This window comes from Acinonyx jubatus, chromosome X (assembly GCF_027475565.1).
Source record: "Acinonyx jubatus isolate Ajub_Pintada_27869175 chromosome X, VMU_Ajub_asm_v1.0, whole genome shotgun sequence".
Taxonomy (NCBI): domain Eukaryota; kingdom Metazoa; phylum Chordata; class Mammalia; order Carnivora; family Felidae; genus Acinonyx; species Acinonyx jubatus.
In genome coordinates this window covers 86,851,660-86,995,838 of record NC_069389.1, presented here as the reverse complement: position 1 = coordinate 86,995,838, position 144,179 = coordinate 86,851,660, and the positions used below count along the sequence as shown (strand labels likewise).

The 144,179-nt window shown below is 40.7% G+C and overlaps 2 protein-coding genes across 9 annotated transcripts in view; both read left to right on the top strand.

Annotated features, from left to right (window-relative positions):
* Nucleotides 1-34,559: 34,559 nt before the first annotated feature.
* On the top strand, nt 34,560-121,324 carry ACSL4 (acyl-CoA synthetase long chain family member 4). Of its 8 annotated transcripts, none has more exons than XM_053201539.1 (16): nt 34,560-34,759; nt 66,349-66,399; nt 79,601-79,837; nt 80,078-80,255; nt 81,601-81,710; nt 81,830-81,968; nt 84,065-84,215; nt 84,371-84,494; nt 87,679-87,750; nt 91,730-91,869; nt 93,257-93,429; nt 95,430-95,504; nt 98,920-99,111; nt 100,236-100,350; nt 103,354-103,511; nt 118,388-121,324. In XM_053201539.1, the coding sequence occupies exons 3-16, from the start codon at nt 79,610-79,612 to the stop codon at nt 118,543-118,545; spliced, it is 2,013 nt and encodes a 670-aa protein (XP_053057514.1). In that variant the 5' UTR covers nt 34,560-34,759; nt 66,349-66,399; nt 79,601-79,609; the 3' UTR covers nt 118,546-121,324. The 8 variants fall into 8 exon arrangements, with proteins under 8 accessions (XP_053057514.1, XP_053057513.1, XP_053057511.1 ...); XM_053201538.1 differs by having other exon boundaries at nt 79,598-79,837; XM_053201536.1 differs by having other exon boundaries at nt 79,310-79,837.
* Nucleotides 121,325-143,875: 22,551 nt separating this feature from the next.
* The window catches only part of KCNE5 (potassium voltage-gated channel subfamily E regulatory subunit 5), a 1,635-nt gene continuing 1,331 nt past the window's right edge, over nt 143,876-144,179 (top strand). The window contains exon 1 of the mRNA XM_027054886.2: nt 143,876-144,179. This exon is cut by the window's right edge and continues 1,331 nt beyond it. Within this exon, the coding sequence (XP_026910687.1) occupies nt 144,096-144,179 (84 nt within the window). The 5' untranslated portion in view covers nt 143,876-144,095.

Sequence of the window (144,179 nt, the reverse complement as noted above, 5' to 3'; positions counted from 1 at the left end):
TTTGTTTATTGTTTCCTTTGCTGTGCAGAAGCTTATTTTGATTGCTTTTAATTCAAAATAATGTTCATGCCAAAGTAGCCCATCTTGGGGCTGTCCTTGGCCCCTACACCTCCAGCCAGATTCTTGAACAGTCACTTCTTTCCTGGTGTCCTCATGATTCTTGAAGTAGCTTAAGTGCGGGGTAAAACCTCTTGATATAGAACTGTAGTAAAAAGGGTTTGTAGGCCTTATTTGACTTCCAGAGGAAATTCAAGGCCCCTTAAGCCATTTTTAGACCCAAGGATTTGCTATGAGTATACTTAGTGTTCTAAAAATAGTTTGGGGGCAGCAAGGCTAGTCACTTGCTACTGGGGTACAGAGGGAAAATATTATACTGAACACTTGTATAATGCTTTATAGTTTTCAATGTGTTTTAACTGTCTCATTAAATCCTTCAATCTGGGGGGGGCCCTGGTGGCTCAGTGGGTTAAGCGCCCGACTCTTGGTTTTGGCTCAGGTCATGATTTCACAGTTTGTGGGATCAAGCCCTGCATCAGAGTTGGCACTGGTAGGGCAAAGCCTGCTTGGGATTCTCTCTCTCCCTCTCTGCCCCTCCCCAGCTCACACACACACTCTCTCTCTCTCTTTCAAAATAAATAAATAAACTCAAAAAAAACGTCCTTCAATCTGTGAATGAGGGAGTAGATATTCCGAAAAGGAAACTAAAGTCAAAATGTTAGGTAACTTCCTCAAATGCACCATTCCAAATTATTTCGACTAGAATGGTTTCTTTAGCACAAAAAAGGGATTTATTCGTTCACATAACCTAGAAAACAAAGGGAGAAAAAGCTGCCAGGAACCAGGGCCTCAGAGATTTCAATAAGGATTCAACAGTGACAGAATTTTCTCTCTAACTCATCTTTATTTCTTCTTGTCTCTGCTTGGATTTACTCTGTAGACAGCCTCTTTTTGTATGGTGGGAATGATACTGGGTAGTAGCCCAGATCATACACCCGTGCAACTCATGATCAAAGTAAGAATTACCTTTACTTCAGACAATTTTGGGTAAGGCTTCCAATTCACTTAGCTTAGGTCATGTGCCCTCTCCCTCAGACCAGTCACTGTTTCCCAGGAGACGCAGTGCTATGGTGGGGCCAAGCCCAGATCATGTGCCCACTTTTGTAGTCTGCAGGGTCGGTGTGAGGGCGGGACCACTGTGACTGACAGCTTAATCAGGAAGACAAGGAATGGGGAGGGAGTTCTTTAACGGGAAGGGGTGATGTTAATAGAAAGAGAAGAACAGGAAATTGTGTGGGGTAAACAGAAACCACAATTGCTGCTGCTGCTTCCTAGTACACCAAAATTCTGGAAAATTCAGGTCGGTCCTTCAAAAACACCACATTAGAAGAGAATGAGAGGAAACAGACCGGTTGAACATGCAAGAGAGTGATTAAGGAATTCTAGAAGGTTATTTTAGAGCCCTTAACCACTATTCTTGAGAAGTCATGAAGAAGAGATCTATCTGGAGATATGAAAAGTCTGTGTGTGACCTATAATTAAAAAGAGGAAACTTGTCTTGATAAGAGTGATGTTTGGAAGGTTAAAAGAGCAGCAGCTCTCAAATATTTTCATCTAAAGAGCCCCTTATATTCTTAAAAATCATTGAGGCCCTAAATATCTCTTGTTTATGTGAAGTATAGCTACCTATTTTTATCAAATTAGATATGAAAGCCAAGAAATTTAAAATAATTTCTTAGTTTATTTTAGTTTTTATTAATTAATTTTAAAATAAAAAATAATGAATGCATGGTAACAAAAATGGCATTTTAATGAAAAATGATTTTTGGGGGCCCATGGGTGGCTCAGTCGGTTAGTGCCCGACTCTTCACTTGGGCCCAGGTCATGATCTCACGGTTTGTGAGCTCGGACCCTGCATCAGGCTCTGTGCTGACAGCATGGAGCCTGCTTGGGATTCTCTCTCTCCCTCTCTCTTCCCCTCCCCTGCTCTCTCTCTCTCTCTGTCTCAAAATAAATAAACCTAAAAAAAGAAAAATAATTTTTATAACTTCTACTTTATCTGGGACATTCTTACGGAAAATGGCATTTCTTTATCTGTAAGTGAACAGTGGTAAAGAATACAATGACAAGTAGAATAGTTTAATGCCTCTGCCTTGATCCAGGCTAAGGCACCAGCACTTTTACCCATCACTGTCATTGACCATCAGCACAAATACCAGCACTCTGCAAAAAGCCAATAATACTTTAGTTTGATTATGAAACTAATATTTACCTCTCACACAAAGGGTCATAGGAACCCTAAGTATCTGGGGTCTACACTTTGAGAACCAGAACTGCTGCAGTAGAGGAGATAATGAAATAATCCGTTCACCCATCTGGTCTAGCATCAAGTACTGGATAGCAATCAGCCCAGCTTTATATAAAGCAAGTCATTCTGTGACATTTTAATTTCCTTCTTTGATAGAAAAATAAGCCATGGGGTTAAGAGAGAAACAGTACCATTGTCATGAAATCTCTTTGAAACTGTTCAAAAGTCTGCTTAGGTTTTCATAGCCACCAACATCAAAAAGCACTTGGTAAGCTCGCAATTCCTTAGAACAGATCCCTGTTCCTTCTAAGGGTTTAAAATGTAAGCTAGAATACATTGACAGGGTTTATCTCAGGAATAAATATGTAAGGGAAGCAGACAGAAAAAAAAAAAGAAAAGAAAATGAAAAAACAGAAAAACAGCTCAGACTGAAAGAATTGAATTCATGGGTCAAATACTCAGACTATATTGTCACAGTCATGCCCATAGCAAGTTGTAAAGCCTTGTCCACGTGAACATCACAAGCAGGCCACATCTCTCTGGAAGCTTACACCCCAAAAAAGTGGTCATTAGTGGCTCCTTCCTTGTTAACCTGCAAGTCATGTGAAGCGTGGTGTTTCGTGGGGCTAGCCTTGGTGATGATACATCAAATTCACCTATGACTTAAAAGAAAAAAGTAGAGGGGGGCCTGGGTGGCTCAGTCGGTTAAACGTCCGACTTCGGCTCAGGTCATGATTTCACAGTTCATGGGTTCGAGCCCTGTGTCAGGCTCTGTGCTGACAGCTCAGAGCCTGGAGCCTGCATCGGATTCTGTGTCTCCCTCTCTCTGTTCCTCCCCTGCTCACACTCTGTCTCTCCCTCTCTCTCTCTCACAAAAATAAATAAAGATTAAAATAAATTAAAAAAAAAAAAAGAAAAAGGTAGAATGAGTAATACATTTGCATGTAACCCTAAACAGGGCTTCTCGGTTAAATTGGGACTGCGTCCTGGGAACAGCCCAGGTAATTTTTAAAAATATATCAGGCCACTAAACAGGGTTTCAGCGCATAGAGCTTCCAGAGGCAGAACTTTTTAATTATAGATTTATATGCATGTTGGTTTAATGTCTGCCTTTCTCATTTACCACAGTATCCATGGAGTCTAACATAGAGTAATATTAAGTAAATATTTACTGAATAAATGAATAACTGATTGCTACCACATGATCCTGCATAGGCTGACCTCTACTTGCCTTTGCAGTCACATGTCCCACCATGCTCCATTGGGTTCTCTGGACTCAAATCATGGTGACCTTATTCTCATCCCTGATGCACCAGACTTTCTACCATCACAGAGCCTATGTTGTTGGTCTCTTTGCTTGAAATGGTCTTCTGCCCTATTCCCAAATGACTACTTGTTTGTCAGTTATCAGCCTGAGCTTCAGATTTAGGTTCCTCAGGAAAGCCTACCTTGAGCTCTACAACTACAGCAACACTTCTCATGGTAAATGCTTCACCTTCAGGTATTCAATGAAGGAGACAATAAATGGAGCATGCTGTTCCCTGGTCCTGTAAGGTGTCTAAGACCATTTAGGATGAGGGAGGGACTTTGGAGAAGCCAATGTTTATCTTCTCATTTCTTCAATTCTCCTCACTCCCTTTATTCTCCCTTTATGCCCACATTTATTTGATTTCTGTGGTCATGCAGCTGAAGTGGCCATTAGAACCCTGATAAGCCAGGAGAATTCTTCAGAATGCGGGTGGGCAATCTATGACCCATGAGCCAAATCTGGCCCAAAGATTGTATTTGTAAATAAAGTTTATTGGAACACAGCTATGCCCATTCATTTGCATATTATTGTAAATATGTAAATGTCTCACGGCAGGAAAATTGAGTAGTGGCAACAGAAACTGTCTGTCCTGTGAAGTCTCAAATATCTCCTATCTACCACTTTACAGAGAAAATTTGCCAACCCCTTTTGTATAGCAATGTATGTTTTTTTTATTAAAGCCCTTGGGGTGCCTGAGTGGCTCAGGCGGGTAAGCATCCTACTTCGGCTCAGGTCATGATCTCCAGGTTCCTGAGTTCAGCCCCACGTCGGGTTTTGGGCTGACAGCTCGGAGTCTGGAGCCTGCTTCAGATTCTGTGTCTCCCTCTGTCTGTCCGTCTGCTGCTTGCACTCTGTCTCTCGCATTGTCTCAAAAATAAATAAACATTTTTAAAAAATTAAAAAAAATAAAAGCCCTGTAACTGACTTTAACTTCTCATATATTGCTAGATCTCCTAGTTACACATTTATAATGACCACTGTGTATGAGGGCTTGACACAAAAGGATATCAGGCAACTGATAGTGTTACCAATCTTCACAAAAGAAGATTTTCTTTGATTTGTAGCCAGAGTTGCTCTTTATAGAGTTTGCCAGTTTTGAGTTTTTGGCATAATAACAGCTCACATTTATTGAGTGCTTTCAATGAATCAGGCTTAGTTCCAAGCACCTTACATGGGATTATTTCATATATTCTTCTCAACAACTCAACGGTGCACAGGTTATTATTATTATTCCTGCTTTACAGTTCAGGACAGTAAGGCCCAGAGAGGTTACACAACATGTCTATGTCACACAGCTTGTGGGAGTACCTGAGCAAGAACTGGATCTGGAGGACTCTGACTCCAGACAAGACCTGTGCTTTTAAATACTCTGCCATCCTCCCTGTCTGAATCCTTTACTCCAAAAGAGTTGCCCAGTTTCCGATTTCTAAATATGAAAACAGTTTATGTGCTGTTGTTCTCAAGTGGTACCACTTAGAATTTTGAGGTTTGAAGGCAAGATGTAGAAAGCTTTCTAAAAAATGTTTATTTATTTTTGAGAGAGAGAGAGACAGAGAGAGAGAGAGAGAGAGAGAGAGAGAGAGGGCACACACAAGGGGGGAGGGGCAGAGACAGAGGAAGGGAGACACAGAATCTGATTCAGGCTTCCAGCTCTAACCTGTCAGTGCAGAGCCTGATGTGGGGCTTGAGCCCACGAACTGTGAGATCATGACCTGAGCTGAATTTGGACGCTTAACCCACTTAGCCACCCAGGTGCCCTTATAAAGCTTTTAAAATCCTGGTGCTTGATAAGAGTACCAGACACATAAAATTCAGTCAATAAATGTATTATTGTTGGGCATGACATGACATTGAACAGGAAGAGGATGAAGACAAAGAATTTTCTTGTTTTTTCTTTTTCTTTTTTTTAAATTTTATTTTGTATTTTTTAAAATTTACATCCAAATTAGTTAGCATATAGTGCAACAATGATTTCAGGAGTAGATTCCTTAATGCCCCTTACCCATTTAGTCCACCCTCCCTCCACCCCCTTCCCACAACCCCTCCAGTATCCCTCAGTTTGTTCTCCATATTTATGAGTCTCTTTTGTTTTGTCCCCCTCCCTGTTTTTATATTATTGTTGTTTCCCTTCCCTCGTGTTCATCTATTTTGTCTCTTACAGTCCTCATATGAGTGAAGTCATATGATTTTGAAGACAAAGAATTTTCTACTAGGAGTTTCACTCCATCTTAGGTCATTGTCAATGTATGAGTATATAGTTGCAGGTATTAGAGTCACTGCTTAGGGATCTGGCTACCCCTGAGCCTGTGAGAGGAAGTAGAACTATGTCAATACTTTGTTAACTCTTTATTGTAAACAAAATGGAAAATAGAAGCAAGCAGTGACTACAGTGCTGAATCAGTAAGTCATACTCTACAAAGTTTAAAAATAAAGGGAACATAAGAACAGAGAACAGATTGGTGGCTGCCAGAGGGGTTGGAAGGGCAGGAGAAGTGGCTGATTGAGTCAAAAGTTACAAACTTGCAGTTAAAAAATAAATAGGTCAGGGGGATGTAATATACAGCATGATGACTCTGGTAAATAATACTGCATTGCATATTTTAAAGTTGCTGAGAGAGTAAACCTTACAAGCTCTCATCAGAAGAAAAAAATTTTACGGCTGTATATGGTAATGGATGTTAACTAGACTTGTTATAGTGATCATTTTGCAGTATATGCACACATCGAATCGTTCTGTTGTATACCTGAAACTAATATAATGTTGTATGTTAATTACAACTCAATTAAAAACACAGAACATATTTGACTAAATGAAATGTGACTGTGAATTCTAATGTATTTCGTTCAGTTTTCTGACGTGATTTAACAGACTTCCTCAGAACAGTTCTGTCATGGCTATCTCCACAATGCGTGACTCTGTTTTTTTCTTTTTAAATCTTGTTCATTGTTCTTATGAGTGCTGGTTATTTACGTGATATATTCTGAGAGACCATCCCCTCCTCTTGTAAAGTGGTCATATGATCCCAGACATGGGATCACTTAAACAACAGATGCCCAAGTTCCAACAAAATTGAGATTCACCGTACCCACAGATAGTCCATATCGTGCACAAAATTTGCTTTGGCCTTCTGTGATGACTCCACCATTTGGGGTTGGCATTGGCAGCTGTACATTTCTGTGTGTTCTCTTCTCTGGTTTGGGTTATAATGAACGAAGACTGTTGTTCAACGCCAGTAGTCTGATTGCATTCTAGGGCTTGGTTTTTGGTGAATCTATCCTGACAATTAATGCTGACTATAGCTTGTAGCTGATCCCAGCACACTTCATTCGGTAAGGTAAGGAATTTCAGGGGCATCTAGATGAGACGTCCATCTCTAGCGATGGGGAACTTCTGAACCCACAGGAATTTTCAAGGTAACCAGATTTACTCAAAAGTTGCCACAGCCCGGTTCTGTTGGTGGCATTAAGGGCTTCTGTTAGGTCCAAATAACATAACACCTGTGATATTTTTGCAAAATCAGCCAAGCGATCATGCTCACAGAAGTATCTTGCTCCTCAATTCCTGCATTCTAATTCCTCGAGTGCATGAGCGTGAGGTGCTGCATTACGAAGGATTTTGCCAGCCAAGGGAGCAGTAAGAACATGTTTTTTTTCATTCTCTCATTCAACAACTTTTTATTGTGTGCCTACTATGTGCTGGGCTATATTCCAAGTGCTAAGGCTACAGCAGTGGAATGAACCAGACAAGAATCCCCTACTACACTGAGCTTACATTTTTGTTGGAGGGAAAACAGTAAAACAAATATAGGATGTCAGTTGGTTGTAAGGGCCAAGAAGAATAAGAAATCAAGTTAAGAAGATGGAGAAAGAGAGACAAAGGTGATAAGTGATAGGGGTAGGTGCAACTTTAAGTAGGGTGCTCTGGCTAGTTATATAGGGTGGCTGGGAAGGCCTCTACATCCTCTGCGATCTGAATAAGATGAGGGATGTCAGAGGGAATTGCATTCCGAGTAAGAGCAGCACAAAGGCCTTGGGGCAAGACAATGCTTGGGTTACTCAAGGAATGGCAAAAAAGTCTTTGCTAAAGGGCTAAAACAGAGTGAGGGAAGGGGGATGTGGCACAAGAGGAGGTCAAAGAGATAGGAACTAGATAATGTAAGGTCTAGTGGGCTAAGTCAAGGCCTTTGAACTCACCTTATGATCAAAATGAGCGTTGGGTTTTACATTTCATTTTGTTTTTAAAGGAGTTTCCATTTGCAACCTGGAATATCGATTAACATAACAATGTCTTATTTAGATATTTTACTATTTAGTCGTAGTGGTACAAGCAGCTAGCATATATCTCAATAGCTCAGAAGTCCTGTTTTCAAAAAGAAACATGATTTGGACATAAGACAGTTAGAACAGGAATTGATACATGCATGGTGTAACAAAATTGTATCTTACTCAAGGCTTAGTCTGGGGGTTAATGGCTTAGTTTTTGGTGTGATAACGTTTGACATTTTCAAAATGCTTTCACATCTGTGATTTCATCAGACTCTAATAACCACCCCAAGAGATAGGAAGAACAGGCGGTATAACTGATAAGGAACTTGAGGGAATTGATATGGTTTACCCCATGATCATCCAGCGTATGAGTCAGTAGCACAGCCACAGACTCCTGACTCTGAAGGCCCCACCCCCTCATCCGCCACTGTAAGGATTATTGAGTAACTTTTTTGACTCAGAGGTCAGAATGTTAAATCGACCGAGTTATTAACTTGTTCCTCCCGTTTGGTTCCCAAGGGCATAAAAATATGAACTACAGAATTTAGTAAGGTCTTGAGGGGGTAGGCCTTGTTTTCTCTCTCTTTCAATCTCTCTCTCAGAGCAGAGACCTTGACCAGAAACCTCTAAAATTTCATTTTTTTCAGTTTATTTATTTAGAGAGTGTGAGTTGGGGGGAGGGCCAGAGAGAGAGGGGAGAGAGAGAGAATCCCAAGTAGGCTCCATGCTGTCAGCCCAGAGTCAGACACAGGGCTCAAACTCACGAACCGTGAGATCATGACCTGAGCCAAAATCAAGAGTCAGATGCTTAACTGACTAAGCCATGCAGGTGCCCCTGAGAAGCCTGTAAACTTTGATGGTGTAGCTCCACTCTCAGAAAATGGCTGGGCATGTAGGACCTCACCACCTTGAAGATCACAATAGTACGGTGGCTCTCCCTTTCCCACCCTTCCCCACCAGGACAGAAACCAGTCTGGAAGAGTATAGTAGCTCTCTCTCTCTTTTTAAAAACATTTATTTATTTTTGAGAGATAGAGAGAGAGAGAGAGAGAGAGAGAGAGAGAGAGAGACAGAGTGAGTGGGGGAGGGGCAGAAAGAGAGGGAGACACAGAATCTGAAGCAGGCTCCAGGCTCTGAGCTGTCAGCACAGAGCCTGACCCAGGGCTCAAACTCATGAATGGTGAGACATGACCTGAGCTGAAGTCAGACACTTAACCAACTGAGCCATCCAGGTGCCCCACTCTGGGTCCCTTCTAATTTGTTCTTTGGTTTCAGAGAATGGTCTTGGCATGAGGAATACCATATCATCCTCATGCTTAATAGCTTTATGGCTTCCTATCACTCTTATGATAAACACAAAACTTCTCAAGGTAGCCTGCAAGGCCGCATGACCGGGCACACACTCATTTCTCCAGGCTCATCTGGAACTCCCTCACTCTCTGCACTGTAGCCACATCTGTCTTTACATGCTCCTTCCTGCTCCTTCTTGCTGTGGGGCCTTTGCAAACTTTAATTTATTTGATTTCTTTGTTGTTCCTTCCTTTCCCACCTCTTATTCATCCTTCAGTTTCATTTTGAGTAAGTCCCTTGGGGTAGCCTTCCCTGATTGCCCTGACTAGGTCAACTCCAACTGTGAAAAGGCGTCACAGCAGTGCGCCTGGATGGCTCAGTAGGTTAAGCATCTGACTTCAGCTCAGGTCTTTATCTCTCAGGTTGGTGAATGAAGCCCTGCATCAGGCCCTGCAATGGTGGTGTGGAGCCTGCTTGGGATTCCCTCTCTCTCTCTCTCTCTCTCTCTCTCTCTCTCTCTGCCCCTTCCCCACTTGCGTGAAAGCTCTCTCTCAAAATAAATAAATAAACTTAAAAAGAATAAATAAAAGGTGTCACACCACTGTGTACTAGCCTTCTTTGTACTTCTCAAAGTTCCTTTTGAGGCTTGGTAGTGTGGTTACCTGATTCTTGTCTGTCTCACCACTAGGTTGTCAGTTCCCCGAGAGCAAGACACAAAGTGAGTGCTTAGTAAATCCATGTCGAATGAATAACTAAGTAGATTTAAGTACATTGGATCAGTACTTCTTTTCCCTGGAGAAAACATACTGGACCTTTTCAGTTTTTTTTCCATGCTTCAAGCTATTGACTAGTTTCCATAGCCACGCCCTGTTGCAAATAGTCACTTACGTTTTGTTAGCCTAACATTCAAGGGTGGCAAAAAATAGACGGAGTTATGGTCCCCATAAAGATAAATGCCAGCGAAATGAAAGGGAGGGAATTTTGCAACTGGAATTTCTGATGTTAAACTATTGGAAAGAATGCCACCTTGTTAGTGTTATTAAATAATTTAATTTTAACACTGGGTCCATTGTGATTTTCTCCCCTTTTAAATAGACTATTTCTTTAGAGCAATTTTTGGTTCATAGCCAAATTGAGTTCCCATGTACTCCCTGCCCCCATGCATGCACTGCCTCCACCTCCCCTCCTCCACAATTAGCATCTGGAACCAGAGTGGGACATTTGTTAGAACTGATGAACTTACACTGTCACACTATGATCATCATTTTCACTGTCCTAAAAAGCCTCTGTGTTCTGCCTATACATCCCTCCACCCTCTGCTACTCCTGGAAATGACTGGCATTTTACCATGTCTACAGATCTGCCTTTTTCAGAACACGATAGAGTTTGAAATCATACACTGTGTAGTCTTTTCAGATGGGCTTCTTGCACTTTGTAATATGCATTTAAATTTCCTCCATATTTTCTCATGGCTTGATAGCTCTTTTCTTTTTAGCCTTGGACAATGTTGCATTATCTGGATGTACCACAGTTTATTTATCCATTCACCTGCTGAACATCTTGATTGTTTTCAAGTTTTGGCAATCATGAATACAGCTACTACAAACATTCATGTGCAGTTTTTCTGTGGATGCAAGTTTTCAACTCATCCGGATATATACCAAGGAGTGCAAACACTCGATCGTATGTTAAGAATAAGTTTGGTTTTGTAAGAAGCTACCAAACTGCCTTCCAAAGTGGCTGCATCGTTTTGCATTTCCACTCGGAAAAATGAGAATTCCGGTTGCTACACATGCTCACCAGCATCTGGTGTTATCAAGGTTCTGAATTTTAGTCATTCTAACAGGTGTGTGTGATAACTCATTGTTGTTTTACTTTTCATTTCCTTAATGATATGGAGCATCTTTTCTTTTTTATTAAAAAAAATTTTAAGTTTATTTATTTATTTTGAGAGATAAAGATAGTGTGAGTGGGGTATGGGCAGAGACAGAGGGAGAGAAAGAATCTCAAACAGGCTCCATACAATGCCAGTGCAGAGCCCAACATGGGGCTTGAAGTCACAAAATCATGAGATCATGACCTGAGCTGAAACCAAGAGTTGGCTGCTTAACTGACTGAGCCACCCAGACGCTCTGCATCTTTTCTATTTTTAAAAAATGTTTGTTTGTTTGTTTGTTTATTTATTTATTTATTTATTTATTTTTAGTAATCTCTACACCCAGTGTGAGGCTTGAACTCATGACCCCAACACCAAGAGGTGCATTCTCAGGGCACCTGGGTGGCTCAGTTGGTTAAGCGTCTGACTCGATTTCGGCTCAGGTCATGATCTCACAATTCTGAAAGCACAGAGCCTGCTTGGGATTCTTTCTCTCTCTATCTCTGTGCTCCTCCTTCCCTCTCTCTCTCTCTCTCTCTCTGTCTCTCACTCTCTCTCTCTCTCTCACTCTGTCTCTGTCTCAACATAAATAAATAAACATTAAAAAATAAAAATTCTTGGGGTGCTTGGGTGGCTCAGTCTGTTGGGTGTCTGACTTCGGCTCAGGTCATGATCTCATGGTCCAGGAGTTCAAGCCCCCTGTTGGGCTCTGTGCTGACAGCTCAGAGCTTGCAACCTGCTTCTAATTCTGTGTCTCCCTCTCTCCCACTCACGTTCTGTCTCTGTCTCTCTCAAAAATAAACATTTTTTAAAAACCTTTAAAAAAATAAATAAAAATGCTTGTAGTTTTAAAGTAAGTCTTGAAGTTTGATAGTGTCAGTTCTCCAGCTTTGTTTTTCCTTAATATTCTGTTAGCTATTCTGGGTCTTCTGCCTTTCCTTATAAACTTTAGAATCAGTTTGTTGATAGCCATAAAATAGCTTGCTGGGATTTTGATTGGTTCTGTGTTGAATCTATAGATCAAATTGGGAATAACTGACATTTTGACAATATTGAATCTTCCTATCCATGAGCATGGGATAACTCCATTTATTTAGTTCTTCCTTGATTTCTTTATCAGTTTTATAGTTTTTCTCAAAGAGGCTTTGTACATATTTGATTAGATTTAAACTTAATTATCTTGTATGTGCTAATGTACATGGTGTTATGTTTTTAATTTCAATTTCCACTTATTCATTTTTGGTGTATAAGAAAGTGATTGAGTTTTTTATATTAATCTAGTATCCTGCAACTAATAAGGATGCAGGATAATTGATTATAATTGCTCATTAGTTCCAGAAGGTTTTCTTGTTGACTCGAATTTTCTACATAGACACTCATGTCATCTTTAAACAAAGACAGTTTTATGCCTCTTTTCCCAATCTGTACACATTTTATTTACGTTTTTTTAATCTTATTGCATTAGTTAGGATTTCCAATGTGATGTTGAAAAGGAGTGGTGAGAGTGGACATCCTTGCCTTGCCCCTGATCATAGTGAGAAAGTTTCTAGTTTGTCAACATTAAGGATGATGCTAGTTGTAGTGTTTTTGCAGGCATTCTTTATCAACTTGAGGAAGTTCCTCTCTGTTGTAATTTGCTGAGAGTATTTGCCATGAATGGATATTGGATTTTGTCATACGCTTTTATTTGCATCTATTGATATAATCATGTTATTTTTCTTCGTTAGTCTGTCGATATGATAGATTCCATTAATTTATTGTGAAATGTTGAACCAGCCTTCCATATCTGGGATGAACATCACTTGGTCATGCTGTAGAATTCTTTTTATATATTGTTAGATTCAATTTGCCAATATTTTGTTGAGTATTTTTGCTTATATGTTCCTGAGAGATATTGATCCATATTTTTCTTTTCCAATAATATATATGCCTGGTTTGGAGTATCAAAGTAATGCTGGCCTCATAGGATGAGTTAGGAAAATTCTCTCTGTTTCTATCTTCTAAAAGAGATTGTAGAGAATTACTATAATTTCTTCCTTACATGCTTGGTAGAATTCATCGGTGAATCTATCTGACCCTGATGCTTTCTGTTTTAGAAGGTTATTAATTATTGGTTCAATGTTTTAAATAGATATCGCCCTATTCAGATTGTCAATTTTTCTTGTGTCAGTTTTGGCAGATTGTATCTTTCAAGGAATTGGTCCATTTCATCTAGCTTATGAAATTTATGGGCATGGCATTGTTCATACTATTCCTTTATTATCCTTTTAATGTTCATAAGATCTGTAATGATACCCTTTATTTCATTTTTAACATTAGTATTAGTAATTTGTGTCATATCTCTTTTTTCCTTAGCTTAGCAAGAGGCTTACTGATTTTATTGATCTTTATAAAGAACTAACTTATGATTTTATTGACTTTCCTTATTGGTTTCCCATTTTTAAATTCATTGATTTTTGCTCTATTACTAATTGTTTTCTTCCTTATGCTTGCTTTGAGATTATTTTGCTTTTCAGTTTTGGAGGTTTCTATTGTAATGTCCTCAATTTCAGAGATTCTTTCCTCAGCCATGTCCAGTCTACTCATGAGCCCATCAATGGCATTCTTCATTTCTGTTACAGTATTTTTGATGTCTAGTATTTCGTTTTAATTCTTTTTTCAAATTTCCATCTTTCTGCTTAACATTATCTGTCCTAGCATGTTGTTCACTTTTTCATTAGAGCCTTTAGCATATTAATCCCAGTTGTTTTTATTTTTTTAATGTAATGTTTATTTATTTTTGAGAGAAAGAGACAGAGACAGAGTGTGAGCAGAGGAAGGACAGAGAGAGAGGGAGACACAGAATCCTAAGCAGGCTCCAGGCTCTGAGCTGTCAGCACAGAGCCCGATGCGTGGCTCAAACCCACGAACTGTGAGATCATAACCTGACCCAAAGTTCGATGCTTAACTGACTGAGCCACTCAAGGCACGCCACCCTCAGTTGTTTTTAATTAATAGTCTGATAATTCCAACATCCCTGCCATATCTGAGTCTGATTCTGATGCTTACTTTGTGTCTTCAAACTGTATTTTTGCCATTTAGTATGTCTCAATTTTTTGTTGAAAGCCAAACATGATGTACTCAATGAAAAGATTTCCAGCAAATAAGTCTTCAGGAATGTGCTTATAAGGTGTGGGGGCAGAGGAAGTGTTTCATAGTCCAATGATCAGGTTTCAGTCTTTTAATAAGCCTGTGCCAGTGGACCATAAACTTTACCAGTGTTTCTCGGTCCTCCTCCCTCATCTTAGCTATGACAGGGTGGCCGGAAGGGGCTGGAGTTGGATATGTCTCTTCCCTTTCATGGAAGGCTAGAGCAAACTGAAATGGAGTTACTACCTTTCCCCCAGGTCAGTTAAGCTCTGCTAAAACCCCAGTAGGTTAGGCCGTGGTAAAAGAAATTCTCTAGAGGTCAGGTCTTGTTAAGAAGAACAGAATGCCCTGGTCTATTTAGAAATAGTTCCTTTTCTCCTCCCTCTACCAGAAGCTTAAGGGGATTTTCCTCTTTTCTTCACTTTAAGAACCTGGTAGAGCTCCAGGAGGTTAAAGTGACAAAAGTGTAAGGTTCCCTCCCCCCCCCCCCCCGCCCCTGGAATTTTTAACTCTTGGACCTGTCCCCACTAAGCCTCCCATAATTCATTAATTATAAATCAGGACGTTCTACCCCAGTACTGGTTCTTGTGGAGATTTCTGCCCTGAATTTCTGCTTAGGTAAGTTGTGAGTCTCTGTATCTGCCTGTTTCTCCACTTTCAAGGGCAACATTTTGCCTTATGATCTCACTTCTTTTGTGGATCTAAGAAGAGTTGTGGGTTTTTCAGTTTGCTCAGCTTTTGTACTTTTTGTTAGGATGGAGGGGTGACTTCCAAACTCCTTGCATGCTGGACAGGAAACCAGAAGTTCCTACTGTGTTTCCAATGCCATCTTTCAATGTAGATGTTATCTCAGTGATGTTTAGGTAAAAATTTTAAAAACAGGGGTGTGTGGGTAGTTCAGTGGGTTGGGTCTCGGACCTCAGCTCAGGTCATGATCCCATGGTCTGTGGGCTTGAGCCCCACATCGGGCTCTGTGCTGACAGCTTGGAGTCTGCTTTAGATTCTGTGTCTCCCTCTCTCTCTGCCCCTCCCCCACTTGTTTCTCTCTCCAAAATAAATAAACATTAAAAAATGTTTAAAAAACAAATGAAGAAAAAAAACAAAAAACACATGAAGGTAATCTGATTTGTGGTTTTTAAAATTTTTTTAATAATTATTTATTTTTGAGAGAGAGCACAAGTGGGAAGGGGCAGAGACAGAGGGAGACACAGAATCCGAAGAAGCTCCAGGCTCTGAGCTGTCAGCACAGAGCCCGACACGGGACTTGAACTCACAAACCATGAGATCATGACCTGAGCTGAAGTCAGACGCTCAACCGACTGAGCCACCCAGGTGCCCCACTTTATGGCATTTTCTCTGGGAGAGGGGCTGCCTGTTTATACTTACTGAAATTGCTCTTGCTATGTGGAAACTGTTGGAGTGTGCATCACATGAGGGCTAGTATAATTTCACTTAGCTTCATTTTAAGACCTCTTTTTTGGTCATCTTGGTTTTTCATCTGACTTAAAGACAATGATGCTATAGTTATTGAAGAAACCCTAGACCAAACTCTGAAGATCTTTGGATTGCTCTAAAGACTGATGTTGTTGTTTTACCATTATTTCTTCTTGCTTAATCTGCTGAGACACCTATCTTATAATTTTGGTTTTCTTTCTCTAGATAGCGGATTTGTCATTAGGTTTTGCTTGTCTATCTCCACGAATATCTTAAAATGTTTTGCAACACTTCCATGATAAAGTCTTGTATATGAACTCAGTAGTATTCATATTTATTTTCTTGATCTTTAAACAATTTTTTTAATGTTTATTTATTTTTGAGAGAGAGAGAGAGAGAGAGAGAGAGAGAGAGAGAGAGAGAGAGAGCATGAGCCGGGAAGAGGCAGAGAGAGATGAAGACACAATCTGAAGCAGGCTCCAGGATCCAAGCTGTCAGCACAGAGGTCAATGCAGGGCTTGAACTCATGAACTGTGAGATCATGACCTGAGCTGAAGTCAGATGCCTAAACCAACTGAGCCACCCAGGTGCCCTAAAACATTTTTTAAATGTTTATTTTTTTGAGGGAGAGACAGACCGTGAGCAAGGTGGGGGGCGCAGAGAGAGAGAGGGAGACACAGAATCTGAAGCAGGCTCCAGGTTCTGAGCTGTCACCACAGAGCCCAACACGGGTCTCGAACTCACAAACCAGCGATATCATGACCTGAGCTGAAGTCAGGCGCTTAACTGACTGAGCCACCCAGGCGCCCCCTATTTTTTTGATCTTTTGCGTGTCATCTTGTGAATATTTTCCATTTTATACATAGACTGCAGGAGCACTTGGATCTTGGATGAATTATGTTACTTGAGAAGCAGATTAGAAGTTTACTGGAAAGACTAGTATCCAAATTCCTTGTTGGGTTGTTAGTATTGGCTTTGTCAAAAATAAAAATGAACCTATTGCATGACCTTCTTTCATATCCTTAGTGATAGAGGGGAGTGGTCAGGATACCAATATCTACAGTACAACCAACCATATTATTCTGAAACCTTAAGTGGATCTTATATGAATCAGCAACATGACATGTGGCTAGGGTCCAGAAAATGTGTGACAAATCTTTTGTCAGTTGATAATATAGTCAAGAAATCTTGATGTTCACTTAATTGTTTTCTGTATCCGCCACAATGCAGGGTGTGAGTACCTGCTTTCCATGTTGATAAACAGTACCAAAAAAATGAGACAAAGAACAAAATAATGTTATATTCCCCCCAGCATTACAAAAGTCTAGATTTTCAATAAAGTAATGATGTGAAGAGACTCACTTTCATAACAAGAATCATTGGTCAGGGGCGTCTGGGTGGCTCAGTCGGTTAAGCGCCAGACTCTCGATCTCACCTCAGGTCTTGATCTCAGGGTTGTGAGTTCAAGCCCTATGTTGGGCTCCATGCTGGGTGTTGAGCCTACTTAAAAAAAAAAAAGAAGAAGAAGAAATCATTGGTCATTGAAAGAAGCAAGTGGCTCCCTCTGGGAAGTGTTTATAAAAGGATATTTCGAGCTTACCAAGGTGGATAAAGTTAAATGACTCTTCTGGAGGAGGATTGTCCTTGTTGACTTAAGAGACTATCTAAGGAAGACTAACTCTAGGGAATTTATAGAGGATGAGAGCAGTAGCCAGTGACTATGATGTTAGATAAGACAGCTCAAAGGATTCAGTGGAAACCGCAGTAGAATTCCCTTAGTTCTAGGAGGGGAATGATGGCTTAGGCTTGGCGCAGTATTAGTCTATAATGGAGGTAAGCTTAAGAACTCCCAGTTCCTATTAACAGCAAGCCCTAGAAAACAAGAATTATGTAACACAACTATCCCAGACTTTTCCAGCTGGTGAAATGAGATCACATGAACCCTACTATCCAAATTTCATCAGCTGCAAGGCCCCACCTGCTCACAGAGGAATTTAACCCCATTCCAAAGACTCTCCAGTTATTTCTGATGACTCTCAGTGGGGAGGTGGGGGGGGGGACTGTTACCACATGTGCCTGTGAATATCTCACTCACATTCTTATAGTCTGGACTACTGGTTAAGGCACCTCATCACTGCCTCCATTGCTGATGCCCTTTGTGCAAATAGCACAGAACTTCCAGTCCTTGAGGTATTAAGAACTGGGCCTGTCACCCAACTTCATATAGATTTGGTCACTTTGGCTCTAAATAGCATAATTTGAGCCCGGAATCATAGAAGGGACTTCAGGAAAACAGTGCCTTCAGCTTTTGGCTCTATCTTCCCCACTGGGCCTTGAACCCAAAGGGCTAGCCAAAGCATCAAACACCCTACTTGCCCTGTATTCTTTCCAGATCTCTCTTTCTTCTGTGTGCCCCAGAAAAACCGCACCAACTTATCACTCTTCCTTCAGCCCCAATTCCAAAGTCTCCATGCCTATAGACTTATGCCAATAAGTAAAGGAAGGAGTAAGGGAAACTATCACCTGACCTATTTACGATGAAGTTCTAGCACTAGCTTGAGCCCAGCCAAGACACTCTGTTATGTGTATGATAAAAACACAGGCTATGTTTCTATCAGGGCCTGAGTGGGAAGAGGAAGAGCGTATCAGAGGAAGGAAACAGTGATACGAAAGGAACTACCATCTCGGAAAGAGAATTAAACCTTGAAAGAGTCACTGACTCCCTTTGTCTCTCTCACTGATCTTTTTTCATTTTCTCAGGCTTAATTTCAATATTAAGTCAAAGCCTTTTATTCCTTCATCTTTAGATCCAGAAGAGTACAGACATTAATTAGCACTCATAGCCGAAACAACCGCTAATTAAGGTGGGCTTGCATCATGAAATGCTATGGAAAGTGATTGATGACATTGAGTTTGGCAGACCCCTTTGCCTTAAATTAATTCTATTTCATGTCCAAAGCTGAAGCTTTCTGTTCCATAAATCAGTGGAATATCTCTACAGGCAAAGCGACCTTAATATGAACACAGTATTGCTTTCAAAGTACAGTTACTGCAGCAGTGAAGTTCAAGTAGCCCTTTTTAGCTAGTCATTTCACCATGAAGGTTTTCAAACCCTGAAAACCACACAAAAGAAACAAATCAGCGAACTATGGAAGTAGAAGTATAGACCCGATTTATTAGATATTGTTACCCTTGAGGGATATGACAATGAACCCCCACTTCAATTGGCACGTTGTGAATTGCCAGACAAAACTAGAGAGGAGGAAATTTGGGGCAGCTGTGGGTGACGATTCAGGAGATCTTGAAGTCATAAGAAAAATTCTTGCCCATCAAGGGTTGCTGCCAGCATGGATAAAAACTTGGGAGTTGGTAAAATATAAAGGCTGAAAAATGTTACAATTAAAAACAAATGGTTACGTGGACCTAGAGCAGTCACTCTCAACCGGGAGAGATTTTGCCTCCTAGGGGACATTTGGCAATGTCTGCAGGCATTTTTAAAAAATAAACTTGCTTATTTGAGTACAGTTTTAGAACTGCAAAAAGTTGCAAACCCACTTGTTAACACCTCACGTCAGAAGGGTGTATTGTTACAACTAAAGAAACAATATCGACACATTATTAATAGCTGAACTTTATACTTTCTTCAAATTCCCCTAGTTGTTACCTAATATTCTTTTCTGTCTGTGGAGCCCATCAAAGAAACCACGTTGTATTTAGCTGCCCTGACTCATTAGGCTCCTCTTGCCTATGCAGTTTCTCAGACTTTCCTCACTTTTGATGACCTTGAGAGTTTGCAGGAATATAGGTCAGAACTTGTGTAGAATGTCCATCTTTCTGATGTTATTCTAATGATTAGACTGTGGTTATGGGTTTTTATTTTTATTTATTTATTTTTTAATGTAATTTGTTGACAAATTGGGTTTTCATACAACACCCAATGCTTGGTTATGGCTTTTTAAAGGGAAGGACAATAGAGGTCAGGTGCAAGTGTCATCACATCATATCTAGGGCTATCAGAATGACTTATCATTGATGGTGTTAATGTTGACCACCTGTCCAAGATAGTGTTTATGAGGTTTGTCTGCTCTAATGTTATTGCCACTGCCTTTGATGGCATGTGCAGCCTTGACTTGCCATGTGAGTAGTTATGCTCCATGTCATTGAGGGGGGAATATCTACATAAATTATTTGGAATTCCTCATGGGAGATTTGTCTCTTCTCCCATATTGCTTTATTCATCACTCATTCACACCAGTATGGATGCCTGGATACATATTTCAGACACTTTAATTCTGTTTTAAGATTTACTTTTTAAGTGGGCTCTACACCCGATGTGGGGCTCAAACTCAGAACCCTGAGATTGAGACTTGCACGCTCCACTGACAGAGCCAACCAGGCTCACTGAAGTCAGTGAATAAAAGTTGTGTTTTCAGAGAACTTTGTTGCAATGCATAAAATGAGTAATTCTTTTGGTGTCATATGAACACAAAGTAAGAGATGTAGTCTCTCTAAGGTTCTGTATAAACAGAATGAGCTGGAAAGTTGAGGCGGCTGCCCAGACGATTCAAATGCAGTGGTATCCTGCACCCACCACCCTGCTGTCAAAGAAAAATTTTGGCTCAATGTGTACAGGTTGGTAGTCTGCATTGAATGAATTTACTGAATATTTACTTAACACCACTGCATGAGTTCTGGGAATCAAGAGAGGCCTTGGAATGAGTCTGGATGTAGGAAAGGTGAAATTAAAAAGAAAATGCCATTTTCTTCAAAGTCTGCCTTCTGTACATGGCACCTTTTTACTCCCTTGCTCCACACTAGAGCAATAGTACTAATCAAGGTCAATATTTTAAAAAAAAATATGTTTTATTTATTCTTGAGAGAGAGAGAGAGAATGGGGGGGGGGCAGAGCAAGAGAAAGACACAGAATCTGAAGCAGGCTCCAGGCTCCGAGCTGTCAGCACAGAGCCCTATGCAGGGCTCAAACTCACAGACCGTGAGATCATGACCTGAGACGAAGTCAGATGCTTAACCGACTGAGCCACCCAGGTGCCCCAACCAAGGTCAATATTGCACCACCCACCCCAAGACATTTGTCTGGGATGCTGCTAAACATGGTACCGTACATAGGACAGCTCCCCAGATAAAGAATTCTCAGGGACGCCTGGGTGGCTCTGTCGGTTGAGCGTCCAACATCAGCTTAGGTCATGATCTCAGGGTTTGTGGGTTTGAGCCCCACATCGGGCTCTGTGCCGACAGCTCAGAGCCTGGAGCCTGCTTTGGATTCTATGTCTCCCTCTCTTTCTCTGCCCTCCCCTGATCATGCTCTGTCTCTTTCTCTCTCTCTCTCAAAAAAGAAATAAACATTGAAAAATTTTTAAGGAAAAAATTATCTACACCAAATGCCAATATTGTCAAGATTGAGAAACCCTGGACTAGTGGGCAAGAAAGAAATCTTCCAGGTTGATCACATTAATTTCTCACAACCACAGAGAGGTGTAGTTGTCTTGGTATATCTCCTTTTAAGCGTGCATCTGTGTGTGTGTGTGTGTGTGTGTGTGTGTGTGTGTGTTTCACCACTAGCTACTGTGTTTGTAACCAGGTTACCACTGGTATTCAAAGACATTTCAGAGCACAGATATACCCTAGTAAAACCAAACTTTTAACCCTAGCCTATACAACTCTGAAAAACCAGGCCTTCTCTACATTTACGTCTTCTTCCCATGACCCTGTGCCCTCGATTCCCTTGACCCATCCAAGCAGTACAAGGCCCAAGGCCAGACTGGCTTTATGACCTTTGCACTTGATGATCCATCCCCTCTATCTGGAATATTCTTCCTCCAGACCTGGGTCGCCATGGCTGGCTCCTTTTCATGACTTTCATCTCAGCTCAGACATCACCTTCTCGGCAAAGCTAATCACGCTATCTAAAGTATACCCTCCATGCACACACAAACATGCTCTTGATTTCATAGTTTCATGTTGCCCGTAGAAGTTACCACTTTCTGGAATTACCTTGTTCATCTTCTACATTACTATGTAACCTTCCTAGGGGCAGGGACTTTGTCTTTTTATTTCAGCTTGAATCTGTGTGCCCACACCCAGTATGGCACAGAGTCCGAATTAAATAAATATTTGTTGAATGACTGAATGGATGAATGAAGGACTTTGGAATAAATATTTAAAATTTCTGGAAATTCTGAATTCATAGGGAATGTGTTTCACTTCATTAATCTCTTAAGAAAAAAAGGCAAGGGGCATCTGGGTGGCTTGTTCGGTTAAGCGTCTGACTCTTGATTTCGGCTCAGGTCATGATCTCACGGTTTTGTGAGTTCCAGCCCCATGTTGGGCTCTGCGCTGACTCTGCAGAGCCTGTTTGGATTGTCTCTCTCTCTCTCTTCCTCTCTCTGGCCCTCCCCAGCTTGTGCTTTATCTCTCTCAAAATAAATATAATTAAAACAATTATTAAAAAGAAGAAAGAAAAAATGGGAATTAGAGACTTAAGTTTCAAACTGTGGAATGTTTTCAAAGAACATTTGTAGTTTGAATGCCTCATCATTTAGGAACACACTACACAGTGTGTTAATTTTATTAAATCATAAAATCGTTATAACTTATATTGTATGCCAGTGAATAATTTATTCAGGTAATTCCGGATATGGTATTGAATTAAAAAGTAATTAGGGGCATCTGGATGTCTCAGTTGGTTGAGTGTCTGACTTCTGCTCAGGTCATGATCTTGAGGTTTGTGAGTTTGAATCCCACATCAGGCTCTCTGTTGTCAGCACATAGCCCATATGAGATGCTCTGTTCCCTTCTCTCTCTGCCCCTCCTCCACTCATGCTCCCTATCTCTCTCTCTCTCACAAATAAACATTAAAAATTTTTTAAATTAATATTTTATCCCTAGATATTTTTTTCCCATTTAAGAGAAATAAAAAAAATCCATGAAAACAGATTAAACTCTCAGTACTGAAGCTGTTAGTTTTCAGGACTTAGAGTATCACGCAGATATAGAAAATATTAAGTCTTAGAAAATGAGCCAAGACAAGTGAGCAAGAAAAACACCCCCACGACTCACTGAACATAAATTTTTCCCCCAGCGTCTCCTCTGATGCTTCACCCCATGAACTCTTGAAAACAGAAAGTTTGTAATCTTTAGCGTTGTTCTTTCAGTGCAGATTTTTAATGATTTTTTGAGGTGAAATTCACATACCTGTTATTCACATAACAATTTCGAAGCATACAACCTGTGCCATTTAGTACATTCACAATATTGTGCAACCATTGCCCCTGTCCAGTTTCAAAACATTTCCATGACTTCAAAGTAAAATCCTGTACCTGTTAAGCTGTGCCCTCTCCCTCAGCTCTCGCATCCAGTATTGTGTATCCTGTCCCTATGGGTTTATCTATTCTGGATATTTTGTATAAATGGAATCGTACAGTATGTGATCTTTTGTTCTTGCCCTTTTCACTTGGCAAGTTTTTTTTTCCAAAAAAAATTTAAGTTTATTTTACAGAAAGAGGCAGAGAGAATGAGATGGGGAGGGGTAGAGAGAGAGAGAGAGAGGGAGAGAGAGAGTGTCAAGCAGGTCCCGCACAGTCAGCATGGAGCCCCATGTGGGGCTCGAACTCACAAACCATGAGATCATGACCTGAGCTGAAAAAAAGAGTCGGATGCTAAACCGACTGAGCCACCCAGGTGCCTCTGGTGGGCTGTTTTTAGGGTTCACCAATGTTGTAACATGTATCAGTGTCTACTCATATTTATGGGCAGATAATGTTCTATTGTATGGATATACCACATTTTGTTTATCTGTTCATAAATTGATGGCATTTGGGTTTTTTCCACCTTTTAGAAATTATAAATAGTGTTACTACGAACATGGGTGTGCATATGTTTGTTTCAGTACCTGTCTTCAGTTATTTTAGACATATACTTAGGAGGAGAATTGTTGGATTAAATGATAACTCCATGTTTCACTTTTTGAGGAACTTCTGAACGGGTTTCCATAGCACCTGTACCATTTTACATCCCTATCTCCATATCCTTGTCAACACTTGTTATTTTCCCAAAAAAGTGTTTGAAAAAAACTTTATTTATTTATTTTGAGAGAGACAGAGAGCAAGCTGGGTGTGGGGCAGAGAGAGAGGGAGAGAGAAAGAATCCCAAGCAGAGAATCCTTGCTGTCACCATACAGCCCGACATGGGGCCCGATCCCATAAACCACAAGATCATGACCTGAGCTGAAATCAAGAGTCGGACGCTAAACCGACTGAGCCACCCAGGTGCCCCTTTCCTTTTTTGTAAAACAGCCCTTCTAGTGGATGGGAAGTGTTACCTCATTGCAACTTTGATTTACATTTTATATTACCTGAAAGACTAACGATGCTGAGCACCTTTCCCTGTATTTATTGGTCATTTTCAATGTAGACTATTGGTGACTTTAGGATATCTCTGAATGTTTATAGTTTCTGTCATATGTATATGGTATGGAAGATAGAAAGATCAGAGGCAAACAGGAATGAGACAGCTAGTGTTACCAAATTATATTTGGCAGATGCCCCAAATGTCTTCCTGGCCCCAACCTCTGAGATTGTCACATTTTCCACAACAATGGAAAGTTCCTTTCTGATATCAAGTCATAGAGACTGTGAATATTTGCTGACACAGTTAAACGAAATAGGAGGAATGTCATAAAAGTGGCAAACAGGGAATAAGGAAAGCAGTGGTACACAGGACAAGTTGACAACTGACTTCCTATGCCTGTTGGGTAAGAAGGAGGTTGCACTCTGGATTGGGTCTTTTGCAGAGTCAACTGGGCACACGCAAATAATTGACAAGCGTATTGGAAACGTCTGTGGGCTTGTTTCCCGAACAAGATAGGAAAATGAGAAAAAAAAAATCTTTCCTGTTAAAACTTGTGCTTGCTTTCTCTGACACGGTCTACGTAAATTGAACAGACCCTATCTATGTTCCTGTTTTCCTCAGATATTCTTGATTCTTTTTGTTTAATCAAAGTCAAAATCAAATTCAATCCAGAGCACCTTAATAAGTGCGATTATAGTAACTGTGCTTATGGTTAGGTCATCAAACCTCTGGAAAATGGAGGTGGGGCAGGCAATGTGGCAAAGTAGGGTGAGATCTGAGCTGATGGTCAGGAGATCTGTGTTCCAGCCCTCATTTCTAAAATAACTAGCTTTGTAACCTTGAATAAATGACTTAACCTCTAGGAGCCCCAGTTTCCTCATTTGTAAATAAATGAACGATACGACTCTCGATTATCTTTGAAAGTCCTTTGCAGCTCTGAAATTCTATTTGCGAAGTTCATGTGTTATGGACTTTAAAGTTCAAAGGCAAATGCATACTCTTTCTTTGTATGTATAGAAATTAAAACTGTCGCCTCAGTTCAAACCTGCATCAACAGAATAAGCTGAAAAAGGAAAAGACAAGGCCCAGGGTCATAGACTTCCAAGTTCTGAAGCCAGGCTCCTATGTGTGTGTTGGCTGAGTGCCTCGGTACACTTGTATGTGTGATGATCTGCCCTCTGCCCTAAGGTTTCTTAATCTTCATTTTGCAATGTGTGTCCTAGATGTTTGTTTATCAAACAGTGTAACTGACTCAGACAGGACATTGCACTATTTCCTAGTCAGTGGCTAAAACATTTCTCATCTGAACTTTTCCAGTCTTTCATTCTAGAACTTTTGTGACCTCAAACGAGGTACCTTGACTTTCACTTCACCTGATGATGCATTTTATTTTCCACGGGGAGACACTGGGTTTTGAAACATTTCACCCCCTTCACTTGTAGGGGAAGTTACAATAAATGATAAGGGGATTCTGCCCTGCCACCATATGGGCCTTCCTCCAGCCGGTCTTTTTTTGTTTTTTTGTTTTCTTAATTTTTTAATTTTTTTTTTTAATTTTTATTTCTGAGAGGGGCAGGGGAGAGACAGAGAGAGGGAGATACAGAATCCAAAGCAGGCTCCAGGCTCTGAGCTGTCAGCACAGAGCCCAACTTGGGGCTAGAACCCACAAACTGTGAGATCATGACCTGAGCTGAAGTCGGATGCCCAACCGACTAAGCCACCCAGGCACCCCTCCCTCCAGCCAGGCTAACACAGGTTCTAGGCTGCTCTGGATCATCTCATTGTCAGGAGTACAATTAACAACTTTAGTCCTTGATGAGGAGTCAAGAGTTTAAGATCTATCTGGGAAGGGTTATGTTACATTTCAGCTACAACACAGTACAAGCTGGTTCATAATCTTAGAATTAAAATACAGAGCCAATGGGAGTGCACTTGTGATGAGCACCAGGCATTTATGCCAGAGGCTAATATTACACTGTTAGCTGGAATTTAAATTTTAAAAAAAGCTTAAAAAGTAAATAAAATACAGAGCCAATGAAAACAGTAAAGCTCTAGTCTTTGCATCAGTATTTATTTCCAATTTTGGAGGTTTTCTCAAGTTAAAAACAGTAGTAGATTAGATAAAGGCTGTATCAAAATTTACAATCACATAACCTGAGCAGGGAACTGATAAGATCTCCATTCTCTGAAGACCTGTTTTTGATGTTTTGATTACCCCTTGGCTATTTCTTTTTTTGTTAATTTGCAAGCCTATTTTGCATTTGTGCCTTCCTTGGTTTTCTGTATTTAGTCTTCCTTTCAGCCCTAGGTCAGCTTGTTTATTTCCAAAAAAGCAGTCACTTCTGTTAAAGGCTGGGAACAGGATAGAGTGTGAGGTCTGGGGAGAGGGAGGTGTAATTGAAGCTGAAAGGCTTTTAAGGTGAGTGTGTTCTGTTCAATTAAACTATTTCTCCCCACCTTTTTTCTCCAGTAGAAAGTTAAAATAGTGTACACCTGCCAAAAAAACTGCCCAAACTCAAATCCTAAACAAAAGAAACAATCTCTCCACCCCAAATCAGGCACTATTTTGTGTCGGTGACTCATTTCAAGGATAATTATATTTAATTTAATTTAATTTAAAATGCTTTTATGGTTTTACAGAAGATCAGTGCATGTGTTTGTTTTCTTATTGGGGTCTATTTATCAATGGGACTATTACTACAAAGTATTGTTTTCAATTGCTTTTGAAAATCACAGGGAAAGTGTTTTAGGGATTCTAGTCAATTACCTTGAAATGTATCATTTGATTCAGCAAGTTTGCATCTAAGAATTATTTCAAAAAACTAATTACAGAGACATGCAAATTTATATTCAAGGATGTTCAGAACAGGATCAGTTACAGTACTAGAAAAATTTAAAGACCAACCTAAATGCCCCACAAACAATAGGGGACTGGTTAAATAAATTAGGTAACATCCATATGCTAAAATATTATGCAGCCTTCAACATGATTTTTAAATAATTTTTAATAACATGGGAGAGGGCTCACATTAAAGGTCAAGTGAAGAAAAGCACACAATACTATACAGTTGATCCTTGAACAACATATATATGGAATTTTTTTGATGCAGTATAGTACTATAAATGGATTTTCTCTTCCCTATGATTTTTTCCTTATGATTTTCTTAATAACACTTTCTTTTTTATAGCTTACTTTCTTGTAAGAATACAGTGTATAATACACGTAACATACAAAATATGTGCTCATCGGCTGTTATCTGTAAGGCTTCCAGTCAACAATAGCCTATTAGCAGTTAAGTTTGTGGGGAATCAAAAGTTATATGTGGATTTTCCACTGCACAGGGGATCAGCACCCCTACCCTCCCACCACACTGTTCAAGGGTCAACTGAATGTATACAATGGTTCCAGTTTTGGAAAAAAATATGCATAAGAAGAAACTGGTAAAAATACATCAAAATATTCCTAGTGGCTCACTCAGGGAAGCAGAATTGTGGATGTAAAGAGCATTCTTTATATATTTTTGGTGTTTTCTATATTTTCTGTAATGAATAGTTACTACTTTTAGAAAAATATATATGATTATCAAACTTTTTTAAAAGTTTAGGAGAGAGAGAGCAAATGGGGGGAGGGGCAGAGAGAGAGGGAGACTGAAGATCCACAGTGGGCTGACAGCAGAGAGCCAGACTCAGGGCTCGAACTCATGAACCATGAAATCATGACCTGAGCCAAAATCAGATGCTTAACTGGCTGAGCCACCCAAGCAGCCCTCAAACATTTTAATGAATGGAAATTAAACAATAAGGAGATAGCATTGTTTGCCTGTGGGATTGGCAAGATTTTTATTTTTTATTTATTTAATTTATTTATTTTTTAAAGTTTATTTATTTTGAGAGAGAGTGCACACACATGCACACACACATGAATGGTGAAGGGGCCGAAAGAGAGGGAGAGAGAATCCCAAGCAGGCTCCTCACTATCCATGCTGGGCTATCAGTGCAGAGCCTGACACAAGGCAGAGCTCGAACACATGAACCGTGAGATCATGACCTGAGCCGAAATCAAGAGTCAGATATTTAACTGACTGAGCCACTTAGGTGCCCCTGGATTGGCAAGATTTTTGAAGATTGATACTATTCAAAGCTTTTAAGGATATGACGAAAATGGCACTCTTATATACTCTAAGTAGGAATGTAAGTTGGTTTGGTCTTCAAAAATTTTTTTGTAATGTTTATTTTTGAGAGAGAGGGAGCGAAAGCAGGGGAGGGACAGAGAGAGAGGGAGACACAGAATCCAAAGCAGGGCCAGGCTCTGAGCTGTCAGCACAGAGCCAGATGCTGAGCTAGAACCCACAAACAGTGAGATCATGACCTGAGCCGAAGTTGGACACTTAATCGACTGAGCCCCCAGGCGCCCCAGGTTTGGTCCTTTTAAAAGACAACTTGACAGTATCTTTTAAAATTTAAAATGCACATACTTGGGCCGCTTGGGTGGCTCAGTCGGTTAAGCGACTGACTCCAGATTTCCTCTTAGGTCATGATCTCAAGGTTCCTGAATTCAAGCCCTGAAGCGGACTCCAAGCTGACAGCACTGAGCCTGCTTGGGATTCTCTGTCTCCCTCTCTCTCTGCCTCTTCCCTGCTTTATCTCTCTCTCTCAAAATAAATAAATAAACTTAAACAAAATAAAATAAAATACACATACTCTTTGACCCAGCATCATTACCACTTACAGGGCTCAACTATATAGAGATGCTTGAACAAATACACAAAGACACATGCATGGGGATATTAATTGGAGTATTGTGAAGAATTAGGGAAAGATCCTGAATGTTCATCAATAGGGATATGGCTAATACATTATGGTACACCTGAACTATGGAATTCTGGGTAGCAGTAAAAAAAAGGGGGGGCCTAATTATTTAGATATCTACATACAAATATAATAACATGGAATGATGTTTGTGATATATACTAAGTGGATGAAAGCAATTTGCAGAGCAATGTGTATAATATATTCTCATTTTGAAAAAATAAGTATTTGTGACCATATATGTGCATTTGGGAAGATATGTATCAGATTGTTCATAGCTGTCATTATCTCCATAGAGCAGGATCAGAGATTCTTTTACTTTGTAAACTTCTATTTGAACAAAAGAAGCAAACATGTACTTCTTTTATAAGCAAAATAATAATAAAGAGACAATCAGTGGATAACTGGGGCTTACTGTGTGAAAGTTTGCTTTGGTGTTTCATTTATTTTTGAGTGCGCGCGCGCGCGCGAGAGAGAAATAGAGCATGAGTGGGGGAGGGGCAGAGAGCGAGGGAGACACAGATTCTGAATCAGTCTCCAGGCTCTGAGCTGTCAGCACAGAGCCTGATGCAGGGCTCAAACTCATCACCTGTGAGATCATGACCTGAGCTGAAGTCAGCCTCTTAATCGACTGAGCCACCCAGGTGCCCCGAAATTTGCTTTAAAAGAGTCTTTCAGGGGTGCCTGGGTGGCTCAGGCAGTTAAGTGTTTGACTCTTGATGTTGGCTCAGGTAATGATCTGAAGGTTCGTGAGTTCAAGCCCCATATCAGGCTCTTCCCTGACCGTGCAGAGCCTGTTCAAGATTCTCTCTCTCACCCTCTCTCTGTGCCCCTCCCCCTCTGGTGCACACATGCTCTCTCTGTCTCTCAAAACAAATAAATAAACTTAAAAAAATAAAAATAGCCTTTCAGGAATGTATTAGTCTGTGGACAGCAATTTATCGCTACAAACAGTTCAGACAATTTTACATAAGGCCTAATTTGCTTCATGGCTCAACAAAGAGAGAACTAATTCATATGCTGATCTAGATTGCCATACCTAATATTTTCCCCAGTGGCAACAAAATCGGATTTGTTGAATTCTTTTATAAATACTATTGAGATGAGATTGCAGAAAGTTGAGGTTAGACCCTGATTCTCAAAGCTGTCTGTATAGATAGTCTGGATTAGATACATAACCTAGCTAAAAGTGACTCTCAAAATCTATGAGTTCACCTTCAAGGTATTTGCTTTAAGTGTCTTTTTATAGGAGGGGTTCCCCCTGTGCCTAATATAGAAGTAGAATGCTCCCACATGAGAACTTGCTTCTCTTTTATGTGATAATGAGCTGGGTATGTGAAATATTCCTTATTCAGTGATATGCACATGTTCCCCTGAAATAGTAATATATCTACCTCATAAGCTTATTGTGAGGGTAAAATGAAATAATAAGTGCAAAGTGTTTGGGGCAGTGTCTGGCACATAGTATTTAATACCTGGTGGCCATTGTTATTTAAAAGTGTTGCTAAAGATGTTTCATTTTAATAGCAATAACTTGGCCTGTACTGGGTTCCATGTGAAGGAGACAGTGTTTTTGTTGTTTTTTAATTTTTTTCTAAATGTTTGTTTATTTTGGGGGGGGGAGGGGAGAGGGGCAGAGAGGGAGAGGGAGGAACAGAATCCAAAGCAGGCCCCAGGCTCCGAGCTGTCAGCACAGAGCCTGACACAGGGCTCCAACTCACGAAACTCGAGATCATGCCCTGAGCTGAAGTGGCACACTTAATTGAGCCACCCAGGCACTCAAATGAGACAGTTTTATTATAGCATTTTAGTTTGGAGAAGGAGTGCTTTGAGTAAGTGTTCAAGGTTTAAGCAGAATGAATATCTAGGTATAATGAAGGGGCTTGTCCATTTCATAGAAGGCACTAGCAAAGGGTATATTTAGAGGATTGAAGCCTGGAGGTCAGAGGGTGACTTAGTAAATGAAAGTGAAGGTGGTGGTTGTAGAAACTTAAGGAATTTCGCCCTTGGCTTTAAAGAAAGTCAGTCAGTAAATAGGAGAATCTGGAGAAAGACTGGTGTGGTCTAATGGAGAGATGTGAGTTTTGGTACCAGCTTCCTTTTTTTCTCACGTGTAAAATGAGGAGGTCAAACTTGGTAATTAATAGCCACCATTTTCTCCACACTTGCCATAAACCAGGCTTTTTACAGGCATGGTTTCATTTAACCTCCCTCAGAGGAGTCCTATGAATGAGGGACCATTATTATCCCCAATTTACAGATGAGGAGGCTTTGAAGAGATTATGTAACTTGGTCTAGTTTGGTCCATGTCCAAAGCCCATATGGTTTTCAGTCCTGTTAGTCTGCCTCTTAGTGGCCTCCTGGCTCTAGTAGTCAATGATTCTGAGTAAGGGACATTAAAAAATGCTGTTGTGATTTGACTTGTCTTTTAAGAATGGGAGATGAAATCTAATCTTGTATGTGAAAGGGAAAGGAAAATGAAGACAGATTGAATGTGAGTTATGATACTGATGACCTATCTTTCCCCCTAACCTTATCGGGCTAGAATCACTACAGAAAGTGGGCAAAAATATACTAAAGGTAATTTCCATGCAGATCTGATGACAATCACAGCCCATTTCATTTGCCTCTGGCCTTACAGATAATCTGAATATTTTGTTCTTTTTTTCCACCCACTTTTGGGAAGGAATGGCTAAAGCAATTTGCAAGGACACTGTGGAGGCTTTTATTTAGAGGGGATAGGAATTCACTTAAAATTTTTTTAATGTTTATTTTTTTATTTTTTCAGTTCATATAAAAACCTGTACAATATGCCAGGATGAAAAGAAATCATCATTTGAAAAAGATGAAAGAATCCTTTCTCGAAAGAGAACATTTAGATCTAGCTACTACACTGCTGACCATTTTTGAATGCAGTAGCTTGGGATATTCACAGTAAGATCATCTCTTGTCTAGGTTTCTGATTTTACCAGTTGTTAAAGACATACCTTTGAAGACAGTATTTGGCCTTGTTAGGGGCCTGAAAAAAACAAGGCCTCGCTAATGACAAAACATAACATGTCTATGCAAATATTATGATAAAGTCCTGCTGCGTGTAGTTGGGCCACAGGAGGAAGTTATTATTTTACAAACCTGTGAAGTATGTTTAACACGCAAAGGCTTGTTACACAGTCCATGAAGAACGTTGTTTTCTGCCCTTCCATAAATAACTAATGCCAGGAGCGGCTTGGCTATCTCTTTCAGCTTCTTGTTACAGGAGAGTAAAATGAGCAAGGCCTAAATATTGGTACCTGCTAAGAGAGCTGCCGTGTTAAATTCCATTTGGCTTCAGTCTAATTCTCATGCTTTTAAGTGCTTTTGATGTTGTATTTTGAATCTGTCAGTTGCACTGTGTTTTCCATTTCCATATGTTTATCTCTTCTGTTTCTAATTTGATTGGTAGTTCTGGGGAGGACTTACTACCCAGGAAACCTCATGTAGTCACAAAGGCAGTAGTGTAGGAGATGTGAGAACCATGGTTAGGAAATCCAGGCTCTGTTACTAGTTACTTATGTGACGGGACAAGTCATTTAACCTGCATCTATTTCTCCACCTGTAAAATAGGGGTAATAATCCCATGTCTTCCTAGCTAGTAAACAATTGTGCAAATGTTCTCTCTAAAATGTCAGGCAGCTGGCAGTGGTGGGGGGGGGGGGTTGGGGGGAGGAATGTTTTGTTCCTGGGTAGGAATGCTTGAGGGTTTCCGATGACAAGAAATTAAACAAGGTTTTGTCTGGACCTTGAAGGAGTGAGAAAGGAAAGCTAGAAATAGTATGGATACACTTGATTTCCTTTTTGGAGTTGTAGCTCTTCTTCCGGCTTCATCCTGGGTGTGGTTAACCATAGAAAGGGAGATCTGGTATGTGATAAAGGTAGCCAGGACTGTCTGTATTAATGAATAACGTAAGTGATAAAGATCTTGAAACATTCAAGTAGTTTCTTGGTCTGATAAATATATCTATATCCATATATACACACATGCATATGCACAGGTATGTATGTATACAAATTCATACATACCAACAAAATGTGATAGCTTCAGGGTTTCCTTTTTACCTTGTAACGCTGGAGGAACTTCAGTAAACTGAGGACTCAGTGTTCAGAGGAGATTACCTAGTTGAAGAGGTCTGAGCTAAATGATAGGTAGTGAAGGAAATGGACCAAAGTATTCTTTAATTATAAGTTCTTTTTCTTCTTGGTCCAACAGATTGACTTACGTGCTACACTGGGTCTGTCCTGTGTCTGTGTTTTAATTTCATGACTAGACAGTAAATTTGTTGAGGGCAGGGATGATCATTCCTTATATTTCATTTGTGTTAACCCTGCTATGGATGACAGGGCTCTGTATACTGCAGACACCCAGTGAATTATATAGCTGGCAAATTATTACTTATTTGTGTTATTGCAACAAGGTCTCATAAAATAAACATGAGAAATTCGTTTGAAGTCCAGAACTTTCTAGGTCAATCTCGAAAAAGGAAGTTCATGATTGCCGTAGTAATATTTGTAGGCATATTAAATGTAAGTGGGCAGGCCTGTTGGAAATTGGCTGAGTAATCCCAGTTCAGAATAAGTATCTTGGCCTCCAACCACCATGGTGTGACCTGGGATGCTTATTAAAAAATAAAATTTCTCAGTCCCCCTCAGATCTTAAACACAGTATCCGGAGGTTGTAGCTATAGGCACCCATACTTTAACAAGCATCCAAGATGATCTGGATGCATGGTAAAGTTAACAATGACTCTAGCCTATAGGGTGACAAGTAATTCTATGGGAAGATGGGAAATAGCAAGTGAAATGAAATGTCCATTGCTAGCAGGAAGAGGAAGTTAGTCCTCCATTATGCATCAGGGAGCTTGGAAGAATATTGGTGCTTTTTACTTCTTCTGGTGATATATTCTTGCAGTTTGTCATGGCTCATTTACAATTATGGTCTGTCCCTTTTGCAGTCTTGAGGCAGTTCACCAGAATTCTATTTTTAACAGCAATTTCTTGAATCTCTTGGGAACGGTCTTTGTAGGACTGGCTCATGAGCTACGATCATGGCCAGTAAAATGTCAAAATGCCGCGGTGACCCTTATCAGCTGTCGGCTCTTTTGCGATTACACCACGGTGGGAAGGAAAGACATAAAGTGAACCCCCCTCCTCCCCATTCTTTTGGTATTTCATAAGCGAGAGGGAGCTGGGGTCTTAACGCAGTGAGAGGCGAGGTGAAAGGAACAAGGGCATTGGCTCAGGCTTGGAGGAGCAGGATGCCTTTAATCAAAGAATAGGATCTCCCTCAGAAGAAAGAGAGGCTAGGTCCAAAGATGAGTATCTGTAAAGGGCAGCTGGAAGATGACCCGAGGGGAACTTTCATCCTGGGGCTGAGTCCTAGGAAGCCAGCACAGGTGCGGGCGATGGGCGCGTCCCAGACCTCGCTGAAATCGGATAGGCTCCAGGCCCTTCCGAAAACACACTTGATAACGCGGCCAGCCGGCCCGCCCTCCCGGCGACTCGGAAGCCAGAGCCAGAGGCTGCGGCGAGCCAGCGAGGAGCCGTTAGTCGACTCGGCTCGCCCGCAGCGCCCTCCCTCGCCTCGGGAAGCCCTCTCGGCCCCGCCTCCTCGGCTGACGTCCGGGGCGAGCGGAGGCGGGCGCGTGGGTGGGCCGAGACGTCGGCCGCCCGCGATTCGGCCTGCTCAGCCACACCACCGCGCGCCCCCGCTCCACCCGCCCCTCCGGGCGCGTCTTTTCCGGGCTCGCGCCGCGCCGCGCCGCGCCTCGTCCCGCCTCCGCCGGCCGTCCGGGTGCGCGCGGGCCGCTGCGGCTTTTTCTCCGGCCTCCGTGGCGCGCCCCTCCTCGCCCCAGCGCTAGCGGGCACGCGGTTTTTCCGCGGGCTTCCCGGGTGCCAGGCGCCGGCCGGCTGCGAAGACGCCGTGTGGACCGCGTCTCCGGTAAGTATAGCCCCGGCTGCTGACCCTTGTCGCGGTAGGGGCCCCAGCTCCGGCGGCGCCGCCGTCCCGCACCTGAGCCCCGCGGAGGTGGAGGGGACGTCCCAGTTCCCGGAATGGGCTCTCTTTCTTTGGGAGCCCGGCCGATCTACCCGCCCGCCTCCCTCCCGGTGCTGGGAAGATTCCCAGGGGGTCTCTGTGTCTTCTCCTCCGAAGTCCAGGGTTCTTGAGAGCCCTGCCTCCTTCTCTTCCTACCACCCACCGTCCTCCATCCCCCGAGGGCCAGAAGCATCTTCCCGACCGGGCTTACTGTGCGTTGCCTTTACCCTTTCCGAAGGAGCACATCAAGTGCTTGCCAGACCTCCAGACGACCTTTAGGGAGCCCCTAGACCTCAACTCCATCTTGTCCCTTCGGGGTCGCTCTGTCTCCGAGTGCTCTGTGGTCCCTCTGGCCCTAGCAGCATCCGCCCTTCGGATTTGAGGGATGCCCTGCCTTCCCAGCTCTTCCTGGCTTCCGTATCTTTAGGTGCGTTAGAAAACGGCTGAATTCTAGCAGAAGCGTGCTCTTCACCGCCCCCCCCCCCTCCGTTCTGTCTACATCCCTGTCCTCATGAATGCCTTATATTTAGCATCAGCTTCATTCACTTCCTCTTCCTCTCATTTGAGGACCCTACAGAAAGAATTGCGGCTGATGTCTATAGCACATAGAAAAATCGAGGAGAATGATTCATTGCCTAACCCCCATCAAGGGGTTACATATTTTAAAAAGGACGTCATATTTTCTCCGCACTCCAGCATCTCCTCCTTGAAAGGCATTTCCCCACCCTCTTGAAATTAATTTTGCTATAGTCTCTCACCTTAAAAAAAAAAAAAATCAGCCATGGCTCCAAGAAACGACGGTGAGTTGCTGAATAAGTAAGTAGGCTGCTTTACTGGTTAAGTCCTTAATCAATGCCTCAGTTTCTACATCTGCAAAAATGAGGATGTTGAACTAGAGCACAAATAAGGTTCCTCTAGTGTTTTGATTCTAGGACCTCTAAATTCATGCTTAGTTACATGTTGCTGCGTAACAGAGATTTAACCTAATTAAAGTCCCATTTCCTGGTAGTTGCTCGTCACTTTAGTTTTTCTTTTATTCTGCCTCTAATACTTTTAACTGTTCTTGATACCTAAGGCAGCATGCAATGGAAGATTCAATTACAGGACTGTCAATGAGGATATCAGTCAAGCTTTTTATAGCATAAGGCCTCTTGAATTATAAAATAGCTCTCTTTTTCGATTGAAACTACTAACGTGTGAGACATGTAAGACTCCTGTTGGAGTTAACACCCTCTCCACCCTTTCTTTGGGTGGAGGATGAAACATTACACCGTTAGTATACTTGCACCATAGAATAAAGTACCATATTGTTCTGATACTAGAAGGAATTTGACACTTAAACATCCATGGGAAGGTGCACTGCAACAATTAAAAGCTTTCCCCCTAAAAACCCTATTAAAAAATTAATGATTCAGATTAACATTTTTGTTTGTGTTTTGGGTAGGTGTGGGATGGGTGGAGATAAGAGAGTCTTGCCCAATTCAATTTAAGAGGAGAAATGAATTGGGACTCTGGAGAGGCTCTGAATCCAGCCCTAGCCAATTGTATAACCTTGAACAAGTCACCTAACCTGTCTTGGTTTTTGCATCTGTAAAAGCCTCTTGATGGTTGGCAGAGTGAGCCATAAGTCTCCCAATTTGAATTCTTTGTTCCTATACTGATAGATATATGATTATATGATATAAGCAGCACTAACATTGTGGCCTAAGTCCTTAGTTATAACAGTTGTTGAGAATGTTTTTCTCAAACATCTGCATATGCTTGCTCCAATTTATGTGTGCATAATTCATAACCTATCTTATCAAATGAGTATATGTGGAAGTCTATAAATTGGGAGGCATTTTACAAAAGTTGGGTGTTGTTAACTTCTGCTTGCAAGTGAAACATGGGCATAGAACACTTTTTAAAAAACATTCATGTCTTTTAGAAATTTGAAAGTGAATATATACATACTGCGTTGTAACTGTAATTGACTAGGAACTTTAAAGAATATGCTGGCATCTCATTCATTCATTTATCACTCATTGAACTTATCTCATTCCTTCAGCTGTCCCTGGTTTTGGTGCCAGGCCACCAGAATATGATGGTTAAGAAAACCCTCTTCGTGAGTTTATAGTCTGGGGTGGTTGTGGTGGGGCTGTGAAGAGATAGATGTATATACAGTTTATATTTATTAACAACAAGAACATTCAAATCAGGGACATAAACAAAATCCTGGGGGAACTTAAACCCCCATAGCGGAGGAGGAGATGATTGTATTATAGATTCTCTTCTTGGCGTTCCTCCCCCCCCCCCCTTCCTTGACTTTCAATTCCTGAGATGTTAGCAAAAATAAAAGCTTTATTTTTCCGCTCCTATCACTGGCTGGCCTTATATATTCTTTTTCTTTCTTTGTCTTTTAACTGGTCATTTTGAGGTAGCTGTAGATTCCCATGCAGTTGTAAGAAATAATACCCTTTTTCTAATTTTCCCCAGTGGTAACATCTGCAGGACTGTAGTATAATATCATGACAAAGAAATTGAAATAGATACAATTCTGGGTGCCTGGGTGGCTCAGTCAGTTAAGCGTCCGACTTCGGCTCAGGTCATGGTCTCACCGTTGGTAGGTTCAAGCCCCGCGTCAGGCTCTCTGCTAATAGCTCGGAGCCTGGAGCCCACTTCGGATTCTGTGTCTTCCTCTCTCTCTGTCCCTCCCCTGCTCACTCTCTCTCTCTCAAAATAAATAAACATTAAAAAATTACAAAAAAAAAAAGAAATAGATACAATTCATCCACCTGAATCAGAGATCACTGGTTTTACATGCAGTCATTTGGGTGTGTGTATTTAGTTTTGTGCAGTGTTATCGCATGGGTAAATTCATGTAACCACCTCCACAGTAAAGATACAGAACAGTTCCATCACCACAAGGATGCCTGATGTTGCCCTTTTATAGCCACAGCAGTCCCCCTCCCTCGCTGGCCCCAAGCAGCCACAAATCTGTTTTCCATGCGTATAATTTTGTCATTTCAAGAATGGTATATAAATGGAATCAGACAGTATGTAACTTTCTGAGATGGGCTTTTTTTTTCCACTCAGAGTAATTCCCTGGAGATTCACGTAGGGACTCTAGTATCCAGTTCCTTTTCATTGCTGAGTCCTATTCCATGGTATAGATGTGCCCCAGTTTCACCATTCACCAGTTGAAGGACATCTGGTTGGCTCATGGTTTTTTATTTTTATTTTTTCCTTTTTAACCTATCATAAATAAAGCTTCTGTGAACAATTGTGTCCTGCTTTTTGTGTGAACATAAGTTTTCATTTCTTTGGGATACATGCCCAAGAGTGCAGTTGCTGGTTGTAAGGTCGTTGCATGTTTCATTTTATTTATTTGTTTATTTTTATCTATATTTAGAGAGAGAGAGAGAGAGCACGCACAAGCATGAGCAGGAGAGGAGGAGAGGGAGAGGGAGAGAGAGAATCCCAAGCAGGCTCCATGCCAAGCACAGAACCTGACACAGGGTTCGATCCCACTACCATGAGATCATGAGTTGAGCCAATCAAGAGTTGGACACTTAACCAACTGAGCCACCCGGGCACCTGTATGTTTCATTTTAAAAGCAACTACCAAATTGTTTTCCAGAGTGGCACTTTACATTACTACCAGCAACGTATGAATGAATGCTTTTCATCCTTGCCAGCTGCTGTGGTTACTAGTTTATATTTTAGCCATTGTGATTGCTGTCTAGTGATATCTTGTCATAGTTTTAATTTGCATTTCCCAAATAGCTAATGACGTTGGACATCTTTTCATGTGCTGAGTTGCCATCTCTGTATCCTCTTTGGTGAAATGTATGTTCACATATTTTGTCCATTTTCTAGTTGGATTTATTATTTATTTATTTTTTTGTTTTGGTTTTGGTTTTACTGTTGAGTTCTGAAAGTTCTTTATATATTCTAAATACTAGTCCTTTGTTAGGTACGTGGCTTGCAAATAAATGTTCTCCCAGTCTATATAGCTTGTCTTTCATCTGCTTCACAGGGAGTTTCAAAGAACAAAAGCCTTTCATTTTGATGAGGTCCAGTTTATCAATTTTTCCTTTTGTGGATGGTGCCTTGGGTGTCCAGGGGTCTGGTGTGCCTTTGTCCCTTAATTTTATTCCTTGCTGGTCTGCATAACACTCAGTATTTCTGTAAGCAGTGTAAACAGTTTTCCTTTTCAGCAATCCTGGAGCTCAAATGCATTCTGTGAATAAGTTGCCTTGATGGCTTCGAGTGTCAATACATACTCACACATGCTCTTGCCATATTAAAATGGCTGCCATCTTTTGTGCCTTGAAAATAGAATTTCTGCCTCAACCAGGCTGTGAAGTGTTAAAATTAATCTTTTAAAATTAAAGAGATGCAGATGTGCCAAGGCGATTTTTGGTTTCACTTTCTAAATTAAAACTGGGTAAAAGAGTATGTATGGTTTTTAAATCAAGGTTTCTGTTAAGTGATCCAAAGAACAAATTTGGGCTCTCATTTAAACATACTTTAAAAGTTCACTTCTATGTTCTCAGTAGTGAGGTCACAAATCATGACCATATACTTAAGTGGCTTTTTATACTCACTATTGATTCTCAGAATAATGAATACCAGACTTTTGAATGTGTATGTCTAGACTGTTGCTTTCCTTGTATAGTAGCCACTTAGTGTTCGTTTTGTTTAAAAATAAGCATTAGCTTTAAGGTGACTTACAATTTGATACTTTGAAAAATGGATGTGCTCAAGTTATGAGAAGAAGTTACAGGAAAAGGCTAGTGATTAATTTTGAGAGTATTTATTTCTGTAAGGTGGTACTGAAATTATTACTTGTCTCTTCAGTGTCACCATATTTGCTCAGAAGAGTAGACAGCTAGGGTAGTGGATTCCTACTTGATAAAGGTCAATCATTGGTATAAGGCAAAGGCTGGCAAAACAGTGCTGGTGTCCAAATCCTACCCTATTTTTATAAATGAACTTCTGTTGGAACACATTCACATCCACTCATTTATGTATTGTCTGGCTGCATTCAAAATGCAACATCAGAGTCAAAACAGAGAATGTATGGCTCTGAAAGCCTATTTACTCTCTGGTCCTTTCCAGAAAAAGTTTGCCCAGAGATAAAACAGCCTTCTAAATTATCCCATCTCTGAGTTATAAAGGAAATTTAACAAACTTCACCTTGTCTTTTAGTACTTTTTAGTTACACTTCTATGGGAAATTGTGGTTCAGAAGAGTGTATTCATTTTCTTTCCTATGTCTACAAGGCTTTTGGGTCCAGGAGCAGCATTAAGGAACGGACAGAGGGTTGGGAAAGTTGATTTTGTTGTTCTTGTTAAGTGGGCTATTTCGTTGTGATGTAAATTTTCAGGTAGGGCAACCCGTGAGATTCAGAGAGATGTCCATCCCTTTTGTGATGTCCTTTGGCGATCCTAACTGTAAGCCAGAGTGGTAATGACAGAGCCTGGTACAGCAGTGCTGTTGCTCTGGCTCCTAAACTTTTAAATACATAGGAGTTTGATCTTATCAAGCTCAACTTAGACTGTTGGTTTACTGTTTTGTTTGCATAGCTTTCTTTTGTCCGTTAGAAATTGACACTTTAGTTTTGGTTTTTTTAAACACCCTGTGGGTGATGTTGAAAATGGAAATTGAGTTAGGACAGTTGGCCGTATATTTGGAAAGAAATGGATCCCTACCTCACATCATATACAGAAAGAAATTAAGGGTGTAGTTTAAAATTGTAACTGTATATTTAATGCTTTTCTGGAAAGCATAAGACAACTGTAACAAAGTTAAAATGTAAGAGACAGACTAGGGGAAAATACCATTTACATATGCGATAGAAGCTTTAATTGACTTCTTAACTGACCTACCACATTACATGATGCTCTTCATTTCCTTTGTAAAATACACTGCACTGAACACTTGGGATTTAGTAGGTTGGTCTCTAGTGTGCCAGTATGCTTGAGGACCTACCATTAGAACAAATGCTATTGATACTTAACCTGTGAAAATTCACAGATGAAATGATATGATGTCTGGGGGGATGGGGTGGAAGTATGGAGTGCATCCAGTGGTAAAGGAAAGAAAAGTCAGCACCTGTGGATAATTGTTGAAGTTGGGTGATAGTTACATTCAAGTCATTATAACAAAACAAATCCAGTGTTTTGGAGACTTGATGAAAGCAAGTTAATAACATTCAGTTAAGTGTGGGTAAGATTAGATAAAAGATTTATATAAAAAAATTATAAAATCTAAGTGTTTCTTCTCTCATTGTGCTTTGTAAGTGTCTTTTAAATTCTTTGAAGTTCTACATTTTCTAAGAATTCAGTTTAAAAATGTTTACAATCAGTGGGCCTGGAGTTAAAGAAAAAAACCTCTTGGCCTCTTGGCCTCCTGGCCCTGTGTCAAAAGTTTGATGAGTTGGGGGCTCCTGGATGGCTCAGTTGGTTGAGCGTCTGACTTCGGCTCAGGTCATGATTTCACAGCTCGTGAGTTTGAGCCCCGCATCGGGCTCTGTGCTGACAGCTCAGAGCCCAGAGCCTGCTTCAGATTTTGTGTCTCCCTCTCACTCTGCTGTCCCCAGCTTGTGCTCTCTCTCTCAAAGTATAAATAAACATAGAAAAAATTTTTTAAAAAAGTTTGATGGGCGTACATTTACTACTAATGAAGATGAAATGTTTGTCATGTGCATATTTTTATGATTATTTTAATTGACACTTTTGATTAATCAACTGTTTCAATTAACTAATTAACTAAATAACATTAGATTAAAAGGATTCTGCTATATACTCTGTTTTCTTCTCTTCAGATCACATAAATCTTTCACCTATTATGAAAAAGACTTTACTATGTAATATCCGTTATATATAAAAAGCTCCTACAAGTCAATAAGAAAAAGGCACACATTAGAGAAAGTAGCAGAGGGTTATGAATTGGCATTTCTGAGAAAAAGAAATAAAAATGATGAATAAGAAAAAGGATGCTCAAATTCCCTCTAGTAATTAAGGAAATGAAAACCACTTTTCACCAAATATATTGGCAAAACTAAATATAATATCCACTTTTAGCAAAGACATGGGCACTGTCATACACTGTTACCTAGAGTACAAATTGTACGGCTTCTTGATAAAAAAAAATACCCAAATCCTCTCATTTTAAAATGTACATATATTTTTTAAAAAATGTACGGTATATTTTGATGCAGCAATACTGTTAGGAAACTAGATATGTATAAGGTTTCACTGAAACTGGTCATAATAGTGAAAACTTAACAGCAACCTGAATATCCGTCAATAGAGGAATGATTTAAATAATGTGCTGTTCTATGGAATACCATAGGGTGTTTGAAGGAAAGAAACCCCTTCAAACCTATGTAAACTGACACAGGAGTTCCAAAGTACGTTGTTAAAGGAGGGAGGGGAAGGAGGGAGTCTGCACCCTTCATATACCGTGATTCCATTTTTCTAAAAGCAAACAGAACCTTCCTTATGTGTATGGATAATACAAAAAGGTCTGATTGATACATACCATGAGTAGTTACCTCTGGGGGAAAAGGCAGTGTTGCTAACGAAAGGCAGTATAAGGGATATGTTTATTTTTCACCCTGTACAATTCTCTAGTGAATTTCTAACTTTGTGATTACTATTTTGATAGTAATTATACAGATAATAGTATGGAACATTTACACACTGGAGGATACTTATGATCCTGTTATTATGCATTATACGATGACACTGTACTAGAAATGTAGTGCCCTGTGTTTAGTGAGCACAGAGGGTTTTTTTTTGTTTTTGTTTTTTGTTTGTTTTTTTTTTTAGGGTAACTTCTTTCTTTGTTAAAGTACTATTTGTATTTTCTAACTTTCTGCACTGAACGTGTAAGTATAAAGAATAAAATCACTGTAATTCCATACCCAGAGAGAGATCTATTATCAACTTTTGGGTATATATGCTTGTGCACACAAAACTGTGTACACACATGTATGGGCACTTGCACACACACATGCACATGTGTATGGTCATGTGCAACCATGTCTTTATACAAGAATGGGTTCTTGCTGTATATACCAATTTGTAATTTGCTTTCTTCAACTTGGCATTATTGTGTGAGCATCTTTCATGATTGGTAGTTATGAATAAGTGAAAAAGACATTTTGTTGGGAAAAGAAAAACACTGCCATGTAAATAGTGTTCCAGTTAAAATAACTGGTTTCTAGGGCAAACTATAATCTTACCAAAAAAAAAAAAAAAATCCGTGGTCACCAAAAGTAAATAACCAAGGAATTTTAGAGCGCCTGGGTGGCTCAATCGGTTAAGCGTTCAACTTTGGCTTAGGTCATGATCTCATGGTTTGTGGGTTTGAGCCCCGCGTCAGGTTCTATGCTGGAAGCTCAGAGCCTTGGAGCCTGCTTCAGATTCTGTGTCTCCCTCTCTCTGCCCCTCCCCCGCTCACTCTCTGTCTCCCTCTCTCTTTCTCTCTCAAAAATAAATAAACATTAAAAAAATTAAAAACAAATAACCAAGGGGCACCTGGGTGGCTCAGTCAGTTAAGTGTCCGACTTCAGCTCAGGTCATGATCTCAGTTTTTGAGTTTGAGCCCTGCGTCAGGCTCTGTGCTGATAGCTCAGAATCTGGAGACTACTTTGGATTCTGTGTCTCCCTCTATGCCTCTCCCCTGGTCACAATCTGTCCCTCTCTCTTAAAAATAAACATTAAAAAATTTTTTTAAAAAACAAATAACCAAGGAATTTTAAAATTCTCAGTGTTGGGGCACCTGGGTGGCTCAATCAGTTAAGCGTCTAACTTTGGCTCAGGTCATGATCTCACAGTTCATGGGTTTGAGCCCTGTGTCAGGCTCTGTGCTGACAGGTCAGAGCCTGGAGCCTGCATCGGATTCTGTGTCTCCCTCTCTCTATGCCCCTCCCCCACGCGTGCTCTCTCTCTCTCTCTCTCTCTCTCTCTTAAAAATAAACATTAAAAAAATAAAAAGCACAAATAACCAAGGAATTTTAAAACTCTCAATGTTGGGGCACCTGGGTGGCTCAATCAGTTAAGCGTCTAACTTTGGCTCAGGTCATGATCTCACTGTTCATGAGTTCGAGCCCTGCATCAGGCTCTGTGCTGACAGCTTGGAGCCTGGAGCCTGCCTCGGATTCTGTGCCTCCCTCCCTCTGCCCCTCTCCCACTCACGCTCTGTCTTTCTCTCTCTCTCTCTCAAAAATAAATAAACATTAAAAAACACTTAAATTCTCGATGTTGAACCAGTTCAGTTCTGTTTTGAATTTAACCATGAACACGTTCTTTAAATTGTAGTTACTAGTAATGATGTGTAAGTGTGTGATATATCAAAATGTCATTAGCAATCTGTCTTCGGTGGAGTTTGGTTTTAATAAGGATTTTAAAATTGAGCTTGAACAGTTGCTTTGACTCATAGAACACCCAGCTGCTCTAATTTTTGGCAAAGGTGTGGGCACACTTGTATTCTTTTACAACCTATAAAAGTGAAGAAAGCCTAGGTTATCTGTAGCAGCATGAATCTCTGTGGCATCTCAGTCTGTGGTATATAAAATTGAATATTATGAGAACCGTGTTGGAGGATCAAGTTTGATTTGGGCAAGTATGTCATGTATTCTCTCTCATGTCCTCCTGAAGCACTTATTAAGCACATCCATCGAAGGTTCCTTTATAACCTCTTCCGGGTTTGTGCTGTGAGTTTAGAGGTGGAAATACCTTAGTTTACATTACACTGAATACTTTTTGATAACTTTAGTCATTTTTAATGAATGCAGTAGAGTACCAGAAGAAGAGTCTACTCCATAGACAATAGCATGAATGTCAAGACCAACAGCGTACCTGCTCGTGTTTTTGTTATGGCGATCGGAACAGCGTCACTATTCTTGAAAGCTGTGCATCTTGGCTTTTTGGAAACTGATTTTGCATTACCAGGATTTTTTCTGTCATCGGGGTTGTCAGGGTAGCAGATTTTACACAGGAGTCAGGATAGACATTCTGTATTACTTGATTAACGAGAGGGGAGCTTGCAAGATTCAGCTATTACAGAGGGTGTTGGAAACATTACTGTTTTAGGTATTCTGTTTATTACCTTTAATATGTGGTTAACGTATTTTAATGCTATAAAAAAGTAATGACAGAGTTTTGAAGGACCACTCCCCTTGGGGTACCTGAGTGATGAGTCATAAAAGAAAATCTGGAGAAACAAGCAGAGCTCTTACTGTTGAGATGGTGATCATCACTATGCCCGGAATATGTTAGTTGTTTCTGCTTCTCAAATGAACTGAAAACTGCAAACTTCCCTCACACAGGAAACAGCAACTTGGTCAACGGGCTTAAAATTCAGTTGTGGCTTTGAACACAGAAGAGAAGACAGGACCCTCACCAATATCTCATGGGGTGAATCCAAGTAAAAGATTCTATGTTCCACATGACCACTGAAGATAACTAAGTTGAGAAGTAGCTTAAAAGAAGAGTTGAAAAATCACAACTGGACCAAGGGGTCAAACTGGGCAGAACTAGCTGAATGTGTTTCAGACAAGTAGAGCAGAAAAGAGAAAAGCAGACCAGGGAAATCAGTATTCTCATACCTGGAGCCACAGAAACCTTCAGCATTTGGTCAATTGCAGGGTTGGTCTAAGATGTTTTAAAGTCTTTGGGAAAATATTTGGGATTCCCTTGGTGCCCAGGCAGTTCCTTACCAGGAGTCCATTAGAATTTCTGTGAAGCAAGTAGTTTTATGGAAATTAGAAAAGGTGCAGGGTTCAGGCTCACTGTTGGTGAATTATAGCAAGCCGCAGATGGGAAGCTATGTGGTGTTTATTTCCCCAAATAGAAGTGTAAGCATTGGCATATCCATTCAAATACAGTTACGTTACACATTTTTAAGAAAAATGATTGAACTCATAAGGATGTTGTACAACTCTAAATTTTCCCCCAGAAATTTTTGTATTCCTAGAGTTTGTTTTTAGTGCCAAGTATAGAGCCCGGGATTTTTATGTGGAAGCAGATTTTTAATTTATATACGTATATAAATACGTATTTATATACGTATATAAATTAATTAATTTTAATATTCTCTTGACCACCAAGAGATTGTTGAGTATTAAAATGTTTGCAGGGCAGTAGCTTTCTTTAGGAAATATCCCCCAAATAATTTATTCTTTACAAGTGGTATCCCTTAAAGGAGTTTTATTTTTAAGTTTGTTTTGAGAGAGGGAGGGAGAGAGAGAGACACACACACATCCAAGACTAACAGCGTGGAGCCTGACAATGCGGGGCTCGAACTCCAGAACCGTGAGATCATGACTTGAGCTGAAATCAGGAGTCAGACACTTAACCAACTGAGCCACCCAGGCGCCTTCCTTTAAGGTAGTTTTAGAAGAGACAGCTGCAAAATGGAAATCTTCATGAAACCTCTGCCTCGTTTTTTTAATTTCTGTTTTGAAATAGAATTCCCCCACCTTACTTTCACAGCATTTCTTTGGGGACTGGGTGGTAGAAGTGAATGAGGGATGATTCTTGACCCCAGGAATACAGATTATTCAGTGGGCTTAAAATGACACAGCCCTGCTGGCTGTCTCGAATCCTAGCTCAGTGAGCTCACCCTAGAGACTGCCATAACCATAAGCGTTGGGCTCACCCTGGAGACTGCCATAACCATGGCACCCTGGCCCTTGGAAGAAGACATACCAGTGCCCAGATAGTCACCCACTCCCTTTCTCATCTCTATGGTAGCCTGCATTTATGTCCTTGTTCTTTGGTTACATGAAATGTTTGTGTAGAGTGATTGGCCTATGCTTGCAATGATAACATTTGATGAAATGGGAGAGCTGTCCTAACACTAACACAACTTTCAGACAGCTGATCTTTTTCTCAACAAGCCCCTAACCCTGAAGATGGCAGTTTTTTAAACCTCTTAGGGTGAAAGTGCTTATGTACAATCTTGTTTCTAGTTGTCCTCAACTGGGGAAGATTGGCCATCTGCCTCCCCGCCTTTGAGTGAAGGGACCTGTCACTTAGGGCACCGCAGTCAGGAAAGAGGAGGTGGCTGCTATACTCGGACATTGCCAAAGGAATGGGAGGAGGCATACCCAGAGTGTACCTTAAGGTTTGAAAACCAGGGATCTCAACTTCAGTTGGTGCTGCAAAGACATATTTTATTTTATTTTATTTTTTAAAATTTTTAAATGAACATTTATTGTTGGGAGACAGAGAGCGAGCAAGCAGGGGAGGGGCAGAGAGAGAGGGAGACATGCAATCCGAAGCAGGCTCCAGGCTCTGAGCTGTCAGCAGAGAGCCTGACCTGGGGCTCGAACCCATGAACTGTGAGGTCATGATCTGAGCCAAAGTCAGATGCTTAACCAACTGAGCCACCCAGACGCCCCTAAAGACATATTTTAATATGTATATTTTAACGTTTATTCATTTTTTGAGAGACAGAGAGTGTGAGCAGGGCAGGGGCAAAGAGAGGGGGAGACACAGAATCTGAAGCAGGCTCCAGGCTCTGAGCTGTCAGCACAGAGCTGGATGTGGGGCTTGAACCCACGAACCGTGAGATCATGACCTGAGCCGAAGTTGGATGCTTAACTGACTGAATCACCCAGGCGCTCCCTCTAAAGACATATTTTAAAAACAAGTTGTAGCCTATAGGGTTCTTTAAGCTAAGAGTATATTGAGAAGCCCTGCTGTGTTTATTTTGGTGATACCACAGTCTCCAGTGGAAATCTGCACAATTGAGACAAAAGTCTTGTCTTTTTTCAAAGGTGTGATTATTGTTTCATTGAGTAGGTAATCAAAGATGTATCCTTTATTTTGTTATTTTTAGAGTTACACACAATATTGTGTTAGTTTCAGGTGTACAACATAGTGATTTGACATTTGTATACACTGCAAAATGATCACCACAATGTCTAGTTACCATCTGTCAGCCATACGCAAGCGATTCCTTTTGAAGCAGCTAATTTTGGCTGAAAGAACTGTTTCTTAACCTGGACTTGATTTCTTCTTTTCTAATGTACCACTAAGGTAGTTTTCTGTGTCCATTCTCCTCTAGATGTTACAACATTTTGTGATGAAATCATGAGAAAAAGTTTCTTCTGCTTTGGGGAGAGTGATTCAGACTTTGTTTAGGATGCAAAATCTGTTCTTAAGATTTGTTGCTGCCTCTGCTGCTGACCTCTCCCTCCTGTGTGAAAGAAAATCAGTGACGTTTCAGAGTGGCATAGTTACATATTTGGGTTGCATAAAATTGTTCTGTGGAATGATGTTCTGAACTTTTAGAATTTGTGTTGAATTTGGTACTTGGCCAGGTCTGGGGCCACCCAGGTCTGCTATTGCTAGACCTTAAAAAAAATTTTTTTTCCTGCTTTTACCGGCACTGCCCCATCGCTGTTGAAAGAGCAGGATGTTGCCTGGGCTTGGCACCAGGCACTGAACCTCATTGCCTTCCTCTTCTACTTACAGGCACGGCAACCCTGGAAACCCTAAGATAGAGGTGTTGGAAGTGCTTGGATAATCCCTTTTCTTATTCTTTAAAAATCTGGCCTGTAAGCCACTGTCACATAAGTATCAGACCCGAAGATGTATAGTAACAGAGAGCTATTGCTTTCAGACCTTCCTCTGGGTTGACCTTGGTTTTGCTTTTGAGGAAGAGTAAGCAGCAGATTGGCCCATGTACATACAAAAGCAAACTGCCTTCTTATGGTTTACTGCTGCTCAGATTGGTTACAGATGCTTAAAGGAGGATTGAATTATAACCTAGTTTAAAGCTGATATATTTTAAACATCAAAACAAAACAAAACAAAAAAGCGGGGCACCTGGGTGACTCAGTCGGTTAAGCATCCAACTTCGGCTCAGGCCATGATCTCGTGGTTTGTAAGCTCAAGCCCCGCATTGGACTCTGGGCTGACAGTTCAGAGCCTGGCGCCTGCTTCAGATTCTGTCTCCCTCTCTCTCTGCCCCTCCCCCACTCAGGCTCGGTCTCCTCTGTCTCTCTCTCTCAAAAATAAACATTAAAAAATGACGACATATTTTAGATTAAATGTTTCAGAAGTAATTGCAACAGGGTGTCTTATAGGCACATTACATTGCAGATGCAGCACAAGTTAAATGCTTCAGGGATAAATGGCAGTACCTGTTAGTAGGAAATATCAGCGCTGTTATCCTTATAGCAAGTTTCTTAGCTGACCTTTATATGACACATAGTACCCCTCCTTAAGCAGTAGTGTTTCACGGAGATAGGAGAAAGACTCTGCTCTCCTTGGGAGTTTTTAGTGCTCTGCTGCTTCTCTTTAAATCTGTTTTATTTAATTTTTTAAAAAATGTTTATTTTTGAGAGACACAGAGAGACAGAGCACGAGTGGGGGAGGGGCAGAGAGCGAGGGAGACACAGAATCCCAAGCAGGCTCCAGGCTCGCGGCACTGAGCCTGACGCGGGGCTCAAACTTACAAACTGTGAGATCATGACCTGAAGTCGGATGCTTTACCACCTGAGCCACCCAGGTGCCCCTTTAAATCTGTTTTTGAGATGCTTTTTGCAGATCTCATCCTGTGCATAATTTCCTTACTTTGAGGCGTTTTAAATTCTTAAGTAATGAAACCTCCCAAGTAATAAAACCTCTGTTAGATATGTTCCACAGTGGAACTAGCCTATTCCAAATTTTATGTTTGCCAGAGTAGTGGTGTAGCCAAAAGGCAGTGTCATTTGTAAAAGCTGGCAAGTCGTCTGGAGGTGAAATCGATCTGGAGTTTCAGTTTCTGGTTTGTGTTTTCCAGCTCTGCATTTTCCTTGATTGTTTTTCAGAACCTTGCTTTCATGTTTTGGCTTTGCAGACTTTTCCTTGCCCCAGTATTTGAAAGAAGTTTTTAAAAAGTACATTTTAGGCAAGCCAATGAATACCTAAGCAGTAATACATACATAACTGGACAGAGGGTAGCTATTATTATTAGCTTTTAAAAAAGTATGTAATTGTCTGGTTGGGCCATTATTATAGGGTCAAGGGTTGCCTCATAGGCGACCCTCCTTTCTGATTCTACCTATATGTCTGCTCTCAGTGTTAGTCTAATGTCCACTTACAATATTATCTATTGAATAGTGAGCTCCATGAGTATATGCTCACGGAATACTTTTTGAACAGATGTTTGAACAGATCTGTTTTTGAACAGATGAATGTGCATGCACCTGTGACAACCCAGGTTTTAAGAAACTAGGTTTTGAAAAATATTACAGGGGCGCCTGGGTGGCTCAGTCGGTTAAGCGATCGACTTCGGCTCAGGTCATGATCTCACGGTCTGTGAGTTTGAGCCCTGCGTCAGGCTCTGTGCTGACAGCTCAGAGCCTGGAGCCTGTTTCAGATTCTGTGTCTCCCTCTCTCTCTGACCCTCCCCCATTCATGCTCTGTCTCTCTCTGTCTCAAAAATAAATAAACGTTAAAAAAAATTAAAAAAAATATTACAAAGGAAATTGGTTGTTACCGGCTATATGTATTTTTGATTACTTTCCTCAAATAGAAATGTTATTATGGTGGTTAGTTTTCAGCAATGATGATTATAAAATCAAAGAAAAGAGAGACTGAACCATTTGTTTCCTGCATCAGTGAGTCTGTGCACAATAGGGTGACATCACTATAATATTCAGGAGAGGCCATGTGGTGTAATAATCTTCACACCTTTCTGTTGTCATGCTAGAGGGCATAGGGACTTACTGTCAAAGAAGTTTTATTACAACATATTCTTGTTTATATGTCAGGATCTCTTAACCAAATGCATTTTTTCTTCTAGATTTTTCAAATGTGATCTTACTAGATGGCTTATTTTTAAAAAATAACAGTGCTTCATTTTGGAACAATTTTAGATTTACAGCAGATTTGTAAACATAGTTCACTGGTTCTGTATATCTTTACCTGGCTCCCCCTTAATGTTAACATTTAATGTAACATTGGTATAGTACTCATAACTAAACTATGCAATTTGTTTGGATTTCTCTAGTTTTTCTACCAGTCTTTTTTTTTTCTGTACCAGGATCTGAAATTGTTACACGTTTATTGTAAAAAACCTGTTTAGATAAAAAGACAAAATATGGGTAATCCCCCTACAAGGAGACAACTACTGATATTTTTAATACACATCCTTCCATATTTTTTTCTATAGAGAATATATTCCCTATAGAACATTCCCCCCTACAAAAAAAAAACTATTCATATTTCCCTAAGAGACAAGTTACAAACTGTGTTGTAATTTGCTTTTTTACACTTAATATAGCATTTTTTGTGTTTACATTTTTCCTCATCTAATGCTTTTAACATAGTTTAATTTATTCCCTACCCTTAAGACATTTTGTTGTTTCCATTTCTGAGCTTAATTCTTCATGCCTTAAGGCCAAACTATGCATGTGTTCTTAATGCCCTGTCCATAAACCTGAGAAATAGGACACTAGTCTCAGTAACAATGGCTCATTAAGCGAGTGATTCTAAATATCTGTGTATTAGGTTGAATCATTTGAAACTGCTGTTTTTTTTTTTAACGTAACAGGTTTTGACTATTGGCAGTTTTATATGGGTCAGCCTAATAGTTGGAAAAGCTTTCTAAAAAAAAAAAAAAAAAAAAGAAATGGGTGGGCAGGTGGCACCTGGGTGGCTCAGTTGGTTGAGCATCCGACTCTTGATTTCAGCTCAGGTCATGATCCCAGGCTCATGGGATTAAGCCCTGCATTGGGCTCTGTGCCGAGCATGAAGCCTGTTTAAGACTCTCTCCCCTCTGCCCCTCTCCCCTGCTCGTGCATGCTGTTTCTCTCCAAAATAAAAAAAAAGAAAAGAAAAAGCTTTCTAGGTTATTCTGATCCCTTCCCGCTCTCCTCCTCCATTCTCATTCATCTGAGAATCCCTGTCCTCTAACTCTACTGAGTATGCCTGCATTTAGAATGGTGAACAGACACATTTTGTCAGGCAAGAGTGTTCACACACTCCCCCTTCAAAATTGACTGCTGAACATTCAACCTAAGCTCTCTGCAAGATAGCCCGACAGCTTGGTCTTCTAATTGCAGATCTGTATTGGATGGCCAGGGACACAGGTGCCACCCAGTGGTGCCTTTTAGAGGAACAGCTCATGTTTCTCTACCACCCTCCAACGTATCAAATACTTTCATTCTTTCCCCTTTCTTTTATGCATTTCCATGTTCATGGTCTCCCCTTCCTTTTCTTCTCCCAACCTATGCCAATGGCACTTCTGGGTTTCATTATACTAGCTGGGTTTCATATACTAGCTATATAACTTTGCAGTGATAATCCCTATTTAAATAAAGGCTTTGGAACACTAGTCAAGAAGTAATAAATAAACACACCGAATAGACTATTATTTGGTCTGCTTATGAAGTCCTGATTCCTACCCAAAATGGGCATTAAGTGTGTATTCTGTCAGAATATGGCACTTCTTGTGTTTAATTTCAAGCTTCTCAGTTGTATGGGGGGAAGCGCTTTTATATAGGTCAGGTTTGAAGAGGCATACACATCTACCTAAGAGTGAAAGATTTAACTTGGAAGTCATTCTTTAGTTTCCCTTCTGTGTAGCAGGACTTGTTAATTCATCCCGTGTTCATCCAGAAACTATTTGGTAAGCATTTACAGTGTACCTGTACTGTGCTAGGTCCTGTGGATTATAGTGGGGATCAAGACAGGCATGACCTCTGCCTTTAAGGAGCTTACAGCCCAGCAAGGGAACAGAAACTTGAACAAGTTTAAGTACTGTGCTGTATGGGTGCCCGCAGAGCAAATAGCAGAGACACCTGACGTAATGTGGGGAGGTAAGGAAGGCTTTTTAAAAGTGCTATTTAAACTAAGACCTAAAGGAAGCCAGGAAAAGGGAGAAGAGAATGTCCTTGGCAGAAGGAAAAGCATGTGTTAGACTCCAAGGTGAGAGATTAAGCTTGGTTCTTTTGAAAAACTAAAGTTTATAATGGCCAGAGCTTGTGAGATCAGCTTGATTTGAGCCTCACACAAGTCCTCACAACAGGTAGTAATAGTACTTCCTCCATTTTAGAATTGTGGCAAATGGGGTAAAGAGGTTAAACAACTTGCCCCAGGTCACCCAGCGCTAGAAAGGGGCACAGCCAGGAGCTGGACCCAGGCCATCTGGCTCCAGCATTTTGGCTCCTAACTACCATGGTAGACTGCCTCTCAGCAGGGCATTGTGTTACATTGGAGCTTCATGGTCTATTTCTTTAGCCTTCAATGAAGCATAGGACCTTATCCTGTTAATCTGTGGTCTTTTTTTTCAGATTGGCCAGGTGGAATACAATTTTTCTTACTAAGCTGAATATGAGGTTATACTAGGCACAGACTATTCCAAGAGCCAGAACTTATAAACATGTGAAAAATTCTTTAAGCTTACAGCATCTGGGTTAGCCCAGAAACTCTCCGGCTTGCTTTGGTCTTTTACCATTGATTGGGAACCAAGTACTTCATTTGATATGCAGCTCTAAGGTTGCTACCCTGTATTTTCCAGAGAATCATTGATGGGAAGTTATAATTACTTGGGTTTTTTTTTTTTGTAAAAAAGAATGAGTAATAAAATATGTATCCCTGCAAGGCTGGAATTTTTGCTTGATTGCTACAGTTAATTTGGCAATATCCTTTCCTCTGACTTTTAAAGTTAGTTAAAGGGTAAACACAACTTTTTAAATAGGACTATAGTCTTTAAAAGTCATAAATTAAGAACCTATAAATGGAGAGATCTTATAGTGGTTGTGATTTATCCTTTTATGTACTTAAAATATAAGCATGTGTTTTGTAAGATGAGGAATTGAATACTTCAGTTTGAATTTATCAATTAAGGTTTAAAATTTTTTTTTAATGTTGTCTATTTTTGAGAGAGAGAGAGACTGAGCGGGGAAGGGGCAGAGAGAGGGAGACACAGAATCTGAAGCAGGCTCCAGGCTCCGAGCTGTCAGCACAGAGCCCAACGTGGGGCTCGAACTCACGAACCATGAGATCATGACCTGAGTCCAAGTTGGATGCTAAACCAACTGACTGAGCCACCTAGGCGCCCCTATCAATTAAGGTTTTAATCTAGATTTCAGAAGTTGGATTATAAATATTGCATTGTATGTAAACTGAGATTGTCATAATTTTACATTGTTGAAACACTGGGGATAAAGAATTGTGCATGTGTGTACGCATATGTATGCATAATGGCACAAAGCTGGTACTTTCATTTACCTGCCCTTTTGTATATGACAGTGGATTTAATCAGGAGTCTGTATTTCTCTCCACTAGTGAAGGTTGGCTTTTGCAGATGTAGCATATATTCTTGCCTTGTTCTTTTGTGGGGCCAGAGTTAGAGTTATCACTAGAGTCACCACTAGGAATGTTTTTGCCAAAAAACGGGTGAGGATTCTGACAATAATTACACTGGGCCAACAGGTAAACCAGGGGACAGACTCTGGCAGACTGGCAAGTGTGACCACCATCATTTGAACCTGTTCACATAAGCATCAAATTTGTGGGCTTAGCTCCAGGACCAGTGGGTCAACCCAGTTGAGTTAACCAGCAGCCACAGATCGTTTTCCCTTGACTTTACAGTAAAAACATTAATTTTCAAGTAGATATATTATTATATGTTGCAGTGCAATCGTATGTGTATCAGCTGTACTCTTATGATAGTGTTTAGTATTGTGGACTCTGCTGCTAGGCCCTTTCGAGATTATTGCAGGACACACTCCTAGCCTTCTGGGCCTTACAGGAAGTGAGATTACTTAATGATACTTTACTGTTACCCGAAACATTTTGAAATGAAAACTTTGAGGGAAAGAGATGATTCAGCCTTTTCTGCCTGCTTCTTTTTGAAGCGAGTACGCGTTTGTAATGTGATATCACAGTTGATTGGAATGTCTAAAGCAAGTCAGTCTTAGGTAAGATGATACACTCTGAAGTTCAGAGAAGTTGGTCCCAGAGTTGAGGCTGTAAATAACTGGATACTGATGGAGACTTCAGTTCTGAAGTGCCCTTGCTTCAAAATCCTTCTTAGCCCCTGAGTGGAAGGCAACGAGGTGATCCCCACTTGGTGCCTTTTGCTTGTGATATCTTTTTGGAGAGAAGGCCTTGATTTCCCCTAGAGGGCTGATGCTGGTCAGACAAAAACCCTTTTCCTTTATGAGAGCAGAAGAGTTGGCAAGTATGATGGGGTGTCTATTAAATCTTACGCAGATATCCTCTGGCATTTGAGTTCCTGCTTATTTTAATAGGATAAGCGAGTGGAACCCTGGGCTTTTGGGAAGTTACTTGTATTTCATTCTGTGTGGAACCCTTTAGGATTGTCTGCTTTTTTGATATCGTGCATTCACTTGCCAGTAGTCGTCAATGGTTGTTAGTCACATTTTGGCATAGGGGACCACGAGGACAGTTAGCTTTAGGGAACATTTAACATTGTAGTTATAGCAAGAAAAAAGGAACTTTATTTTGCTTTGTTGATTATGTTGCATGAGCAAAAGAAGTTTCTTTTATTTTGAGTCTAGGTAGTTTAGAAACAAGTGTCTAATCTTTCGGTAGCACAGTTGAAGTCAACTTTTGGATCCTTTTACAGTGTCACTTCCCCACTTGAGTAGCACCAAATGCCTTAGGGGCCCTATTCATTGTCACTTCCCAACACACACAAACACAGATGCACACTAGAATTAATTGAAAGACTAGTGCTCTATTCTCTCCTTATTTATTAAATGATGACACTAATATGTTCACTGCAGAAGTTTTAGAAAGGGTAGGAAAAATATAAGGATAAAACTAAAAATCACTGATAATTCTACAACCTCGGGGGGGGTGGGGTTAACATTTCAGCTTGTAGTCTGCATACCGTTTGAAGAGGTTGATATTGTTCAAGTTTCCTCTTAAGCCAATGAAACTGTATATATCTTGAATATATCCTTAAATACGCTTTGGCAGTGCTGCATTTGATGAGTGTGTAGTATTTAATTATATTGATGCATCGTTATTTTACCAATATCCATCCATTTGGGCATTTGCAATTCTTTGTTTTTCAGTTCTTTTTATAACAGTGATGAGTGTTGTCTACGTTTTTGTGTGTGTGCACCTCTGATTAATTCCTTAGGATATTCCTAGAAGTAGAAAGTGAAATAACTAGGTTGGGAGTATGATGTAAGAGGCATATTTCCAAATTGCTTTCTGTAAAGCTTGTACCAATTTATGCTTCTGTCAACAGTATATAAAGTGCCTTTTTGTATATATTTGGCAGCACTGAGTACTTTCTTTATTCTTAATTGGCACTCCTTCTGATGGAACTTCCACACATTGCTGTTCTAGTAAATAAAAATTATTCCTGGTGAAATGAAAGTGGGTATATAATATCAACAGTTAGTAGTGCAAGGAGTTGGTGGCCCTGGATACTTTGAGAACCATCAAAACAGACTGTATTTTAGCTCCAAGAGTCTGTGTTTCTGAAAATATATATTTTTTCCTTCCTCAAGTAGTTTATCAATCTCAACTTTAGGGGAAAGTGCTAGGTTTTTTCCTCCTAAAATTATTGCTCCATGAGTGCTTATCGTTTATGACTTACCCTTTGTGTGCATACTGTTTATTAAGACTCATGCTTTTGTTGTCTTTAAAAACAAATGTAACTTCTGGAAAAAATTACATGAATTTTTGGAAAGTTTGAATTGTTATACTGGAGTACTTTCTGGTGAGAATCACTTAGAGTAACAAGCACTGTATTCAAGTATTGTTCAGGTCTCTAGTATTTTTTTTTTATAAAATTTTTTAAGTTTATTTATTTTGAGAGAGAGAGCAGGGGAGGGGGAGAGAGAGAGAATCCCAAGCAGGCTCCACATCATCAGCACAGAGCCCGATGGGGGGCCTGCACCCACGAACTGTGAGATCATAACCCGAGCTGAGATCAAGAGTCGGACTCTTAACCGACTGCGCCACCCAGGCACCCCTGGGTCTTTAGTATTTTAATGAAAGCCTTATAAATCCAGAACCATCTGTGTATCAAAACATTTCTTAAATAAACTTGGAAGGAAGGGATTTGGTATGTCCAATTTTTGATATGATGCAATCTATTTGGCCAAAATGTTTAAAAAATCAGTGTTATAACATTGTTGGTCCCAAGTCAAGAATTACCAGTGCGACAGCAATTTTCATGTGTTAAAACATTTTTTCCCCTATTGGTGTTTCATAATAGCGAAGCTATATGTTTAGGCAGACCTTACAAGGATTTATTGGTGTTTGTTACTTAAAGAAATTCTTATTTAAATGCAATTGAGTATTGAGAACTTTTAAGTAAGATGTGTTTTTCCCTCTTGATGCTGTTGTTAATTTAATCCTAGGTAGCAGAAAGGATTGGAACTTTATTGTTCTCTAATATCCTTTTTTTAAAGTTTATTTATTTATTTTTGTAATCTCTACACCCAATGTGGGGCTTGAACTCATGATCCTGAGATCGTTACATGCCCTTCTGATTGAGCCAGGCGCCCCTGTGTTCTAATATTCTCACATTCATCTTAAGAGTAAAGAATAATCAATACTGATGAGAAAGAAATTCTTAATTCTCCTGCATAGGGAAACACATAAGATGCTTTTCTAATGTTCTAGAAAGTAGACTTTATTTTAGCTCCTATGGTCATTTGGAGAAGAGAGAGAAGAGAATTTTTTTAATGTACATATTTTTAATGTTTATTTGTTTTTTGTTTTTGTTTTTGTTTTTGATAGCGTAAGCAGGGGAGGGGCAGAGAAAGAGAGGAAGACAGGGGATATGAAGCAGGCTCTGCACTGACAGCAGCGATCCCGACATGGGGCTCAAACCCACAGACCTCAAGATCATGACCTGAGCCAAAGTCGCACGCTTAGCTGACTGAGCCACCCAGGTGCCCCGAGAAGAGAATCATTTTAGAGACTAGTTCACTACTCTCATTTTAATGCCTATTTTGGCTCTGAAAAATCTGTAACTTTATAAGTAAGGAGTGGAATTTATATACATCTAGTTTATTTTTCTGTTCCAGATGAAGTCTAGTACCTATATTGTAGTTCAGGTACTTATTATTTTTATACACACACACACACAGAGTTTACATAGATGTGTGTGTGCATGTGCATGTGTATAAAGTTTATCATACTAATGGTAAGACTAACTGTATGTGTGTGTGTAAAGATACTAATTATAGGGGGAGAATTTGTATACCAAAATGGGTGGTAACATAATTCTAGAGTTGGAGTATTTCTCTTGGCATTGAAACTAGACTCTGTCTTTGAGCTTGGGTAAAGGCAATGGGTGTAGCATAAATAAGCATTGCTTCAAAACCGAGAAAGTACAACAAAGAAACTACCCCAGAATACTGCAGATTTAACTATGTGAAGAAATATCCATTGTTGTCATGGATATACGGGTGATATGTTCTTGCCGGTACTGACAAGAATAATTTTTGAGTTAGGAGTAGAACAAAGGACTTTCTGTTTGGCTAAAAGTGATTATAATCATTCTAAAATATAATGGTAGTTTTTTGTTACCAAATATCTGCCAAAGATGATAATGTAAACAGAAATTCTAGCTTAAGTATAGTATAGAAATGTCAAACCACTATGTTGCACACCTGAAACCAATAGAACATTTTGTCAACCATACTTCATTAATAAAAAAAATAGTTACAAATAAAGTGAAGGCTGATATGAATTGTGAAGGGAAAAAAAATGACTTAAACCAGCTGTATTCTCTGACAAGTGTTAGATTATTTATTTTGTCCATTCCAACAAGTATTTGATGCTATTTTCAAGCCAAGGTGGGATACAGAGGTAGTAAGACGCAGTCCTTGCCCTGAATGAGCTTACTGTTTAGATAAGTGATTAAGGCAAATTCATAAATAATACAAGGTAATGTAATAGAAGTTTCGAGCTGTTGGGGCGCCTGGGTGACTCAGTAGGTTAAGCGTCTGGCTTCGGCTCAGGTCATGATCTCACAGTTCATGGGTTCAAGCCCTGCGTCAGGCTGTGTGCTGACAGCTCAGAGCCTGGAGCCTGCTGCGGATTCTGTGTCTCCCTCTCTCTCTCCGCCTCCTCTGTTCGAGCTCTGTCTCTGTCCCTCTTTCTCTCTCTCAAAAATAAATAAACATTTTTAAAAAATGTTAGAAGTTTCAAGCTGTTGGAGAAAAGCTGTAGAAGTTCAAAAGAAGGCAAGAAATGTTAGCTCAAGGTATCAGTGAAGATATCCCAGAAAAGGTGGCTTTTGAGCAGAATTCTGGGTAGAAAGAAGGACATGAATGAAGTCTATGACACAGGAGAATTCCAGAGAATATGAATATGATATATATTTTTTCAAGGTGATAAATGGTTTCTTTTGGGTGGAATAGTAAGGCAGATATTTTTCCTATTAAAAATTATTTCATAGTAAAATATTTAATGCTGCTGATGGAAATATAAATAGGTACAGCCTTTCTGGAAAATAATTTTTTATTATATATTAATAGTTTCCTTTCCCACCCTTCCTACTCCCTCAATCTGCCTTTGACTTGGCAATCACACTTTTAGGAACTATGAGGAAATAATTTTTATAATCTTGAAGTGGAAAAACAACCCAGAAGCCACAAATGAGATTACCAATATGTGTTATTAAAACTTGAGAACCAATATTTGGCCCTAAGCACCCAAAACAACAGAAAAACTATATTGGGAAGAATACTGCAGACAAAGGCTTTATTTCCTTAATATATGAAGGTTTCTTATGAATCACTAAGAAAAAATGAATAATCAAGTGGAAAAAATGGACAAAGGATTTGATTCATATTCATTCATATAAGAAATTCAGATATAGTGACTACTGTAAATAATTTAATACATCCATTGAAAAATATCAAAAAAGTGTTTTTGGTGCCTGTTGAACAGAATTCAATGCAGTGTTGGAGGGGATGTGGAGAAATGGGCATATTAACACATTCCTGGTGGGAATGTGAAATGATGTATTCTATTTTATAGAGCATTAAAATTTTTTGAGGGGAATAAATTTTAAACTTTTACAAAAGAGTTGCAAAACCTAGTACATCATTTCCGTGGATCCTTCACCTAGCTCCCCCTAGTGGTAACATTTTATGTAATTATAGTACAATTAATTAAAACTAAGAAATTAATATTGGTATAATACTATTAACTAAACTACAGACTTTGTTTAAATTTCATCGGTGTTTCCGGTAACATCTTTTTTCTGTTCCTGGATCCAATCTAGGTTCTCATATAGTTGCTGTATCTCTTTAGTCTCTTCCATTTTTTTTAACTTTAAGTTTTTAATTTCAATTCCAGTAGGATTACAGTGTTATATTAGTTTCATATATATAATATAGTAATTTAACACTTCTATTCATCACCCTGTGCTCATCACAAGTGCCCACCTCAATCCCCATCGTCTATTTCACTCAGCCCCCCACCCACCTCCCCTCTGGTAACCATCAGATGGTTCTCTATAGTTAAGAATCTGTTTCTTGGTTCCTGTCTCTCTCTCTCTCTCTCTCTCTCTCTCTCTCTTTTTTTCCTCTTTGCTTGTTTGTTAAGTTCCACATATGAGTGAAATCACATGGTATTTGTCATTCTCTGACTTATTTCATTTAGCATAAGACTCTAGCTCTCCTTAGTTTGTTCCAATCCATGACAGTTCCTCAGTCTTTGTCTTTTACGACCTTGACAGCTTTGAGGAATACTGGTTACTTTGTAGAATGTCCCTAATTTGGGTTTACCTAATTTTTTTTCTTGGTTAGATTGAGATGATGTAATTTGGGCAAGAATCCCACAGAAGCAATGTTGTCTCCTTCTAAGTGCATCCTGTCAGGGGTATGTGATGTCGATGTGCCCTATTATCAGTGATGGTAACCTTGATCACCTAGTTAAGGTGATGTCAATTGTGTTTCTCTACAGTAAAGTTATAGTTTTTCTCTTTGTAGTTAATAAATGTTATAAATGCTTCAACTTTATTATATTGTATTAATACATATTTGGGGATAATACTTTGAGACCAGTTTTAACTTTAAAACTTTCACTCACCAGGTTTTCTATTTCCTTTATTTCTTCCACATTTGTTAATTAGAATTTTTGTATAAGGAATATTTGTTCCTTCTCCCTTGTGTACTTATTTATTCAATCATTTATTTTTATTAGTATGCCCTCATGGATATTTATTTTATTCTTTGGGATTTAGGCTAACACTATCATTATTTGTTCAAATTGTCCCAGATTTGACCATTGGGAGCTCTTTTGGGTTGGCCCCTGTGTTCCTTTGGTATGTCTCCATCTTTTTTTAAAAAGTTTATTTATTTTGAGAGAGATAGGGTAAGAGAGCAGAGGAGGGGCAGAGAGAGGGAGAGAGAGAAAATCCCAAGGAGGCTCTGTGCTGTCAGCACAGAGCCAGATGTGGGGCTCGAACTCACAAAGTTGCACACTGTATAGATAGTATGATTCAGTTTTTGCTGAAAAGCTGTGCATGTGTGAGTGTATTAGAATATGCTTACAAAAATGTCTCCAAGGGTACCCACCATACTATTAAAAGCTCTTACTTCTACAAGATTGAATAAAAAATATGCTTTCACTTTGTATTTTATATTTTGTAATGTTTGAGGTTTTTAAACCTCTTTATTGAGATATCATGAATATTTTTAAAACACATTTTGTTTTAGGTTACATAACTTTTCCATGAAGCAACATTCTAGTCTGTGACAGTCTGGAATTATCTCCATACTCTTTACACTATTACATGATAAATTTTGGGTCGTTTTATTTAGGTTATAACATTTGTTTAATACGTTTTAGTTGTTTATGAATCAAGTGACCTATGATCCTATGAAACATTTAAGATTCTTGGACCACTCATACTCAAATATATTCTTAAAGGGAAAAGAAAAGATTGTACTGTAGCTTAGATTTTGAGCAGTGCTCTCTAGTAGTTTGATTGACTTATGATAGTCATGTAGGCCTGTTTTAAATGTCATTTTCGGGGCGCCTGGGTGGCTCAGTCGGTTGGGCGTCCGACTTTGGCTCAGGTCATAATCTCGAGGTCCGTGAGTTCGAGCCCCGCGTCGGGCTCTGTGCTGACAGCTCAGGGCCTGGAGCCTGTTTCAGATTCTGTGTCTCCCTCTCTCTCTGCCCCTCTCCTGTTCATGCTCTGTCTCTCTCTGTCTCAGAAATAAATAAACGTTTAAAAAAATGTCATTTTCTTTTTCCTTTATGACTCTTTAAAAATCATTTTTGAAATAAACAACATTTACGGGAATTTTGGAAGCTATTAAATCAGCACAAAGAATATATATGAAAATATTAAAACATAGAACTCACCTGTAATCCTACCACACAGCAATAGCTAGCTAGCATTAATATTTGGTACATATCTTACTAATTTTTCTATGAATATCTACCCACTCAAATATGTGTATATAATGGAGTTTTATGTACTGTTTTGTATCTGTGTTTCTTGATTTCAACATTTCTAACCTTTGAACTGTATTCTAGTATGGCAGTTTTCATTCACTAGCACTTGTTAATATGTGGCTTACATGTATTTATCTGAAGCAAGACCATTGCTTAGAACATTGTTTTATAACGGACTCACCAGAATTTGCTTTTAGATTTGAACACCAAGTGCTCAGAACTTTGTTAATATTTTCCACTGTTTTCTGAAACATTCTCTTTTAAACTTACTAAGAGGGGTCCTTGAGACATCAATTATAGGAGGAAGATTCCTTATGGTTTAAACATTTACAGCGATGTTATCACAAGTTCAGTATTGACTTTACTTCTAGAAGAATGTTCTCAAAATGCTGGCTAACAGACTAACTTATTTGCAAGAGGGCAAAAACTAAACACATTAATGGTTTATTTTTAAGCCTGCCTCAAAAGATGAGGGTTGTCTGAAGTTGAACAGCACTGCCTTGTATTTGTATTGCTTTTTCCTTAATCACTGTCCTATTAGCCGCATGGACACAGTTTTGCTGCATGGTATTCGGTGAGTAAGGTTTTCTCAGGGCTGCCTCATTGCCTAATTGAAAGATGATAAACTCTAGAAGCTGTATTCTCTCTTTTTCCATTCACCAGGTGATCATTAAGTGGAAATAAACTATATTATATGCTGTATTCTGTTAAAAGTTTGCCTTGTGAAGGATTTCCAACTTCCTTGTGTTACAAAAACTTGAGTGTACATGTGAACTGAAAAGTATGTTCAAACTTTGCATTCTAATTTCTGCTAGATCATTCCTAGTCAGAGTCCTTTGTAAATAGAGCCTGCATGGTGACAATCTGCTTAGTCCTTTTATATGAAATTATCTCTTCAATTTATTTTAATAATGGGATGCTATTTTTGTAGGGGGGAGGCTAGGAGAGAGGTTAAGTTCAGGGTCAGGTTTTCTGTTGTACAGAAAAAATTAGGCTATGTTAGGAAATGTGATTTAGTTCCCTTTTATCTGCTGGGCAGCTGTTGCTTTTTTTGTGTGATGAAAGAAATGTCCATTAAAGTTATAGGCGGTAAAGTCTATCTTTTATATTCAAGAACCTCTTAGAGTTGCTTTGTGTTGCCCGATTGATGGAGGGCTATGAGACTGGAAATGTATCTCCCCCTGCCACCCATAGGTCTTTCAGTGATTTTATACAAGGTTAGTCTTTGTCATTTATCAGTTACCTGAATTAATCTGTGGGTGAAATCTCTCCATTTGTATATAGAAATAGGAAGTTTTCCCTCCCCATAATTCTCTTTCTGAGCTTTTTGGACTTTAATATGTATATGCGGAGATTTACTTTACTTGTGTTGATATCAAACGTTAGCCCTGTGGGAGAAAAATAAGAAAATGTTAAGTAGCATGGCTTCTGTTTGTAAGTAGTCTTAACCATCTGTGTTCACACATGTACTGAACACTGTCTCCAGCACCCTCTCCCCAAAAGTAGATTGTGGATATTCACTTGCATTGGAAAAGTAGTTCTATCAAACAAAAGGCATGCTCTGTTACTGATAGGTCCTGGTATATATCATCCTTCCCTTCATTGTTCTCTGATGGTAGCAAAGGAGAAAGTGACCTGAGTTAATACCAGCTTGTTAGTGTGGTGATTAGGCCCAAGGGTGTTTGTGACTTCCATTGGGGCATCTAGATTTAAAAAAAAAAATTTTAATGTTTATTCATTTTGTGAGAGACAGGAAGAGTCAGAGCATGAGTGGGGGAGGGGCAGAGAGAGAGGCAAACCCAGAATCTGAAGCAGGCTCCAGGCTCTAACTTGTCAGCACAGCTTGAACCCACGAACCACAACAACATGACCTGAGCTGAAGTTAGATGCTTAACTGACTGAGCCAGCCAGGTCCCCCCGCCAACATTTTTTTGAAGGGTTCTTCTCTTAGTCCTGCTTAAGTAAGTCCTGCTTAAGTACTACTGCGTGGAAATAAGAGCTCATTTCTTCTTCAAAATTATAATCGTGCCTAGGATACCCCAGTAGTGTTGAAATGTGCAATAAGTAAGCAATGTCAAATTACTGAAGGACCTTATTTTACCATTCTGAGTATTCAGATGGTAAGTCCTTGTCTCCTGTGTTGTACAAAATATGTTAATCTTCAGCTGCAAACTGACCCTAAATCTTCATGGCATATCCATCTTGAAGAAAGAACATCATGAAACTGATCTGTATATTCACTGAGGAAAGATGAAAATATCTGTAGGTTTTACCTAGACCAGGGCTGTATTTTAATTTGGAAAGAACCTTTTGCTGTTTAAAGGAAATTATTCATTGTGGGTTTTTATGGGGAAATCGCTAGGTGCCTGCAGGCACTTGGGGGTGGGAATATCTAGGTAGATTGACTAGTTTTCTGTGGTCACACTTTGTCTCTGTCTCTGAACTTGGCTCCTGTCCTGTTTGGGAGATGGGGGGGGGGAATAAGAAGTACAAATAAAACTGTTAAGAGCATGAATCCTGCTTCTTGCCATTTTCTTTTTATTTTACTTTAAAATTTTTTATTGAGATACAATTGACATATAACATTGTGCGGGGCGTACGTGTTGATTTGATACATTTATATATTGTTATGATTACCACTGTAGTTATAGCTGACACCTCTATTGCATCACATAATTATCATTTCTTTTTGGTGGTGAGAACATTTAAGATCTAGTTTCTTTGAAGTTTGGAAGTGTATGACACAGTCTTGTTGGCTATGATCACTATGTTGTGTATTAGATCTCCAGAACTTACTCATTTTCTGTTTGCAAATTTTTACCCTTTAACAACACCTCGCCAGTCTCCCCTACCCCCTTACCAACTCCTGATAACCACCATTATATGCTGTTCCTAGGCGTGGAATTTTTAGATTCCACATATGAGTGATATCATGCAACATGTGTCTTTCTCTGCCTGGCTTATCTCACTAAGCATAATGTCCTCAAGGTCCATCCAGGTCATTGCAAATGGCAGGCTTTCCTTCTTTATCATGGCTGAATATATTCCATTGTATGTATGCACACACCACATCTTTATCCATTCATCCACTGGCCGGACACCTGGGTTATTTCCATATCTCGGCCATTGTGAATACTGCGGTAAACATGGGAGTGCAGATATCTTTTTGCTATCCTGTTTTCATTTCCTTGGGACATATATCCAGAAGTGGGACTGCTGAATCATAGGATTGTTGTGTTTTTAACTTTTTATGCAACATCCATACTGTTTTCCATAGTGGCTGTGCAAATTTACATTCCCACTAACAGTGCACAAAGCTTCCCTTTTCTCCACATCCTCTTGTCTCCACATCTAACGCTTGTTATCTCTTGTCTTTTTGATGATAGCCCTTCTGACAGGTGTGATGTGATAGCTCTTTGTGGTTTTGATTTGCATCTCCCTGATGATGAATGATGTTTGAGCACCTTTTCATGTGCTTGTTGGCCATGTGTATGTCTTCTTCAGAAAAATGTCTATTCAGTTCCTCTGCCCATTTTTGTAAAGTTTTTAAAATTTATTTTGAGAGACAGAGGAGAGAGAGAGAGAGTGTGTGTGTATGTGTGTGTGTGTGTGTGTGTGAGAGAGAGAGAGAGTGGGAGAGGGGCAGAGAGAGAGAGAGAGAGAGAGAGAGGGAGGGAGAGGGAGAGAATTCCGAGCAGGCTCCGCACTGTCAGCACAGAGCTCGACACCCAGACTCAAACTCATGAACCACGAGATCATGATCTGATCTGAAACCAAGAGCTGGATGCTTCACCGAGTGAGCCACCCAGATACCCCCTCCACTCATTTTTTAATCTTGCCATTTTTTCCCCACAGAGTTTTGACTACGGTTTCTTAATCAGGCTCAATTACTTTTCTGAGATTCTAATAGCATTACTTCTAGCCAGATCATCTCTAGTCATTTCTTGGTTTTCCTTTGATACCTGGCTCATCATGAGCTAAGGTGCACAGGTAATGCAAAACAGCACTTGAGTTTTGGTTTTTTTTAAAGGAGTTCTTTTCTCATGTCATTGTAGCCATAAGTGTTGTCTTTTATTGCAGATTGAAATCAAAGAAGATAGACGTGTTCTTCTTGAGAGAAAAAGGAAATCTGTAAGTATTTGTTCTTTAAAAATTCTAACTTTGTAATTTTATCAGCTTTTGGAGAAAATTAAGTTTTAACCATACTAACAGGCGTCTTGACTCATTTTGTAGTGGAAAAACCCTGCCAATGTTTGTCTTAAAAAGGCAGGATTTGGAAAAGTAAAGTGGGAAAACTTTTCACCCTGTACACCTTGTAAAATTTAGACCATCATCACTCATTTATAAAAGGGGAGGTGATAATTGAAATCTAAGTAAAATCTTTTTCCTTGAGTGGTACCAAAACATGGACTCACAGATTGGAGTTCCAGTTCTGACTCTTGAGGCTTACAGGCTGTTGAGTGTCTTTGACAAGGTATCTTGCTTCCCTTTGCATCAATTTCCTCATCTGTAATGAGGTTCATTATTACTGATGAAGATAGATCTGTAGTAGCATATATCCTCCCTAATAAATTAAACCTTATTCCAGTTACTGTTTCTCAAAACTGACTTAAATATATTCCTGATTTTCAGAGTTGTAAGTATTAGTCCTGTCCTTCGCTGAAGCATCTACTCTAGACCATAGCATGGAATCAAAGAAATACAACAGAGCACTTAAATTAGAATCACAGTGTTTGAGTCTTGGACATTGAAAATTATCTAGTCTAGTATTTCCCAAACATTGATTTTCAGACAAATGCTGGTCAGTGAAGAGTTTTTATTGGTCCACGGTGAAGTGAGGAGAGTAAGGACAATGGGCCATTTGTTTCTTAAAGCTAAACTCTTCCCATTTACACGATTACTTGTTATTATAAGATCTGTCCATCTAATTTGGGGGATTAAATACATTCTATCTTCTATGAAATGATGGTGATAGCAAATGGTAGGGGTTTTTTTTGTTTGTTTTGTTTTTTTTTTTAAAATGTCCATACCTGGCCAAAAAAAAAAAAAAAAGGCAGCTGTGTTATTTCTCTCACCATCCTTTTTTTGTTTCAAAAACTTACTGGTCTGTGATATCTTAAAATAAGAACCCAGCTTTCTCATTTTACAGATGAGGAAACAGGCAAGAAGTTATTTAATTTGTTCCAGGTCTTACAGTTCAGCAAGCTGCTAAACCAGGACCAAAACCCTGTATACAATGCTGCCTCTCTTGTATTTCTGGTCTTTCTATGAATCGCTTTAATTATAATAGGTTATAAACTTGAAACAGACGAACTGGTAGTTTTCATGTGCTAATCACTATTTTTGAATTGCAAGTGTAAAGAAATTCAAGACTTGATGTTCTTGTATAGCTCAGTGCTAAAGTGGACCGATTATTAGTTTGCATTAGAAAAACCTTAAGCGCAGCCAGAAATTTTCATAAGCAGACCTGAATTCACTGTCTCTGAATTCAGCTACTTAGCACACTACGCCGGGATTGATCAAAGAAGTAAGATACCAGTGAGGTTAGTGTTTTCTTTGGGAAATAGACTGTGGTTCCATTGTGAGGGCAGTAGTATTCGGACTTGTATAGTTTATTTATCCACAGAGAGTTTGTTTCCTTTCTCCCTCCCTACTTCTCTCTCTCTCTCTCTCTCTCTCACGCACACACACACACACACACACACACACACACACACACACTGCAAACATAGATAAACATTTATAGCAATCGGCCTACAGCCCATCTAGATAGGTAAGAGAAAAAACTACCAAGGCAAAGAGTGGGAGTTGCCAAAAAGCATTAGCAGAAACATAAGGCCAATTGTGTTCAGGAGTGTGTACAGGTTCTTGGGAGTGTCTTTGACACTTTAGAGACTCCTCTTCAGTTGGCAGAGCTTGGCCTTGCTTATCCCAAAATACACTTCAAAACAGAAATACCGAATTCCATTTCCCTCCCTCCCTCACCTTAGTGAAACATGCATGGGCCAGGTAAACAAATGAACGTGAAGAGAGCAGAATGGAAAGTATTCCTCATCCCTAGTATGGAGACATTGACTCTATGAGTACTTTTCCATGGCTTCTTGTATTTAGCTTCATAAATACATACTTTAGTTAATAATTTTTTAATTTCTAAAATGTGAGGCACCCCACCCCCCATAATATACATTTTGCATGATCTGTCTTTGGAATATCTGTGCCCTTCTCTTTACCAGTGCTAATATTTGAGAGTTGACTGAATGGTTACAGGATTTCAGTCTTCAACAGATTGATCAGTCTTTGAGTTCTTTTATTAGTCTCACTTATAAAGATGTGTTTAATACTGAAGAGCAGAGTGAGCTTTAAAAAAAAAACAAAACAGGGTCATCCAGTTTCACATGGTGGCCATGGGGTTGAATTTTAGTGACTTATTTGGCCATTTTGTAAGAAATAAAGATTACATTGTTGCATAATTTTTAACAGTATAAAGTACTGGGTAACTACATTAACAAAGAACTAACCTGTTAGACTGGCTCCTCTAGCAAATGTGGAGGGTAAATCATGTGGCAAAAAAGGTATAGTTGCAAAATTCTCCCTGCTACACAAAGTTATTACTATGGGAGTATTACTGCTGGTCACAGATTTTTTTTTGTAATCTATGCTTGTAGTTTGTATTACTTTATTGTTGACAAGTAGGTAACATGACAGGAGATACAGTGTGTGTAACTTTCACTTGGACAAAATACATTTATTATAACTAAGTTAATTTGATTTTTAAAATTTTTTTAATGTTTATTTATTTTTGAGAGAGAGAGAGAAGCAGAGAGAGAGAGACACAGAATCCGAAGCAGGCTCCAGGCTCCGAGCTGTCAGCACAGAGTCCAATGTGGGGCTCAAACTCATGAACTGTGAGATCATGACCTGAGCTGCAGTTGGATGCTCAACCGACTGAGCCAGCCAGGCTCCCCTAATTTAAAGTGAAGTTCTGTAACCCAATTATTTTTGATTAGCATTTGTTAAAACCATAACTGTGTTCCTTTGGAGAAAAATTACCTAGGCAATAGAAGACTTTACAGACAAAATTAAAGGCTACGCCACGGTGCGATGCGCCCCCTAATTCAGCAGCATGGTTTTGTTTACAGGGATCTGTAGCAGTTAATTTTCAGCAGTAGCTGCAGAACATTGAAATGGGCACTGTGCTATCTACTCACCCTTTATGGCACTGAACCCTTTTTTATGTTTCTCCAAACATGTACCTCTCAGAACTTAGTTTTTCTTCCCTTTTCCAGGTGTCTGATAAAGTTGGATGGTAACATCATGCTTCGTCAGTATGTGGCCATTACTAACATGGTTTATCCTCACAATTCCTTAAATGCAAGCTTTGGGTAAAATCCATACAACCAACTCCTGACTTTTGAAAGCTTCAGAATATTTAAAAATCAAGTGTGTGATGATCACTTAAAATGGGGAATAGATATATAATTACACAATGTATGTGAAATGTGTAGGCAGCAACATTGGCTCCCAGATCTCCTCATTTCAACACATTAGATCACCTTATTTCAACACATATAGATAGGATCCCAATTACAAGATCCTATGACCTAGAAAAAACATAATCTGATGCATGCTGGGGATGTTCTTAAGGCATTATGGGAGGGAACTTTTGCTGCAGTGTGAAAGAACATCTTCAACATGGCAGCTGAGGTGCTTTCTTTGCTGGGAAAAGCTGGGAAGAGACTGGCAGGATGGCGACTTCAGGAGTTAATAACTCTCCAGGTGATGAAGTAGACAGGCTTGGTTAATCTTGTTAGAGACGCACCCAAAGATCAGTCATAGTTGTGAGACGCTGCTGGTCAAAAAAAAAAAAAAAAAAAAAAAAAAAGCTTGCTAGGCACAGGTGCAGTGAGTTGGGATAGGGCATGTATATGTTCACCCTAGGTCTTTGTTTCTGTTTTGCTTTTTCAGTTTTCAAATGTATTCTTCTAATTGCTATGTATCGGATTTAAAGCTTGATTGTACAGATTATGCCATATTGATTAGATTGGTCTGTCAATTTGAATCAGGTGAGACTTACAAGGGGCTGATGAATATATCTTTCACAAGATGATTCAGTCTTGCAGACTAACAGCAAAAGATCCTACTAGCTACTCTTTTAATGCCTTTTATTTTCTTAAAACAGTAATATTTTTAAAGTTTCACTATTAAAATATTAAGTGAATTCTATTGTAATATAGCTCCTGTAAAGTTTGATTTCATTAACCAAATGCAGCTATTCTTTTAACATTGTATTTGAGCTTTCTCCTGTATGTTAATATCGTTTGGAACTTTTTAAAGAACGTGTGAAAGAAACTAGGATTTTAAAAAAAGCACTCCACCCCTTTACAAAAGTCTTGGTGATGCAACATCTGGGTAGAAATATGATCTTTTAAAGAGCCACAGGTACGCTTTATCTGTTTAATCTCTTTGAAATTTTATAATTGTTTCCTGATTTAATGTTTAGTGCATATGGCTACTCCTTTTCAGAAGGCAACTTGTTTCTTTATTTGGTATTTAAATTATCCTTAAATAACGTGTGACTTGAAAATGTGATTTCTTCAAGTAGCACTCACACAGTTCATTGTTGGTTTTCAAATTGATGCCTTTTACATTTTGATAAAGTCCTGTGCAAGGACAGGTGAAGTTAATTTGTCCTTATTGCGTATTTCAGGTTGGCAAATGCATGGGTCCTTGCTTGGTTTACTCCATTTTCTCAAACTTCTGAAAAAAAAATGTCTTGGCATTAATCGACTTCAGTTTATGAGTTTTTCTCTTTCATTCTTAAATTGATGTTGTGTCACATGCTTCTGGGGGAGATGATTTCTTCTTTTAAATTCAGATTTTAATCAATATGTAGTATGTGTTTACTTTGCATATGCTAAAGCTTAAATGTATCACTAATGCTTTTGTGTTTTAACCTAACTATCTGAGAGCGTTTGAAGTAACTGGAATGAAATACTTAACATTAAACTTGACCTCAGGACAAAAAGTAAAAGAAAATTTTATCTGATTTTCCACTAAGACTTCTAGGACTTACTAGATGCCTAAAGGGCTTTTTTTCCCCACCCATAAAAATGCCTTAGGATTTAGGACAGATCAGTGCTCAAAATTGCTGCCAGGATTTCTTCATACACAAGGTTTGTCACTGTCACCTATTTGGATTATACCAGTATGATCAGGGTCACAGACAGTATAGCTGAAAGCATAGACTTTAAAATCTATTAGACCTGGGTCAAAATCCCTGCTTTGCTGTGTCACCTTGGGCATATTATCTCTCTGAGACAGTTGCCTCATCAGTAAAATGAGGGGACTACCTCAAAGGGGTTTCCTGAAGTATTAAATGAGATAATGCATCTAAAGGATCAAGCGTGGTGCCTAGCCCATAGTAAATGCTCAGTATGTAGTTATTAATCTGATTTCCATGTGGAACGGTAAACATCAGCAGGGACAGTGAATTATTTTGTGACTGAAAAGGATGGCCTTCCCTTTCCTGGTTGCCATACAAGTGAATTACTTGATTTCAAGGAAGCACAGCTGAGAGTTCATGTCCTCTGGTAGGGCAGCAGTATCACTCTTCATACATGTAAGGACAGCATACCTTTGTGAAAGGCATTGGTGAAAAAGCACATAGTACCAATTGTGTAGCCTTCATGCTTTTCTTTATTTTTTTTAAGTTTATTTCCTTAGAGTGAGTGAGCTGGGGAGGGGTTGAGAGAGACAGAGAGAGAGACAGAGAGAGAATATCCCAAGCAGGCTCTACACTGCCAGCGTGGAACCCCATGCCTAGCTCGAACACAAGAACTGTGAGATCATGATCTGAGCCAAAATCTAGAGTCTTACCTGACTGAGCCACCTAGCTGCCCCAAGACTTCAGGCTTTTATTATTTTTTATTGTTTAAAAAAATAACTTTAATGTTTTATTTATTTTTGAGAGAGAGAGAGAGAGAAAGAGAGCAAGCGAGCAAGCTGGGGAGGGGCAGAGAGAGAGGGAGATACAGAATCCGAAGCAGGGTCCAGGCTCTAAGCTGTCTGCACAGAGCCGACATGGGGCTCGAACTCCCGAACCATGAGATTATAACCTGAGCTAAAGTTGGACGCCTAACTGACTGAGCCACCCAGGTGCACCCCAAGCCTTCAGGCTTTTGTAACAGCAATCTTTCACTTCTGTGCAACAGGCAGATTTACACTTTTTTTTTTTTTGAGAGGGAGAGAGAATCTTAAGTAGGCTCAACACGTAGCATGGAGCCTGATGCAGGGCTTGATTTCATGACAGTCAGATCATGACCTGAGCTGAAATCAAGAGTTGGATGCTTAACTGAGCCACCCAAGCGTCCCCATATTTTCTATTAAGTGACTAAGAACATGTTCAAATTTATTATAATTAGCACAGATTTTAACAGGATACCTTCTCATAGAATGTTGGCATGGACAAATGATTTAAAATTTTTTTAAATGTTTATTTATGAGAGAGAGAGAGAGAGAGAGAGAGAGAGAGAGAGAGAGACAGACAATGTGAGGGGGGAAGGGGCAGAGAGAGAGGGAGACACAGAATCTGAAGCAGGCTCCAGGCTGCCAGGTGTCAGCACAGAGCCCGATGCAGGGCTTGACTCAACAAACTGTGGGATCATGACCTGAGACGAAGTTGGAAGCTTAATTATCTGAGCTATCCAGGCACCCCCCTGATTTTCTTTTTCTTCTTTTTTTAAATGTTTTATTCTTGACATAGAGAGTGATTTTCTTTTTTCAAAGATGACTAAGGTTGGTTGTCTTCAGGCTGTGGTCCTTGCATACATTTTTACTTTATTATTTTAGAGTAGTTCCATGTATATTCTTATTTTCAGTCAACGAATTTATTGAACTGCTAATGCTTGGGAAGACCACAGTAATCACTGTGGGTTCAGCAGCAAACTGTAAACCCTGTCTCATGGAGCTTATGTTCTAATGGGGATGTCAATAATAAATATGAAGAAGAAAGCATATGTCATATTGGTGATAAGTACTAAAGAGAACAGAGTGAGGAAGGGACTGCAGGTTGTTGGGGTGCAATTTTCAGATGGCTGGAGAAGGTGGTATCTCAGTAAAGACAAAAAGGTGATGAGAGAATAAGCTATGCAGGTATCTTGGAAGAACATTCCAGGCAGAGAGAATAGTGTGTACAAAGGCCCTGAGGCAGGGTCATGCCTGATGTGTTTCAGAAACAGCAAGTAACAGGTAGAACTATAACAGAATGAGCCAGGGGAAAGCGTAGGAGAGGAAGTCAGAAATTTCAGAGATGGGGAAAGATCACATAGTCTCATTGGGTAGAGTGAGGACTGAGGGGGTCCTATGGGGATCCTTTGAAAGGTTTTGAGCAGAGCAATGACATAATCAACCTTACATTTGCAGCAGAGCACTCTGGCTGCTGAGTTTATGTGTTATAAAAGTGGAGGCAGGGAGATCAGATGGGCAAATGCATTTATTCAGGTGCGATGATAGTGGCTGAAACCAGTACAGTAGCAGTGGAAGTGGCGGGAAGCAGTTCAACTGGGTATGTGTCTTGTCAGAGCTGGTAGGATTTGCTGCTGATCGGTGTGGAATGTGTGAGAAAGAAGAGTGGAAGTGAATCTCTAAGGTTTTTGTTTTTTTTTTTTTTTTTTGGTCAGAGTGACTGGAATTACAGAGATGGGCAAGACTGGGCGGAGCAGGTGTGAGGCCAGATGATCAGCAGCTCCACTTGGACCATATTAAGTCTGAGGTATTTAACTGATAGGGATCTGTTGAGGAAGAAGTTGGATTGACAAATCTGGTGTTTAAGGAAGACCTCCAGGCTAGGGGGAAAAAATTGGAAGTCATCACCGTATATATATGCTATCTGAAGCTGTGGGACTAAGTGGGATCCCCATGGCATGGGTGGAGAGAAAGACAAGAGGAGGGGCAGGGACTGAGGACTGTTGCATTTAGAGGTCAGGGAGATGAGGAAGAAGCAGCAAAGAAGACTGAGAAGGAACAGTGAGAGAAGTCAGGAGAAAACTGGAAGAACTGTGGTCTCCTGGAAGCCAAGTGAAGTCGTTTCAGTGAGGAACAGAGGGGGTAGCTGTGTCAAAGTCTGCTGATGAATCAAGGGAGAAGTGGGAGCCTTAACTGACCTTGGGATGTGATGGCATGGAAGTCATTGGGGCCCTCAATCAGCGCACTTTTGTGGAGTGGTAGTGTGTAAAAGCCTGAGTAGTAGGTTCCGGAGGAAATAGGGGGAAAGGACTGGGAGATGAACAGTGTAGGCAACTCTCAAGGAGTCCTGAAGAGAAGAAAGGGGGCTGGGGCCAGAGAAGAGCTTCTGAGAGAGGGAATGGTTTTTAAAGTGACAGAGGTAATAGCCTGTTATGATGCTTATGGGAACGATTCAGTCAAGCAGGGAAAATTAACGGGGTGGGTGAGGGAAGAGTCAGTGGAGCAGCACCACCAGGTCCTTCTCAAATAGGGGTGAAGGGGGGACGCTCAGCACGTCCGGTTTTTTTCTAGCCAAATTCAGCTGCATGGGTGCAGGTACACACTTCAGTGGAGGATTGGATTCAGCCCGGGTGTAGTTTAGCTGAAGAAGTACAACAAAATGGGAGAGGGGCCAGAAACTCGAGAGGGTATTCCAGAGACTGATTATTATTGCCCATGGAATGTAAGCTGGCCATGAGGAAGGATTCTCCCAACAATGCCACCAAATAGCACAAGCAGTATTCCTGTTTTATACATGAGCTTAGACAGAGATACAGAGCTTGTGAGAGTTCATATTACCTGTTCAGAGTCACACTTCATAGCACATACGAGGTCAGACCCAGATCTCCCACCTCGGTTTAACCCATTTACCACCCAGGAACTCAGCCTTTCTCTTCTGCAGAGGACATATCCCTGTAATGCGATAGCCAGGGGGTGAATCTTGAGTTGCTAAATCATCATACGCATGTGACTCTTACAGTAGAGCTACATGCTAGTGAAGTTGGCTCTGAAAAAATGCAGTTTTCTCATTGACTTAGATCCCCAAAGTGGAGCAGGATCTTACATGGAAAGCATCAGGCACCTGCTACCCTACTGGCCGGTTCTTACCTCCATCCTACGCTGTTCTGCTTCCATCCATTTGCTCATCCATTTGTTCTCTCTGATAGGACTGTCCTCATTCCTCACTCTTTTTCTTTTCCTTTTGAAAACCTACCTATCTCAACTACTATGGTTTTTGTGAAATCTTTCCAGCTGGTTCTACTTCCTCCTTCATCTCTTTTTCCCCCAAAACTGATGCAGTTCCCCCCTTTGAATATGTTTAGCCTTTTGTTCTTACTGGAGATGTATGTACACACACACACACACACACACATTTTTAAAAGTTTATTAGTATTTGTTTTTTTTTTAGTAATCTCTACACCCAACGTGGGGCTTGAATTCATGACCCCAAGACCAAGAGTTGTATGCTCTTCCAACTGAGCCAGCCAGGAACCCCTCTTATGGGATATATTACATTCTACATTTTCTATGTATTTGTGAACTGATCTCCCTGCCCCCTACCATACATATGAACACATATGTAATGCATGTAAATGATTGAGGTATGTGTGCTTTACTCATCTTTGTACTAAGGGCTCAAAACTTACACAGAGTAGGTGTTTTCTTCTTTTCTTGAAATCAATTTATCAATAGACCTGAATGTAACCCTGGAAAACCTTTGGCAAGGAAAGATTTTCAGATGACAGGCGATGCTGGGCAGAGGCTGGCTTGAATGAGCAACTGACCGGGGGACGGGCCTCAGCTGTCACTCATTCACTGAAAACGCCAGTGGTTCAAACATTCAGCTGAACCGGGGGTTCCAAGGAGTCCTGTCAGGGGCTGTCAGTCCTCCCCTCCCAAAGCAGCTCTGCGTTTTCCTTTTATCTATCTATCTATCTATCTATCTATCTATCTATCTATCTATCTACCTACCTACCTACCTACCTTTGTATTTTCATGTTCATATAAGATTTTATTCCAGTGGATGACCCAGGCCCCCCTCATCACCACCAGAAAGAATTTGAAAACACCTGAACTAACTGATGTCTCAGAGCTCTCCTCACCTGAATGTTCTTTGAGGCTTGTCTGCTGTGTATGTGTTGTGTTGTGTGTGTGTGTTTACACCAATGTGTCTCTGTATTACGAGGATTAAGCAAAAGACATTGCCCTACTTCTGAGCCTTAAGGCAAATATGTGTAAAAGATTAATAAAAATGTATAATGCAACTAATACAATTAGATTATAAACCCTTCAAAAGCTGTCCATATATCTTCAGCCCCAAGTCTGACAATGTCTCAATTGAAGGTCAGGTGGTACTCATTAGGGCATAATATCAATTCAGAGACTTTTTTGGGGGGACTTCTGGTACTGTCTCTGACAATTTATGTATCGAAGTAAGTATTGTTGTGTCTTGAATTAATTTCCTTTTGGTACTCCTTTCTATTACCAGTAAGGAATTATTTTTTAAAATTATGTATGTAAGTGGGTTATCATCTATGACTACCTTTCAAGATTGATAAGTGAGTATTACAGAATATTTGTTCTAAGAAAAAGGTGTTGGGTTTGATCAGGTTGAGAACTACTGGTCCTTGCTGTGGACTTAGGGGCTTAGATGTTTAGAATATCCGTACTATAATCAAGGATTGAAATGAGTGGTAGACATTTCAAGTGATGTAGGAAGTTAGAAAAAGGAAAGATTATTGTGGATTTGAGTCATCGTGAAATGAATGATGGAGGATTGTTAGAGGGGATCTTGCACATTGAGGACCAGACACCATGATGGACACTTGACATACCTAGTTTTGAAGAGATGAATGACCCAACTTGTCAGACCAAGGCAGCAATTTCTAGGTAGGGTAAATCCCAAAATTTAAAGTCGGAAGGACCCCAGGAAATCATAGAAGCCAGCAGTTCTTAGTTCAGAGTTGGTGTCACCCTTTGGGGTTTATGGATGGATTTTAGGGAACTCACAAACCCCCTAAAATCACATAGACCCTTTTGCATATCTTGGGTTTATAGGTCGCAGTTGGATTCTCAAAAGGGTCCATCACCTCTAAGAAGTTAAGGGCTACCGATCTAGTTTGATTTTAAGCTCAGATAGCTTGTTTGGCTCAAGCTTCCACAGCCACTTAGTGACAGAGATAGGGACTGAAACCCAGGTCTTGGTTCCTGTAGTTTCTTGCTCATCTTGCCCCACTAGGTTGCAGGGCATGAACTAAAGTGGAGGCAGGATTTAGGTAACCACTTCATGGTAATTGGTGTTAAAACAAACAACTGTCCTGGGTTCAACAGGTTCCACCAGAGTTGCAGAAGGACGGGCTTCATTCAATTTGTCTTCTCAAAGTGAACTATTATTTAAAATTTTTTTAATGTTTATTTATTTTTGACAGAGATAGAAAGAGCATGAGCGAGGGAGGGGCAGAGAGAGAGGTAGACACAGAATCCGAATCAGGCTCCAGGCTCTGAGCTATCAGCACAGAGCCCGACACGGGCTCAAACCCACAAGCTGTGAGAACGTGACCTGAGCCAAAGTCAGATGCTTAACCGACTGAGCCACCCAGGTGTCCCAAAGCGAACTATTATTTTAATTGTTATCGCTGAAATACTCTTCCACTCACCAAAATAGCTTTCTCAGCTGAAGGCAAGCTCCCTGTGAGTTATAATCATCTCTGAGGCCGGTTCTGCCATTCCTTTCCAATTGGCACTCTCTTTCTGACCTGCAGAGGCCCCCAGTTTTCTGTCTGATTCAATCAGATCAAAATTACTTGGTCTGATTTGTCAGATCCTGCACTACCCGTAGCCTATTTAGCCAACATGTACTCGCTCTATGCCCCAGTCAGTCTAGTGTCCTTATGGGCACTCCCATTCTCCCAAAGCTCTTTCACTCCTACCCCTGCATCTTGCCATGTGGTTTCCCTGCCCGGAATGCTCTCCATTCTTTCTCCTTAATTTTCCAGATCCCCAACATCAGGTCCACTTTAAAAGTCTGCTCTTCACAGAGCTCCCCTTAGTTACTGCTGGCCGTTTTGCACTTCCTCACGATGTCTGTCGCATTGTTTGTACCGCATGCCACAGCACTTAGGTGTTTCCAGCAGGCTTTTCACTGGAAATGCTTCGGTGGGCACTTTGGGAGCACGCTTCCAGGAAGTCCGGGGTGGGACTCGGCACACTTCACCCCTGGGTTCAGCCAGAGCAGTTCCACTTTGCTTGCATGTGTGGGACGTTGGCAGGAGTTTTTATTCAAAGGAGTGGTTTGTTTCGCCGCCCCTCTCCCTCCAAAACGTTTGAAAAACACTGGCTCTGTCTTGTGTGCAGATGACCTCATTAGCGGTAACTGGTAATGAGCGAAGGCTGGGACTTATCTTACACTACTTCGGACCTCTTTCTGACTCCTCCTCCTCCCAGGCCATGGGTGCAATTTTGAGCACAAAACGGACACTTAGGAAATGACTTTATGATTGTATTGTTCCACTTTGGGGGACTGGAGATAATGCATAGCATTACCGCAGAAGTTTACCTTGATGAGGAACTCAGAATAGTATCTGTGGGTTGAGCATTGAGAAGTAAGCCTTAAACTGGTGGATTTCTCCCCTTTGGGCTACAAAACCCATTCCTGTTTAAAACTACCTGGTTCACATGGGCATACTTAAGAGAAACCTCATCATTGGCATTCCCGAAGTTTAGCCAAGCTGAAATATCACATCCGTGCATTCGTGTACGCATTAAAGTAGTGTCACTCAAGTGACTTGCAGAGTGATGGGCAGAATATACCTAAAAACCAAAAAAATAAATAAATTGAGAAGTTTATGGTAATAATGATTAAAATGGAAAATGCCAGTCTTTCAGACCAGTTATTTCAACTTGTTGTATCAAATCAATTATATAAACTACTGAAGACCTGAGTATTTAAATCAATGTTGCTATCAACTTGTTAATACTCTTTTGTTTTGTTTTGTTTTTTTTTCCTGCTCTCTGCCTGGTTCATTGTCTTCACCTACAGGTGTACTTTATTGTCGGCTTCCAAAGATTACTAACTTTTATCTGTATCATTAAAATTGAACTGCCTTGGCTATACTCCTCTTACTGCTGCTTCCATTATTGCCTTCTTCAGCAAAATAAGGCTTTCTGCAGCCAAAGAATAACAAGAAATAAACACCATTGTAGAAGCCTTGCCACTATGAAACTTAGGCTAAACGTGCTCACCATTATTTTGCTGCCTGTCCACTTGTTAATAACAATATACAGTACCCTTATATTTATTCCATGGTATTTTCTTACCAATGCGAAGAAGAAAAACGCTATGGCAAAGAGAATAAAAGCTAAGCCCACTTCAGACAAACCTGGAAGTCCATATCGCTCTGTCACGCACTTCGACTCGCTAGCTGTCATAGACATCCCTGGAGCAGACACTCTGGATAAGTTATTTGATCATGCTGTGTCCAAGTTTGGGAAGAAGGACAGCCTTGGGACCAGAGAGATCCTAAGTGAAGAAAATGAAATGCAGCCAAATGGAAAGGTTTTTAAGAAGGTATAGCATTTCTGTGCTTTTTAATTTGTTTTAAGGGGAAGGTATGTTTTTACTTTATCATAAATCAAATGCATGTTAAATATGCTGCCATTCCATTTAAATATGCTGCATAACAAATTCTCAGAAGGTGCTCATGGCTTCTGTATATTCACTTAAAGGCAATTTTAGAGCGCTACACTTTGAATGGTATTTTAATTGCTTGCTTGAATGTACTAATATTCAGAGAATATCTCTCAACAGTTAATTCTTGGGACTTATAAGTGGATGAGCTATCTCGAAGTGAACCGCAGAGTGAATAATTTTGGTAGTGGACTCACTGCATTGGGACTAAAACCAAAGAACACTATTGCCATTTTCTGTGAGACCAGGGCCGAATGGATGATTGCGGCACAGACCTGCTTTAAGTACAACTTCCCTCGTAAGTGCCTTGTGTTTTTGAAGGGGGACAGAAAGGGTTTTAGTAACATGTGAAATTGTCCTGCAACCTTGTTTTCAAGGTAGGTGTTCTTTAGCAATTTTTCTGCATCCATTGTATCCATAAAGCAGTACGTAATGTAGTTAAAAGATATCTGATAATGCCTATTAATTTCTAAGAGCTAGCATGGGAATTAGTTGGCAGCTGAATGGATAGAATTTAGGATTTTGCTTTTCAATTGGAAGTGAATTGTACCTGAAATATTTGGGACCTGGGGGTGTTTTTTAGGAAGTGACACACAAAATAATGATTAAAAACAAAAATACCATTGCTTAGGATAATTCTAATTTGTTGCTTCATGTCCAGGGCATCTCATTTGACTCATTCTGTTTTACGTGTGAAATGAGCACATTAGATATGTTGGCCAGAAAGTAAAGTTGGGTGTCTTCCTGCTTCACAAACATTTGTTTTTGCAATGGTACATGAAATGGTTTAAAAAAATTCTAAGTCCAGAATAGTGCCTGTCGTGTGCTAGGCACTAAGTTATTTACTGAATGAGGTAGAACATTACAGGTGTAGTGTAGGAATCAGGAGTTTGAATTTCAGGCAAACAAAAATGAATATGAAATGATCCCCTATGTACCCATCACCCAACTTCAATAAACAATACCTTGTGAAAAGTGGCTCTTCTTACCCACGTTGCTGTTTTGGTTATGAGCCTAGGGCTGAATTTCCAATCGGATCTAGGTTTAGCAGATGTCCTTTGATTCTAACTGGTCCTGGTTTCAGCTCATGTTTCCTTTCTCTGGTAGCTCCTAAAGACTAGATCTCCTTGGCCACCCAGTTAAGGCTTAGAGGTCACTAATCAGCGTGGACGTTGGGCCCACTTAAAAAACTCCCTAGGAGGAGTGAGAACATGATTCAGACTTGAGATCCTCAGTCTGAAGATTCTCAAGGACTTACCCACTGTTTGGTGCCATGACCAGTGAACCTGCATGTCACAGGGTAGTCCTAGGTAGGCTAGCTCTGACCAGAATTAGCAGTTCAGCCAGAAACTTACTCACCTCAAGAATCATGATTGCCTAATTTTTGAACAGTTGTGGCACTTCCAGTATTTCTGGGTTTCTTCAGGTTTAGGATGTTAGAATCCTGTGAATTTATAGGGAAAAGTTGGGGCTACCTCGAAGTTTGAGGCAGTGTTGAAAGATACTGGCAGAGACTGTGAAATGAAATTACATTATAAGACATGTGCATCCATGAATGTTCCTATCACAAAAGGCTGACTTAAATAATGTAGCTCCTAACTGTTTAATTAGTTCACATTTGTATTTTTTTTTTTATTATGTAGTTGTGACTTTATATGCCACGCTTGGCAAAGAAGCTGTAGTTCATGGCTTAAATGAATCCGAGGCCACCTACCTGATCACTAGCGTTGAACTTCTGGAAAGTAAACTTAAGGTAAATAAAAACATTTCTCTTAATTAATATGGTGTTATCTGACAGGTCATGAAAATGTCCAATAACTGAGTTTACCGTGGGCCCATATTTAATAGCTGGATCTTGTTTCTGTTCAACAGACTGCACTGTTAGATATCAACTGTGTCAAACATATAATTTATGTGGACAATAAGACTGTCAATAAAGCAGAATACCCTGAAGGATTTGAGATTCACAGCATGCAATCAGTAGAAGAGTTGGGATCCAAGCCAGAAAACGGTAAGTAAAGCCGGTAAAACAAATTTATTCATCTGTTTAAGGTTTGTTGTCAGTAGGTCAGGAAAGAAAGTAATGCAAGTGGAAACTGTACACTTCTTGGATTTAAAAAAAAAGTTTTAAAATTTTTATCAAGACCATATATGATTGAATGTTTATTTACTTTGTGTGTGAGAGAGAGTGTGTGCATGTGGGTCAGGGGCAGAGAGGATGGGAGAGAGTGAGAATCCAAGTAGGCTCCACCCTCAGCGCAGAGCCCGACGTGGGCCTTGAACTCAACAAAACGCTAGATGATGACCTGAGCTGAAATGAAGAGTCAGACACTCAACGGACTGAGCCCCCCAGGCACCCCTAATGCAAAAATTTTAAGTTTGTGTGTTATGTTCATTTCATTTTTCCAATAATCCCTTTTTATTGTATTTTACAAAAGCATCCATCCATAAATCATTAGAGGGGAAAAGGTCCTCACAACACATAGTTTGAGAAACACGACTCTAGTGCATTGGTTGGCAAATTACAGCCTGCTGTCTGTTTCTGTAAATAAAGTTGGACTAGAATACCATGACAACTATTTAACAAGTGTCTATGGCTGGGTACCTTTGGCAGAGGCTGTATGGCCCTTAGAGCCTAAAATATTTACCGTCTGGTCCTTTCTGAAAAGGAGTCTGCCGACCCCTGCTCAAGATGGCTGAATATAATCTGTTAGGAAGACCTCTCTATTTTCCTCCCCCAGTCATTCAGGAAAAGCAAAGATAGCACTGGAGCTCAGGACCTTTAAGATGATGCAACATTTGTACCTTCAGGGACACCTGGGTGGCTCAGTCACTTGAACATCGACTCTTGATTTTGGCTCAGGTCATGATCCCATGGTTGTGGGATCGAGCCCTGTGTCAGGCTCCACGCTGAGCATGGAGCCTGCTTAAGGTTCTCTCTCTCTCCTTTTTCCCCTCACCCCAACTCATGCAAACACACTCTCTCTCTTTCGAAAATACAATAAATTACGATAACAACAACAATAATATTCCTAAATTCAGACAGAGGGCTAGGAGAAGTGAAATTTAGATACTATTTAGATATTACCATTGATAGGGAATGAAGTGTTTATAAACCTCTCCACACGATCTCTCTCAGTATCATAAAATTCCTGTCTCATTTTGATTAGACAGAATCAAAGTATGGTCCAATCCAGATAGGGCAATAAGCACTAAATCTGGAAGACCCAAAAGAGTCCCGAAGCCAGACACATAACATGGGTTGTAACTACAGGAGTGAGTGAGCGAGTGAGTCACAGAGAGAGAGAAGAGAGAAAGGACCTCTTGGTGTTATTTTTATCTAGGCACACTTTCAGTACTTTGAAAAACTGATTTCCTATACAGATTTCAAGAAGCAACACTAAAAACAGTAGAAAATATCATTTTGGTTTGGTGTTCTTTGGATTATATGTGCTGCTTGGAACGTAATCTTAAAATAATCTGTTAAATGTATAATGGTTATCTAATTCAGTGTCCATGGTTCAGTTATTATTAAATGAAATTATTTTTATAAAAAGTGAGAAAAATACCAAGTCCAGTGGCTTTCAATCAGGGGTGTGTATGAGTGTCACCTGTGGAGCCTTTGATCCATCCCAGACCCGGAATGCTCAGAGGTGGGGGCCAGAGACAGAGACTGTATTTTGTTTAAGTTCTGCAGGTAATTCTCATGCCCCCCCAGTGGTTGAGAACCATAATCAGGCCCAGCCATCTCATTTTAAAGGTGAGCAAACTGAGGCCTGAAGGGCTTGCACACGATAGTCTATCTCCCTGATTCTCCAAAGTCCTGGCTAGCTTTCCACAGCACTGCTGTGTGTGGAGCACCTCGGCCAGGCAGGGGTAGACCGGGATTGGGCTCAACACCCAGAAAAAGGGCCACAGTGGCGTTCAAGACTCTCACTGCAGGTAACCAGAAATTCAATCACCATTTTTTTTGTGTCAGTTGTCAGTAGAGAGCATTTGTTTTACATGGTTCATCATTATGCAAAAAATACCTAAAAACTCTTAATCTTTGTGTAAGCAATTGAACTTCTAAACTGAAGAAAATGCAGTGCTTTTTCATTCTTTTAGCGAGCGTTCCTCCGAACAGACCAACTCCTTCGGACATGGCTATTGTCATGTATACCAGTGGTTCTACCGGCCGGCCCAAGGGAGTGATGATGCACCATAGCAATTTGATAGCTGGAATGACAGGCCAGTGTGAGAGGATTCCTGGGCTGGGGTAAGAGAGACTCATTCCATGTTCTTCTTTGCGATGAGAGCTCCTGTCCGACATCGTCTAAACAACATCTGTGTAGAAACGAGAAGGCTATTGATGTTTCTACTTAACCATGCCTTATTCCTGATGGCTGACATGTTTCTCTTATTTCATTTTAGACCAAAGGACACTTACATTGGCTACTTGCCTTTGGCTCATGTGCTAGAACTGACAGCAGAGATATCCTGCTTTACCTACGGCTGTAGGATTGGCTATTCTTCTCCACTTACACTCTCTGACCAGGTGACAAGCCTTTTACTCTTTCCGCGCCATCCTATTAAGTTGCGCTGTTTGGATGAGAACGTATTACTGCGAATGTGAGACACTTCAGTTCACTGGCAGCTTTCTCCTCGACTTCAAAAATAGCCCCTGTGGGCAAATATGTAGCTGTAAAAAAGAGTTATGGATTTGTTAGTGTTGCTTCATCTACATCTTCTTACATGATTTTGAAGCTTACAGTTACTTTCATTTTGTTTTATGAGATTTTGACTCTGGATAGCTTGGGTGGAGAAGATAAATGCACCGAGTCTTTTGGATACATTACCCATAAACAGGGATAGGTTTTCTGGGAGGAGATGTGGTGGTAGGATCGTGGCCCAGTTTTGCTCTCAGTTTTCTCTAACACTGTGCTGTCCACAGCAGCACACTGAAGTAGAGATAATTCCAATGATATGAGAAAAATCTCATTTCTCAGTTGCTCCAGCCACATTTCTTTTTGTTTTCTAATTTTTTTTAATTTTTAAATTTACATCCAAGTTAGTTAGCATATAGTGCAATAATGATTTCAGGAGTACATTCCAGTGATTCATCCCCTATGTATAACAACCAAGGCTCATCCCAATGAGTATCGTCCTTAATGCCCCTTACCCATTTAGCCCATCTCCCCACCCACAACCCCTCGAGCAACCCTCAGTTTGTTCTCTGTATTTAAGAGTCTCTTATGTTTTGTCCCCCTCCCCTCCAGCCACATTTCAAGTTCTCAGCAGCTAAGTGTCACAAGTGGGTACCACTTTGGACAGCACAGGTACCAGACCTTTCCATCATCATGGAAAGTTCTATTGCATATCCAAAGGCAGCCCTCAGCTTTGCGCCTGGAGTCCAACTGGGTTCTCCCTTCTCCTTTGTTCACAGTAGGAAGCCCAACAATGGCTAGAGCTAACTCACGTATTTTACGTGCATTTGAAATTACACAGCTAATACCTACTGTCCACAGTTGTTTAATTTCTTCTTTGGACCTGTTGCTATAGAAAAATGTCAACCAGAGGTTGAGGCAAAAAAGAGTTTCTGAGTATAAATAGGAATGACTTGGTTTTAGGGAGAGGTTAGGTAGGTTGTGTGATATTAAGGCAGAAAAGTTAAATGGATGTCTTTGGATTTGAGATTCCAGCCATCTTTTAAAAAAAATTGTTTTTGGATGTATAACTTAAAGGACATGAATCTTAAGTACACTGCTTGATTGCATTTAATGTACACACATAGACCCCTGTAACCATCCATATCTAGATCAAGATAAAAAAGAACATTCCTGGAACTCCATAACGTCCTTGTGTCCTTTCTGAATGATGACCACCTCCCTGCAACTTCCCAGGATAATCCAACCACCTCTTGAAGCGGCTTTATCATGAGAAAAATGTTCTGTGTTCTAGACAACTACCTACTTGGTACTTTAGGGAACACAACCTCTTTGTAAGATGGAGAGCTGCCGTATGAACTACTCAGCTGAAAGTTCACATTTAAAATCTGCTAGAACAGTAATGGAGAAAAGAAGTGATCAAGTAAAGTAATAAACGAGACTTGATGTAGTCAAGTTAAAATTGATCTATGAATAAGACTGGGGCTTGAACTGTAAAAAAAAAAGTTTTAGAAAACTCTAATGTTAAAAGAAAAAAAAATCCACAACGATTATGTTTTTGATGCACTGTAGTGGGCTTTTCTTGTATTTAGAAATGTTTCAAAATGTGAAACACCTTTCAGTAAACTTTGAGTATGATTCCCCTCCACCTTAGGGAAGTTCAGAAGTGAAGGACTAGCAACCCTAGCTTTCACTGCCTTTCTGGAAATAATAGCCTCAGTGTAGGGAAGCGGGGGGGGGCAGTTGGAGTGAATGCCCCACCTATCTTTTTCACGAACTTCCTAATAAAAAGTCTCAATATTTCTAGGAATCAAAAACCCAGGAATCTCCCGCAGATAGGAAATCAGAAACAGGTGGGACATTAGAGGTGCCACATTTGAAGCCAACAGATAAGCGTGATGCTGTCCTGAGATTATTGCGATCATAAGAGAACTGATACCATTACATAGAGTCATAAAGAAAGTGAAGAAGGGCTCCTTGTGGCTAGTGCTACCCTGGAACAGCTCTTTAAAGCGACAACTGGTCAGCACTACATGGAGGGCACCTTGGACTTGCAGGACATGAGAGCCCATCTTTCTCTCTACAGAGCTGCCCTCCCATGTGTCATATGCACGTGCGGGCGTCGGTTTCCACTTGCAAATGTGCACACACTCGCACATACATGAAACAACAAGCAGTTATTTTATTTCCTTTATCCATCTTAAAGAAAAGTAGGATAAAAGCAATTTGGTTCTATTGGCAGAAAGTTCTCTATGACGAAGCCGGTGGTCCTGGCATATCACACTGTCCCTTAAGAGCTGGTTTACTTCCTGCCTGTGTCAGCGTGACTAATAGACACATCATACATCTAAACTTACAGACTAATGAACTGCATTATAGCTGGTTCTTTCTTCCTTTCATCTCCCTTTTTCAGTGGGCTGCTTTATCAGTTTTTCTACCTGTTGCTCTGATATTTGAAATCCCAAATAGTATTTATGTGTGTAAGCAATGAAAGAAAACAAAAGAAAGGAGAAATATATACATACTTAGATATATATGTGCATATCCCCACATGGTCACTGGCAGGGTCTTCAGTATTCTGTCAACCACAATGTTACCAAATTAGTGTTTTTCCATCATGTTCATCAACGGCAGTGACTTCAAGAGGTGGCTTTGCCATTTGGCTAATCAAAGAAAGTTAAAATATTTTCCATTTTCTTTTAGTGTTCACTGTACCTTAGCTGAGGTTTTCTATTCTCTCTCTCTTTTTTAATGGATGATCTGTGCTGTGCTTGATACGTGAGAGACAAGAATGCGCACTTTACCCAAATATCCCACTCTCCTTTATTATGAGTCAGAGCTTCTCCTCTAAGGAAAGCCGAAATGTACTAGAAGAAATCATCTCCAGGCTAAAGCACCAAAGCCACTTCCACTTTAGACGTTTGCAAGTTATGAGAGTTGTAACCAATAACTCAACGGGGCCATAGAAGATCAGATTCCATTGTGTAAATTTCTGTCACTGTCAGTACTTGAATTATCACACTTTTTTTGCTGAGGCTGGCTCTCCTGATCCTATTTGCTTTTTCTTTCATGTAGTCCAGCAAAATTAAAAAGGGAAGCAAAGGAGACTGTACTGTGCTGAAGCCGACACTCATGGCGGCCGTTCCGGTGAGTACAGAATATAAATGTCCTTTATTGCTTGCACTTGGACTTTTTAAAAGGTAATGCTCTCAGGGTTTTGCATACAGTTTTAAACAACTTCACTCAATTGAGATCGTGGCAAGTGTGTTCATTTAAATCTGAGATCAGCATTGGCAAACTTCTGACATGTATGCCTGTTAGTGTTGCTGATCCTGGAAAATTAGTGATGAACATGACCTGGTTCAGATTACCTAGCGTGAGAAGTGGCCATAATATTTCAAGGGTAGAAGATATTCTAGATCTCATTTTTGTTTAATCACAAATTGTATTTTATTTTTATTTTGGACTTTTTAAAAGTTTATTTTGAGGGGCGCCTGGGTGGCGCAGTCGGTTAAGCGTCCGGCTTCAGCCAGGTCACGATCTCGCGGTCCGGGAGTTCGAGCCCCGCGTCAGGCTCTGGGCTGATGGCTCAGAGCCTGGAGCCTGTTTCCGATTCTGTGTCTCCCTCTCTCTCTGCCCCTCCCCCGTTCATGCTCTGTCTCTCTCTGTCCCAAAAATAAAAATAAAACGTTGATAAAAGTTTATTTTGAGACAGAGTGTGCACACGCGATGCGCACATGAGCGGAGGAAGGGCAGAAGGGGGAGAGAGAGAATCGCAAGCAGGCCCCACACTGACAGCGTGGACCCTGATGCAGGGCTTGAACTCATGGACTGAGAGATCATGATCTGGGCCTAAGTTGGATGCTTAACTGACTGAGCCATGTAGGCGCCCCTAATCACAAATTTCAAACAAATGAGGAAGCGTAGGTCATCCCAGAGAACTGAAGCAGCATATCCAAAGTTATGGAACTGAGTCTCAAATCCAAGCCTCCTGACCCTAATCGTGACTAGGAAAACTGGCACTTGAGAGATTTTCCAAAGAAAAAAGCTTAGTTCCAGACGTTTAAAATCCTTATGTGAAATACTGCCTTTCATCAAAATAAGATGTTACAGCGTTTTTGGCCTTGTAATGATAAACATTTCACACAGTGTTTCAAATGTGCATAATCAGATATGTTCTAGCACTTTTAGGCTTGGAAACTCCAGCGGGACTGTATACCGTGACTGCTTGTATTGCGATCAGATTTTAAGTCTCATCCCAGTATCTCTCTCAGAATTATTTTTGTACATGGAAAATTGGAGATGAGATAATGAAGTGTTCAGCCACTTTGTTTTTTAAGCTTCTTATTACAAAATTATTAAATAACGAAAGAATTAAAAGAGGGCAGAGTAGCCTTTGCCTTTTTATTTAGAGGTGCTGAAGAATTCGGCAAGTTTGGAAACTGAAAGAAGCTTCTGATTAAAACATAATAAAGTGATGCTAATGATAGGTACTACAGTACTTGCTGTTTTCAGGACCTGTCCCTAAGGGCTTTAGATGGATTATCTCACTTAATCCTCCCTAAGACTCTCCTAGGTGGATCCTATTTTTCTGGTTTTATAAAGAAAAAAAAAGTTTTCCCGAAGTCACAGAGCCCGAACTCTACCAGTCTGATACCAGACTTTTCTTAACTACTATGCCTGTCTGTTTAGGATTGTGATTGTGTTTGGTGTTTTGGGAAATATTTTGGGTTTATTACTCAAAGTACAGGAGTCCCTAGTAAACCCTATCAGAGAACATAGGGAAGGAAAAAGACCAAGGACTGTAGGAAGCAATGTCTGAATTTAAGCCTGAAGGATAAGCAGGAGTTTGTGGATATGCTGTGTATCTTCTAATTGCCCATGGTCCATTCTTCTTTACTTTGTGCCTTGGAAGGCTAACTTCTGTGGATGAATCACCAGGGCTTGCTTGTCTTTTGTTGGGTTCAGCCAATTACTGGCGCTCAGGAGAGATCACAGGGCAGGGAGAGAGGAGGGGTTCTGCATATTTACTGCCTTTGCTCCTTCCCTGTTGGGCTGCGATTTGGGGCAGTTGTCACACGTCCATGGAACAATCTCTTTCCCATTGGCTGTAACCAGGTCTTGCCCGTGGCTATAGTCTTCACCGGGTTCCAATAATACATCTCTCCTCTTGGTTCTTTAGGCCTGAGGATAGTAAACAGACTCTCATGTTGCTGGTCCATGGGTGTTTCACTGAACTTTGTTGGTTCCCTTAACTCCTCCCCCTCCTGTATAAATAGGCCTTAAAAAAATCTTTTTTACTGAAAATCGATAGATTCTATTATCTGAGTTTGTTTCTTTCCTGGATCAGAATGAAAGATCGATTTAGTATTGTACAGTCACGTATTCACAGGCTGAGAATTTAGAATACATCACTGCTTCTTGTAAGCACTGACTCAGTTGAACATCATGTAACATTAGGTTGAAGTGAAGGGTGACTTGTGTTAATAATAAATCCTGCCAATTTGTTACGACTATCATTTGTGTTCCTTACTCATAGAGGCCTTCCAGTGCCCATGACTCTTATCTACTGGAAAGAGCAGTGGAGGTAGTTCTGTCACATCTGTCTCACTCCTGTAGGCTTTTTTCCTCCACCTGACATCCTATTCACTTTCTTAAGTGGGATAGTTACAGGATATTAAAGTCCTGTAGGGAACTTTTGGAATTTCTCAATCACAGATCTAGACAAATATGTCAGTTAACACAATGATTCCATCTGTGGAAATGGACAGGACAACATTGTGCCATCCTTGAATGCTGTTGCAGCCTCCCTCCACCCCCATGAGCTTTATTGGGATATAATTGACACATACCATCGTGTCAATTAAGGTATACAGTGTACAGTGACTTGACATATGTATGTATTGTGAAAACATTAATAATGTTAACGCACTCATCGTCTCACAAAGTTACCATGTGTATGTGTGTGATGAGAACATTTAAGATCTACTCTTTTAGCAACTTTCGAGCATATAATACAGTCTTGTTAACTATACTCCCTGTGCTGTGCTGTACATTACATCCCCAGGACTTGCTCATCTTCTGCCTGTAAGTTTGTATCCTTGGACCAACATCTCCCTATTTGCCCCACCCGCTAGCTTCTGGCAGCCACCAGTCTACTCTCGGTTGCTGAGGTTGGCCGGTTTAGAGTCCACATAGAAGTGAGACCATATAGTATTTGTCTTTTTCTTTCTGACTACTTTCCCATAGCATAAGGCAAGAGATGTTTTTGCTGTCCTTATTTGTGAATGGCTCTGTTATGATATTGAAAGAGCCATTCATAAAACTATTCATGGTAGCACAACTGAATTTCCACTAATTGCCACTTTAACTATTTAAAACTAGGTGTTTATAAATAGATGTGCTTTATGCAATAATTCTTATTAATTTGTGCTTACTCATTTCAAGAAAACATCATTTAGTGATAGTGTGGGCTTTTTTGCTGGTTTGTTTCGGGGTTCTTTGTTGTTTTGTGTATTACCTTGGGAGTCACTGTATCTCGAACCTAGTCCTCCTTGAATTTTCCAAGGAGCCATGAGCAAGAATCCTGTTCGTTTTTGTAATCTTAGCTTCTACTGAAAGGGAGTAGAAATGCCTAAATTACAGGGACATAAGAATTTTAAGGAACTCTAGAAAATTCTGTAAGACAACTCTTAAGAAACTCTGTAAATCTCTCTGCCATGCTATAAGAGTCACAAGGTAGTAGTGAGAAAAACATCAGAATTAGATTCAACATAGTTGGGTGTTTTTCGGTGCTATTGGAAAATAAGTGAATATATTTGAAAAAAAGAATTAAAAATGATACTTATGTGGGAGGTGAATGAATTATTTACACTCTAGCAGACATTTTTTAAAATTTTTAGATAAACTTAGTGTATAGAACCAGAAAATCCCTATACGTGTCCCTAGTCTTTTTGAAATCGTGAACAAGTAAAGTCAGTGAAATTAATTATATAATAAAGTAAATATATCCATTATACTAAAAACTTTGACCTAAGAGGTCAGAAACAAGGTATCTTCACCTAAAGACCATCTCTGTGTTGGTGTAATTCTTTTCAGATTATTGAGTATTTTGCTTGCCTTTTAGGAAATCATGGACAGAATTTATAAGAATGTTATGAGCAAAGTCCAAGAGATGAATTATATTCAGAAAACACTGTTCAAGATAGGGTATGATTACAAGTTGGAACAGATCAAAAAGGGATACGATGCACCACTTTGCAATATGTAAGTACATTTCATAGACTCTGTAGTGTGAGCCTGGAGATATCGTGTGTTTACATCTGGAAGATGAAGAAGTAAATGGCAAGCTAATTTACTTTGGGCATCACCACCATCATCATAAGGTTGCATTTCCCTTTTATTCACTTCTAACCCTCATTGCTTCCATGGCAAACATAGACAGAGGACTCTGAGCTCTGATCTTGGCAGTTGAACAGATTTTAATAATTGAGTAAATGTTTAAGACTTTATTGCAGAATTTGGTCTTATGAAGAAAAACTAGATTAGACTTTGGAATCAAAATGTGTGAGTTTACAAAGGGTCAGTTCTGACAAAAGGTGATACTCAAGATTTTAATCTGCAGGAAGGTTTCTGATTTATTGTATTCATAAAACAGTGTAATAAATATATGAACATAACAGCTATTTTGGTTAGTGTTTGTTTTTGAGAGAGAGAGAGAGAGAGAAAGAGAGAGAGCAGGGGAGGGGCATAGAGAGGGAGACAGGATCCGCAGCAGGCTTCAGGCTCTGAGCTCTCAGCACACAGCCCAGTGAGAGGCTTGAACCCACATACACTGTGAGATCATGACCTGAGCCAAAATTGAGAGTCCGACACTTAACTGACTGAGCCACCCAGGTGCCCCTTATTTTTAATTTTTTTAAATGTTTATTTTATTTTTGAGAGAGAGAGAGACATAGCACGAGTGGGGGAGGGTCAGAGAGCGAGAGAGACACAGAATCCAAAGCAGGCTCTAGGCTCCGAGCTGTCAGCACAGAGCCCAATGCGGGGCTCGAACCCACAAACCATGAGATCATGACCTGAGCAGAACTTGGACACTCAACCGACCGAGCCATCCAAGCACCCTGAGCATAACAGCTATTTTAAATGTTATGCTGGAGGGTGGAGATAGGGAAACATTTTTCATTAAAAGGGAGATAAGGTCAATAACTAAATGTTCTAAAGACAATTGTAATTTTTGTTTCCTTTGACATCATCATTTTCTTTCATTTGCTGTATGTGAGAGCAGTTTCCCAACACTGCCTCTTTTTTTTTTTTTTAATTTTTAAGAGTCTTTCTGGCATTTTAAAAATGGAAGTATAGCTGACGTACAGTGTTCCCTTAGTTTCAGGTGGACAACATAGTGATCTGACCACTCTGTACATTATGCTGTGCTCGCCACAAGTATAGCTACCATCTGTCATTTTCTGGCATTTTTTTTTTCAAGGTGTTATTAGTCGTTGCTTTGTGAACCTCTCATTAATTACCACCATGGTTCTGAAATGTAGGTGTCCAACCAAAGTCAAGAAATAGTTCCCAGAGCTTATACATTAGGATGTGACCAAGCATAATGTATGCATGTATTCAAATTATTGCCCCTTGTGCTTTTCTCAAGGTTACTGTTTAAAAAGGTGAAGGCTTTGCTGGGAGGGAATGTCCGCATGATGCTGTCTGGTGGAGCCCCGCTGTCTCCTCAGACACACCGATTCATGAATGTCTGCTTCTGCTGCCCTGTGGGTCAGGGTTACGGACTGACAGAATCATGTGGTGCCGGCACAGTTACTGAAGGTAAGTACTGGTAACATGGCAAATAATTCTGTTTGTTGTCACTAATGTTTATACCCCTTAAGTAATAACAGATTCAGTGTAATCCTGAACAGGTTTAGTTCTAGAAACTTCCGGTTGAACTATCACGTGTGCCCTTTATGTTTAAGCCTTGTCTGTATTTATGCCATCTTGTCAGTCCTCAAAATTCTGTCACCCTGGTCCTTTAGTCTCTTCTGTCTAAATGCTTGTTTCCTCGGAGAACTGCACTCTTGGAAGAAAGTATCATTTTTATGCTCCCTCTTGAATGTATATTCCTGCCCTGACTTCTTGTTTGTTTTCTGTTCTTTTCAAAACCCGATAGCCGTGTCAACTTTGGCACTATGGAAATTTCAAACCAGATAATTCTTTATTGGTGGGGCTCTCTTGTGCATTATAGGATGTTTATCAGCCAGGTAGGTATCAGGAGTAACTCACTCCTCCCAGCTGTGGCAATGGAACGTAAATCAAAACATTACCAAATACCCCCTGAGGGGTGAAGTCATCTTGGGTTGGGAAACACTGGGGTAGGTAATACTTTTTGGATCATCCCACTTTCACTTTATATTCATGTGCCCAAAATCAACGCCATCATCCCAGACCTCTGTCCACCTGGCAGATGGTTGGTGACTGTGGTATTACCATCCTTAAAACCATTCACAGCATTAGCTTTGAAGTCTTCTAATTGTTTATTTTTTAAAACTTTAACTTCAATTGGATCTTCCCATTTGTTCATTGGACTGCTCCCTCCCCTGCATGCCACCTTTCGTACCTGGCCTCTTATTGCCTCACACTCCTCTGAGGTAACAGCCTTTTGGCGGCCATTCCTGCCTCTATTGTATCACTTGTGATTGATCCTGTATATTTCTGTTGGGTATCTCCACCTCAAACACTGCTTCAGCCCTGGTGGACCTAGCTTCCAGACATCTTTAATCTGTTGCCGTTGTCCCCATCCATCATTATTTTCCATTATTTTACACACACACACACACACACACACACACACACACACACACACACACACCCTGGCTCTGCTCTCCTCTCTTTCTCTTACGCGCATTCTTGCTCTCACCTCTCTGTACTTTCTCTTCCCTTGTCTTGGAATGCCCTTTTTGCTAACTGGACACAGCCACCTTTTAATGCCCAACTCTTCAATTAAGTCTTTGCCAGTGATTTCATTTCACATTGATCTTTCAAGTCCCTGAGGTACCGTTGTGTGCACTTCCAGTACCATGAAATTGAGTATTTAAATGTGCTCTGAGTTGCTTCATGCGCATTTTGTCCCAGGTAGTTTGTTTGTAAGCTCATTGAGGGCATAGTCTCCTTATCTTTTACGTGTTTCCTCCTTTCAGTGTTTAATATAATGCTAGGTACATTATAGGGTATCTATAAATACTTGATTATTGATAGCCGTACTTACAAATTACAAAAGGAGAATATCGTCATCATCCTGTTTGGTAATAGCAGTTAACATTTATTGAAAACTGAGTTTGTGCCAAGAAGTGTTAAGCACCATCCACGCATCATCTCATTGAATCCCTACAGCCTATCTCTATAAGAAGTAGGTTTTCTTACTCTCCCCCTTTAATAGATGGGGAGATGGAGGCCCAGTGGGGTTAAGTAATTTGTCCAAGTTACACAGTCAGTCAGTGAGTGGCAGAAAAGGAATTCCAATCCAAATCTGTCCTCCTGGAATCCTAGGTAGATAATGGTAGGGGCAGCTCTCCTCCTTTCACAGAGATTTTTGTACTTATTATCTGAAATAGAGCCCGGGAGAAGCGAAAGTGATGTAACAACATTGGTACTGATTGCACTGTTGAAATAGAGTTGAAATACTGAAGCATGGTCACACGTTGCGCTGTACTCACAGTGGCCTCTCTTTTATCATCTGTGAGACTCTGGTTCTAACTCCAATATCCCTGGTCTCCCGTGGGCACAAGTCTGAAATGTGGTATGCTAATATATTTGTTGCATTTTCCTCCTAGTTACTGACTATACTACGGGCAGAGTTGGAGCCCCTCTTATTTGCTGTGAAATTAAGCTAAAAGACTGGCAGGAAGGTAAGAGTTTTATGACCAGCTCTACTGGTTCTAGATATGCTGAAAACCACCATGAGCCCCAAGACACCCAGTCTTTAAAGTGTTAGCTCGTCTGTGATAGCAAGGGACTCTTTGCTGTTGCTGGTTCCCGGTGCTTTCTTTTCCTCAGTAAAGAGGGTCCCAAGAGGAAAAGAAAAACCTCTGGAATTTAGGCATGATGATTCTGAACTTGAGAATACTTGATGGTAAAGAGGAAGAACATTCTTAGTGGGGCATTCCCTAGGTCTGGAGAAGGATGTATATCCGATCTTTGGAAGCTTGACTTTGCTAGCGAGGACATTTGGGCCAGGAAATGAAACCCCAGATTTTTAGGGGATTGAGGGACTGACTGATGACACATGCCACGCTCCAACCTCTTAGCTCTTGACCCCCGCAAACATTTTCACAGATGAGACTCAGTTCTCAGGCCATTTGTATGATTTTATCTTTATATTTAATTGTAAAGGGAGGGCTGCACTTTATAGACATTGGTGATAATCCTTTCTATAAAGCAGCTGGAGGCAGAAGTAAACCAGTCTTCCTGGTAAAACTGAAAACTACTAAATGTGTTGCATTAACTGCAAAATAATGAACAGCCTGGCCTTGCCAGATAAAGGAAAAGTAATTAAAAAGCTTAAGAATTTAGGGGTGCCTGGGTGGCTCAGTTGGTTAAGTGTCCAACTCTTGATCTCAGGTCAGGTCATGATCTCACGGTTCATGAGTTTGAGCCCCACGTGGGGCTCTGTGCTGACAGTGTGGAGCCTGCTTGGAATGCTCTCTCCCTCTGTCTCTGCCCCTCCCCCACTTGTGCGCGCGCGCTCTCTCTCTCTCTCTCTCTCTCTCTGTCTCTCAAAATAAATAAATAAACTTAAAAAAATTTTTTTTAAAAACTTAAGATCTTAAAAGGGAATATTCATTGTTGAATGGAGCCATAGGCTGAAAATTTAAAGGACCAGTTAGTTACCTTCTAGGACAATTCTCTTAGGTTGTTCAAACCCAAGACCATGAATCGGCTGTATCTGACATAAACTTGGAGTTCCTAAGTGTTTCTCCTCCTATGACTTTCTGCCTATGTGCATTATTGTCAGTGCTCAAAGAGCAAATGACTATTTCTTTTTATTTTATTTTATTTTATTTTACTTATTTTCTTTTCTTTTTCTTTTTTTTTAAATTTTTTTTTAACATTTATTTATTTTTGAGACAGAGAGAGACAGAGCATGAACAGGGGAGGGGCAGAGAGAGAGGGAGACACAGAATCTGAAACAGGCTCCAGGCTCTGAGCGGTCAGCACAGAGCCTGACGCGGGGCTCGAACTCACGGACCGTGAGATCATGACCTGAGCCGAAGTCGGACGCTTAACCGACCGAGCTACCCGGGTGCCCCTTTATTTTATTTTATTTTTAAATGTTTATTTTACTTTTGAGAGAGAGAGAGAATGTGAGCGTGGGAGAGGCAGAGAGTGGGGGAAAGGATCCAAAGTGAGCTCTGTGCTGAGAGCAGACAGCCTGATGTGGGGCTAGAACCCACAAACTATGAGATCGTAACCTGAGCTGAAGTCAGACACTTAACTGACTAGCCACCCAGGTGCCCTACAACTACTTCTTTTTAAAAACCACATTTAAAATCCAGTTGCATTCCCAAGATCTTTACATCCTGGGACTAAGTCCTCCTTCTGTCTCCCATGGCAATGCTGTTCCGATTTTAGGATGAAAATCTGAAGACATCATAGACAATATGTGTCTGGGTGTGTTGAGCCTCAGCAGCACAACTGTTTCATTAGATGGGTTATTTATTAGGCAGTGAAATTAGAGAAAGCAGGTATATCGTACAACTTGGTAAGGCGAATTTTGCCCCTAATTTTTATTTTCTGAGTTTCTGTTATTGTACTTCAGCATCCATCAGTTTTGGGGAGTGGGGCCATTTTTGCATATGTCTCTGGAGTTTTCCTTGCCATGAGGGAAACTTTGTTTTATATAATAGGAATGATCTTAATATTTTATATGCAATGGATTTCATATTTAAATATTGAATAGTTTAAAATTTTTAAGAGCAGCTAACAGCTGAAAGGACTCTGCTTGAATCCTTTTAAAACTTAAAACCTAGGGGCGCCTGGGTGGCTCAGCCAGTTAAGCGTCCGACTTCTGCTCAGGTCATGATCTTGCAGTTCGTGAGTTCGAGCCCTGCGTTGGGTGCTGTGCTGACAGCTCAGAGCCTGGAGCCTGCTTCAGATTCTGTGTCTCCCTCTCTCTCTGCCTCTCCTCCTTTAGCACTCTCAAAAATAAATAAACATTACAAAACTAAACATAAAACCTAATCAACATCTCAGTTTATGAATTCAGATTTTTGTATTTTTCCCTTAAATTAAGCTTTATTCAATAATAAATAGGTAATGAGTAGTGGTAAAATATTTTAGAGCTCTTGTCAGTCATTTCAGTGTTTTAAAGTTGTGACTGGGTGGGGTGCCTGGGTAGCTCAGTCAGTTAAGCATCTGACTTTGGCTCAGGTCATGATCTTGCAGTTCGTGGATTCAAGCCCTGCACTGGGCTCTCTGCTGACAGCTTGGAGCCTGGGGCCTGCTTCAGATTCTGTGACTCCCTCTCTCTGTGCCCCTACCCTGCTCATGCTCGGTCTCTCACTCAAAAGTAAATTAAAAAATTTTTTAAAAAGTCTAAAGTCGTGACTGGCCATAGGCCAAAGTTAAGAAAATATAGTTTCCTGCCTATTTCCCATAGCTTCTCTTTCCCTCTCACTTCATGGTGTTGCCTTTGGTAGACACTCCCTACCTGCTCTCTTGTATTAAAACCTCCTTAATGTTTTATTATTTTTTTTTTATTTTACAGAGAAAGAGAACACAAGAGAGGGAAGGGCAGAGAGGGAGACGGGATCCAAAACGGATTCAGTGCTGACAGCAGAGATCGCAATGCAGGGCTCAAACTCACAAACTGTGAGATCATGACCTAAGCCAAAATCAGATGCTTAACCAACTGAGCCACCCAGGCGCCCCTGTATTAAAACCTCCTTAGAAAAAAATCTGAAATGCATTGATACCAGCATATTACTAATTTACTTAAAACAGCTTCAAGCGTTACCCTTCTTGGGGGTAATTTTTTCTTAACAAAGCTCTATGAACCCCAAGCTTCAGTGGCGTTCTAAGTGTGAAATTTTGTCATTGGGAAGGTTTGGGATGGGTGGTGGTTGCTTATTATCATTGCGCCTTCCTCAGTACCCCCCAAATTACAGTTACCCATTATCCTCAGGTCAATGTGAATACATGGAAACTAATGTTCTCCCAAGGAGTAACAAAATTTGATCTGCAGAAAAATATTAACACAGGAGTGTTAAGAATGAATGCAAGTACATTTTGTTTTAGAACAATAACTAATTTAATGGCTTCCAGGCGGCTACACAATTCATGACAAGCCAAACCCCAGAGGGGAAATTGTAATTGGTGGACAGAATATCTCCATGGGGTATTTTAAAAATGAAGAGAAAACGGCAGAGGATTACTCTGTGGATGAAAATGGCCAAAGGTGGTTTTGCACTGGAGATATTGGAGAATTTCACCCTGATGGATGTTTACAGATTATAGGTCAGTATATTCTCACCATTTTCCTTCCTATCCAAGAGGCAGTGTGGACACATTATTTTCCCTAGTGGCTATCTATACATATGGCTCCATCTATCCTGGAACCTTAGAAAATCATAAATCCTCAACAGTGATCTGTTCTTCTGAGAATGTCAGTTGGTTTGGCACTGCCCTCACTAAGCCTAGTGAAATAGACTTTTAGCTCCAAAATAGCCCTTCTGTTATTCCCTTTAATCAGGCAAAAGCTAAAATAAAAATTTGACTAGCCAGCTGGGAAGGACCACTCTGTAGAGTCCCATTCAGGTCCTTTTTAAGCAATAAAATTTCCTCAGTCATATCTCTAGCGGTCCATTTAAATCTCTCTGGACCTGTACCTGACCTGAATGTAGTTAAAGATTTCTTGGGAAAATTGGTTCTTCATCCTGAAGTTTGATCTACTGGGGAAATCCCCGGTAAACATGATTTAATCTAGAACCAATCCCCTCTACTTTTTTTTTTTCTTGATCCTTAATTGCACTGGAATCAAAGGTGGGTTTCTGTCAGCATGTAGATTGGGTTCCCAGGCTATGGGTAGGCAAGTCAGAATTCATATGGAGTTGTAAGGCCACTGATGATTATTCAAGCTGTGCCATCCTGTGCCAGCACATTCTTTCTTAGAGCACTGTCATTTTAATAAGGTAATGTCAAATAAGGAAAATGGGGAATTAACATTTATTAAACATGTTCTGTATGCCAGACATTGTCCTATATGCTTATATGAGGTAGGTGTCAGTATCTCTGATAAAATTGAGGGTTGGTGGGGTCAATTGACCTGCCCAGGATCATGTAGCTTGTAATGGGCAGAGCTGTCATTCAAATCTAATGCTGTAAGACCCTGTCCCTTCCATTAACTTTATCATAGTATTTAAGATTATAATAACATACTGAGCATTTTAGCTAGTACTTCTTCAGCTAGGTGTTTTCCTTGTAATGGATGTGCATGAACAAGCATTATTCTATAACAGAATTTTAGAAGAGGTATCTGTGTAAATAAAGATTAAGGCAATGAGATTGAGGGAAAATCGGAATTGTGCGGATCTTAATAAAATGGACCGGATAACTTACCATTCGTTCTTCATGACTTCTAGATCGGAAGAAAGATCTGGTGAAGTTACAAGCAGGAGAATATGTATCCCTTGGGAAAGTTGAAGCTGCATTGAAGAACTGTCCACTAATAGACAACATCTGTGCTTTTGCCAAAAGGTAATTTTAAAGGCTGCATTTGTGTCTCCTATACTTCCAGAAAAAGGATGATTGGGAAAAAAAATTGTGATTACGTATAATCATAAGGGAAACATCAAATTTTCATCAGCAATGGGGAATGTTACGCATTTCTGAAAGTTCAACAGCTTGAAGATCGTTTGAGATGATTGAGACGTTTTAACTAATTATTGGACACCTTCTGTGTCTTGCTAAGTACTTAGCTATGCCACAGCACTTACTTCATTCAACATCCTTAACAGCTGAGACATAGCATAAGTAAATTTCCTAAGAAGTTAACACCCCTAGTCAAAGTTTTCTAAATCAAAAACCTAAGAGGTTAGATCCTTTTCTTTATACGTTAATATGGTTTATTTCTATGGGCTTTATTACACCCTTTAAGAAACGTAACTGTAAAAAACACAAAATATAATGGTTATCATCTTAACCATTTCTAAGTGTATAGGTGACTAGTGTTAAGTATATTCACATTGTTGTGCAGTCAATCTCTAGAGCTTTCTCTCTTGCAGAACTGAAACTCTCTGTCCATTAAACAACTCCCCATTTTTCCTGGCTGTGGTCCCTGGCTCCCCACCATTCTCCTTTCTGTTTCTGTGAATTTGACTACTCTGGATACCTCATATAAATAGAATTGTACAGTATTTGTCTTTTTGTGACTGGCTTATTTCACTTAGCATAATGTCCTCAGGGTTGTATATTGTAGCATGTGTCAGAATCTCCTTCCTTTTTAAGGCTGAATAATGTTCCATTATGCAGATAGACCATATTTTGTGTATCCATTCATCCACTGATGGACAACTTCAGTTGCTTCCACCCCTTGACTATTGTGAATAATATTGCTATGAACATGGTACACAAATATCTCTTCCAAGATCCTACTTCCCATTCTTTTGGGTATATACCCAGATGTGGGATCGCTGGATCATAGGGTAGCTCTATTTTTATGTTTGGAGGTCCCGCCGTACTGTCTCCAGAGCAGCAGCACCATCTTTACCTTCTCACCAGCAGTGCGCAAGTGTTCTAGTTTCCCCGCCTCCTCACCAACACTTGTTTTTAGTTTTTTGATAGTCATCATAACAGGTGCGAGGGGATCTCTCCCTGCTATTGATTAGTGACATGGAGCATCTTTTCATACGCTTGATGGCCATTTATTTGTCACCTCTGGAGAAATGTCAAGTCCTTTGCTCATTAAACATTTTTTCTCTCACTTTCAGTTATACAATCCAGTGTTCTCCACTGTAGTCACCATGTTTTTACGTTAGATCCTCAGGCCCTGTTTACCTTATAGCTGAGAGTTCGTACCCTTTTATCAACCTGTCCCTCTTTCCCCTAACCCCTGGAAACCACTTTTCTACTTGGTTTTCAGGAGTTTGACTTCTTTTCCTGTTTTTAAGATTCCACATATAAGTGATACCATGCAGTATTTGTCTTTCTCTGTCTGGTTTATCTCGCTTAGCATAATGCCCTCTGAGTTCATCCATGTCGTCACAAATGGCAGAAGTTTCTTCTTTCCCATGACTGAATGATATTTCCTCGTATATATATCCCACATCTGATGAGCACAGGTTGTTTCCATACCTTGCCTATTGTGACTAATGCTGCAGTGAACATGGGAATGCACGTCTCTCTTCAATATCTTGTTTTCATTTCCTTTGGATTTTTATTTCTTTGTCCAGGCAATTGGATTGCTGGATCGTATAGTAATTCTCTTTTTAATTTTCTGAGGAATGTCCATACTGTTTTCCACAGTGGCTGCACCAATTTACCTTCCCACCAGCAGTGCACATGGGGTCCCTATTCTCCACATCTTCACCAACACTTGTCATCTCTTGTCTTTTTGATGATAGCCAACCTCACGGTTGTGAGGTGATAACTCATTTGATTTGCGTTTATTTCCCTGATGATGAGTGATGTTGAGTGTCTTTTTGTATGCCTGTTGGCCATTTTTATGTCTTTGGAAAAATGTCTATTTGGTTTCTCTGACCATTTTTTTTTTTTTTTTTGCTTGTGAGTTGTAGGACTTCTTCACATATTTTGGATATTAACCCTTTATCAGATACATGTTTTCAAATATTTTCTCCCATTTTGTAGGTTGCCTTTTCATTTTGTTGATGGTTTCCTTTGCTGTGCAGAGCTTTTTAGTTTGATATAGTCCCGCTTGTTCATGTTTGCTTTTGTTGCCTTTGTTTTTGGTGTCAAAACCAACAATACACATTGTTGAGACTGGTGTCAAGGGAGCTTACCCCCTGTGTGTTCCTTTAGGAGTTTTATAGTTTCAGGTCTTTGCCCACTTTTTAATTGGGTTATTTCAGGGGGGTTGTTGTTGTTATTGAGTTATAGGAGTTCTTTCTATATTCTAGATATTAACCTCTTCTCAGATATATGACTCACCAGTATCTTCTCCAATTCCATAAATTGACTTTTCACACTGTTGACTGTGTCCTTTGGTAACATAGAAATTTTAAATTTTTGTTGTAGTCCCATTTATCAATTTTTTGTTGCCTATGCATTTGGTGTCATATCTAAAAAAGCATTGTCAAATCCAGTGTCATGAATCTTCTTCCCTGTGCTTTCTTCTAGATGTTTTATAATTTTAGCTCTTATGTGTTTAGGTCCTTGATCCATTTTGAGTTTATTTTTGTGTGTGGTATGGGCTAAGGGCCCAACTTTATTCCTTTGCATATGGATATCCAATTCTCTCAACATCGTTTGTTGAAGAGACTGTCATTTCCCCACTGAGTGGTGATGGCACCCTTCTTGAAGATCATTTAACATATATGCAAGGATTTATTCCTGGGCTCTCTGTTCTGTTCCATTGGGTAAATGTCTGTCTTTATGCCAGGACTATGGGTTTTATTACTTCTTAATGAAGCTGTAACACATAAGAGAAATATGTATTTGGAATTATGTATACTGTTCCATTCAATAACTACAATTTTTCTCAATGTTTTAATTTCTATTTTGTGTTATTTTCTAATTTTTTAGTGATCAGTCGTATGTGATTAGTTTTGTGGTTCCTAATCAGAAAAGGTTGACACTTTTGGCACAGCAGAAAGGAGTGGAAGGAACTTGGGTCGATATCTGCAATAACCCTGCCATGGAAGCTGAAATACTGAAAGAAATTAGAGAAGCTGCCAATGCCAGTAAGTAAGAAATCACTTGTCTGTTGAAGTCCCTGGATGTCATTTAATGATGTCTTGTGCATTAGTCTCCTTGAGACGTCTATTTCTTTGTTTTAATGATAAAATACAGGGCCTTAAAAACCTGCCTCTTGAAAAAAATTATATATACACATACATTATATATACATTATGTATTATACTATAATAAATATATAGAAACATATATAAATGTATTTGTATGTCGGAAAGATCCTTAAATATCGTAGAGTAGAATAACCTGTCTAGTTCCTTATCGCATGTTACAACCATCCCTGCTGACTGGTCACCCAGCCTGTGCTCGGAATGGTCCATCTTTGTTCTGATAGTTCATGATGAGGTGCCCTGGTGTGGATCTCTTACCATTTATTGTTGTGGATACTAACTTGGTGTGGGCCCCTTCAATCTAGAGATCTCTGCCCTTCAGTTCTGGGAAATACCCATTTATCTTTTTTGTCTGTTTGCTCCTTCTTATTTTTATAGTTTTTCCCCATCCAGATTCTTTGTGTCTTTATCTGGGACTACGTTTCTGTGACTGTTGGACCACCTGCTTTCATCCTCTGGTTTTATTATCTTTTGTTTTCCATCTCATCCTTTTTGTTTTACATTCTGGCGTAGTCCCTCTACTTTTTTTAAAAAACATTTTTAATGTTTGTTTATTTTTGAGAGCCAGAGTATAAGTGGGGGAGGGGCAGAGAGAGAGGGAGACACAGAATCTAAAGCCGGCTCCAGGCTCTGAATTGTCAGCACAGAGCCTGATGTGGGGCTTGAACTCACGAACCATGAATTTTATTCCCTCCTTTACTCGGCTTTACTCCCTCCTTCTGTTGTACTGAGCTGAAGTCAGATGCTTAAATGACTGAGCCACCCAGGCGCCCCCAGAGCCTCTCTACTTTATCACTTCTTCTAGCTATTGGAGTTTCCATTTCCAGTATCAGAATTTTAATTTTCAAGAGCTCGTTCCCATTTCCTCCATGTTCTTTTCGTAGCACCCTGTTGCTCTTTCATGAATGCAGTCAGTGTGTTTGTCTCTTATTCCTTCGAGGATGTTCAAGGGACTCCTTTTATGAAGGATTCTTCTCCTGTTATTGCCTATCTCCTCCAAGTTCCACTTCCTGCTTGTTTTGGTCACAGCCTTCCTATATCTGCAGATCCTTGTCTGTCCATTCATATTTGAGAACGAGGCACTAAAATACTGTTTGGAAAGCTCACTGGGCTTTACCAACAGGCTATTCAGATGTTGGTGTCTTGAGTCATTCCATTTCTACAAAGCAGACTTCTTCAGTCCCTTGCCTGGAGGATATTAGCCTCACTGCCTATTCTGGTAGCCAAAAAGAGGAAATTGGAATGGGGCTGGGGGCAGGGTGGGTGGTTCTTACCCCCACAGCATCCTTTTCGTCTCAGCTTTACTCCTTCCTTCTGTTGTACCTAGTGTCCTGGAGTCCAGAGTTTCTCTCGTTCGCTTTTCCGAAAAGAAAACCTGTCTCCAGCCCAGCTGGGGAAGAGCAGGATCAGGGAGAAGAACTGTCCCCTGTGCAAGCTGAGGGCCAACCCTCTTTCTTCAGCATATCCCTCATCTCTGTCTTCAGAGGCATGGGCTCAGGGGGTCCATTTGCCTCTTGTCAGTGTCCTCTGTTGGCCGTTAGCTTTTAGCTCTCTCGGCTCCCCGTCAGTTACTGCTAGTTTGCTTGCTTTAGATCTTCCAAAATTTTGTTGAACTCTCATCCAGTGTCCTCTTTCTCTCCTTTCAGGTGTTTCCTTGTGGTTAATAACTTTTTCACTTTAAAAATTATTTTAAACTGTTTACATGATTTTCCAAGGGGAACGTAGAGAAACTGTGAACTCCTCATGCTTAATTGGAGGCTGTTAACCTAATTTTTTTTTTTTTTGAGAGTGAGAGAGAGAGAGAGAGAGAGAGTGAGAGGATCCAAGTGAGCAAGGGGCAGAGAGAGAGAGAGAGAATTGGGACTCACCCGAAGCAGGGTTCGAGGTCACCCAAAGCGGGGCTCAAACTCACGAACCGTGAGATCATAACCTGAGCTGAAACCAAGAGTCAGATGCTTAATCGACCGAGCCACCCAGGTGCCCCAATAAATTTTCTTTTTTTTTTAAATTAACCCAGTTTTTAACCTTATTGCTTCCCCTCCTAAAAAGTGAAAATATCATTTTCTGATTAGGTTATGTATATTCATTGTAAAATGCTGGACAGTACAGAAAATTATAAAAGAGGAAGTAAAAATCACGTGATTACAGTAGTTATTTTGGGTGGTGACCTTACATTCTGGTAAACATACCCAACCCATCAGCATCATTGACCTGTTTCTAAGTCAGTAGATACAGAATTGCATTTCATTTTTAACAGCTAAATAGTATTCCAGTATCAAGGTATCCGCTTAAGTCTTTGTTGGACTTTTTAAGTGAGTTCCTCTGTCCTGCACTGTAAACAAATATAACACATATCTTACATACTCAAATTATTTTTTTAATTATTTTTTTACTATGAATCCCTAGAAATGGAATTTCAGAGTCAAAGAAAATGTCTATTTTTAAAAGGCTTTTTCCTCTCCATTGTCACATAACTCCCTCTTCTCCCATAAAAACTGTAGACTAGTTTATACCTTTATCAGAGGTACACAAGCACTCCTATTTCCCTAACTAGGCTACATATAATTTATTTTTTTTAATTAACTACTTAGGTTCCATTTTGGCTTTAAAATATGGTTTGTAATAGTAGCTACTGGGTGGAAGTTGAAAAACTATTTTTCCCCAAGAAGAACATGCTTGTAGTTAACTGTGGACACTATAAAGTTTTACATAACAGATGCCTGTTAACATAATCAGATTGAAAGGTAAGTTGCTTTATGACCATAAAGACAGGGGCTTAATGTTTTGTTTTGTTTTTTCTCAAAGATGGCTTTGTCAGTTATAGTATTATTGACATATCACACTTTTTATGTTGTTATCACCAGGCTACCAGAATTTTTTTTCATGTAGTATTTCAAAAAGTATTTCAGCAAATAGGCTGTTATTCTTAGTCACCCGCTGAATGTACTAATGGGTAAAATGCGACTTGAATAATTTGTCATTGTGTATTTCATTGTGTAAAAGCAATAATGGGGAAAGTCAACCTGGATCACAATCAGGTGAAAAATGGAATAAGGTTCTAGGATCTGCAGGACCCCCATAACTTTCCTAGATTGAGGCATGAAATTGAACAATCAGTGATTTGGAAAATATACAGTAATCATGAGCTTAAATGTATAAGTCCTAGTTTTTCTGTGCCACGAAATATTTATCTTGCCAACCTTTTGCTTCCAGTTATAATTTCAGAGACTTAAGGCAAAAAAGTATAAAATAGTCTTGACTGTGTTCAGCTAAAACTGCCTGAAAGCACACAACTTTTATAGCGGGCCTCTTCATGTTTTAAATAGAAGTGTGAGGTCTGCAACCAAACCCAAGTTTGTGTGCCTTGTCATGCAGCCAAGCCAATCACTGAGACATCGAGTATGCAGCAAGGAAAGGGTTTGTTCAAGAGGCAGCCAAAATGGGAGACAGAAGGGCAAGCCTCAAATCCACCTTCCTGAAGGGGGACAGGACAAGGTTTTTTGGTGGTTGTTGTTTTGTTGTTGTTGTTGTTGTTGTTGTTGTTGTTGCTTTCGTTTTTGTTTAAATTATCATAGTGCCAGGGAATACATACATGTTGATCAAAAGGGTGGGGAAACTTATGACTTTTAAGGAGGAAAGATGGAGCTTGCACATTTGGCAAACATACATGTAATACACATCCCATGTTCACTTTGGGGTATAGACTTACCATTAAAAGACAAAATTTGGCCCCTGCCTTCGGGAGGTCCTCTTAAGACAAGGTGAGGGGCTAGGTGCATGTTCTGTGAGCCAGTATAAACTGGATTGGGTGTCGAGCTCATTATCTCAGGGAAGGAATGCTTGTTCACAGGCTGGAGCCATATCTGTGACCTTCAGCTTATGCCTCTGCAGAGACATCTCGCGGTTTTGCTAGTGGGGTCTGGAAAGAAACCATAGCTGATTAGGGAGAAACACATCTCTGAAAAACAAGCTTCAAATTTCCTTTTAGTTTCAACCTCATTAACCTTATGGGCATGGTTCGCTTTCTCTTGTGTCTTGAAGGAGTTGGGACAGTGGCCACTCTGGCTGCTTCTTGCAGCAAAAGGGCACAGCTTCTGGATTTGAGGAATGAAGCAACTTTGTACCCCTTTGGAAATATTCCCTGGTACTTGACTTAACATGTACATTTGGCATGACCAAAATATCAGTTCCTTTTTTGATTGTTTTGAAACAACATTGGAAAGCATATTTGATTGTTACATTATCTAATTAATGTAAAGTATAGATAACCCAAATCGTAGTATTCCCTGTGACACTGACCTAATCCTTTGAGGAATCTGGGGAAAGAGTCCACTAACCAAATCAATTTCTCTAGACCCCTCTGGGGAAATGTACTGTAGCCAAGTGGCTTACTCTCTGCTTTTATCTGAATGAGTTTGTTCTTAATCTGAAGCATTATATAAACACTGCAAGTTGTGTTAGCACTGGCACATATCCTACCCTGTTTTGCAAGCATAGTCTAAAGCAGCGTGCTTATCAAACACTACCTTGGCTAACACGTTTATTTTCTTTTTTGTTGGGCAACAACAACAACAACAGCAGTTTTGTTGGTGAGCATGCCTAAGGTGATAGAAAAGATTCTTGATCATGAGCTCTGATTCCCCTCCAGGGTAAAAATGTTTTCCCAGACAGATGTCAAAATCTGTCCTCTTGGTAACCAGGCAGGTAACTCCCATCTGGTGTTCATTCCCTTTTTGTTTGATAAAAACGTTTAAGAGGGTTGGTACAATAACTGGTTTCATTGAGATTGCGAATAGAGAAAGGGAAACCTAATTTTTAAATAAGTAGATTTCTCTTATTTTCCAACTGCCAAGGCATGGCTAACCCAGGGCTGGTTAGAAGTAATGGGAAGATACCCCCTTTGACCAAGATTTTTCTTAGAAAAACATCACACAGATCAACATGGTTCACTAGTAGCCGGGGTTCAACTGTTCTGGACCTTAGGTAAGAAGTTTGCTCCATATCGCATGAACCAGTCTTTCTTGAGAAAAGGTCAGCTCAGTTAGAACACTTGTCCCATTTCAGGAGGCAGTCATGCCAGCAGGATCTCAAACTTAGGGCTATATTGTGCAAGCAAGCAAGTAATTAATTTTAAGTGGAATTTCTATGGAAACAAAAGAAAACCCCTTGTTGGTGGTTGTAGCAAATTACAAACCCAGTGCTGCCAGTGAGAAGGTTTCTAGATGTCAGTCTTGAAGCATCATTTTTTTTAAAGTTTTTATTTATTTTGAGAGAGAGAGTGTGTGTATGTGGGGGGTGGTGGTGAGGAGCAGAAAGATAGAGAGAGGGAGAGGGAAAGAGAATCCCAAGGAGGCTCCACACTGTCACCACAGGGCCCTATGTAGGGTTCGAACTCATGAAACGTGAGATCATGGCCTGAGCAAAAATCAAGAGTTGGATGCTTAACAACTGAGCCACCCAGGCGTCCCCAGGCTTGAAGCATCTTTGGATGGAGTGAGGGCAGGCAGTGGCAGTCTGATTTTCCTGGTTTGTAGTTCAGATGTCTTTGGCGACCTTTCTGGGTGGCCTTGATACAGCAATAGGTAAGAAGATTTTCCAAACATGAGCTATTGTGGCAATTTCTCTGAAGTTTACTTTGAGCAGTCTAGCTTCAGTTCAGAGCGCTTGAGGAAAAGGGCAGTTTTAGTTATTTGTTTTTTTTTTTTTTTTGAGAGAGAGAGAGAGAAAACTTGGGCAAGGTGCAGAGAGAGAGAGAGAGAGAGAGAGAGAGAGAAAGAGAACCTCAAGCACACTCCATGCTCTGTGCAGAGCCTGACACAGGGCTCAATCCCACGACCCTGGGATCATGACCTGAGCAGAAATCAAGAGTTGGATGCTCCACTGAGTCACCCAGGTGCCCCCAGTTTTAGTTTTAAATGATTTCAAGTCAAGGGAGTGGGAGAAAATTGGAAACCTTAGTTTGAACAGTCATGGCTAGATATCCGAGGAAACCAGAAGAATTGACTATCCAGCCCAGTTTTGTGGGGAAACAACAAACACTCAAAAAAACAGGTAATTAGAACTAGCATGTAACATCCACAAAGCTGTATTACTGAAACATAATTTTTCTGTCTAAATCACCCTTATTTCCATCAAAGATCTGCCACATTTAGACAAATTTATTTGTAAAATAAATCCAGTTTTAACTTGGCCTAATTATTTACATAAGTGCAGCAAGAATAGTGATTGGCCATATATGTTCTTTTTGAATCTGCTTTGCTGGAACTTTTCATAAGGAAGTTTCAAATTGAACTTTTTATTTTTATTTTAGAGAGAGAGCACATGTACCCACATTCGAGTGGGGGAGGGGCAGAGGGAGAGAGAAAAGGAATCCCAAGCAGGTTCAGCGAGGATCCCAATGAGGGGCTTGATCTGAGCTGAAATCAAGGGATGCTCAACTGACCGGGCCACCTAGGTGCCCCAGAGTTGAACTTTGAAGAGCCTCTTGAAGCTAAGAAGCCAAGCCAAATAATTGCCCTCAGACTTGCCTGCAACACCTATAGATTTGGGTGAATTCCTCCCTTCTTGAGGTTTCCCCCTGGCCCCACCAAGATATCCTGAGGTTCCTGCACCTGCCAGGAAGTGACTTCTTCACTCACCTGGAATGGCTGCAGGGAACTCTGTGAGCAAGGTATCAGGGTGATATTTCCCAGGGGTGCTATTGGATCCATAAATTCAACCTTAGCTCTTTAATTGTTTTATTTTTTATGTTTATTTATTTTTGAGAAAGAAAGAGAAAGAGAGAGAAAGTAAGTGCAGGAGGGGCAGAGAGAAAGGGAGACACCAAATTGGAAAGAGGCTCCAGGCTCTGAGCTGTCACCACAGAGCCCAACATGGGGCTCGAACTCACAAACCAGGAGATCATGACCTGAAGCTGAAGTCAGATGCTTAACTGACTGAGCCACTCAGGTGCCCCTGAACCTTAGTTCTTTAAGCTGTCTGGTCCTGTTCGGGTCCGTGCATGTTGCCCTCAAATATGACTTTCCAGTCAAAGCCTTGGTAATACAACCAGTGTTTCCAGTAGTGTCTTATTACAAGGAGAACAGATTCTTATTGAACTTCAGCAAACAATTGTAACTGCCATGAAAATAAGAATAATCACTGGGAGTTTTGAATTTTGGGGGGACCAAGTGGGGAGGAAAAGATAAATGTTTCGATTATGCTTACAAAGGTATAATTCATCAAATTGCTATAGACCAGTTAGCTTAAGAGAAAAAAAAAAAGCTTTTTTTTTTAATTTGGAAGAGCCAACATTAGAGAGCCAGCATGTTTCAAACAAGAGTCATAAAAAATATAATCCTCTTTGTCAGTTCTTTCAGGCCCATGTTGTTTTTGTTCTGTTTGAATCCAGTTTTTCTGGGTTCTTAACCAGTGTTAGTTTTATGATCTTAAGGTTATCAGAAACCTGTAATTGTTGAAAGTCTTTTTTATGAATCTCTCTCATGATGAAACACATTTGCAGGATGCTTTTGTAAAAGCATCTGAGCAAAAGTATAACTGTCTGTAAATGATAAAAGACGTAAAAATTGGCCATGGTTAAAAATCTGATAAGAGTTTATTATAATGCAATTGACAGGCAAATTTGGTTACTTCTGTAACACATAACATTTCAGTAATCAGAATTACAAATGATGACATTATACCAGGACATATCAAAACCTTAGGAATTTTATGTAATTTCTGGAACAGTCATAACATTTATCTACACAGTATAGCCTAAGAAAATTTATCAGCACTGGGGTGCCTGGGTGGCTCAGTCGGTTAAGCGTCTGACTTCGGCTTAGGTCATGATCTCGCGGTACATGGGTTTGAGCCCCACATCAGGCTCTGTGCTGACAGCTCAGAGCCTGGAGCCTATTTCAGATTCTGTGTCTCCCTCTTTCTCTGACCCTCCCCTGTTCATTCTCTCTCTCTCTCTCTCTCTCTCTCTGTCTCAAAAATAAATAAATGTTAAAAAAAAATTAAAAAAAAAAGTTTATCAGCACTTATTTGGCAATGCTTCTTGTGTAATTTGACAAACCAAATAAATAAGCCTAATTGGTTGAAAAGATTTCATTTAGAATTTGAATTTGGAGAAGTTTGTCAAAAATATCAGAACGTTTTAAAATACATACCAAAATACGATTACAGATCGTTACAAAACTTAATAATTATCTGTTTAACCAAGATGACAATACGAGATTTTAAAGGTAAACACAGAAGGTTGCATAGGCATTAGCAAAACTTAGCTTTTTCAATATGGAGAAGATTCAGCTTTCTTAAGTATTTTCAATGGCCTGATAAAGACAAAACATAGAAATTGTTTTCCCAGGCAGATGAAGAAAACCTTTGTTTGTAATTTTCTATCAAGAGCATACCAACAATCTAAGAAAACTTTGTTATCTTAACACAGAGAAAAAACAAATTCCAGTCTTATACTAGTGTACTATTAATATTAAAACTCATTTATTACAAGTTTAGTCCTGACCACACATAAAATTCTGTTTCAAAAATTTCCCTTTGTAAACCCTCCATAATTTTTTTTTTTTACATTAAGATTTTTTCCAGGGCGCCTAGGTGGCTCAGTCCGTTGAGTGTCCCACTCTTTTTTTTTAATATAATTTATTGTCAAATTGGCTTACATACAACACTCAATGAGCATCCAACCTTTGATTTCAGCTCAGGTCAGGGTCCCAGGGTCGTGGGATCAAGCCCTGCATCAGGCTCCATGCTGAGTATGGAGCCTGCTTGAGATTCTCTTTCTCTCTCTGTCCACAACCCCCTCTCTCTTTAAAAAAAAAAAAAAAGATTTTTTTTCCTCAGTTTTTTTTTAAATAACTAGTCTCATTATTTTAGGACAAAATCCTTTTCCCTCAACAAAAATGTATTCACATTATTCATACTTTTTTTTTTTTTAACCAAAATTACATATCCCATTTCCTTTGTTTTTTTTTTTCGGTTTATTTTTATTCTTTTAATTTTATTTTAATCCCAGTATAGTAAACATACACTGTTAATATTAGTTTCAGGGGTACGATACAGTGATTCAACACTTTTGTACACCATTTTCTTTGCATACAGACTTGTTCCCCTTTTCCAGTAGTCTTAATTACATTTATTAGAATTCTTAACTATTATAAACTTCAGTTTCTAGTGAAAACTAATAGTAACCAATTGTGAACTGACTCTTACACCAGAATTTTTTAGCTCGGCACATTTATGAGTTTATTTAATAATTTTTAGAAACCTATGACTTTTCATAGTATAATCTCTTAATAAAGCACAAAACATGTTTACTAAGAGACCCCAATTTATCTTGTTAGTTTTGTCTTATTTTAAGTTTATTTATTTTTGAGAGAGAGAGAGCACATATGACTGGGGGAGGGGCAGAGAGAGAGAGAGAGAGAGAGAGAGAGAGAGAGAATCCCAAGCAGGCTCTGCACAGTCAACGCAGAGCCTGATGCGGGGCTCAGTCTCACAAACTATGAGATCATGACCTGAGCTGAAGTCAAGAGTCAGATGCTTAACCAACTGAGCCCCCCAAGTGCCCCGAGACCCCACTTGATCTTTAGATTCTCTGTAATAAAGAAACCAAAAGTGCATAAACCTATGGTCGGTAAGGAATGTTTTATTATTTTCTCTTATTTGGAAATGATCTGGATATTTAATGAATTTAACTTTAAGGTTTCAAGTTACCAAAGATTTTGGAAGCTATTTAAAAGTTTACCTAGAAACCTTTTTATCCTAATTTACTTGCTCTCAACAATTATATTTTGATCACCCATAAAAACTTTATAAGATATCACAGTCATTCTCCCAAGGCATATTTTAAAAAAATTGTAACAGATCCTATCAACTTATTTGACTTAAGTAAATGCAGGCAGAATAAAAGTTTTACATCTAATGCTGGCAACTTGAAAGACATGTCCATTTTAATTAAACAAACAACCTTAAGTTAGCTTTAATACTGACTGTTTTTGCAGATCATGTGAACTTGAAAACCATTTGGGTTGGTTTCTATCTTTCTGAGTTTTAAGAATGCCCAGTTCTTTTTAAAAAAAAATTTAACAATTATTTTTTGAGAGAGAGTGTGAGTGGGGGAGGTGCAGAGAGAGAGGAGACACAGAATCCAAAGCAGGCTCCAGGTTCCAGGCTGAGCTGTCAGCACAGAGCCGGTCATGGGGCTCCAACCTATGGACTGTGAGATCATGACCTGAGCCAAGGTCGGAAGCTCAACCGACTAAGCCACCCAGGAGCCCCAAGAATGCCCAATTCTTAGCAAGCTCTTGCCTATAAACCAACTAAATAGAGCTCTTTTATAAATTAATCTTAACAGTACGACCCAGAGGTAGAGAATATATATTTACAACATCTATGGACACACCTACAAATACACAAGATACAAACAAAGTCTTACAGCCTTTGTTTTACTAATATTTGTGGAGAGGACATTAAAAGCCCAATTTCCAAGTCTGTCTTTGTGTGTTGAAATAAAATATTACATTTCTTCTGCATGGGCTTATTCTAATACAGCATCCTAAAAAACTGAACATAGGGTATTTCATCCCATTTCTTCCCTTTTACAGAACAAAGCTAATTGCAAGATAACATTATAATTTCTGGGTCTGTTAGTTCATTATTTTTCTCCAGAGTCTAATGAACATTGTGGCCAAGCAGTGTTGCATGTTGCAAAAAGAAGATCATTTTTTTAATTTAAAAAAATGTTTATTTATCTTTGAGAGAGAGTGCGCCAGCAGAGGAGAGGCCAAGACAGAGCAAGAGACACAGTCTGAAGCAGGCTTCAGGCTCTGAGCTGTTAGCACAGAGCCCAACACTGGGCTCCCAACTCAGGAACTGTGAGATTATGACTTGAGCCGAAGTTGGATGCTCAACCGACTGAGCCACCCACGTGCCTCTATTTTTTCCCCCTTTTCATGGGTTCATAATGAAACATTGTCAAGTTTGGGGGAAATACAGCTCATAGGGTTGCATTTGGGAACTGATTAGTCATTTCCAATTTTCCAATTAGCATGTGGCCCATTTGATCGAAAGATACCAAACACTGCAGCAAGAAACACAATAAATAAAGCCCAGAAGAGTGTTGGTTCCTCATCAAAAGTCGGGACTTCGCCAACTGAACCAAACAGCTTCCTACTTGCTAGTTCTTCTTAAAAGTCAGAGGTTTACTGACTCAACCACATGGCTTCCTACTCAAGCTAAGAGAGCCAAACCAAAACCCCCTATTTGAAGGCAACTGAACGGGAGGAAGAAATAAGCTCACATGCCATCCCACATGAAGTACTCATCAAGAGAGGTCTGTCCAAACCAAACCCCAAAACTATTGCTGCAAAAGTTAAGCAGCAAAGGTCCGGTGCCCAGTCAAGCTGGGGCCCCAGGAACTGTCCCTGCGACAAGGAGGCTAGGCAGCTGCTTTGACTCATCATCAGACTCCTGTTCCCGGCTGGGAGCCAACAAACCATGTGCAATGAGCTCCTGGCTGGCTCACCACATTTGTAACCAAACTTGAGTTCACGTGCCTGACATTCAGCAGAGCCAATCACTGAGACATTGAATGTGCAGCAAGGAAAGGGTTTAAGAGGCAGCCAAACAAAGAGACAGAAGGGCAAGCCTCAAATCTGCCTTCCTGAAGGGAGACAGGACAAGGTTTTTTCTTTTCTTTTCTCTTTTCTTTTTTCTTTTCTTTTCTTTTCTTTATTAATAATCATAGAGGTTGGGGGGCACCTTGGGTGGCTCAGTCAGGTGAGCGTCCAGCTTCAGCCCAGGTCATAATATCACAGTTCACGAGTTCAATCCTCATGTCGGGCTCTGTGCTGACAGCTCAGAGCATGGAGCCTGCTTCAGATTCTGTGTCTCCCTCTCTGCCGCTCCCCCATTTGTGCTCACTCGCTCTCTCAAACAAAATTATTAAAAAATAATCATACGGGTTGGGATTACATGCACCTTGATGAAAAGGGCTGGGAAACTTTTAACTGAATGAAGAAAGATGGAGCTTGCACATATAAGTAACATACATCCCATGTTCACTTTGCGGTGCAGACTTACCATTAGAAGGAGACAAAATTTGGCCCCAACCTTCAGGAGGTCCTCTTAGGACAAGGTGAGGGGCTAGGTGCATGCTCTGTGAGTCAGTATAAACTGGATCGGTGTCAAGCTCATTATCTCGGGGAAGGAATGCTTGTTCACAGGCTGGAGCCATATCCATGACCTTCAGTTTATGCCTCTGCAGAGACATCTATCAGGTTTGCTAGTGGGGTCTGGCAAGAAACCATAGCTGATTAGGGAGAAACACGTCTCTGAAGAACAAGCTTTAAATTAATTGTTAGTTTCAACCTCATTAACCCCAGTGGGGCTTGCTTTCAGGTTACCTATCATAAGAATACAAACTGAAAAGTTTTGTAGTGATTTGACAACTACCAATGGCTAGGGAAACAAACAAAAAACCCAACAATATTTGCTTCCACCTGCAGGCTGTATTTCATAATGTTGCAGGTAATTCATATAAAATGCCACGTGTAAAAATCCTGTTTGTTTTTTCTTCCCCCTGCTCTTTCTCACTTGTTGGCAGTGTATCCTGTTTATAAGAAACTGGGGTATTACCCATTGTTCTCTGAAGCTTGTGTTACTAGATAATATTTAGGAGTTCCCAAAATGAAATTTCCCAAAATGTACATTTCCCAGAATGTAGCCTTTTCCCCCTTTGAACAGGAATTTAGTTCATGAAGATTAAATAGAGTCACTTTTATAAATATACCTAAATTTGCTTGTGTGCAACTGAAACAATATGCCTACCTTGTCCTGATTTTATCAGTGTTTCCGGAATAGGACTTATGTAAATAAGGGAAGTACAGTAAAACTTTGGATTGCCAGTAATTTGTTCTGTGACCATTCCACAAGATGAGCAAACATTTCCAATAAGTTTTAACCTGATAAACAAGCGATGTCTTGCAATGCAAATAGTCCGTGATGCTGAACGTCACATGATCACAACTGGGCCAATGGATCTTGAAGTTTGCTTTGATATACAAGTGCTTTGGATTACAAACATGTTTCCGGAACAAATTATGCTCGCAAACCAAGGTTTTACTGTATTATGAAATAAAAGGTTTGGGAGCCAAATCTATAGCTGAGGATGTAACTGTATCCTTAACATCCAGATGTGACCTTGGGAACAGATGGGCTTATTTCTGGCACTCCCCCATATCTAAGCTGTAATGTATCAACAGAGCAGACCTGGTTAATTTGGGCAAGTTTCATGTTCCTGTTCAGGTATTACTTTTAGGGATTTGGTTCTGTGTAATGGGAAAGATTATTTTTCCACACTCCAGTTTATATTTTTCTCTGATTTTAATGAGAAATTCAGTAATTTAATCCAGCTTTTGAAAAACTCAGGACTGGTAGTAGGTCAAAAACATCCCTGAGTTTGATTTCTTTTTGTGCTTGTCACTGAAACCAAGTTGTTTCTAAAGTCACCTAGGCTGTTTAGCAGTAGTTTTTAAACATGCAGATGTGTGCTCCTTCAGAATTGCTGTTTTAATATTTTTTTTTTGAGAGAGAGCATGAGCAAGGGGTAGAGGGGCAGAGAGAGAGGGAGAGAGAGAATCTTAAGCAGGCTCCACACCCAGCATGGAGCCTGACGGGGCTCAGTCTCACAACCCTTAGATCATGACCTGAGCCCAAGCCAGGAGTTGGAGGCCTAACCAGTTAAGCCACCCAGGTGCCCCAAAATTGCTGTTTTAAATAATTGCATATAAAATAAACCTCATCTGGGAGCTCCCTCGCTGTCAACAAGGACCCTGCTTGGGATTCTGTCTCTCCCTCTCTCTGCATCTCCTACACGTGTTCTGTCTCTCTAAATAAAAAAATAAAGCTCATCTGTAGATTAACATCGCTGTTAATGGGCCTTCAGGATTTTAGGAATGAGCTTGTACTAATAATAACTTGATGGAATGTAATTGAATTTAAAATTACTGAGTACTCTATTGATTGATTCTGTGTCCTTATTTTCTTCTGTGCTCTGACATCTCAGCATGTGCTGAGTTGTTTAACTCAGGTGCAGTATATGCCACCTCAATTCTTGAGACCATTTAAGTGTGAAATTCACAATCCCCCTTTTGATTCTAATTTGAATGCATAGTAAAGCTCAAGAAGAACGGCTGGCTAGCGGTTTAGGTCCCTGAAGAATGAATAAATACATACGTATGTATTTCCTGAGGGCTCTTAATGTGGCCCCGTGGATGGCAGTGAACGAAACAAAAACTCTGCTTTCATGGAGCTTATGTTCTAGCAGGTGAGACAAATATACATGATGTGTGGGGTGGCGATAAGTATTTTGAAGAAAATCTCGTGCCAAGGGATGGACAAAGAGGGTACGGGGACATCTGTTCTGAAGGGTCAGGGAAGCCTTCCCGAGGAGTAGCATTTGAGTAGACACGTGGATGAAGTAAGGAAATGAGCCATGCAGCTACCAAAAGGGAAGACCATCGCAGACAGAAGAAACAACGAATAGGAAGACTCTGAAGGCTTTTCCTACATATGGTAGGAATATGGTAGAATAAAATCTCTGTAGGCTAAAACTGTATTCAACTGAAACAATTCAGGTATAGTTTGAGAACTCTACGATGAAATTGGAAGGCACCGGAATCATTAATTAACTATTCCCTCCCATCTCCCCTTTCTTTCCCTCTCTCCCACCTTCCCCCCTACCTTTCTCATTTCAGTGAATCTGGAGCGATTTGAAATTCCTATCAAGGTCCGCTTGAGTCCAGAGCCATGGACCCCTGAAACTGGTTTGGTCACTGATGCTTTCAAACTGAAGAGAAAGGAACTGAAGAACCATTACCTCAAAGACATTGAGCGAATGTATGGGGGCAAATAAAATGCTGCTCTGTCATTTACAGGTGTGCGGGAGGTTGTCTGGTGGTTTTTCAGTTCTAGAGTTTTAAGCCTTATTGAGCTGTCTGTTAGAATGTAAGGGGCGTATCATTCTAAAGACATGGTAAAAAAAAAAAAAAAAAAAAAGAAAGAAAGAAAGAAACCCAAAGTGATTAAAATAGTCACGGAGTCTACTTTAACTTAGTTTTTGCCTAGTTCTCATGAAGCTGAAATCGAAAAGTTGTTTCCCGTTAGCTGTGTCATTAATTTTAGAGCAAAAATTCTGTTTTTAAAAATTAGCCTACCATCTGCTTGCTCTCTTAAAGGAAAATATTGAATGTTGAACAAAATAAACTGGAGTTGGTGTAGAATGTAGTTTGAGGTAATTTGCATCTTCCAATGTCTACTGTCTTCCTAGTTCAGAAGAAGCTTAAATATTAAGTATGACAAAAGAAATATGTACTAACACTACTTCAAAGCAGAAGTGTTGCAGGGCTTTAAAATTCTCTTCCAACAATTTATCTTGAAGGCAAAATTCAATCATAATATAATCTACAGAATCAAACAGTACCTTGGAAACCATTTGAGGATTCATAATTGTTGGCGTAGGTTAGACATAGAATCATTGTAATGTTGTGAATAATTACAGTGCCTGAAGTCTGAATACAACAACATTAAATGCACCAAAAATTACTTAGTGATATATTTAAAGGGAAATTGTTTTTTTTTCTTTTTTTGGAAACTCAGAGGTCTGAAATCAGTAACTGTAATTATTGGAACGACTTAAGAGTAAAGTACATTTTGAAGAATGTCGAGAGCTGTCTTTCTAGGTTTGTTCAAAAGAAAGGACTGAGACCATGGGTAAAATGGTAAAAAGTGAAATCACATTTTAACAGGAAGTATTTTTATTTTCTGTGTTCAAAAAGGTGATGAAATACATTAGAATTACCACCTGGGAAAGGATTTCAGTTCTGGATTTATCTTTGATAACAGGGATTGATTTGAAAGTGTACTCATATTAAATTAGCCTTGTAATTTAAGGTCTGCTTGCTGTTGCTGATTTGATTCATTTAGCTTTAATTTGAGCAAAGCGGGTGATGATAAATGACCTCCCCAGTATTTTGTTTGAATCTCTGAATGATTTGCTCGGAGGAGTTTGGGGAAGTTAAAGGGAAGGATACACTGTTACCCCTATTTTCCTGTTTGTGGGAAGAGTTGAGAAACTGGAAATGCTAGATCAGGGAAAAGGGAAGATACTCAATAAGGGACTGATAACTTGTGCAGTAACTTGGCAATGCGGGCTTCTTTTTGAATCTTTCATTAAGATCTGGGATTCTACATCTGATAGATTTTCACACTTGAACCATAGTTACTGTAAAAAGCAAAACTTCTTAATACTGTTATTCTTTGCACTTTTTTCTTAATCATTATATATATATATATATATATATATATATATATATATACACATACATACATATATGTTGCTGACATTGCTTTGTACAGACATGGGCCACCACTGAAACAAAATACATTCTTTTTGCTCTAAGATATTTATAATGAAAATATTTAAATGTTCTGTATATGGTGGTGAAAAGGAAAAAATAGTCTGGTGTTGTTATAAGCAAGAATGAAGGTTTTTGTTGAGATTTCTGTTCACTGTTCTGCAATGTCAAATTCAAGGCAAGCACTCTCTGAAGTTATGTGTATGTGAGTATTGTCATTCTTCCCGACTTGCCTTTGAAGAGTGAATAACCATCATCATCAAGTAGACTACTGGTCAGCTTCTGCTGTTCTGGCCCACTGTTGATCCTTTAAGGATGATTTCCTTAGATCTTTTATTCAATATGTGAATTCCGCCCCCCCCCCCCATTTGGAATGGTGATTTTAAATATGTGAATGCATGCATACCCCAGTGTCTTCACCCCGACCCATTCCCATCTCCAGAAAGCTAGAACACTGCCAACTAATCTGTTGTATAGGTCCTTTAGAAACATGGAATTAACACTTCAAGTTGGGTGCTGCTAATTCTTTGGGAAAATCCAAATATTGTTAAGGGACCAGGGAGATGCCACTACCCCCTGATTTTTCATCCCCCCCCTCAAAAAAAAATATATATATACATGTTTATGTAAACCGGTCTTTCCATGTTCATAGTGACTTTTCGAGTATTTGAGGCTAAAGATTTTAATCCTACATTTTTATACCTATTTAAATTGTTCACTGTTATTCTGACATGTCAGCCATCAAATGAAGTTGTACTTAAAGATTTTACTACAGTTCTGTATATTTCTAAATCGAACACTTGTGACTTTTGCTTTAATTACATGAAAATATCTTGCCTCCTTGATACTTGTATTGCTTTCTTGTTTTTCTTCCTAGAGTGGAAGGATATAATTGTATGGCTTTTCAAAACTGAGATACAGGTGAATGATTCAAAGAGTCAGAAGTTAAGGAGAATAATGTTTCTTTGGGGCATAAAGACTGATTCATAATAATCCTTGCCTATGTTTTCCTGATAGCACATGACAAATGTCTCTGAGGTGACAAGAAGAAGACAGGTTAATGATTGTGTGGTATTTGGAACTTGGAGAGAAATATTTTAATTTTCAAATGTAGTTACAAATGATAATGTATTCATATTTTGTACTTTCTGTTAAAAATGCACGATCGCAGGATTGTTACTTTGATTTTTGTGTTTATTCCTAATGAAAAACTTGGTTTGTTCTTGTTTTTAAGTTTGCACTCGAATCTTAAGAAATAAAACCATCCATATCAAGCCAGTTTGTGCCTAATGAAGTGCCAAGATAAAAATCTGCAGATAAAAATCCAGAATATTAGCCAGACTTTCTTCCTTCCTTCCTCCCTCCTTCCCTCCCCTCCCTTCTCTCTCTTGCTTCCCCCTCCCTTCCTCCCATTCTTCCTTCCTTTCTTCTTTAAAGTTTGTTTGTTTGTTTGTTTGTTTGTTTATTTATGTAACTCTACACCCAACATGGGGCTCAAACTCACAACCCCAAGATCAAGAGTCACAGGCACCTCTGACTGAGCCAGGCAGGCACCCCTGTTAGCCAGACTTTTAAATGCATATTTAAGAAGTACTGAAATGTAGGAGCGCCTGGATGGCTCAGTCCGTTGAGCAACTGACTTCGGCTCAGGTCATGATCTTGCGGTTCGTGGGTTCGAGCCCCTCATCCGGCCCTGTGCTGCCAGCTCAGAGCCTGGAAACTGCTTTGGATTCTGTGTCTTCCTCTCTCTCTGCCCCTACCCCACTCACGCCCTGTCTCTCTCTCTCTCACACAAATAAACATTAAAATAAAAATTACTCAAATGTAGGTTTATGGAATTGCATTAAGCAGCTAACCTGGCCTGTGTAAATCCCATCCATTAGTTTGGACAGCTGGAACCCAAAGCTGTTACATTGATACAGTTCATAGAGTAGACCTCCTTTGTAACACTGCTAATTGTGGAACAAAACACAGTCCTGTCAGTGTGGATTCTTAGTAGGTGCTAATAAATGATAACTGTTATCTTTAGGCTACTTAAAATTTAGGAAGTCAGTTTATCTGAGTTATATGAGGGTGTATGTTATTACTATTATTTTTTAAACGTTTATTTAGCACGAGTGTGAGCAATGGGAAGGGCAGAGAGAAAGGGAGAGAGAGAATCCCAACCAGGCTCCACTGTCAACACAGAGCCCGACACGGGGCTCGATCTCACAACCCTAAGATCATGATTTGAGCCATAATCAAGAGTCAGACGCTTAACTGACTGAACTACCCAGGCACCACAAGATTTTATTTTTAAGTAATCTCCACACCCAATGGGGGCTCGAACTCACAACCCCGAGGTCAAGAGCCACATACTCCATGGACTGAACCAACCAGGCACCTCTATGAGGGTGTCTGTCATATAGTGTTAGCGCCCTGGAACCAGGCTGCCTCAGTCTGGTCACTAGCTGGGTGACTGTGAGCAGGTTAATCTACACCCCTCCCCTGCATTCTTCCATCTGAACAAATGGGGTTGGTTGATAATAGGATCTACCTCACAGGGGGGTTGTGAGGGTTAAAACTTGTTAGTCCAGGTAAAATGTTTGAAACATAGTAAGCTTTTGTTAGCTATCATCATCATCATCATCATCATCATCATCATCATCATTATAGCCAATCTTTGTCAGTCAGGTTGTTTAACATATCAACATACTCCGGCCCAAAAGGATCGCCAGTCCCTGAAGACTGTGGAGAGTTCTGGATACAGAAGTGAGGGAGACCTGGCTCATTCTATCACTGGCTTTGTAACTATGGGCAAATCCCAAAATATCCTCTTAGCCTTTCTTCTTCCTATATTAAAAAAATAAATACAAAGGCCAAACTTCAAAAAAGATACCCTTTGTTTTTTTATTTTATTTTAGTGTGACCCATGGGGAGGGGCAGAAGGGGAGAGAGAAAGAGAGAGAGAAAGGACCTGAAGCAGCCTTCCTGCTCAGCATGGAGCCAGACACAGGGCTTGATCCCAGGACCCTGGGATCATGACCAGCTGAAATCAAGAGTCAGATGCTTGACCGGCTGAGCCACCCAGATGCCCGTGGTTTGTTTTTTTTTTTTTTTTTTTTTTTAATGATGCCCTAGGTCCCAAAGTTTCCTTCAAGGAAATGAGGCTGTGGATGATGCCATCACAAGAAGTGAGGATTCTGCTAGGTACAAGGAGTCTGCCACTCTCTTGTTTAAAAAAAAAAAATCCGCATTCTGTACACATAATTTAAAGAAGGGTTTTCAAACTTTTTTTTTTTACCGTGATTCACAAAGCTGTGCACACCCACTGACATGTACGTAAAGCGATATTCTGTGAAACTGTTTGTTTATGTGAAAAAACAGTATTAATGACTTGCTCACCAACTTTCTATTCTATTTCATTTATTTAAATTCTGGTTGTGATGCCCCCTATTGATTTCCCAACCCTGTAAAATACTGCGGTCCAACAGCACTTTCTGTGAAGTTGGCAATGTCCTGGATCTCTCCTCTCCCTTACAGTAGCCACTAGCCACGTGTGGCTACTGAGCATTTGAAAGGGGTTAGTGTGACTGAGGAACTGAATCTCTAATTTCATTCTGTTAGCACACCTCTAGGGAATTTGCAAGCCACTTTTGGAAAGCATAGGTTTAAAGCTCACTACCCTACCAAGTTTGTGAAAGAAAGCCATCCCCTGCCCTCATTCCTCCTGCTTCCTCTACCTCAGAGGCAACCACTTTTTAAAAAATGATGTCATTTTAGGGAAAGAGGGAGGGAGGGAGACAGAATCTTAAGCAGGCTTCACACTCAGCATGGAGCCCAACTTGGGACTTGATCCCACGACTCTGGGATTATGACCTGAGCCGAAATCAAGAGTCGAAAGCTCAATCAACCGAGGCACCCAGGCGGCCCATCCACTTTTGACTCTTAGTGGATTGTTTTGGTATTTACTGACTTGTATCTAAATAGCGTGCGTGTTTTGCTACCTCTCTGCTTTGTCCTTATCCATTGACCTCTCGCGATACAGGGGCACACTTCCCATCCTGTCAGTATAGAAGTGTAATCAAATCAGTAAGTTTCAGTTAGAATAACTATGCTAGTCAAGGCTGAAACGTGTGGAGGAGAGCTATGATGAATTCTCCTTTCCTGCACTTTGAACCCCATAGTGCTCATAAGAAGTCTCTCATGCGTTTGCTTGGTTTTCTAAGGATTTAACCCCAGTCTCTCCACCAAGTGTCCATATATCTCCTTTCAATGTTTGCAGATAATAAGAATTCGAATAAGTCTTCATCCCTGGAAGAAGTATCTCCTAGAACCTTCTGACCAATTTCAAGCTAGATCGTTCACCTTCCTTTACCTTAAGACTATCCCTCCATTAACTTAGAATCTAACTTCACTATCATCCTGAGAGTTCCCATCACCTTTAATCACAGGTTGCACCTCCTGTTTCCTGTATCCCATGTCTTTTTCTTTGGATTATTTCCTCTTTTTGATGGAACACATCCCACAGTAGCTTACTGAGAAGGGATATATGGGAGGTACATTTGAGACCTTCAACTGATCATTTGCTTGGATGTAGAATTCTAGATAGAACATGTCCCCTCCCTGTTGAAAACATTATTCCACTGACATTAAGCTTCCAGTATTACTGTGGCAGTTCAAGGGCATTCTGATTTCTCCCACCCCTTCCCTAGAACTTGATTTTTTCCCCCCAGAAGCTCATAAAATTTCCATGTTCTCTGTAATCTCATGACTGAGCTTTGCTGTATGTTTTCATCCATTGTGCTAGGGCCATTTCAACCCAGAAACTCATGTACATCTGTTCTGGGAAATTTTCCCGAGTTATTTCATTGACTTCTTTCTTTCCATTTTCATTGTTCTCTCTCTCACGTCTGTTGTTCAAATGGTGAATCACTTGGGCTGATCCTTTAATATTCTTTGTGTTCCTATTTTTCATCTTTTAAAAAATTCTGTATGGGAGATTTCCTCTCCTGGCTCTTTCAAACTCCTGATTTTTTTTTTTTATTTCTGCTATTGTGTTTATGATTTCTTTTTTTTTTTTTTCAAACAAAGACATATTTAATGATAAACACAGTTCACTATCAGTAAATGGCTATTCTTTTGGTTTTGGTTTTAGTTTTTTTTTAATTTTATTTAAATCCAAGTTAACATATAGTGTAGTAACGGTTTCAAGAGTCGAATTTAGTGATTCATCATTGACATACAACACCCAGTGTTCATCACAAGTGCCCTCCTTAAATGCCCATCACCCATTTAGCCCATCTCCCCACACACCTCCCCTCCAGCATCCCTCAGTTTGTTCTCTGTATATAAGGGTCTCTTGTGGCTCAGTCGGTTGGGCATCTGACTTCACTCAGGTCATGATCTCACAGATTGTGAGTTTGAGCCCCGTGTCAGGCCCTGTGCTGACAGCCCAGAGCCGGGAGCCTGCTTCAGATTCTGTGTCTCCCTCTCTCTCTGCACCTTCACCACTTGTGCTATTTCTCTCTTCTTCAAAAATAAAGAAACATCAAAACATTTTTTTAGAAAGAGTCTCTTATGGTTTGCCTCCCTGTCATTTTTTATCCTACTCAGTGGAAAAAAAGAATGAAATCTTGCTGTTTGCAACAACATGGATGGAACTAGAGTGTATTATGCTAAGTGAAATAAGTCAGAGAAAGACAAATATATGATCTCACTCATATATGGAATTTAAGAAACAAAACAGATGAACATAGAGGAAGGGAATAAAAAATAGCATGTTAACAATGTCTAAGAGCTGGAGTTTTTTGTTTGTTTTTTATACGTTCCTTTTTTGAAGCTTTCTGTTAGTGAGTGGTAGGGTTTTTTTTTTTTTTTAAGTTTTTAAGCTTTCTGTATTCTGCAGAGCCAGTTTACAACTACTTGCTTTTTCCTGCTTGATGCTTGATTTTTTTCTCTGTTCTTTAAAGGTTTGACAATTCTTGCCTGTTCATTTAAGAAGAAAGTACTAGAGGGGCGCCTGGGTGGCTCAGTCGGTTAAGCGTCTGACTTCGGCTCAGGCCATGATCTCACAGTCTGTGGGTTCCAGCCCCATGCTGGGCTGTGTGCTGACAGCTCAGAGCCTGGAGCCTCCTTCGGATTCTGGGTCTCCCTCTATCTCGACTTACTCTCTGCTCTCCCTCCCCTGCTTGCACTTTGTCTCTGTCTCTGTCTCCAAAATAAATAAACATTTTTAAAAAAATTTAAAAAAAAAGAAAGTACTAGAAAGCTGACTGGAAGGTCTGAAAGTGTGGGTGGAGCTTATGAAAAGAGCTTTGCTATCAGGTGATTTTGGCCGCACCATTTGGCAAACCCCATGTCAGTATCTTCGGAGTTCCCCTCTAGGGCCAGCCCCCTTCAGAGAAGTCTCTTCCAATCTCTTGTATGGAGGGTCAACCTTGAACGACCAGTGTTCTGGGGGAACTTGTACAAGGAGGTTGGGGGTCGGTGGTTTCTACATTCATCACACATACCATTGCTTAATTACCCTGTTTTCTGCACAGTTCCCCTGTGCTGTGCCCAATGTCTGCTGTTTTTTCTGCTTCAGTGTTCTGCTGTGGTGAGATGAGGGACAGCCATCAGCCCCGTGGTATGGATGAGGCAAGTGGTTGATGGATGTGGTTTTATTTTGTTTCATTTCTTTAAAAAAAAACAAAAACAAAACAAAACAGCTGCCCCAGGCTTTGGCCTGCTATAACAGAATACTGTAGGCTATGTGGCGTAAACAAACATTTATCACAGTCTGGCGGTTAGAGGTCTGAGATCAGGGGGCCCATAGTGTCGGGTTCTTGGTGAGGGCCCCCTTCCTGATTTACAGAGAGCCGGCCTCTTGCTATGTCCCCATGAGGCAGACAGCAGAGAAAGCAATGTCTGTGTCTTCTTATAAGGGCGCTAATCGTATTCATGATGGCTGCATTCTCACGACCTCTTCACCTCCCAAAGGCCCCATCTCCTAATACCATCACATTGGGGGTTAGGATTTCAACATATAAATTTGGCAGGGAAGACACAAACGTTTAGTCCGTAGCAGCAGCTTTTACCCAGTCCTTATTTTGGCTCCACCCTCTTTACCTCCACTTTTATTTTTATTTACTGATTTATTTTTAAATGTTTATTTTTGAGAGACAGAGGGCGCAAGTGGGAGAGGGGCAGAGAAAGAGGGAGACAGAGGATCCGAGGCAGGCTCCGCGCTGTCAGCACAGAGCTCCACATGGGGCTTGAACTCAACGAACCGCGAGATCATGATCTGAGCCCAAGACAGACGCTTAGCTGACTGAGTCACCCAGGCGTTCCTACCTCCACTTTTAGAAGCACCCGGTGCTGCCATGTCTGGAACCTTTTGGACATTTTATGATATATAAATTAGATTGGTTCTGTTTTCCCTACTACCCACTTAGGATTCTGTTAAGATTTGACTTTCCATCAGCCTCTGGCTTCCAAAACATTGTTATTGTTGTCATTTCTATTTTCCCTGTCCTCACGGGTTTGCACCTTTACCAGATTTTATTTACAGTAGTTTTAGTGGGTTTTCTTTCTGGAATTCCTTTGTTGTTTACCCAGAAATCACCCCAAAGTTTATCAAATATGATGAAGTCTATATCTAAGTTATGAAGAAGTTCTTAGCTACACACCAGAATAGCTACACTTAGAAAAACTGACAATACTAAGGGATGGTGAAAATGTGCAATAAAGTATCTGAATTCTCATACATTGCTGGAGGGAGTAGAAATTGGTACGACCATTTTGGAAAGCTATTTAACCATAAAACTAAATATACATTTAACCGATGACCCAGCCATCCCACTCCTAGGGATGTACCCAAGAGAAATAAGTACTTTTGTCCACATACAAGAATGATTTGTAGCAGCACTATTCATAATGACCTAACACTGGAAACAACTAAAATATCCATTATTGGGAGAAATTGTGGTAGATATATCCATACAAGGAAATACTACAGAGCAGATAAAAAAAAATTAACTACTGCTACATGCATACAGATAGATAAATCTCACAAATAATGATGTTGTATGAAGGGAGCTAGTCACAAAAGAGTACTTTATGATTCCGTTTATATGAAGTTCAGGAGCAGGCAAAACAGACCTATGGTGATGGAATCCAGAATAATGGTTTTTCTCTGAAGGGGGTGGTGTTATTGCCTGGAAAGCAGCATGAAAGAATCTTCAGGCCTGCTGGAAATGTCCTGTATCTTTGTTTCCTAACATTTGTTTTTGGGGTTTTTTTTTGAGAGACAGAGAGAGGCAGAGCATGAGCAGGGGAGGGGCAGAGAGAGAGACACACACAGAATCCAAAACAGGCTCCAGGCTCTGAGTTGTCCGCACAGAACCCGATGCGGGGCTCGAACCCACGAACTGTGAGATTATGACCTGAGCCGCAGTCGGATGCTTAACCGACTGAGCCACCCAGGAGCTGCATCCTGTATCTTTTTTATAGGAGCATCCTGTGTAGAGTTGGATGTGCCTGGCCCGGGCAGGAAAGATGGGTGCTATAAGTGAAGAAGTTGAAGGGTGGGTGTATTTGCATACATTGAGGGAGAAAAGGATGAACCAACTCGGTTCATCATATTCCATCTGAAATGTGCTAATCCTCCAACTGCTCACTCTTTGGAACAAGTGTGTGTAATTAATGGTGCAGGAGGGTCCAAGGCTCGTGTGATGAGGAACATCTTTGCAGGCCTGATTGGAAAGAAGCAGGCTTAGACAGCTGTGATATAAAGGGCCAAGACAACGTGCGTAAATTTAAACACTAAATGGAGATTAGCTATAGTTCTTTTTTTATGTTTATTTGAGAGAGAGAGAGAGAGAGAGAGAGAGAAGATTGGGGAAGGGCAGAGAGAGAGGGAGACACAGAATTCGAAGGAGACTCCAGGCTCTGAGCGGTCAGCACAAAGCCTGATGCGGGGCTCGAACCCACGAACCGCGAGATCGTGACCTGAGCCAGAGTTGGACGCTTAACTGACTGAGCCACCCAGGTGCCCCAGATTAGCTACATTTCAATGTTTGCACCCACTTGTAGTTTCACTTGGGCTTAGTTTTCGGGAAATTCTCTCTTCCCGCTATTACCCCAGATCAGACCCTCACTCCTTTTCACCTAGAATTACTACACTGACCTCCTAACTAGTTTCGTGGCAAGTCTATCTATTCCTTCCATCAGTTTACTCCATCTTGTATATAAACCCGCCAGACTGACTTTGCTAAGATACTGCCTTGTTGATGCTATTCTTATTTAAATCAAAATGTCATCTTGGTATTCAAGTCCCTGGATGGAGAGATCTCTCTACCTATCTTACCTCATTTCTCCAGCAGGGATCCTCCATTCAATTCACTTCTGTGTTCTCCAGTATGTCAAGCTCATCCCTTCAGGTGGTTCTTCACCCTGGCTGCACTTAAGAATCACATGGGAAGGGGGTGCCCGGGTGGCTCAGTCGGTTAAGAATCCGACTCTTGATTTCAGCTCAGGTCATGATCTCATGGTCTGTGAGTTCCAGCTCCGCACAGAGCCTGCTGGGATTCTCTGTCTCCCTCTCTGTCTGCTCCTCTCCCGCTTACATGCTCTCTTTCAAAAATAAACATTTTTTAAAATAATCATATGGGAAGATTAACAATATCAACAACAAAAACCCAAACAAACAGAAAGCACCTCTTTTTCGGACTAAACCAAAAATGAATTCACATAAGAAAGGACAAAGGTTACCAAGGAAGGAGGCTCCTGGTTAAACGTTGACTCCCGTAACCCACTCTTATTTGTCTGAGATTGGTATTTCTTTTGCTTTGGCAGACTATTTCCTTTGACACTTGAAACCCTGAGAGATTCCCGAGAGAATGAGACCTGCAAGCAGGATGTTTCTTGGGAGACATTCCTGAAGGGTGGCAAGGATCAGAAACAGGCTCCAGTGGTGGGGCCACTCAACATCAACTCAGTTCAACCTAATTTGTATTTTTGCTTTGGGGTGGTAGGGAATCAATCAAACAACAAAGGTCAAGAGACTCCTGTATCTTGTATCTCTCCAGAGAGACTTCTGCAGCAGAAATCTGAAAACGATTTCTTTCAAAGTCAGGTATTTCTTCATGTGCCCAGCTCTTTGCCAGCCCATGGTATTACAGGAGGCTCAGAAGCAGATATACATATACACCTATATTTAGTACAGATGTGTCCAAGTATACTTTCTTCTTTATGGCCAACAGTCCTACCTTAGCTGTGACTTCAACGTTCCTTGGGATTGGGCACTCTAACGCCCACATTCTGTGTGGGATGGTGAATGGCACATATCAACCCAGGGCAGTAGTAACGTAGCTCCCCAAGAAGGGGGTAGGGGACAGGGCCAGAGAGGGAAGTCAGGAAGTCTTTCTGCCCAGACAGTGACTGTTGGAAGCAAGAACAACTTGAAGGAGTTAAGATCTGTCCAGTTGGATCCCCAGCCTTCCTCTGGGAAGGAATTCTAATCCAGATCTGCCTTTCATTAGCCATCAGGATTCCTGAAGGTGAGAGAATTAACCTCTCACAGGGAGTCTGAGTGAAGGAAAGGAGTCTTCTGTTTCATTTCAGCAGGAGCCTCTGCTTGGTCTGCAAGAGGTCCCTTGGGTGCTCTTTGCTTCTGGATTCTTCCCTTGTGCTTATGATGGAAATAAGAGCTCCCTCGATCCCATCTCCCAGGGTCGTGGGAGGTCTCAGTTGGCCTTTGGTTTTGCTCAGAGAAGAAAAACTCCAAACTGGCCTGGAGCTATGGGGATTCAGCATCGTGTCTCCAGGAAGAAGGCTGTGACTTTATCCTCTTAAAACTTTGTAACTTTCTCTCTTTAAAGTTTTTACTTCTTTTTAAAAAATTTTTTTAATGTTTATTTATTTTTGAGAGAGACAGAGTGCGGGGGGGGGAGGGGCAGAGAGAGACGGAGACACAGAATTCGAAGCAGGCTCCAGGCTCTGAGCTGTCAGCACAGAGCCCGACGCAGGACTCGAACTCACAAACCACGAGATCATGACCTGAACTGAAGTCAGATGCTTAACCAACTGAGCCACCCAGGCGCCCCTCTCTTTAAAGTTTTTTTAATTTAATTTAATTTAATTTAATTTAATTTTAATTTATTTATTTTTTAATATAATTTATTGTCAAATTGTCTTCCATACAACACCCAGTGCTCATCCCAACAGGTGTCCTCCTCAATGCGCATCACCCACTTTCCCCTCTCCCCCAGCCCCCATCAACCCTCAGTTTGTTCTCTGTATATAAGAGTCTCTTATGGTTTGCCTCCCTCCCTCTCTGTAACTTTTTTTTTTTAAGTTTTTAAACATGGATTGGGCACTGGACTCTTCTTGGATAGTAGACATTTCTGTGGCAAGGCCCTCTTAAGTTCCAGTGAAGTTTCTTCTGTCTTAAAGCACGGCACTTAATCTGCCATACTTTTGAGCCCTGTCCTGTTTAGTATTGCTACGTGGCTACAGGGCAGGCATGAGGAAGGTCTTGTGCCATCAGTGCACAATATCAGCCTATGGGGGTGAATTAGAAGCTGAACTGTGAGCTGAAGACTAAGTGTATAGGAATTTGGAAAAGGGAGATATCCTTTCAAGCCTCGGTTGTCTGGGAAGGCTTCCTTGGAACCTCCAGTCTGAGCCTGATGCTGAGGAGGCCAGAGTGACTCTCACAGGCTTCTAGCTAATAACAAAGAGGGCATATTCATCTGTAGCAGCATCCCTCCTGTGCCCATCAACCTGCAAGAACAAAGTGGGGTGAGAGCAACAGCGATCTCATAACTTGACATTCTAGACCAGAGATCTCTCAGAGATTCCAGGTGTGCCTGAGATAGCGATGCCCTCTGCCCTTCAGGTGGTTGCTTTCTTGTTCATTGATCCCGGGGCATCCTGCGTGTTACTGATGTGTGCTATGTGGTGAAAGCTCGTGGAAATACTCTTCTGGATATATCCCTCTTCCTGGAAGGCATTGGAAACACGGGGTCACAATTCTTTGCTTTCACGCATGCGGTCCCAGGCAGACTGAGCCACCCAGGTGCCCCAATGTTTATTTTTGACAGAGAGAGAGAGACAGAGACAGAGACAGAGACAGAGTGAGAACAGGGAAGGGCCACAGAGAGACGGAGACACAGAATCTGAGGCAGGCTCAAGGCTCTGAGCTGTCAGCACAGAGCCTGATGTAGGGCTTGAACTCATGAACCATGAGATCATGACCTGAGCCAAAGCTGGGTAGTTAACTGACTGAGCCACCCAATATATACAAATATTGAATCATTATGGTGTGAATCTGAAACTAATATGTCAATTCTGTTTCAATTTAAAAAAAAAGAAAACATTTCATGAATGGATGACTGAAAAAGTCTAGACCTTGGAGAACGAGTAAAATTTGGATAATATGGAAGGGTTAAAAGTTTACAAGGAGGGGGCACCTGGATGGCTCAGTCGGTTAATCATCCCACTTCAGCTCAGGTCATGAACTTGCAGTCCATGGGTTTGAGCCCCATGTTGGGCTCTGTGCTGACAGTTCAGAGCCTGGGGCCTGCTTCGGATTCTGTGTCTCCCTTTCTCTCTACCCCTCCCCCACTCATGCTCTGTCTCTCTCTCTCTGTCTCTGTCTCTCTCTCTCTCTCTCTCTCTCAAAAATAAATAAACATTAAAAAAAAAGTTTGCAGGGAAGAATGACAGAAAAAGTCCCACCCGGTCATGGTGTGTGCCAGGCGCAATTTGGAAAATCAGCTGAGGGGCCCAGAACTGTGTTTTGAGGCAGTGGGAAATTAGCAAGCCCCATCATGCCTATTTAGCATAATGCTGGATGAATGAAGAGCCACTGAAGCATTATTGCCCCAAAACAAAGCCAAAATGAAAACAAACACATGGTAGTTGATACAACTGGTCTTGATTTTTCTCCTAGCATCTAATTATAAGTCAAGCTGCTCCTACTCACTGGGGCCTGATTCCAGTGATTCCTAAATGTTCCCAGATCATCTTCCAGCTCAGAGGCCCGCCCTGAAATCCCTCAGGATGGAGGGGTGAAGGGAGGTGAGTCCTGTCGTTTTGCTTGCCCATATGTTGTGGATATTGCTTTCCACTTGGAGAAAGGGTTCAAGTAGTTATTTCCCACTCAAGACATCTCAAGTGTCGCACCCTCAGGGACATTTGCCGTGAGCTCTCTAAGGTTGAGTTGAATGCTCCTCTTATGGGTTCCACACACCACATGCTTATTGTTAATGAGGAAATAAGCCCAGCTGACATTATTGAGCATCTAATATGTTCATGGCACTAGGCTAAGTGTTTTACATGCGTTATCTTATTCAACCTTGGCCACAAAATCCTATAGTAAGCACTTTAAAAAAATTTTTTAATGTTTATTTATTTTTGAGAGAGAGAGACAGACAGACAGAGTGCGAGTGGGGAAGGGGCAGAGAGAGGGAGGCACAAAATCCGAAGCAGGCTCCAGGCTCTGAGTTATCAGCACAGAGCTCGACACAGGGCTCAAACTCACGAACCGTGAGGTCATGACCTGATCCCAAGTCGGACGCTTAGCCGACTGAGCCACCCAGGCAGCTCTATAGTAAGCACTTTTTAAAAGATATTTTTAAGTGTATTTATTTATTTACTTATTTTGCGACAGTGTGAGAGCACGAGTCGGGGAGGAGCAGAGAGAAAGAGGAGAGAGAAAATCCCAAGCAGGCTCTGAGCTGTCAGCGCAGAGCCAGGTTTGGGGCTCCATCTCACCAACAGTGAGATCATGACCTGAGCAGAAATCAAGATGCGGACGCTCAACCTACTGAGCCACCCAAGCACTCCTATAATAAGCACTTTTATTATTATTGCCAATTTACAGAAGAGGAACCTGAGGGACAGCTCAGGGTAACAGCTGGTAGGTGGCGAAGCCAGGACTAAAATGTCAATTTATCTGAGGCTGGAGTTCTTGCTCTTTTCTTTTTTCTTTTCTTTTCTTTTCTAGTTTATTTATTTATTTTGAGAGAGAAAGAGAGAGAGAGAAAGCGTGAGTGGGGGAGTGGCAGAGAGAGAGAGAGAGAGAGAGAGAGAATCCTAAGCAGACTCTGTGCTGTCAGTGCAGAGCCCAATGTGGGGCTTGAACTTACGAATGGTGAGATCATGACCTGAGCTAAAGGCAGACAACCAACTGGCCCACCCAGGTGCCCGGCCCCTGCTTTTTAAAGCTTATTTGTTGGATCTGCTGCTCTTAAATACTGTGCTTCACTATTTGCCTCTAATAGGGTCTTTACCAACACCCTGCTGCAATGGTCTAGGTAACCCCTGAACCCTAGAAAGTTAGCTCTATCATGGGAGGAAGATCTCCTGTAGATCCCCCCTGCCTAACCATCTAAATAAAGCAGGTCCTGGCACAGAAACTGGCATTAAACGTTCCAGTTGAAAAACATTCTGCACAAAGAGAAAACAAAACCCTAGGCTTCCACCAGGTGGCGGCGTGGGAGTCCAAGAGAAACGTGCCCTCAGGACTCTTCCTTTCCCACTCCTTTCCCACAGAATATCCCAAGCATTCTCACTGTTTTCTTTCCCTTTCCAGAGAAAAGCGAGTTGGTGGGAGAAACAGTTTTGAGATAATGTTCAGGCATGTATTGACACACATCTGACAATTTAATTTATGACCTTATACTTTGGCCCCAAAGGGAAGGTTGATTCTACTCCACCCTTTCAGATTTATGCACTTCTTTGAAAGACCTCAAAGTGGTTTGCAAACTCTTGTCACCAATGAAAAGTCAGAAATAAAATCTGAATTGCACAAATCATTGAAGAAGGCTGTGCTGTGGAGTAGAAAGTCTCCCTGGCTGGATTCAGATGACTCTGCCGTGAATTAATGGGGGACTCGAGGCAAGTCCCTTCTCTCTGGACCTCCATATCCTCAGCTGAAAAATAAGGAGGTGGGATGAGGCTTCTAACACAGAAGTTTTCCACCCCTCCACCCCCCCCCCCCACCAGCCTCTGTACAAAGGACATTATACAGCAGCATTATAGCATGGCAGTAATAAAGATTAAGGACTCTGGTTCAAGTTTCAGCTTGGCCACCTACAAGCTCTGGGGTTTGGGGCAAGTTACTTAACCTCTCTGGGCCTCAGTTTCCTCATCTGTATAATGGGAATGGTCCTGTACGTCCCTCACAGGGTTCTTGCAAGGACTGAGTGAGGTATAAAGTCTTATCCCAGTGCTTGGCACACAGCTATTCACTGAACAGCTTTCAGTGAAAACTATTGTCACACAGAACTGACTCTCGCGTTTTAGCAACTCTATCTACACTTAGTTTGGATGTGCATTTAGTAATCAACAAAATAGGGGGAAGGCTTTAAGTAATAAACCATAGTCAGGCTTGGCCCTTTCAGAAGTGTAAGGGCAAGTGCGTTTCGTGAGTACAAAGCAAGGCTAAAAGTAACCACAATCAATTGGAATCCTCATACATTGTTGGTAGGAGTATACAAGATACAAACACTTTGGGAAACAGTCTGGCTGTGTCTTCCAAAACTCTTTTTCCTATGATCCAGCATTTCTACCCCTAGGTATTTACCCAAGAAAAAGGAAAACATATGTCCACAAAAACACTTGTAAGAAAACATTCTTAGCAGCTTTACTTTTTTAAAAAAAGATTTTATTTTTAAGCACTCTCTACACCCAGCATGGGTGCTCAAATTCACAACCCCGAGATCGAGAATCACATACACTATAAGCTGAGCCAGCCAGGCACCCCACAGATTTACTTTTAATAGCAAAAACTGGACATCCATCAGCAGGAGAAGGGAGAATGGATAAGCAAACTGAGCTATGATCACAACATGGAGTACCACTTGGCAATCAAAAGGAGTAAACCACTGGGGCGCCTGGGGAGCTCAGTCGGTTAAGCATCTGACTGTTGATTTTGGCTCAGTTCATGATCTCACAGTTCGTGAGATCGAGCCCCATCTTGGGCTCTACGCTGATAGCACGGAGCCTGCTTGGGATTCTCTCCCTCTCCCTTTGCCCCTCTCCCCCTTGTGCTCTCTCGCCCTCAAAATAAAGAAATAAACAAACAAATCAATGAAAGGGGCTAAATACTGTATATACAATGACAGGGATGATTCTCAAAAACATCAGGCTGAGTAAAAGAAGTCTTATACAAAAGAATTCATACTATATGTTTCCATTTATATGAAGGTCTGTAACAGGCCAAACCAACTAATGATGGGAAAAAAATCAGAAAAGCAGTTGCCTCTGGGGGTGAAGGGAAGGGAAAATCTGAGAAGGGATAAGAGGAAGACTTCTTGAGAGATGATAGTGTTCTATATCTTAGTAGGTGGTTAAGTTACACCGTTACATTTGTCAAAACTCAGCAAAGGTACAATTAATGCTTGTGCATTTCATCTTATGTATATTTTACCTCAAAAGGAAAACAAGAATAAGCGAATATTGAATTGAAGTTAAGGATAGGCATGTGGAAAGTGCTTAGGAGTGGGGACGTGTACTGGTGTCTGCAGTTTCAAAAAGACAAAAAGACAATGGACAAACGGAGAGATGGATAGCTGATGGATGAATAAAGGCTAGGATAGGAAAACATTAGTGGTGGAATCTAGCCAGTAAGTAACAAGGTACCCACTGGAAAATTCTGCCAACTTTGCTGTGTGTTTCAAATTTCTCTTAATGAAGTTTTTCTTTTTGGAAAAAAAAAAATGTAACCACAAGGTTTTGTATCCTGCATGGAGTGATTTTTTTTTTTTTTTTACAAATGTAAAAAGGCTTCATTGGAGGAAGGCAGACCACAAACCTAGGTAAATATTTCCTGAGCACCTGTGATACACCAGGCACCGTGCCAGACTAGGCCAAGGCTACAAAGAGGAAGAACACAGCACTTGCCCTCGAAGGGTCTGTAGGGACCATCTGACAAACACACATGTCACTGTCATCCTACACTGTGGAGATGCTAAGGCGAGTGAAATTTCATCTAGTAGAAAAAGCATCTTAATTTTTCTTACCACAAAAAAGAAGTGATAAGTATGGAACGTGATTGACGTGTTAACTAACACGACAGTGGCAATCATATTGCAATATATAAATATATCGAATCAACACACTATATACCCTGAACTTACATAAGGTTATATGTCAATTATATCTCAATTAAAAAATAGTAACTAAAAAAGGAAAAGTGCCTGGCATTGAAGACATGTGGGTAGTTATTGCTGCAAATATGATTGGAAGGCATTTCCAAGCCAGAACCCACGGAGAGTCTCTCGAAGGCCACACTAAGGTGATAATTTGGTGATCCAGTGGGGCCCATTCAAGAATTTTAAGCCAACAAGTAACATCCTTGGAAAATTACTGGGAGAAAGGGGGCAGCTGCAATAGATATCTTTGCTTTAGAGGGGTTGGCGGGCAAGGGAGTTTTTCATGTACCTTCGATGAGCAGAGGGAACTGATGGAAGCTCCCATGGGGAGGAGGGCAGTTCAGAATGACCCAGGGCACAAAGGGATGAGATTCTGGTTTCACCTTCATGGAAACAGGCAGCTGTTTAGTCTATGCCCCTCTCTTCCTTCTTTGCTCCATGATGTTGTGGCTCTGTAAGGCTATTATGGTTATTTACAGCTTTTTTTTTAAGTTTTTATTTACTTAAGTAATCTCTACATATACAATGTGGGGCTCCAACTCACAACCCTGAGATCAAGAGTTTCATGCTCCTGTTAGTGGGAATGCAAACTGGTGCAGCCGCTCTGGAAAACGGCATGGGGGTTCCTCAAAAAATTAAAAATAGAACTACCCTACAATCCAGCAATTGCACTACTAGAAATTTATCCAAAGGATTAAAAAATGCTGATTGGAAGGGGCACATGCACCCCAATGTTTATAGCAGTGCTATGAACAATAGCCAAATTATGGAAAGAGCACAAATGTCCACTGACTGATGAATGGATAAAGAAGATGTGGTGTATATATACACAATGGAATATTACTCAGTGATGAAAAAGGACGAAATCTTGCCATGTGCAACAACGTGGATGGAACTGGAGGGTATTATGCTAAGGGAAAAAAGTCAGTCAGAGAAAGTCAGATATCATATGATTTCACTCATGTAGAATTTGAGAAACACAACAGATGAATATAGGGGAAAAGAAGGAAAAATAAGATAAAAAGAGACGGAGGCAAACCATAAGAGACTCTTAAATACAGAGAACAAACTGAAGGTTGATGGGGGTGGGTTATGGGTGATTTGGCATTAAGGAGGGCATTTTTCGGGATGAACACTGGGTGTTGTAAGAGATGAATCACTGGTTTCTATTCCTGAAGTCAAGACTACACTGTATGTGAACTAGAGATTTAAAAAAAAAAAAGTTTTCTGCTTTTCTGACTGAGCCAGCCAGGCGCCCCTGGCCAGCATCTATTCTGATTGATAGTCTACTCTGAATGGTCAGTGCCCAAGACATAATGATGTTAAACATTTTTTTTTTAATTTTTAATGTTTGTTTATTTTTGAGAGAGAGAGAGAAAGAGTGCGAGCGGGGCAGGGGCAGATAGAGGAGACACAGAATCTGAAGCAGGGTCCAGGCTCTGAGCTGTCAGCACAGAGCCCCATGTGGGGCTAGAACCCACGAACGATGAGATCATGACCTGAGCTGAAGTTGCACACTTAACCGACTGAGCCACCCAGGCGCCCTGCTGTTAAATATTTTTAACATCACTCCTACCCACCTCATAGGGTTGCTGCAAGGTTAATTAATATAATGTACGTAATCTGCCCAGCACATGCTAAGTCTTCAATAAATGAGGTCAGGGAACCATATCTGATGCTCCAGTTTGTGGCTTGGATGTAGGGTGACCTCAGCACAAGCCCACCAAGACCCCCAATAGTCTCTACAGAAGGCACTTGAAGCCCCTGAGGGCCCATTCCAACTCACACATATTGTGATCTTTATCAAACCCATCTCCACCCCACCCCCCACCCAAATTCTATGCATATTCCTATGGAACAACTGAGAAGCCCCAGTTGGACCCAGTCAGTCTTTCATTTAGTCTCCTCTGTCTTTTGAGAATGGATCTGCTGTGGCGGCTGGCAGGCCACACCCTCAAGATGGTGCCACCAGGAGCACGTAGGGCGGGTTGCCAAAAAGGTGAGCTCAGACCACCTGAGATCTTCCTTTTTTAAAAAAATGTTTATTTATTCATGAGAGAGAGAGTGTATGTGCGTATGTGAGTTCGGAGCGAGGGAGAGAGAGAGAGGGAGACAGAGGATCTGAAGCAGGCTCTGCAGCAGAGAGCCTGATGCGGGGCTCGAACTCATGAACCGTTGAGATCATGACCTGAGCTGAAATTGGACACTTAACTGACTGAGCCACCCAGGAGCCCCTGGGCTTTTCCTTTCTCAAACAAGGCTTTGGGCTCTAGTGATTAAAGTTTGGGTCCAGAGTCAGAATTCTCTCCAAGCCAGAATTCTGATGAGACTTCAAGCCCACTGCTCATTTCACTCCAGATCCTTGTGCCCCCTGCTTTTTTGCAGTTCACAAAGCGGCTGTGTTATGAAGCCACAGATAGTTCACCAATGTGACTCGTTTATCCGTGTGTCTCAGGCTCAGCACAGTACCTTGCCCAGTGGAACATGTGATAAATACATGTGATAAATATTTCTTGAACGCATGAATGAATGAATGATTCTTTCTCAGTCTGTACTTCAGGCTTCATGAAGACTTCTTTCTTCCCCTTCCTCAGGGCCCGTTATGGGTTTGCCGGCCTTCTGGACTCTAACAGGGCTTACCATCTGTGCCCGTCCTTTGGCAAAGTTACTTCCCTCTGTCAACACACTCGATTGCCATCCAGGAAATAAGTGAGTTCTGGACGATAGATAAACAGATGATTATTTGACAGGTATGGGGTAGGTTTAGAAAGGGGGGGGTGGAAGGGTGGGGAGGAATGAGATCTAATCTTCATCTGATGCATTTGCAGTTTCATTAAGTGTGGTGGGGAAATGGGGTTGGCATCTCAGCCATTCAGGGCTGGCCTGGAACTGGGATCTGAAGGGATGCACAGCAGCCCCTTGAGTGAAAAGAAAGCCAGATTCCCGCCCCCCCACCCCACACACACACCTGTTGTTTTTTTCTGAGGGTTGGGCCTTTTTAAATTTTATGAGTAGTCTCCATTCCTGTCTCCACCCCCTTCTACACATCTCCTACTCCCCATTGCCAGTCTTCTGTAAGTTAGTGATGTGCCTTCCCTCTAGCAATTATTTCAATTAACGGAATTAGAATTAGCTTTGTATGTATCCTTTGAAACATTATTTTGAATAGCAAAAGCCTGGAGATAACCAGAGATCTAACAATAAGAGCTAATTTACATATATAATGGAAGATCTATGGTTTTAAATACTGTGCGGATAGTACCATGATGTTATAAAAATAGTAATTGATATAGGAAAAATTCACAAGATGTTTTCCTTAAATGCTTATTTATTTATTTTTGAGAGAGAGAGAGAGAGAGAGAGAGAGAGAGAGAGAGAGAATCCAAAGCAGGTTCCAGGCCCTCAGCTGTCAGTACGGAGCCCGACATGGGGCTCGAACTCACCAACCTCGAGATCATGACCTGAGCTGAAGTCAGATGCTTAACCAACTGAGCCACCCAGGCACCCCACAAGATGTTAAGTGAACAGATAGGTTACCAAACAATGATGTGTGCACACACATGTGCATGCTATTGGTAATTTTTTTCTGGGCGTTTTTCTATTTTCTAGATTTTCTGTATTGAATGCTGGAGTCCGAGTTAAGGTACCACGAGGAGGGCTGCAAGGTAAAGACTCTAAGAGTGAGAACAGGGGTATCAGACAAGGCTTCCTTCAGTCAGTGAATTTTGAGGAAGGTGAAAGACACAGAGCATTGGAGAGGAACTCAGGGAAGATGCGGTTTTTCAGATTCAAGAGGGAAGAAATGGTGCCCATTGGTGGTGAGGACCTCAGGCCTACCAAAGATTGGACTTCATGAAAGAAGCAATGGGGAACATCACTGAGTTTCTGAACATAGGGCTGAATTGATGGAAGTGGTGTTGAAGAATTACACACCATCTCTGACTTAGGATGGCTTGACTTAAAATTCTTTGACGTTACGATAGTGCAAAACTGACCCACATTCTTAGAAACTATACTTCCAGTTTTGAATTTGGATCTTTTCCTGGGCTAGCTGTATGTGGTATACGATTCGCTCTCATGACGCTGGGTAGTGGCAGTGAGTTGCATCACTGGGGTAAATAACCAATATGCTCTGTGTAACAGCCATTCTGATTTCAGTACAGTATTCAGTAAATTACATGAGACATCCAACACTTTATTATCAAATAGGCTTTGTGTTAGATGATTTTGCCCAACAGTAGGCTAATGTAAGAGTTATGAGCACTTTGAAGGTAGGCTATAGGCTAAGCTGTGATGTAGGTTGGGTATTAAACGCATTTTTGATTTAAGATATTTTCAACTTGTCATGGGTTTATGGGGACATAACTCCATTGTAAGTCGAGGAAGAGCTGTATTCCAGCCAGAGCGGGGTGGATTGGATTATAGGCAGGGAGATCTGCCAGGAGACTCTGCCGTTTGCATATTTGACTTGAGGTAATGAGAGCTTGGATTAAGTTTGTGGCAATAAAACCAGAAAGGAAGGGGCTGATGGATCTGAGAAAGGATCAGAGCCAGAGATTCAAATTTGGCTAACTATATGGCAGGTGGTCGGCGAAACCATGTAAGGAGACACTTTCCAAGGAAATGGATGTTAAGAGAGAAAAGCTGAGGCCTGAGTCTTCAGGGATTCCAATAGTTAATGAGAGGAGGAAAGAAGAGGAGCCAGCAAAGGAGACTGAGAATGATGGGTCAGAGAGATAAGAAGCGAAACTTGAGAATGCAATGCCATGAGAGCCAAGGGTAGGACACTTACAGGAAAGAGTGGGTGGTTGATGGTATCAAATTCATCCTCGAGGTCAAAGACTTAAACTGAGCAGAGACCCTTGAATTTGGTCAGGAGGTCATTGGTGAACTTACAGAGAGTGGTTTGGCAAAATGTCCTGGATTTTAGAAGATTCCAGGGAAGAGAGAGGTGGAGAAATGGAAGCAGCTCATGGATACCATCCATGTGACAAGAGTAATGTGTTAGGACTGAGAAGAACAAGGTCAAACTTGCTCATTCCAGTCCTGCTTCTTAACTGAACTTGTTTCCTTTTCTGAAAACGGGAATAATTCTATTAGCTCATAAGGCTGTTGAAAGTACAATACAAATTTAACGATTATTCTTATGCTACAGTGAAGGGGCTTCTTCCTTACCTCCCCTCACCCTACCCCCCAACCCTAGACATTTCTGGGCATGATGTAACAGATAAGAGGAGTCTGTCAGCTTATCAGTCCTGTCCCTAGGTTGATACTGTTTTGAGAATTTGCTAGGTATGTCCTCTGGCATTAGTCATGCCAAATCCCTTTAACAATTGTTCCCTCAGCCACTCTGAGGTGAGGACACTGAGGCAAGGTGGTTAGGAGGGAGTCAGTGGTCAGGGCCACATGGAATGTTTCTGAGTCCTGCAGAAGCTGGTAAGAACGGCTCTGTTTGAGACCCTGGATATAGTGCCCTGGGGTGCCAACCTCACCCCAACACACAGAAGACTGCAATCCCTGAAGGGTGCCTGGGGCAGAGGCACACGAAAACTCTCACTCTCTCTCTCTCTTTTAAACCTTCCTTTTTAAACCTGTGGCTCCTGCAGACTGAATGGTCCCTGGACCGAAAGGTCTTGAGTGGGCAGCTTGATTTTCAAGGTGTGCATAAGGGCATATCCTTTTTTTCATTCATTCTATTCTCACTGGACAACCAGATCTGATCAGCACTACCTCCTGTGTTTTTCTACTCACTGCCTACAAATTAATCCTTTGAGCATGCTTCTTTTGTGAAGCCCAGACCTTTTGTAGTTTAACATACTGTGGTCTGATCATTTGTCTTAGTGCCTTGTTTTCCCCTAAAAGAAAATACCCTCTGGGGAAAATATGGCTGCCCCACAAGCCCGCAGGGCCTAGACCTGTTACCAAGCCCTGGGGAGGCACGGGGCTGGGTGCTGACCTAACTGGATGTAGAGGCGGCAGGTGCACATATTTTCTAGAACTTGCACTTTTCAGATCCTGAGACGTCTGGAGAGTTTAGTCAATGGGCCTTCTTACGGTCTGTGTTCCTTTTAATGGAAGAGCTTGGTTTCATTTCTGGGAAGAGGGCTTGCCAGAGGGAAACAGGGTCATATCATGGATCGTATAGTCACATGCTAAGATGTATAGGCCTCTCTAAACACGTGATAGGAGGTCAGAGCAGGGGTACTTCCAAGGAGGCTCCTATATTGTCAGAAACCTTTCTGGAAGGCCAAGGGGTCGTCCTCTGCTTCAGTCACCAAATCCATCCTGAGGATCTTCAGAATAACACGCTCTCTCCTCCGGGCGCGGGGGACGGAATTAGGGCTGGAAAGATAGGCCAAGGTCCTGGTCTATGGGAGCAGGCGCCATCAGATGCGCGGGAGCCCTCTGGCCTGCCCCTGTTGCGGCAGAGCTGACGGAACCCTGGGGCATGGCTTGCCTTGGGGGGCCAGATGCTGTCTCTGGGCCAAAGCCGGGCCTGCAGGGCAGGTGGCCAGAACTTGGAAGGAATTCTCTTCCGCAGCCCAGGGTCCAGGCTTGGCCCCAGCAAGCCGCCCCGCCAGCCTCTGCCACATGGGGCCTCGCGAATTCCGCGCCCCCTCCCCTCCGCGCTTCTCCGGGCCTCGCCCCCTCCCTTGTCCCCTTCTCCTCCCCCCACCAGCTGTCCCCTTTCCCCAGAGCGCCGAGACAGCCGGAGCCTGGGAAGAGGCGGCCTCGGGCCGGAGGGGGCGTGGTGGGGAAGGGGAGGAGGGCGGGGGTGAGGGGATAAGGAGGCCCGCGCGGCCCGCGCCCCCAGCCACTGCCCGCCCGGGAGCCCGGGTGCCGCCGCCTCCCGCTCGCTTCCCCTCGCCCAGGGGGGAAAGGTCAGCAGCGTCCTGGAGCCGCCGTGTCACTCCCCGACAGCCATGAACTGCAGCGAGAGCCAGCGGCTGCGCACCCTCCTCAGCCGCCTGCTGCTCGAGCTGCACCACCGGGGCAACGCCAGCGGC

Bases quoted from the DNA above. Each gene is read 5' to 3' on its own strand.
- ACSL4 (XM_053201536.1), top strand. From the start codon at position 79,487: ATGAAACTTAGGCTAAACGTGCTCACCATTATTTTGCTGCCTGTCCAC. The intron at 84,216-84,370 runs GTAAGAGAGACT...ATTTCATTTTAG, and splicing joins GAGAGGATTCCTGGGCTGGG to ACCAAAGGACACTTACATTG. The intron at 103,512-118,387 runs GTAAGTAAGAAA...TTCTCATTTCAG, and splicing joins TAGAGAAGCTGCCAATGCCA to TGAATCTGGAGCGATTTGAA.